This window comes from Callospermophilus lateralis, chromosome 9 (genome assembly GCF_048772815.1).
Source record: "Callospermophilus lateralis isolate mCalLat2 chromosome 9, mCalLat2.hap1, whole genome shotgun sequence".
NCBI classification, from domain to species: domain Eukaryota; kingdom Metazoa; phylum Chordata; class Mammalia; order Rodentia; family Sciuridae; genus Callospermophilus; species Callospermophilus lateralis.
This window is the reverse complement of record NC_135313.1, coordinates 244,718-383,882: the sequence shown is the minus strand read 5'-3', so window position 1 is coordinate 383,882 and position 139,165 is coordinate 244,718. Positions and strand designations below refer to the sequence as shown.

The 139,165-nt window shown below is 53.4% G+C and overlaps 5 protein-coding genes and 1 pseudogene across 10 annotated transcripts; 3 read left to right on the top strand and 3 right to left on the bottom strand.

Moving 5' to 3' along the window:
- The first annotated feature begins 31,047 nt into the window (after positions 1-31,047).
- Bok (BCL2 family apoptosis regulator BOK) lies at positions 31,048-42,432 on the top strand. The gene is made up of 4 exons (XM_076866520.2): positions 31,048-31,270; positions 33,312-33,440; positions 40,485-40,648; positions 41,644-42,432. Exons 1-4 carry the CDS (start codon positions 31,048-31,050, stop codon positions 41,767-41,769), a joined length of 642 nt encoding a protein of 213 aa, XP_076722635.1. The 3' UTR covers positions 41,770-42,432.
- Positions 42,433-47,894: 5,462 nt separating this feature from the next.
- Positions 47,895-71,519, bottom strand: Thap4 (THAP domain containing 4). Of its 4 annotated transcripts, none has more exons than XM_076866148.2 (6): positions 71,290-71,515; positions 68,261-69,426; positions 57,566-57,725; positions 54,956-55,065; positions 53,934-54,037; positions 47,895-48,129 (listed from the first exon to the last, which is right to left on the bottom strand). In XM_076866148.2, exons 1-6 carry the CDS (start codon positions 71,364-71,366, stop codon positions 48,010-48,012), a joined length of 1,737 nt encoding a protein of 578 aa, XP_076722263.1. In that variant the 5' UTR covers positions 71,367-71,515; the 3' UTR covers positions 47,895-48,009. The 4 variants fall into 4 exon arrangements, with proteins under 4 accessions (XP_076722263.1, XP_076722265.1, XP_076722266.1 ...); XM_076866150.2 differs by having other exon boundaries at positions 68,261-69,413; positions 71,290-71,359; XM_076866151.2 differs by lacking the exons at positions 68,261-69,426; positions 71,290-71,515 and adding an exon at positions 62,777-62,840.
- A 179-nt stretch (positions 71,520-71,698) lies between these two features.
- Positions 71,699-94,759, top strand: Atg4b (autophagy related 4B cysteine peptidase). The gene is made up of 13 exons (XM_076865897.2): positions 71,699-71,796; positions 78,498-78,599; positions 78,726-78,797; positions 81,080-81,178; positions 81,748-81,849; positions 82,432-82,504; positions 84,992-85,071; positions 89,776-89,969; positions 91,054-91,132; positions 91,287-91,432; positions 92,322-92,378; positions 92,750-92,843; positions 93,239-94,759. Exons 1-13 carry the CDS (start codon positions 71,787-71,789, stop codon positions 93,310-93,312), a joined length of 1,182 nt encoding a protein of 393 aa, XP_076722012.1. The 5' UTR covers positions 71,699-71,786; the 3' UTR covers positions 93,313-94,759.
- Positions 94,760-95,829: 1,070 nt separating this feature from the next.
- Positions 95,830-103,253, bottom strand: Dtymk (deoxythymidylate kinase). Of its 2 annotated transcripts, none has more exons than XM_076865974.1 (5): positions 103,114-103,253; positions 101,537-101,645; positions 100,193-100,283; positions 98,918-99,115; positions 95,830-97,270 (listed from the first exon to the last, which is right to left on the bottom strand). In XM_076865974.1, the coding sequence occupies exons 1-5, from the start codon at positions 103,241-103,243 to the stop codon at positions 97,160-97,162; spliced, it is 639 nt and encodes a 212-aa protein (XP_076722089.1). In that variant the 5' UTR covers positions 103,244-103,253; the 3' UTR covers positions 95,830-97,159. The 2 variants fall into 2 exon arrangements, with proteins under 2 accessions (XP_076722089.1, XP_076722090.1); XM_076865975.1 differs by having other exon boundaries at positions 98,918-99,043.
- Positions 103,254-105,175: 1,922 nt separating this feature from the next.
- LOC143407211 (signal peptidase complex subunit 2 pseudogene) lies at positions 105,176-105,837 on the bottom strand (annotated as a pseudogene).
- Positions 105,838-112,776: 6,939 nt separating this feature from the next.
- On the top strand, positions 112,777-127,084 carry Ing5 (inhibitor of growth family member 5). Of its 2 annotated transcripts, none has more exons than XM_076865846.1 (7): positions 112,777-112,813; positions 115,291-115,457; positions 116,746-116,857; positions 117,030-117,123; positions 124,156-124,291; positions 124,422-124,483; positions 126,386-127,084. In XM_076865846.1, exons 1-7 carry the CDS (start codon positions 112,777-112,779, stop codon positions 126,426-126,428), a joined length of 651 nt encoding a protein of 216 aa, XP_076721961.1. In that variant the 3' UTR covers positions 126,429-127,084. The 2 variants fall into 2 exon arrangements, with proteins under 2 accessions (XP_076721961.1, XP_076966362.1); XM_077110247.1 differs by lacking the exon at positions 112,777-112,813 and adding an exon at positions 114,404-114,576.
- Positions 127,085-139,165: the final 12,081 nt, after the last annotated feature.

Sequence of the window (139,165 nt, the reverse complement as noted above, 5' to 3'; positions counted from 1 at the left end):
TCTCAGGATGGGAGGTGACAATTCCCCTTTGTCCCAGTGCATGATGATGAACATGAGTTAAGTCCCCCTCTGAGAGAATGTCCATCCTGTACTGTGGGGAGCCACTGAAGGATTCGCGCCATCCATCCTGGAGTGGACAGGCTTTAACTAGTCACTACATCTTGTCATAACGTGGACAATGCCTGGGTCCAGGAAGTTGAGGGCGTGACTTCAGATGTAGGCGTGTCGCCCCATGGCCACTTGGTTTGAATTACACTCACCTGTCCCTTGTAACTCTGCCTCTTCCGACCTTTTTTTGGATGGAACTTTCTAAGAATAAGGGTCCCCCCCAATAAAAGTCCACTTCTGAATATGCTCTCTCTCTCTGTCTCTCTCTTGTCACCCTCTCATGACTTTCTCTTGCTCTCCCATTTGGGGACCAAGGCTAAGAGCAGAGAAGCTGTCCTGAAGCTTGTTTAAAGGTAAAGTGTGTGTGTGTGTGTGTGTGTGTGTGTGTGTGTGTGTGTGTTTTATTTGGTGTCCCTGGAAATTTACATGCGCGATCTTAAGTTCAGCTGCCCATGCGGGTTGGGGGCAGCAGATGGCCCCAGGAACCAGGGACCACTCAGGGTGAATTTCCAGGTTGACTGAGAGAGCACACTATAGAAATTTAGTGAACCATGTTTTTTTTTTTTTTTTTTAGGAGGGGTTTAGAGCCAGGGATGTTAAAGAATTATCATGGGCAGTTCCATGTCTTCAGATAAAGAAATGTATTTAATAATCTGGAGACGATAATCAACCAGAGAGGAAAACAAATCAGGAGGGCCCCGTTGGCTCCGCTCCTGAAGCTGGTTAGCAAGGTGTGCCCGTGGTTTGGTCAGCAAGATTCACCAGATTTAAGCACTTGGGAGAGGCTAGGTAGAAATTTATATAAAAGCTGCCTCTCTGCCGAGCTGTCTAAAAGTACAATAGAGAGTGTTCAGAAGGTCCAGGCCTCTTTAGACATGTGTCTTTTTGATGATCTAGAACAGGACCAATGGTCTCCCAGGACCTGCTGAAGGGCTTCAGAGAGCTGTTAGGAGTTTGGAGCAAGAGAAATGGCCGACCTGCTCCCAGCAGTTTTCTCTTTCTGTGTGGGGACTTAAAGTGGAGTCAATTTTTTTATATTTATTTTTAAGTTTTAGGTGGACACAATATCTTTATTTTATTTTTATGTGGTGCTGAGAATTGAACCCAGTGCCTCATGCATGCTAGGTGAGCGCTCTACCACTGAGCCACATCCCCAGCCCCTGGAGTCAATTTTTGCTCAGACTGCAGCTGACAAACTGCAGACAGGCAGCCTCCGGGCAAGACCTAAAACCAAAAGATCAGTCTTGGCTGAACAGACCCAGCAGCTTAGAGAAGCACTAAGGGATGTGTTCCAGAGTGGAAACTAGCTCCAATCAGATTTCTGTGAGGCAGATTCAAAATGGAGAGAAACAAGATGGATGGAAGATACAGATGGAAGAGAGTCACCGTCTGAGGGGACTCAGTCAGAAGGTGAGGAGGACTTGGAGGAGGGTTTTGCAAAATTACATCTAGTTGGCTTGGCACCCACCACCCGAATTCGGCCTCTAACCCCCGGAGAACATGGTTCAATAATTACTCTAAACTGGCAGTCGCCATGCTGACACCCTACAACATGGCCTTAGGAGAATGCAGGAAATGGGGGAAGACATTACAAGTTCTCAGCTTTTTCCAGTCTCTGAGCAGATCAAGGACAAAACCAGCATGTCTGTGTGCACACTTCAGTTCCCTCTAAAACTCTAAAGGAGCTCCAATGCTCTTGTGGTACCTGTGGTCCAAACTCACCTTTGTGCAAAGCCTGCTTGATTCGTTATGCCACAAGTGACCGGGTTTGGATGGCAGAGGCTGCCTTTCCAGGGGTGATCATCTCCTTGGGTGATCTCACTGGACTGATTATTGTACTGAACAGGCTGAAAGGAACAGGAGGCCACGCTTTGATGCCCTTTTGGAGATGTTAACGGGAACTGGGGAATTTGCAGACCTAGAGAGACAACTAAATTATGATCTACCATTTATAATCAGATCACTGCATGTGCCAAAAGGGCGTGGTTCAAATATCTTCCCAAGATCAATAGAAATCAGATTTTAGTCTGATTAAACAGGGATTAGAAGAACAATCCTCCAATTTTGTAGCACGCCTGTACCAGGCAGCTAACAGATTTATCAAAGACTTGAACACCTCAGAATTCAAAGTGAAACAGCTAGCATTTGAAAACACCGATAAAGTTTGTCAGGACATCCTCCAACCCCATCAGAAGAAAACAACAGTTTCTAAATTTATCCACTTTTGTGCAGATGTTGGTCCTACACAATTAAAAGGTCTTATGCTCACCACAGCGTTAAAACAGGTATGTCAGCCCCAATCCTGGAGACGCCATTCTTGAGGGTGGTGTTTTAATTGTGGCAGGACTGGGCATTTGGTGCAGGATTTTGAATTTCCATGCAATATGGCAGAAACCTCCCGGGTTCCGGCAGGTGGTGCTACCAGACAGAAAGCCGCAGGGCCCAGGGGGATGGGAAGAGAGATGGCTGTGGCCCACCTCCATTTCTGACCTCACTTCCACCTCCTTCAGGGCCAAAAAATGGGGATGGGGCCTACCCCAGGCCTGACACACAAGGGGGCTCTGCAGAATGTGGGGAGGAAGAGGGGGAGCTCAGGCCCTGACCTCCTCAGAGCCAGCATGGAGGATCCTCACTGTCCCCAGCCAGCTCCACCCAGCCATGGTGACAGATTTAACACCTCAAATGGGACCACAGCGAGCTCCTGTTGGAATCCGTGGGCCATCACCCCCATGTACCATAGGCCTAATTTGGGGATGAAATAATTTAAAAGAGGAAATTCAAGTAATGCCAGGGGTTATTGATTCGGATTTTAGAGATGAGATTAAAATCACTGATCTCTAAAAATCAGGGCCTGCCATTTGGCTCTCTACCAAAGACTTGCTGCACAGTTGTACTTATGCCGTGCCTTCCTCAGACAGCCCACTCAAGCCCTCAGTTTCCTGGTCCCCATACAGAGTCTACTGGGCTCAATTATTCCAGCAGGAGCGCCCCCTACTGGAACTTAAAATCAATCATAAAAAAATTCAAGGTATCCTAGACACTGGGACAGATAAATCTGTTTTATCTTGAAGATCTGGGCTTGACATATTGTGCCTGCCAATTTTAGAAGGCATATGGAAGATCTCTCAACCTGCCCAGAGTGCCCAGTATCTTCACTGGGAAGACCAAAAGGGTGACACTGGAATCTTCAAGCCTTATGTTTTGGATGCATTGCCGGTAAATTTATGGGGTAGGGATATTTTAAGCAGCTCAGGATTATTATTAGTAACTTCAAATACTATCATGTCATTTGAGGGACTTAACCAAGGATCTGCTCTTAGGGAAATTGAGGGAAACTTACAGGGAAAGTACCTACCTATGACCCAATCTCCTCCACAAAGATTAATTAATGCACCCACCAAAATTTTTGGTAGGGGCCTGACCTTTTCACTGACCCAAAAAACAACAACAGAAAAAAATAATTGGCTCACAGAAGAGCCAATCTGGGTTAGTCAGTGGCCCTAACAGGGGGAAACTTAAAATAACCCACATGTTAGTTGAGGAACAGCTTCAAGCTGATCATTCAGAGCCTATGCTCAGCCCTTGGAACACACCCATCTTTGTAATTAAGAACAAATCTGGTCGTTGAAGATCATTCCAAGACCTTAGAGCTACTAATCATGTCGTAGAGCCCACGGGAGCATCACAATCTGGGCTTCCTTCTCTTACAGCTATTCCTTTAGATTATTATTTGATAGAAGTAGATCTAAAAGATTGTGTTTTTTCTCTATACTTTCCATCCATATGACTGTAAAAAGTTTGCCTTTAGTGTCCCAGTGATTAATTTTAAAGAACCAGTTAAAAGAAATTGCTGGAAAGTGCTGCCTCCGGGAATGCATAACAGTCCTACCCTGGGTCAGAATTCGGTGGCACAGGCTATCGCGCTTGTGAGGGAAAAATTCCCTGATGCATGTATTATTCATTTTATGGATGACATACTTTTAGCTAGTGCTAATTCAGATGTACTTTTAAAAATTTTGCCCATTTAGAGACTTCACTCACAGAAATGGGTTTGTACATTGCAACTCAGAAGTGCAAAAGACAGCTCCTTTTCAATATCTAGGTCATATGATTGAAGGACATATAATCCATCCTCCAAACTTACAAATAACAGTAAAGGAGCTATACCCCCTAATGATTTTCAAAAATTATGAGGAGATATTAATTGGCTGAGGCCATCTTTAAAACTAACTACTTCAGATTTAAGTCCTTTCTTCCAGATGTTACAGGGAGATCCTTCTCCAACTTCTTCTCTTCAGCTCACAACAGAGGCAAAGTTGGCTTTAAAGAAAGCTGAAATTGCTATTAAAAATGCTCAACTTACTAGAATTAATCCCCAGAGCCTGTATATTTATTGTTATTTCCAACTGCTCATGCTCCTATAGGGATGATATGACAAACAGTGGGAGTTATTGAGTGAATCCATTTAGCCCACTCTCCTCAAAAGTCATTAACTCCTTTTTATGATTTTGTTGCTCAATTAGTGATAAAGGGCAGAACAAGAGTTTTATAGCTAGTTAGATCAGAACCTGATATTATAATCATTCTACTTTCTGCTCAACAGAATGATTGGCTTTTTCAAACTTCTAATTTTTGGCAAGTAGCTTTTACTAATTTTCCTGGTCAGATAGAGAGTCATTATCCTTGTGATAAAATTATTCAATTCACTTTGGTAACTCCATTTATATTTCCAAGGATTGTATGTGCACAACCAATAGATGGTGCACTAACAGTGTTCACTGATGGCTCAAGCTCAGGTAAAGCAGGTTTTTATAGTCATGCTCATACAGAGGTGATACAAACCTCATATGCTGCTGCCCAATGAGCAGAATTGCAGGCTCCCATTTGTGCTTTAAGTCATTTTGCAAATGAACCCATCAATATTTATTCTGACAACTTATATGCTGTTGGAGTTACAAAAAATATTGTAAGAGTTGTAAATATTGTAACATCACAAGAGTTATTCAGTTTGTTTCATACCCTACAAAGGATGGTGCAAATTCAAAAGCACCCATGTTTTATAGGCCACATATGGGCCCACACTCGTCTTCCAGGACCTCTGACATCTGATAGTGATAAGATTGATAAATTGGTTGCTGTTTGTCAGCAAATATCTTTGTATGATGGTGCACAAGCTTTGCATTCTTTGCAACATCAAAATGCTTCTAGCTTACATAAAAATTTCAATATTACTAGAGAGCAAGCTTGTCAAATTTTACACACTGCCCCCAGTGTGTTATACATACTCCATCTTTATCATCTGGGGTGAATCCCCATGGATTAAAACCAAATAAATTATGACAAATTGATGTAACTCACATTCCTTAATTTGGTAAACAATGTTATGTACCCGTAATTGTAGATACTTATTCTAGATTTATCTTTGCCACAGCCCAAGCAAAAGAAAATACTCAACGTGTTATTTCTCATTGTTTAGCTGCCTTTGCAGTATTAGGATGTCCTTTACACATTAAAACTGATAATGCACCAGCTAACGTAAGCTCTTCTTTTCAAAAATTTTGCCAAGAGTTTTGTACTGACCACAAAACAGGTACAGGTATTCTTTCCAACCCTCAAGGTCAAGCCATTGTTGCCACAGTCTGGCTGGGCACAATTCAGGAGCCACTTATCAAGTAGAAACGAACTTTATTTTTAGAATACACACGCCACACCAAACGAGCTCTTCAAGAATTCCCTCAGAGCCCAGCTGCCACCACCGGCTTCCCACAAGTCTCTCAACCCCGCCCCCACTCCTCCTGCTCTTGAGGCCGATTGGCTGGGTCGCGTGGGTGGAGCCAAAAGAGACCCCAATGAGCAGCTCCGTGGTCTGAAAGGGCAGGGAAACAGCCCAATGAGCATCACCTCAGAGGAGCCAATCAGCTGGCAGCTGGAAGTTTGCTGGGGCCGCTGTGAGCCAATCAGCTGGAAGTTTGCTGGGGCCCCTTTGGCTGTGGCTCTCGACACATTGTAGAACAAGCTCATTTATCTATTAAGCTACAATTACAAAAAGTGAAAGTATGAAATAGGACTAGGACTCCCCAAAACAACCTCAATCGTGCTCTGTTTATTTTAAATTTTCTAAATTGTGACTCTGAAGGTCACACTGCAACTGTGTGACACGTCTTCCACAGCAACAGGCCCTTTAGGCTGAGTTGGTGGAAGGACTTACAGACTGGTCAATGGAAAGGACCAGATCCATCGATTATGTGGGCAGAGGTCATGCCTGTATTTTCCCTGAAGGTGCTTTTTGTCCTATCTGGGTACCTGAATGTGCCATCAGGCATGGAGAACATAGAACCAAGATTCAAATGACTGAAGATCAACCCAGAGATGCCAGATCTGACTTCCCTCAAATAGGAGAACTCTCAAAGGAAGAGAAGAAGAAAGATGGCCCAGAGAACCTGAATGAGGAAGCTACCCTCGTGGAAGGACCTGAGGAAATTGATGCTTCAGGCTGCAAGAAAAAGTTAAATATCCAATGATGATGCTTGCTACAATATTAGCTCTCTTGCACTATCAGGTAAAAGGGAATCAGAGAGAAACTTATTGGACATATTTTCCAGACCCACCTTTAGTACCACCAGCAGTGTGAACTGAATAATCCATCCCAGTATTTGCTAATGACTCATATATGATGACAGGATTCACAGACACTCATATTACTCCCAATCTTGTGACTGGATTTAATTATTCTGTGCCCAACTACCTTGTGTTGGTCCCATGATAAACATACTGGCTGTCTCAAAATGTCATTTGAGGAAAAGACAGCAGTTGGGAGACCTAGACCAATGAATTGTATGGTTACTGGAGACTCAAAACCTTTTATCAGATCAGTTATTAAAATGGGACTTTCTCAAAAGAAACCAGTCATCTCACCAGAACGTCCACAAACACCTCATTGTCCTAACCATTCTGTAATAGAAATCGGCACCTTTCCTCAGTGGATGGATTGTATAAATACTTTTCCAATACAACATAAGGTGTCTAGAAATAGTGGGTATATTTTGGACTGGTCCCCTAGAATTGATAAAAGGCAATTGAGCAAGGGTACTGACATGACTTTTGGAGGATTTGTTAGCAACATCTTGACCTTCAGCGAAGGTGGCATTCAAAAAAAGATGTTTGGTACTTAATTGCTGCCTCAGAATTCTTACATTTTACTGACAAACCTTTACCAGATTTTGTTCAAAAACTGTAAGAAAGGTTCTTGTTATGACTTACAGGCCTGTGTTCAATCTCCTTACATTTTAATTACTGTAAATGTAAAAGTTAAAAGGAAAGATGATAGATATCTTGCAACATGTAATAAATGTAATTAACTAACTGTATCACCAGATATAACAGAGAAAAAGGAACGATGATACTTCATCATCTCTCTTTTGTCTTAGTTCCAGCTAATATTTTAGAGCCATGGTATACTGATGCTGGTTTTCAAGTCTTACAACAAATACATGCCCAGCTAGCAAGACCTAAACATACTCTTAGACTCATAATAGTGGGAGTTGTTGCCTTAGTTTCTTTTATTGCTTCAACAGTTACAGCTTCAGTGGCCATATCTCAAAATATTCAACATGCAAATTTTCTTAATAATTTGGCTCAGAATACTTCCAAGGCTCTTCATAATCAAATAAATATTGATGAAAGGACTGAGACTAAGCTAAATGTCTTAGAGGCTACTACTGTCATAAATATTGGTAATGAACTTTCAGCTTTGAAATTCAAGAAAACATTTAAATGTCACGCTGACTATAAGTATGTGTGTGTTACTGCTGTGAAATACAATACTTCCCAATGGAATTGAGAGAAGGTTAAAAACTATTTGTTAGGTATTTGGCAAATAACATCTTGTATCTTTTGGAGCTCTAACCATCATATTCAAGATATACAAAAAAGTAAGATTGGTTTTTTGGATCCTACTTCTTTAGCTGATCAAATACTTAAAGAATTGAGGGACTGGGGTTGTGGCTCAGTGGTAGAGTGCTTGCCTATCATATGTGAGGCACTGAGTTTGGGTCTCAGTACCATGTTATTAATAAATAAAATAATGGTCCATTGACCACTAAAAAAATATTTTTTTAAAAAAGAATTGAATGGCTTTAACCCTGGAAACATTTTTAAACATTCTGCATGTTCTCTTTGCTACTAATTCTCTCTTGTATTGTAATTGTAGGATGGCGAACCTTCAAAACAAGGATTTAGGGACTCAAAATAGGACCATCACCTGCTTTTTCAAAGAAAAAATGGGGAACTGTACCTCTAGATTGAGTGTCCATCAATCCCCCATGAGATCCCCAATGCAACAGAAAGATTCATGGATAAGGTGTGACGTGTTCAGCCATAGTAACAATTTATGTGATTATGGGGATCTGTTTAATGAATAGTTGACATTAACTTTCTGCCAGGCAGGAAACCTGTGAGAAATGTGAGCCTACCCTCTTGATGCTGTTCTTCAGGGACATGAGGAACCCAGGTCTGAGGCTTGGTGTGGTAACAGTATGAATTATTGAGAGAAACGCAAAGTGGAGGTTAGGAGGACAATCCTGAGTAATTAAACAACAGTTGTTGAGTGGACCCTGTAGTCAACAAAGAACCAGGCAAAAAGGGGTGGCATTAAGATAGCTTGAAGGGGGAATATCAAAGCATGTTACTGGGTGAGCAGGCTGTGGAATATGGGCCCAATAATCCTCTGCCATTAGCCATGCTCACAGTTGTGCATATTACGAAAATCAGCATGACAAACCTATTAACAAGAATAGTAAATTGATCTATTTTCCGTATTTCAGGTTGTCCTGGAGCTATTTAACCTTGTCTCTTCCCTTCCGTTGGGTTTACATGGAAACAGCTCTCTTTCCTGACTAGTTTTGCAGGATGACAGATACCAGGGAGTCCAATTAATTTTGTAAACTCAGTACCAAACCAGTGATATGTTGGATATCTGCAATAACCTGTGCTGACTCTTTTTACAGTGAATAGAGGTTCCTAATCCTGCTGCTCCTGTGTTCGTCTAGCCTTATGAGTAGGAGAAATCTGGGAGCTCCTACATCTGGTGTGTGCTGTTATTGGAATGGATGGACTTTGGTTGTGGGGTTAAATGTCAGTCAGAGGAATAGGGAGACTAAGGGACAGAGGCCAGTTTAATCTTGGTAGGCAGGGATAAGTATGAGCCTCACAAAGAAAGAAACCTAAAGTCTGGGGACATCAAGGCCATGGGACTGACATGAGATACACCTTAAGTTCTATTTAGAAGAACTGTTTTTTTTTTTTTTCCTAAAGTGCCTAGGTATGGCTGTACTTTGGTTGTAGCTGTTTTGCTAGGTGTTTAAGACCAAGCCTGTCAATGGACCTGGTTCCTGTCCGCTGTGAGGAGCCAGCTGAGTTCCCACAGGGTCACCCTTGGGAAGCTTAGAGCAGATTCTTGGCCCTCTTAGCCATTTGCCTGCCAGGATGGGTCAGGGCCTCCTTGAGGAGGTGCTTCTCTGGGAAGCATCAGGGATGTCTCCCTTCTCCAATGACTCCTCTTTGCAGCAGGTGCACGGATTGGCTTTCCTTCTCCAGTGGCCTCATTAATCTCCCTGATCAGGGGGTTATGTGGCCCAGGGTTGCAAAGCTCCTTAGAGAAGTCCCCTGTTCCCTGGGTTCAGGCCAACTCAGAGGGCAGGAGCCAAACACTGGTTTTCTTGGCCCTTTTGTTTGAGCCTTGATCTTTAAGCCTTGGTCCTAAACATCCAGCCAGCCAGTCTCACTTGTCTTAAAGTAGGAGAATTGAGCTTTACCCTTCATGTGCATTACCTACAGTCATTTACCCCTTTTATTTAATTGGGGTCCGTATTAGTACTGGAAGTTAGCCTTATATCCCGTCTGTCTTTGTAGGTGATGGTTTATTATCTCAAATTAACCTAGGCTATGTGTTCTGGAAGTGATACCTCTGCAAAATATTAACAGGCAATAGTTATAGAGTTTACAAGGAAAGTACAAAATGAAATCAACAAGAGTAAAAACATGTTTAGTTTGTGCAATAGCTATCTTGAATTTTGGCGGAGTTATACACTATATCCCCTGTTTGAGACCACAGTAATCTTTATAATAAAAATCAATCCTTTGAACGTAACTTTAAATGAGCTGAAGGCTGACCAGTTTCGGAGCCATTCTGACATGCAGTAAGGTGGGTGGCAGAGCTTTATCTCAGGTAAGGCGGGGCTCCTCACAAATCTTAGGTAAAGTGTTCTAGTTCTTTTTTAAATTCTTTAAAATTTTAGGTGGACACAATATCTTTTTTATTTTTATGTGGTGCCTCACACATGCTAGGCAAGCACCCTACCACTGAGCCACAACCTCAGCCCCCAAGAGAGCTTTTAACTTTTCTTCTGTATGGAAAAGTGACAAAATGCTTTTATTTTTTACTATATTAACCTTTAAACAGATTAGGGTCTCATGATCTTTTAGAAATACATTTACATTTTTACTCCAGTGTTAAAAAGTAACATAAGATTTTTTTAAATACATGATAGCAGAATGCATCACAATTCTTATTACACATATAGAACACAATTTTTCATATATCTGTGTATAAAGTATGTTCACACCAATTCATGTCTTCATACATGTACTTTGGATAATGATGTCCATCACATTCCTCCATCATTGCTAACCCCCTGCCCCCTCTCTTCCCCTCCCACCCTCTGTCCTATCTAGAGTTCATCTGTTCCTCCCTACCCCACTCTAAGTCAGTCACCTTCTATCAGAGAAAACATTCGCCATTAAAGTAACATAGGATTTTTGGTTCAGTTACAGAACATTACATGATATAAATAAATCACCAATCAAATTTGCTATTCTGATAAGCCTAGAGTCACCATTGCAGATGATCTTAGTTTGAGAAACATTAGCTTGGTAGATGTCCTCTAACCCTCCTGCTCTGAGGACTTGGATGCCTGAAAGGTACGAACGTATTTAGAACGCTCTACTGATGTTTTTATGTTAGCCAAGGTCAGCTTTTTTAAAAAAATATTTTATTAGTTATTTTAAAAAATTTAGTTGTATTTGGATCTTTGTTTTATTTATTTATTTATATATGGTACTGAGAATTGAACCCAGGGCCTCACACATGCTAGGCAAGTGCTCTACCGCTGAGCTACAACTCCAGCCCTTTTATTAGTTATTGATGCATCTTTATTTATTTGTTTGTTTATATGTGGTGCTGGGAATTGAACCCAGTACCTCACACATGCTAGACAAGTGCTCTACTACTGATCCATGACCCCAAGTTTAGCTTTTAAAGAAAAATTTAGACTCTGTAATGTAGTGTAATACTTGAAAATAACCATTGTTGCTATGTAAGCTTAATTCCTTTAAGACAAGGTGCTCTAAAGAATAAAACTTTAACAGACACAGTGTTAAGAATAAATTAATGTTTTGGGCTGGGGATGTACCTCGAGCGGTAGCACACTCACCTGGCATGCGTGCGGCCCGGGTTCAATCCTCAGCACCACATACAAAAAAAATGTTGTGTCCTCTGAAAACTAAAAAGTAAATAAATAAATAAATATTAAAATTCTCTCTCTCTGTCAAAAAAAAAAAAAAAGAAAAAATAATAATAAATTAATGTTTTAAGAAATCCTTGTCAGGTTAACCTATATATTAAACCTTGGTTTTATTTCAATAATTGATATTTGACCTTTGGAAAAAAACTTAAGTAGCTTTAACTGATTGTTCCACATACATATAATCAACTTAGTCACAGACACACTGGTTGGATTTTGTCCTTTACTTGCATGTATCCTCATGTTTCTTATTTCATCACACAAGATTCTCTTACCCAGAAACATTTTCTTTTCCCTTCTACTAAATGTAGTTTCATACCTAGAACCTTCTGATTTCTCTTTCCTATCTGTTGACCCTTCTTTTTGTTCATGCTCTGAAACAACCCTTATAAACTTTCTGAATTTAGACAAAGTATTCCATTTTAATAAGAAAAAGCACTTTATGTTATTTACAGTACTTTAGTTGAAACTTGAGATTTTTGGACCCTTTATACATAGAATCATGAAAACACACTGTTCAAGTATACCATCTCATGGGATTCCAGAAGAGTACTTGATGTCATATTTAACAGTTAGCATTTTAATTTGTAAATCAATCAGATGCCTCTAAGAAATATATTTGTGAAGATTAATCCCTTGTATGTCAAATCTGATTTATTTATTGACTATAAGAATCAAGGTATCAGACAAGTGTATCGAACAGCATTCACTTTAAAGACACCCTTTACCCTCATTTGTTTACCCAGTTCAAATGGAACCTCTTAACTCACATGCATCAAAGGTCTTTGGATCCATATTTTTGAATTTTGGTTTAGGAGCACTCCATATGTTGGTTTTGGTACACAGACCCATGAAGACAGATCAATGCCAAGAACAAACAAGCAAAGACCTTACAGGTATTGAGACCTATTAGATTAAGAGCCAACCCTCACAAATTGGCTCTGAACAAAGCAGAATGAAAACAAAACAAACAAAACAAAACAAATGAAGCCTTTGTAGTTGGATAAAATAGGTCTGACCAGAAACGTTAATTTAGGCACACAGAATCAAATCATGAACTCAAACGATATGGAATGCTGGGCTGTGCTCAGTGGCACTGCACTTGCCTAACTGTGAGGCACTGGGCTTGATTCTCAGGACCCATATAAATAAATGAAATAAAGGTTCATTGACAACTAAAAATATTTTTTAAAAATATAGAATCAAAAACAAGAATCCTAAAAAATATGACATGACCACTAAATATTTCAATAAAGTGCCATACAGATTACCTTTTGCCTCAAATTAGCATGAGTTCATGCAGAGAGAGAGAGAGAGAGAACCCTGAAGTCCTCTTTCTCCCTGGGCCGGGGGGGGAGGGAGTTAAATGGACACCTCCCCCAGTCCCAGTCTCCTGCGGTCTCCCCTTCACATTCCAATGTAAGTTGACAGGTTCTGGCCAGGGAAACCCTTGCTTAGGGCTTTCTAATGCTTTCCCCCTGGATGGTAGGCAGGCCAGGTTTGCAGGCAGAGAATCATGAACCCTTATTTCCTATTGCTTTTGAGAATGAGGCTGTTTACGTATTCTTCCTCTCAGTGACAAACAAGTTAAATTGTTGCTACAAAGGAAAGTCGAGGGTAGGGGCTTGGAAAAAGCTCCTTTTACATGACTTTGGGCTGGGACCTCACTGAGAATGCAGGATGATGATCTGCACTTGGTAATTGACTCCAGTTAAGGAGGAGGTTGCCAGATAGTCACACCCTGACGATCTCTTCAGTAGGGGTATCTGCCTGCTGCCTGGCTGTTCAGATCCCTGTAACCTGAGGCTCCTTAGGTGGGCATATTAGGGGATTTGGGAAGCTGGCTGCACTGGGGGTGGGGCATCCCCCTCCTGGTACCCAGCTTCCAGGCCTGGAGGCTTAAAAACCCTCAGGGGTGTCTCCCTTTTGTTGTGGTGTGTCAGAGTGTGGGGGGGGGGCGGGGGGAGGCCCAGTGGATCTCCACTGCCCCTGACTCTCTTCTCCACTTCCCAGGGTGCACAATGCATCTTCAGGTGGCAGCTTACCAGAGGGGGTTTCCCTGGGGACAGTCCACCTTCCAGTGTCCCTGTTGCCCATAGATGGGACAGGGCTGGGGGAGGCCTTGGGTTACGTTTGGTTTTGTCTTCCCCCTTGTTAAAGTCTTGAAAGCAGTACCTAGAAATTGCTTCTGGGAGGCTGTGGCCGTCTTCTCTGTGAAGTCTTTTATGGGTACCACGTGCAGCCTGGCTGATAAATTGGACAGGGAGAAACAGGGTATCAGCAGGAGTATGAAGACAGAGGGTGGTGCATTTGGTGATTTGTGGAGAGCGGTGACAGAGAACAGGAGAGCAGGGTCTGACATCGGGGTCCCTGATGGCCTCATGGCTGTGGCATGCCTGGTGCCTGGGAAAGTTTCTGTGCAAAGGTGGGGGGGGATGCCTAGTTGCTATGGTAACACCCGCCATGAGGAGGCTCTGTGCTGGAGTCTTATCAGCCTCCACCTTGACCTCAGGCACACAGCTCCTGGGGATAGAGGAACCTTCTTGCTAGACAACCACAATGTTTCACCAGCTCGCTGCTCCTGAACCTGCCTGCCTAACAGTAACTTTGAACAATGGACTTTCTGGAGAGCTGCACCATTCTCCTAACATTGCACATCGCAACTGTAGAATGCAGCTGCAGAAAAGCTGCATAATGTTGCCAGCCCTGTAACTTTCTGGGTACAAAGAATAACACTTGCATAGTCTTTAATCTGATTAATGAGACACATATAATAAAGATTGCTGGTGTAATTCTTTAGACCTGCTTCTTCATCACAGAGCAGTGCTCCACCTGATCCCAGCTAAATAGATAAGTCATGCCCCTGATAGATCCACTTTCCTGGTGAAAAATGGGCCACTGGACACAGGAGGGGACTTGGCTTATATAGGTTATACTCAGAGGCGACTTGATTAGTGAGCATGTCAGCTTAAGCACTAAGAACTTTGGAGTTTGCTTTACAAATTAATGAATGTGTCGGTTTAGGCACTCAGAAATTTGGGGTCTGTCTTACTGGGTGAAAAGGGAGAGGGTCTGGGGTCAGCAGTCAGTATCTGGGATTCTCTTCAAAATCTGCATTTTTGAGTCTCTATTTTCTAATCCTCCCATAGCCCCTTGCTGGAACCCACAAGATTGGCAGCGCTGGTCATGGCAGTAATTGAGTGAAGGAAAAAGAATTCTTGGAGGTAGAAGACGCAGACAACCTTGCCATTCTGTAAATCCCAGACAGTTTTGCCAACCTGTAACTGGTAATTTGTAAATTTTGGAGAATTTTTTGATCAAAGGTTTCAAATTTGAGCCATCAGTGCAGATTATCTAATTTGTATTGTGGCCAAATTTGAGTGCTGAGCCTAATGAGGCATTTAATTTCGATGTCAGTATGGGAGTAAAGGGCCTTACAATGGGTAGACAGCCCAAGTGTCTCTGGGAACTGACTGACGTATTTGTCACCTCAGGCCTGACTGAGGTGACAGCTGAGGGCCTCCTCCGCACTCTTGTGTCACTGGTGTGCCAGTCTCTGACGGGACTGTCCCCACTGGGGTCAGGGAACATCTTTACCTTAATCTCAGTGGTGAGGGACCCCTGGGGTCCCAGTTAGCCAAAAGGTGGTGGTGTCTACTTGGTAGAAACTGGATGAATGGGTCTGACCTCTCCTGAGAGATGAGGAGGCTGTGGTGGATGCGGAAGCATGATGGCAAGGAGGACCCTGGATGTGAGGTTTGCTGGGTGCCCAAGGAAGATGGGGGAGAAGCGGGTCAGAGAGAGGTGGCTTCCAGCACCATTAAAGGATTTGATACAACCTTGCAAGGCTGCAAAAACCTAGCCCAGGGCTGGGCTTGGTTACAGGTTGCATAGCAGCAGCTGTTCAGCCAAACAGAGGGTGTGGAGGGTTGGTTTCTGTAGGGTGGGGAGGGAGAGGAGGGATGCAGTCAGTCTGGGGACTCAGCTGTGACTGATGAGCTGTGGCTGAGCATCCCCAGAGATCCTTGGGGGTGCTGAGTGCTTAACAGCCACTTCCAGGTCCCATTGGTCATTTAACTTAACAGCAGGGGAAGGGGAAGTGTCATTTCGCCTTACTTTTATTCCTAGTCAGGGAACAAAATGTTAGCACAAAAAGACTGGAAAGATGCAAACTTCATGGATCAGCCAAAAGCCTTTATTTAGGAATGGAGTCATCCTCTGATGGACCGCTTTCCTGGTGGAAAGTGGGGCACTGAACAAGGAGGAGACTGGGCTTGCATAGCATTGGCATCAGGTTCGCATCCTAGGTCAGGAGCCATTTTATCTAGAGGCTCCAAAGTTTTGATTCTGAAGTGAGAACATGGGCCTGATAACCAATCAGCCCCACCCAGCTGAGGATGAATCCTAAGCAGCACATGAGATTCCTCTTGTGGGCTATGAAGCTGTTCTGGAGGCCGACAGGCTGCGCTCTCTGTCGGAGTCCAGCTCCAACAGGGAGTCTCAGGAGACGGGATGGTGAGGAGTCGGGAAAGTGGGTGGAGGAACAACACAGACACAAGAGTGAAGCTGCCGTATCCCCATCTTTACTTGTGAGGTTTCATATATACTTTTCATTTTGGCAGGCTCACAGTATTTTGTGGTTACAAAACAGGAATCTTTATTCAAAGAAACAAAATATTATGTAGCTACAATTAGATAAGAAGAATGTATCTTGGTTTATGCATAAGCAAGCATTTTTACTTTCAGTTCGCATTTTGCTTTGAGCTGTTTCTGCTTAGTTAGCTTTTAATAATAGTTAGAAATGTCCCAGACTATTGGCCTATACCTTGACTATTCTTTGTTGACTTACTGACTAGAATCGGCGCCACGGCTATGGCCAGAGGTTAACTTGAAAAGAGAGGCTACTAATTTTAATAAAACAAGAGTAGGAGCACAAACCATTGTGCACAGGAAAAGAACAAGTTGCCCGTACCAAGCACTAATCTGTCTTCTTAACATTAATTCTTCTTCTCTAGATTTTAATTTAATTTCTCAAAAACTTCCTTGACTGTTTTTTCTACAGGGGGTTTCTCATTAAACATTAACAATTTACGTTCCACAGCTGAATCATTGCATTTAGAGCAAACAGATTCATTCTTTAGAAGTCGTTGCATTAATTGGAAAAGTCATGTTTTTTCCTTCATACTTAATGGTCATATGAGAAGTCACAACTATACTTGTTAAAGGAATATAGAAACAAACCAGGCCATTCCCAGAAACATGCAGAGGATGGACGCTGTGCCATCCACCTCAGTAGGGCCTTGCCGTTGCCTGAGTCAGGGGAGGGGTGCTGCTAGAGCTCTCCTGGGAGGGAAGCGACAGCCTTGTTGGTTTGCCCGTGCTCCCGACAAAGAATCTCTTGCATGAGATTCTGGTGTGTGGTGTGGTCTGTGAGTGTCCTTTCATTCAGGAATTTGGGGTCTGTCTCACTGGGTAAAATGGGAGGGTGTCTGGGTCAGTGGTCAGTATCTGGGAATGGATTTGTGTAGAGAAGGATCAATGCTCTGGCCTCTTCCCAGAGGCTGTCTCTCCAGACTTGATGGATCTCTCCTCCCTGGGGCCCGTCTTGACACTGGGAAAGGATCGATGTGATCAATGTATGGCTTTCTCACTCCTTTTGCACAGGCCTCATTATTTAGTTGGTCACTTCCATATCTAATAACGAGGATCTGACCTCTGTCCTCCCTCTTCAGTCCCCTTTTCCGTTAGGAATAAAGCCAAAGTTTGAGAACAGGGCTTGTAACAGTGGCCAAAATGGGGCGTTTCTTTCCCTTCCTCTCTCCCTTTATCTCTCTCCCTCCCTAATCTCAGGGGGAGCAAGATTGCCTTTCTTTCCCATTTTAGGCAGACTTATCTCTCCTTGAACACACACTCTCCATAGGAAGGAAGCGATCCAGACTTTGGGGATGGCACCAGAAGATCTCAGATATTACTGTCTCCCCAATTAACAAGTCAGTTACAACTCCCACAAAGAACCCTTGAAACACAGCAGTCGAGTCCCCTCTGTGAGAGCCTGTTCCTGCTCACACTCTGGCGCAGAAGTCCCCTGTGTTTCTTCAAAGCAGTACAACTTTTTTTTTTCCTCAAAACTGTCCTAATTACTGGATTGGCATTGGGGATGCGAACCAAGCTTTTGGTAGCAGGCTCAGTTCCCCACTTCTGCTGATAGATGGAATCTGTATGGGCTATAGGACTCACTGATTTCTTTCTGGGTTCTTGTCTCATGGGTCCAAAAATAAAATCTATGGGTGGTGGCAGAGGACAAAAATGAAAGGAGAGGGCTGAGGATATGGCTCAAGCGGTAGCGCGCTTGTCTGGCATGCGTGCGGCCCGGGTTCGATCCTCAGCACCACATACAACAAAGATGTTGTGTCTGCCGAGAACTAAAAAAATAAATAAATATTTTTAAAAAAATGAAAGGAGAAAGATCTGTTTGGATGAGAGAAGATGGAGCTCCTCTGATGTGGGGGTCCTCACAGGGTCTCCCACTTGGTGTGCTAGTCTGGGAACTACGGCTTCTGGACAGAGACCCTGATCAGAGTCCCTGCTGAGCTGATGAGAGTGTCGGGCTGAGGGTTGAAATCCAGGAGGCCCAGACCCTGGGAGGGTACCAAGACCACTGCTTGGCCATGACTTTCTAACTGACCGTGCCCTTTCAGTCCTTGAGGCTGAATTTCTCTGTAACCTCCGTCCGGGTCCACTCCCACTTGCATTTCCCCACTGCTCTGGGACAGAGGAGTGGACTGGAATGTCTGACCTCACAGGATGGCCTTTACATTTGGGAAAAACCTTGACTGGGGCCCGTCACCCTGACCGCCTGAAGGTTAACACCCTATCTTATTCAGGGACTGAAAGCTGTTAGTCACAAAGGACACAGCAAAGGGTTCCAGCACGGTTAGGTTGTAACCTGGGGACAAAAAGGGTCTCCCCTTTTAAGATCTGGCTGATTGGCGCATTTGGTCAGGGGACACTTCTGGAAAGGTCGGGAAAGTGTTTTGCCTGTTGCCCCCAGAAGTAAACTACCGGGGCCTGCTGAAGTCTCCGTATGCAGGCATCTATGCCAGGGCCATGCTCATTTCTGCAGGGAGCGGCCCCTAACAATCTCTGTAAGGTCGATGTGACCTTCACTGGACAGAGGGGAAAACTAACCCTCACCACTAGTTGACAATGCCTTTATGGTATACAATGCCTGGGAGGGACGGAAATAAAAGTCCACCTGTGTTTTGTTGGCACCTATGCAAAGGGATCTTGAAGGAAACCTAAAGAAAATGATAGAAAGGGCTCCTCCATTGGATACCAATGTGCCTAGGGTAAGAAAAGGGCCAGAGGAGCCTCTGGTTACAAATGACAGCGGGGAACCCACTAAAATACCCCTGTGCTCCAACCCCCTCAGTGAAGCCCGACTGGGTGGGGGGGAGACACAGTGTTTTGTTGTTGTTTTTTGTATAAGCTGGACTGTCCAGCCCTTTCCTGGGGTAGGACCTGTTGTGCAGGAGTAAATGCACAGGCACATTCTCACCTGGGGAGCAGCAAAGTCCTTTCCAAGTGCCTCCCAGTGAAAGGAAACGAAGCCCGCTCTCCTGGGAGAGTTAAACGTGAGTGAGGCCCTTTGGGCCAGAGGGACACTGAGAAAGAAGATCAATGCTACGTGACCAAGACTTGTTTAAGGAGGAGTTAACCTGCCCCAGGAAAACACACACACACCCCTTAAAAGAGAGGCATTAATGGGGATCCATTCTCTTCTGGACAAATTTATAAAACATGAATTGAGCCAGCTTTGCCAGGCACCCTGAACATGTACACATCTAAAAGCCTAGGAGAGCACTTTCCCAAGCTGAAGTTCTGCAAACTAATTGTGGGCTGTAAAGGGAATCTCCTTCAGGTTTACACAGAAATAGCAAATTTAACTGGGGACTTATTTTAAGTCTTTAATGTTCTGTAACTGGACAAAGGTAACCTGTTATCAATAAGATATATGTAGAATTTTGTGCTATTTTTTATACTGGGATAGGAATTAAAATGTATTTTTGACAGTTAATAAGGAGAACATGATTTGTTTAAAGGTTGACATTATAAAACATGGAAGCATTTTGCTACTTTTTCCACAAAAATAAATTTAGGCGCTCTCTTAGTTTTTTGATTCATGTTTCAGATGTAATGTTGTTTTTTTTTTTTGTTTTGTTTTTTTTTTTATTTTATATATTCAAAATATATTTAATATATATTTAAGTATATATTAAATATATTTTATATATTTATATATTATTTTAGGATTTAAAAAACCAATTCACTGATCAATCGGACACTCATTATCCTGAAGTCACAAATCACAATAGGGTGGAAACTTTTACCCTCCATGTTCTGCTTCTTTAGTGGGGCACCTGCTTTTCTGATGGTCCCCATGGAGAGCTGAGCTGGATTGACCTTGCAGGAAATGAGAAATGTGTAGCAGAGATGGCAGTGCAGGTGCCCCAAGAGCACTGTCTTCTGTGAAGTGCATTCCTGCCTCCTAAAACAAGGGATTATCTCTAAGACGAGAAGCCAGGGGCCATTCCTTTGAATTAGGCCAGTGGTCACCATTGTGGCTCTAATAAAATTAATGAAATGACTAATTAGATGCAGAATATTATGCTATCGTTACAGTTCACTAAGAAGGAAAAATGTGACAGTCTCTGCTTAAGAAGCTTATGGCCTAAAGGAAATACAAACAGACCTTAATTTCCTTTTTTCTCACTTGAGTGAATATATCTTACACTGTTCTGTCAAATCAGAAAGGCTCTGTTAGGGAGAATAAGCTCCTTTTAATATGTATGCAGGGAGAAACATGAAGAGTTGAGCAGTTTGCTCAGCAGTCACCCTTTTGGTGGCACTGTAAGGGTCCTTTGAAAATGTAATGTTGTTTTATTTGTTAAAAACCCCACTTCACCTAAGATGGGCTCTGCCTCTCATGCTACTCCATGTTAGGATGACTCCAAAGTAGGCTGGACTTATGCCCATTTAAAGTTATGTTCAAAGAATAGATTTTTGTTGTAAAGATTTCCATTATCTCAAAATGGACAAGAGATAAAATACATAACTAAGCACAGGTTTAGGATTATAAAAATTATGGTTCATAGCTATTATATAAAGTAGATGTTTTTGGTCTTGTTAATATCATTTTGAATTTTTCTTGTAAAACTATATCTGTTGCCTGCTAATGTTTTGCAGAACCACTCTTTCTAATAAAATAACTTGAGTTAATTTGAGACAATACACCATCACCTATAGTATGGTAGGATATAAAGCTGACTCCCAGTATTAATACTGACCAATTAAATGAAAAGGGTAATTATGAAATTATAGACATTAAAGTTTAAAATCCAGAACTCCTACTTCAAGACTGTGTGAAACTGGCCTGCTAGATGTCTAAAACTAAAACTTGGAGACCAAAGTTAAGGAAGTAAAAGGGCCAAGGAAAAAGAAGCTGATATTTTGGCCCTTGCTCTCTAAGGTCAGCCAGGATCCAGGGAACAACAGGACACCTCTATGGGAGATTGGTGAGTCACCCAATCTCCCTAGCAGGGGGATAGTGAAGACCCTAGAGAACAGGAAGCCAACCAGTGCACATGCTGCAATAGGAGGACCACTGGAGAGGGAAATGGCTCTCATGCTTCCAAGGGAAGCCACGTGAGGTCAGCAAGACACTGACCCAACATGGCAGAAGGCACAACTGATAGAGGAAAAGCTAAAGGAGCCAAGAAGCTTCTCACAAGTTCCCAAGAGTGGTCCCTGACAAATCTCAGCTGACTCTAACAGTGGAGAGGAAAGAGATCGATTTTGACCACCTTGGTCTTAAACGCCTGGCAGGAGAGTATGAGTAAAACACAGCCATGCATGGACATGTAAAAGATAAGACAATGGCTCTTTTACTTGAGATGTGCATTTGTGTCAGTGCTCCTAAAGTTAAGTCAAACTGGGAGGTTGTAAAGGAAATGTTTTCGCATGGGAGTGCCTGATAATTATCACAAAAAGCTCTGTAAGACTCACGGTCTGTTCTGAGTCAACTTGAGACCTTTCTGTGTATATTTTTTGATGGTATGATTATTATGAGCTGCTGCTCAGACTCTTAATTTTAATCAACACCTGGAAAGAAGACCAGCTACAACGGAGCTGGGCAGGGCCTCACCGCATACTCCTGATCATCAGGACAGCTATCAACGACTAACCACGGGCGAACTCATTACCGAGGGTCACTTCCACCCCAAAAGTTAACATGTCTAGGATGGATGGCAATGCCAGAGGGCACAAGGACAAATATGAAAATGAGACCAAAAGGTATAAAAGAAAAATGTGAGAAATACAAATTTCAGTGTTTCATTCTCAGAATATAGCATTTATCCTTAATTGGGATGTAAGACCCAATCATAGCCATTCTATTTTATTAATTTTTTTGGAACAGAAGACTTTTTAGAGTTTATTCTTTGAGAATCAAAATAGTTATTTTTCATATGCATTCCCACAAGTTTTAAGTATGAAAAGTTATTGGTATGAAATACTTCTGCAACAACACAGTTTACTCTTTTCCTTTGTATTACCACAGTTTAATCTTACCATTCATTGTCAGGACTGGGTCCTCTATTGACTCCTATGATTGCATCAAGCAAGCTCAAGTTGGCTAAAGCAGAGGATGCAAGAAATGAAGGCACATCAGTGTCTCACATGGGCATGGGGAATTAAGAATTTTTATTGATTTTTTTAAATAAATGACAGTGGAATGCACTGCAATTCATAATATACATATAGAGCACAATTTTTCATATCTCTAGTTGTATATCAAGTATGTTCACACCAATTCATGTCTTCATACATGTACTTTGGTAAATGATGCTTATTGCATTCCATCATCATTGCTTACCCCTGCCCTCTCCCTTCCCCTCCCACCCCTCTGCCCTATCTAGAGTTTGTCTATTCATCCCATGCTCCCCTTCCCTACCCGACTATGAGTCAGTTACCTCATATCAGAGAAAACAATTGGCATTTGCTTTTTTAGGATTGGCTAATTTCACTTAGCATTATCTTCTCCAACGCCATCCATTTACTTGCAAATACCATGATTTCATTCTCTTTTATTGCTGAGTAATATTCCATTGTGTATATATGCCACTTTTTTATCCATTCATCAACTGAAGGGCATCTAGGTTGGTTCCACAGTTTAGCTATTGTGAATTGTGCTACTATAAACATTGATGTGGCTGTGTCCCTGTAGTATGATGTTTTTAAGTCCTTTCAGTATATAATAAGGAGAGGGATAGCTGGGTCAAATGGTGGTTCCATTCCCAGTTTTCCAAGGAATCTCCATACTGCTTTCCATATTGGCTGCACCAATTTGCAGTCCCACCAGCAATGCATGAGTGGACCTTTTTCCCCACATCCTTACCAACACTTATTGTTGTTTGTATTCTTAAGAGCGAGATGGTATCTTAGAGTAGTTTTGATTTGCATTTCTCTAATTGCTAGAGATGTTGAACATTTTTTCAAATATTTGTTGATTGATTGTATATTCTCTTCTGAGAAGTGTCTGTTCACATTATTGGCCCATTTATTGATTGGGTTATTTGTTTTGTTAGTGTTAAGGTTTTTGAGTTTTTATATACCCTAGAGATTAGTACTTATCTGATGTGTGAGGGTAAAAATTTACTCCCATTATGTAGGCTCTCTATTCACCTCACAGATTATGTCTTTTGCTGAGAAGAAATTTTTTACTTTGAATCCATCCCATTTATTAATTCTTGCCTTTAATTCTTGTGCTATAGGAGTCTTTTTTTAAAAAAAAATTAGTTGTAGATGGACACAATACCTTTATTTTATTTGTTTATTTTTATGTGGTCTGAGGGATCAAACCCAGTGCCTCATGCATGATAGGCAAGCGCTCTGCCACTGAGCCACAGCCCCTTCCCTTTGGGAGTCTTATAACAAAGTCAGGGCCTAATCCAACACGATGAAGATTAGGGCCAACTTTTTCTTCTATTAGATGCAGAGTCTCTGGTTTAATTCCTAGGTCCTTGATCCACTTTGAGTTGAATTTTGTGCATGGTGAGAGACAGGGGTCTAATTTCATTTTGTTGCATATGGATTTCCAGTTTTCCCAGCACCATTTGTTGAAAAGGCTATCTTTTCCCCAATGCGTGTTTTTGACGTCTTTGTCTAATATAAGATAATTGTAATTTTGTGGGTTAGTCTCTGTGTCCTCTATTCTGTACCCTTGGTCTACCAGTTTGTTTTGGTGCCAGTACTATGCTGTTTTTGTTACTATTGCTCTGTAGTATAGTTTAAGGTCTTATCTAGCGATACCACCTGCTTAACTCTTCCTGCTAAGGATTGCTTTAGCTATTCTGGGTCTCTTATTTTTCCAGATGAATTTCATGATTGCTTTTTCTATTTCTAGGAGGAATGCCATCGGGATTTTGATCAGAATTGCATTAAATCTGTACAGTGCTTTTGGAAGTGTGGTCGCTTTGTTAATATTAACTCTGGCTATCCATGAGCAAGGTGAATCTTTCCATCTTCTGATGTCTTCTTTGATTTCTTTCTTTAGGGTTCTGTAGTTTTCACTGTATAGATCTTTCACCTCTTTCGTTAAGTTGATTTCCACGTACCTTTTTTTTTTTTTTTTTTTTTTTTTGAGGCTATTGTAAATGGGGTAGTTTCCCTTTCAGAGGATTTGTCACTGATGTACAGAAATGTCTTTACCAATCACAGCCATTTTAACTATAGCCCTTCCCTTTGCCCACCAATCTTAAAATCAGCCAATTGTGTAGGATGTAACACCTGCTCCTCCTGTCAGGGCGGAGGCAGTGCTGTGTTAGGGATCAAAGTGGGGGACTGCTGCCCAACTGTCGCAGGCTCCCCAGATGCCTTTCTGCAGAAGCAACCTTTACCTCACTGAGCGGCTTCTGAGCACATGTTTGATCTCTGTGGCACCTGGATTTCTAACAGCAGGGCCAAGTGCCCTGGCCACTACTGTTGCAGAGAAGGGTGGATTCTTCAGAAAGTTCAGGAGAGACCACCAACCCCATTCAGAGAAGAAGAAAAGTAAAGGAAACCTTTCTTTGATCTTGTGTGTGTGTGTGTGTGTGTGTGTGTTCCTGAGGTTTGAACCCAGGGCTTTACGCAGGCAAGGCAAGCACTCTTCCAACTGAGCTATGTCCCCAGTCCCAAAAACCTTTCTTTGTAACATTTGCAACACTGTATTTTTAAAACCACTTCAGGGGCTGGGGTTGTGCTCAGTGGTGGAGCGCTTGCCCAGCATGTGTGAGGCCCTAGTGGGTTCCATCCTCAGCACCACATAAAAACAACTAAATTAAACAAAGTCATTGTGTCCACCTACAACTAATGAACAAATAGACAAACTGCATCAGAGCAGACCCTGACATATGTCCTTTTCAAATATCATATGAGAATAACATGAACTGCAGCCAGCACCAGGGGCAGGGGAGTCAGGAGCAGAGGCTAGAGCTGGCTGGTGGACATGGCAAGGCCCGTGCAAACGCAGGGTGGGTCCAGGTACCACAGCAAACATGTGGCACTGGTACCAGGCCAGGTTTGAGATAACAGCCTGGGGCGGTGTCCACACCACTGAGAGCAGAACAGGACCAGACTCCAGAGTTAGGACAGTCCATGAGAAAAGAAAGCACCCCGGAGAGCCAGGGCCACCCCCACCCCTGGAGTCCAGGTTTGAATGAGCCACAGAGGACAGACTGGAAGACGCTCCACATCCTGACCAGGACTGTGCCACTCATAGCAGCCTGAGGCCCTTGTCTACCCGTGGACAGGAGCATTCTGAACCCTCCCCGGCACCAGGCTGCCCAGGCACCGTCATGCGGGAGGCACTGGGAGGCCAGTCCTGACTTGAGGCTGCAGCTGGCTTCTCCTTCCCAGGTGCCCATGGGGTCTGGGGGTCTCGCTGGGGAAATGACACCCAGCCATGCCAAAGGAAGAAGGGACAGCACTCCATCCTCCCAGTTGGCTTCGATTTTCTGATCTTCGTGGAGAGTGGTAACAGGTGAGAGAAGCAGGAGCCAGCAGGCAGAACACAGGCCAGTGTCCTGTGCACACAGTGGCTTGGACAGGGGGCTATGGTGGGCACTGGGGCAGGAGGCCAAGGAGGACACGGAATCTCGGTGAAAGCACGGGCCCACCTGCCCAAGCTCCTGGGTCACTCTGCACATGCCCAGCAACTGGTCGGTGAAACCCTGCCCACCAGACAAGCAGGCCATGCAATGGTCAGGAGGCGACCCAGAGGGAACACCAGGCCCTTCTATTCCCACGGTGGCCCATTGTGCTCAAAGGCTCCTGAGACCCCGGGTCCAGCCCCTTCTGGGACACCCAGCCCTTTCGTGCCCATGCAGACCACCCACACTGCCCAGTGCACCCATTTTGTACCCATGCATACGCTGCCAGCTCAGTACCCCTATGGGGCTGGGCTCAGGAAGTGGCCTACACTGGCTTGGGGGTGGCTGGCAGCACAGACAGGTGGCTCAGGGGCCTGGGTGGTCTGCTTCGGAGGAGGACTGACGCTGTGAGCACAAAGCCTCCAGTGTGGCTGTGGGGGACCCGGGAGCAGTGGGGCCAGGCAGGGGCCCTGCCCATCCAGGGTGGTCTCCCCTCCCATCTCCCGCAGGCCTTCCCTGTGACCCTGCGAGGCACAGCTGCCTGTTACAGCGGGCTCCTGGCCATCAGCTGCAGAGGAAGCTCCCTGCTCCTGCATGCTCTGAGCAGGCCCATCCTGGCGAGGACAGACCTGCAGCGACTTCGTGGGCCCGCCAATCCCGCTGGACGGGCCTCAAGGCGGGCCTGGCCCTGCTCGGTGTCCGCCAAGCCCAGAGCGTGTGCAGGCTGCTCCCCAGAGGGAGGGGCCTGCAGGCTGCTGGCTCAGCTGCCTGGTTCATGGTGAAGGAGCTCTCTGATAGCCATCAGGGGAGGTGGAAGCCTGGTCCTGGTGAGGCAGCTGCCCAGAGTCCAAGGGCTCTGGGTCCCCTGTTCCCTGGGGCTGATGCCAGCTCCCCTCTCTGTTGGCCAGAGCAGTGGGCTTTGCCCCGGGATGGGGCTCCCTGCAGGGGCGGAAATCACAAGCGCAGGGAGAAGTCTCCCAGAACCTCCCCAGGACCCCAGCAGACCCCACTGCCCACCCCAGAGTAGGAACCAAGCCTCAGACTGGCCCCAAGCCCATCAGGCAAAGACAATGGCGGACAGTGCACTTGAGCTGGCTGGGATCTACTGCTGGCCAGGTCAAGTGGCCACAGAGAGGAAGCACCCTTCTGCTGGGGCACCCACTTCCGCCATGGGGAAGGCTGCACAAAGCCACAGTCGCCTGAGCCTCCCTCTGCCCCCAACTGTGCCAGGGCCTGAGCAGGAAGGCAAGTGCCCATGTGTACAGCAAACAGAAGTCACAGGGGCCAGCAGGGTGGAGACGGGGCGCAGCTGGATCTGGGTCACTGAATGCGGGAGGCACTGGGCTATGGACCCCTCTGCTCCCCACCCAAGATCCATGACTTAGGGTCAGGGTTAGGGTTAGGGATTTTGTGGAAATTCTGCCACTTCCCACAGGAGTCCGGGTGGAACTGACAGCCCCTGTCCCTGTCCAGGGCCAGATGTGACCCAGGCCTGGCAGCTGAACACTTCTTGCCCCCAGCCACAGCTGGGTCAGAGAAGGACGTGACACAGAAACTGCCCCCCCCCCCAGGATATCCTCACCCCTCCCAGAAACTACCTGGAAAGACGGTGTATTTTCACTGTTAGACTGAAATTATGGTGTGTAGGTAGGGATCTGTGGAAGTTATCCTGCAGTGGCTCCTGGACAGTCTACATGAAGGGAATTCATCAAAGCAGAACACAGATCCACAGACGGACAGACTCCGGGATCTAGCCATGGCTGAAACCAGCAGACCTCGCTGGAAGTCTCAGTCACACAAATCAACAAACCTCCCAGTGCCCTAGCCAGTCTGGGCTCGGGTTGGCACTCAGAAGGCTCATCACTAATCAGGGACTGAGGTCCAACCTGGGTCAACACCAGGCAGACAGAGCCATCAGATGCCAGACAAGAATGGAGAGCATGGGTTCCAAGCCCAGGTGGGGTGGAGGAAAGAGAAGTCAAAATAATCTTGGGGAGTTGGCGGCTGGGGTGCAACTGGGTGGATCAGACAGGCCACCTCTAGGTTCAAAGGAATGGGAGACCCTGCTCACAGCAGCACAAGCTGGCCCTTCAAAGGCCTGGACAGGGTTTGTGGTCACATGGGTCACTTTCAGTTCCTGCTCCTGTCAGTATTCTGTAGGGGACACATTGGGGCTTGGTGCTAACTTGGTTTCTCAGCTCCTGGAGTAGGGGGCTGGGTCCCCTGATTTGCCGGGCCCCATGATTCAGTGGCTATGCCAGAGCCCAGGAAACAGGAAGCAGAGCACATGAGTCCATTTTGCATGGGAGAAAACTGAGGCTGTGAATGGGACCTGGAGCTGCCTGCAGGAGGCAGGGAGTGGGTGTGAGTGACCACACTCAGGTCAGGACTGCCCTTCCCAGGGGTCACACACCAAGGCACAAGTCTGGCTGTGGCCAGGCCTGCAGCAATTCCAAGGATCAGTCTCTTTCCTTCTCTGAGCTTCTATATTTCTATGTATAAACTACAGGAAATCACAATCCCGAGTGCTCTTCAGAAATTCAAGGCGTTCTGTGTTCAACTCTGCATTAAAGAGTAGGGGTAGGGGCACAAACCTGAGATCCCACTGATCTGGTAATCTGAGATGGTGGTAACAATTTTGAGGCCACCTGGACAACTTAGTGAGACGCTATCTAAAAAGAAATAAAATAAGAATAAAAAAGGTCTCAATACATTTTCAATCCCCAGAACTGGGGAAAAAAACTTTTTTCATTCAAATTTACTCTTTCATTTTATAGCGCAGTGGCTTTGGTGCAAAGACAGATAACAAGCACTTACTACAGGGTGATTTTTTACAAAAATCAGTGATTCATCAGAGACCACATGAGTTAGGTTTTTTTTTTCTCTGTTCCACAGATGCCACAGCACATGGTCCACAGGCCTCTTAGCGTCCCGCAGTGTGCTCAGCAGTTTTGTAAGATTGTCCTCACAAAATGATTTTGGGAAATATATCCTCATTTTCTGTATTTTGGACAGGTTTGTGTAAAACTGAAGATATTTCTTCAACTATTTAGAGTAATTCCTCAATGAAACAATCTAAAACTAAAATTGTCATTTTGAGAAGATTTCAAATCATGCACTGAATTTATTTAATGATATAGGACTCTCCAGGTGTTCAGCCTCTTCTAATGTCAGTTTTGTATGTTGTGTTCATCTAGAATGTTCAACATCAAGTTGTTCACGCCCTCTTCTTCTGACCCTTTCCATGCCTGCAGCATGTATAATGATGTTCTTTTTTCACTCCTGAGAGTGGAATTGTGTTTTCTTTTACTCAATCTTTCCTATCAATTATATTGATCTCATCAAAGAACCAATTTTTGTCTTTGTTGAATTTCTCAGATTTTTCTAGAAAAGTCTTTGTTAGGGGCTGGGGATGTAGCTCAAGCGGTAGCGCGCTCGCCTGGCAGGCGTGCGGCCTGGGTTCGATCCTCAGCACCACATACAAACAAAGATGTTGTGTCCGCCAATAACTGAAAAATAAATGTTAAAGTTCTCTCTCAAAAAAAAAAAAAAAGTCTTTGTTATTGTTTTCTGCTTTTTCTTTACTTTCAGCTCTTAATTCTTCTTTGAGTTTGTCATTCTTTTTGTAGCTTTTCGAGTTGGAGCTTGAAGCACTAATTTTCAACTTTTTCTCTACAACTAAAGAACCACTTTAGCACTTAAAGGATGTGTGATATTTTGCTTCTGTTTACTTGAACATATTTTCAACTTCCATCTCGATTTTTTCACCCCTGATTATTTACAAGTATGGCATTTCATTTCCAAGCAATTAGTGACTTTCTAGTAGTTTTCCTGTAATTTAGCTTTAATTCAGAGAGGACACACTATAGGATTTCAATTCTTTGAAATTCGCTGTCACTTGTCTATGACCCAAGATATGGTCTATTTTGGTAAATGCCCTATATGCCCATGGAAAGGATATGCATTTTACAGTTGCTGACTCAAGTGTTTCATATACATGAATTAGATCAAATTGGTTAACCCTATTGCTCAAACTGTGTGAGATCGGTCCAAAGATAAAGAAATAGGTGTGAGGGATAAAACAGATCCTTACATACGGTGCTTTCAATAAGTGATGCTGGGTTACTTGGAAATCCAAAAGGGCCAAATAGGTCTCTGACCTCCTGCCACGCCATTTACAAGACCTTGTGATCCATCAGACATCTAACTGTGTGCCCTAAGTCATTTAAGCTCCTAATAGGAGACAGAGAACACTCTATAAAGTGGCTAACCGCAAAAGAAAACATTGATTGAAGAGACTGGACTTCATTAAGAAGAACTCCTGTTTGTGAAAAGCAAACCCAGTGCGAGGCCTTTGCTGCAGTAAGACTCTAAGGGTCCCACGCAGTCCTGGGACACGAGTCCGGGCGCACCCACGCAGCCGGCCAAGTGCCGCGGGATGGCACTGCCGGCCCCGCGTGCCGGGCCTCCCGGGAACGCGCTGGGCCCCCTTGGGCCGGGAGGCTGGGGCGCTCGGGCCGCAGCTGCGGGCCCCGCCCCGGGGGTGGCCTTCTCCTTAGAAGGCCAAGCCCCAGCCTCGCCTCTCCGGGCGGGCGTCGCGCGGTGCGTCCCGCGCTCCGGGCAGGGACCAGAAGCCCCAGCGCGCGGGAAGCGGCGGGACCCTGCGCGTAGTCCGGGCGCACGCTGGCCTGGCGCGAACGGCAGGCCGGAGGCCGGCGGAGGAGGCGCGGAGCCCAGCCTGAAGCCTGCGCGCCCGCGACCCGCGGCGGGAGAGGTGAGCGGGCGCCCGGTGCCTGGCCGCGGGGACGCGGGGTGCGGAGGCGGCGGCCCCGGAGCCTGCAGGCCAGCGGGTCCCGGCGGGGCAGCCTGCCCGCGTCCCCGCCCGCCCGCTCGTCGTGGAGCCTGAGCACCTCGGCCCCAGGGAGTTGGCAGTTCCCCGCGGTGGCCCGGCCCCCGGCGGCCGAGGGGACTGGGAAACTGACCCAACCTGGAATCCCCAAGCGATAACATCGGGGCCCAAAACGACAGGGTGCCGGCAGCCGGCCGCGGCCCCTCCTGAGGACCGCGCCCAGCCCGGCCTCCCGGTGCGCCCCGGCCCCCGCGGCCAGCCAGTGAGCCCGGCTGAGCGCGGACTGCCCACAGGTGCGGCGCCCCCCGCCCGCGGGCCGGCCATGGAGGTGCTGCGGCGCTCCTCGGTCTTCGCCGCCGAGATCCTGGACGCCTTCGACCGCTCGCCCACCGACAAGGAGCTGGTGGCCCAGGCCAAGGCGCTGGGCCGGGAGTACGTGCACGCGCGGCTTCTGCGCGCCGGCCTGGCCTGGAGCGCGCCGGAGCGGGTGGCGCCGGCCCCCGGCGGCCGCCTGGCCGAGGTGTGCGCCGTGCTGCTGCGCCTGGGTGAGTGCGGGCCCCGCGGGCGGTCCCGGCTGTCACCCCAGACCCGGCCACTGGGCGGCCGCCGAGTCTGGGGTCCGCTGAGCGGCGCTGGCGACTGCGCCAGTGCGTCACACCCCTGGGCCTCCGCTCCTCCGTGACTGAGAGGGGCTTGCCCGGTGCCCCCTTGTGCCTGGACAGGCCGGCCTTCTCGGGTTGACCAGCTTGCACCCGCCGGCACAGCCCCCACCCCTAGCCCTTCGCTTGCTTGACTCAGATTTCAGTCATTCTCGCCATAAACCATAGAAAGCTCCGGAAAGAATGATGTCTTGGTGTCTGAGCTTCAGAGTGACCCTTGCACTCAGCAGGGCTCAAAAATCCTTTGTGGGACCACGTGTCTGATGTTGTTTTGGAAAATAGGTCTTTGGGTTGCTGGCTGAAATCCGGACACCGGCTGAGCTTTTGCCTTCATCTGGAGGCTGGAGGAGGCCGGCCCCGGGAAAGTTCCAGAGCACTTGTTTCTGGGGCACAGGCCGCCCAGTAACTCCCATCTTTCCCAGAGTCTGCACCCAGAAGGGAGACGCAGGCAGACTCTTGCCCTGGGCTGTCCACCCTGCCCCAGCCAGACGCTGGGCCAGGGGAGGAGCCTGAGTGGGTGTCAGGAGAGCCGGTCATTGGGGACAGGGGATACCCGGCTCCCTGGGCTAACACTGGTGTGTATGGGTCAAGGAGCAGGACTGTGTAGACCCGGCCTGCCCAGAAGTGTGCAGGGTAGAGGGTCAGATGATGTGGGGACCAGCACTGAGCTTCCAGGAGGGAAAGAGGGCCATATCTCAGGTGTGCAGAGGCAGCAGCGTGCAGGGGCTTGGGGACAATCTGGCTGTGGGGCCCTGTGACACCCACTTCTGCTGCCTCTCCCAGCTGGGCTGAGGGCCACTCCGGGACATTCCTTGTCCTCCCCAGAGCCTGCCAGACCTCTGGGACGGCTGGGAGACATCCTGCCTGGCCCTGACCTGCTGTCTCCCTCTGTTCCCTCCTTCCTGCTCCCCCCACAGGCCTTTGGCCTGGGCCTCTCAGCAAGCACAGCCTGGAGGGCCCTTTCCACTGCCCAGCTCTGCCATGTCCCCAGCCAAAGGGGACCCTGGAGGGAGGCAGTTTGAACTCCAAGGTGTTCTTGTTACTGTCTGCTGTCTCAGCTATTCAGGGTGAATGCCTCCACAGCCTGGCACTGTCTGCTGACCCCCAGCCTGTCCCCAGCCTGGCTTGTGTCCCACATCAATCCCTAGGGCTAGTCCCCAGAGGCCCCCAAGGTCTGTGTTTGGGAACAGCCAGGCCAGCCTTGGGAATTTCCATGCCATGTCCCCATCCTCTGGCTGGCCTCTGGCTTCTGCTCTGGTTCCAGATCTTAATTAATTAGATGGAGCACAGCTGGCCCCAGGGATGTCCTGGAGGCGCTCATCGGCTGACGGGATAGTCAGCAGCACCCTGTTGGCTTTGGCTGGAGAAGTGGTCCGACTGGGACACCCGACCCAGGGCTGTGTGGGGTTCCCAGCACCATCTTCCCAGTGCTGCCACCTCACCTCCAAGGGCCTGCCGCCAACGAGGCTGGGCCTGCGGGAGGCATTTCCCCAACAGGGCTGGGCTGACTCAGTGCCACACGACACACCCGCTTGGTACTGGGAGCCCAAGTTGGAGAGTGGGTGGTGCTGGTAGCCCCCCAGCCATGGCTTGGTCTCTCCAGGTCCCTCACCAGAGCCACCACCAGGGGTTCTGGGGCCTGAGCTAGGACCCCATAGGAGGCGCCCACCTGTTGGGGTCTCCCTGCCCAGCCTCTCCCCAGGTTGGGCTCTGGCCACCTGCCTGAACAGCCCGGCTGCTTGCCTGCCAGTGAGTCACTAGGCAGACACCACCCACGCTGGGCAGGATTCCCACCCCACTGGCCCCGCCAGCTTGGCCTCAGGGCCTGGCCTGTCAGAGGCACCCACAGCACCCCCGTGGCCTGTTTCCCTGGGGTTGGAGAGTCAGGCAAAGTCAGGGGTGCCTGACCTCTTGTGTGCCCATGCAGGGGATGAGCTGGAGCAGATCCGGCCCAGTGTGTACCGCAATGTGGCCGGCCAGCTGCACCTCTCCGTGCAGTCGGAGCCCGTGGTGACAGATGCATTCCTGGCTGTGGCAGGCCACATCTTCTCTGCAGGTAGGCATATCCACCCCAGGGGACCTCAGGGTGGGTCCAGTGGCTGTGGGACCCCAGGAGGCAGCCTTGTGGTGCTCACAGTACCATCGTGCTGCTGGAGTTGTCTGAATCTGGGAACAGACCAGCTCAGATGGTGCTGGCCTCTCAGGCAACTGTGGTCCAGCACTGGTGGGCAGGGCCTGCTCTGCAGGACTGCTGGGCCACCTGTCCTGGGGCTGCAGAGCTGGCTGTGGGCTGGAGGGGCCGGGTGCCCACCGCCGGGCTTGGACTTTTCATAGTGAGGTGCTGGGCCCAAGGGGAGTGTCCAAGAGGGAGCATCCTGGCCTCCAGTAGGAAGTGTTGGGGTGGGCTGAGCCCAAGGAGGAAGCCTGGGGCACAGGCGTCCTGGGCTGGTGGCACCCTCACCCCACTCCACCCTGGGGCTGCCCTCCAGACCAGGCCCTGTGGGTGGCCTCCTGGGTCTGTCTCTGGCCTTTAGCAGACTGGTTTATAAGCCACTGTCTGATTTTTCAAGTGTGGCTCTGGCCTGCTGGTGTCTGCCATGGAGCTGGGACCCTGAGTGGTGGTGGGTGTGAGCCCAGGAGGGGCCTGGGGATGCGGGGCCCGTCTCGGCCCTCAGCCTGAACCAGAAAGCAGCAGAGTACAGGCTGGGTCTGGGAGGTCCTGGGGAGGCTGGGGTGGAGGGGAGGAAGGCAGGAAAGCTGGCAGGGGAGGGTCCTGCAGCACTAACTTCCTCCCCCGGGTCTGCTGCCTCATAGGGTCCAGGGGCAGCCTAGGCCACCTGCCCCCTCAACCCATTGCTTCAGGCCCTTGTGACAGTGTCCTTAGCCCCATGTGGACTGTGTGACCTGCAGCTCTTTCTTGATCTCTCTGAGCCTGGGAGAATTAGGGCTTTGTCTGCCTCTCCAGTGGCCAGATGGCTCTTAGAACACTCCTCAGACCAGCTTGTGGCTGCCTGTCACACGTAACCCCAGCCCTCCTGGTCCCAGGGGCTCTGGGCCCTCAGCCTGCTGGCTGGGCCCTCTCAGCCCTGTCTGCCTGTGGCGGCCACTCTGCCCTCTCTGCCTGTGGTGGGCCACTCTGCCCTCTCTGCCTGTGGCGGCCACTCTGCCCTCTCTGCCTGTGGCGGCCACTCTGCCCTCTCTGCCTGTGGTGGGTCACTCTGCCCTCTCTGCCTGTGGTGGGCCACTCTGCCCTCTCTGACTGTGGTGGGTCACTCTGCCCTCTCTGCCTGTGGTGGGTCACTCTGCCCTCTCTGCCTGTGGTGGGTCACTCTGCCCTCTCTGCCTGTGGTGGGCCACTCTGCCCTCTCTGCCTGTGGTGGGCCACTCTGCCCTCTCTGCCTGTGGCTGGGCCACTCTGCCCTCTCTGCCTGTGGCGGCCACTCTGCCCTCTCTGCCTGTGGCGGCCACTCTGCCCTCTCTGCCTGTGGCGGCCACTCTGCCCTCTCTGCCTGTGGCGGCCACTCTGCCCTCTCTGCCTGTGGCAGCCACTCTGCCCTCTCTGCCTGCGGCTGGGCCACTCTGCCCTCTCTGCCTGCGGCTGGGCCACTCTGCCCTCTCTGCCTGCGGCTGGGCCACTCTGCCCTCTCTGCCTGCGGCTGGGTCACTCTGCCCTCTCTGCCTGCGGCTGGGTCACTCTGCCCTCTCTGCCTGCGGCTGGGCCACTCTGCCCTCTCTGCCTGCGGCTGGGCCACTCTGCCCTCTCTGCCTGCGGCTGGGCCACTCTGCCCTCTCTGCCTGTGGCTGGGTCACTCTGCCCTCTCTGCCTGTGGCTGGGCCACTCTGCCCTCTCTGCCTGTGGCGGCCACTCTGCCCTCTCTGCCTGTGGCGGCCACTCTGCCCTCTCTGCCTGTGGCTGGGCCACTCTGCCCTCTCTGCCTGTGGCTGGGCCACTCTGCCCTCTCTGCCTGCGGCTGGGCCACTCTGCCCTCTCTGCCTGCGGCTGGGCCACTCTGCCCTCTCTGCCTGTGGCTGGGTCACTCTGCCCTCTCTGCCTGTGGTGGGCCACTCTGCCCTCTCTGCCTGTGGCGGCCACTCTGCCCTCTCTGCCTGTGGCGGCCACTCTGCCCTCTCTGCCTGTGGCTGGGTCACTCTGCCCTCTCTGCCTGTGGTGGGCCACTCTGCCCTCTCTGCCTGTGGCGGCCACTCTGCCCTCTCTGCCTGTGGCGGCCACTCTGCCCTCTCTGCCTGTGGCTGGGTCACTCTGCCCTCTCTGCCTGTGGTGGGCCACTCTGCCCTCTCTGCCTGTGGCGGCCACTCTGCCCTCTCTGCCTGTGGCTGGGTCACTCTGCCCTCTCTGCCTGTGGTGGGCCACTCTGCCCTCTCTGCCTGTGGCGGCCACTCTGCCCTCTCTGCCTGTGGCGGCCACTCTGCCCTCTCTGCCTGTGGCTGGGTCACTCTGCCCTCTCTGCCTGTGGTGGGCCACTCTGCCCTCTCTGCCTGTGGCGGCCACTCTGCCCTCTCTGCCTGTGGCGGCCACTCTGCCCTCTCTGCCTGTGGCTGGGCCACTCTGCCCTCTCTGCCTGTGGCTGGGCCACTCTGCCCTCTCTGCCTGTGGCTGGGCCACTCTGCCCTCTCTGCCTGTGGTGGGCCACTCTGCCCTCTCTGCCTGTGGTGGGCCACTCTGCCCTCTCTGCCTGTGGTGGGCCACTCTGCCCTCTCTGCCTGTGGTGGGCCACTCTGCCCTCTCTGCCTGTGGTGGGCCACTCTGCCCTCTCTGCCTGTGGCTGGGCCACTCTGCCCTCTCTGCCTGTGGCTGGGCCACTCTGCCCTCTCTGCCTGTGGTGGGCCACTCTGCCCTCTCTGCCTGTGGTGGGCCACTCTGCCCTCTCTGCCTGTGGCTGGGCCACTCTGCCCTCTCTGCCTGTGGCTGGGCCACTCTGCCCTCTCTGCCTGTGGTGGGTCACTCTGCCCTCTCTGCCTGTGGTGGGTCACTCTGCCCTCTCTGCCTGTGGCTGGGCCACTCTGCCCTCTCTGCCTGTGGTGGGCCACTCTGCCCTCTCTGCCTGTGGTGGGTCACTCTGCCCTCTCTGCCTGTGGCGGCCACTCTGCCCTCTCTGCCTGTGGCTGGGCCACTCTGCCCTCTCTGCCTGTGGCTGGGCCACTCTGCCCTCTCTGCCTGTGGCTGGGCCACTCTGCCCTCTCTGCCTGTGGTGGGCCACTCTGCCCTCTCTGCCTGTGGCTGGGCCACTCTGCCCTCTCTGCCTGTGGCTGGGCCACTCTGCCCTCTCTGCCTGTGGTGGGCCACTCTGCCCTCTCTGCCTGTGGTGGGCCACTCTGCCCTCTCTGCCTGTGGTGGGCCACTCTGCCCTCTCTGCCTGTGGTGGGTCACTCTGCCCTCTCTGACTGTGGTGGGTCACTCTGCCCTCTGTGCCTGTGGCTGGGCCACTCTGCCCTCTTTGCCTGTGGTGGGCCACTCTGCCCTCTTTGCCTGTGGTGGGCCACTCTGCCCTCTCTGCCTGTGGCGGCCACTCTGCCCTCTCTGCCTGTGGTGGGCCACTCTGCCCTCTCTGCCTGTGGTGGGCCACTCTGCCCTCTCTGCCTGTGGTGGGTCACTCTGCCCTCTCTGCCTGTGGTGGGTCACTCTGCCCTCTCTGCCTGTGGTGGGTCACTCTGCCCTCTCTGCCTGTGGTGGGTCACTCTGCCCTCTCTGCCTGTGGCTGGGCCACTCTGCCCTCTCTGCCTGTGGTGGGTCACTCTGTCCTCTCTGCCTGTGGTGGGCCACTCTGCCCTCTCTGCCTGTGGTGGGCCACTCTGCCCTCTCTGCCTGTGGTGGGCCACTCTGCCCTCTCTGACTGTGGTGGGTCACTCTGCCCTCTCTGCCTGTGGTGGGCCACTCTGCCCTCTCTGCCTGTGGTGGGCCACTCTGCCCTCTCTGCCTGTGGCTGGGTCACTCTGCCCTCTCTGCCTGTGGTGGCCACTCTGCCCTCTCTGCCTGTGGTGGGTCACTCTGCCCTCTCTGCCTGTGGTGGGTCACTCTGCCCTCTCTGCCTGTGGCTGGGTCACTCTGCCCTCTCTGCCTGTGGCTGGGTCACTCTGCCCTCTCTGCCTGTGGTGGCCACTCTGCCCTCTCTGCCTGTGGTGGGTCACTCTGCCCTCTCTGCCTGTGGCTGGGCCACTCTGCCCTCTCTGCCTGTGGCTGGGTCACTCTGCCATCTCTGCCTGTGGTGGGCCACTCTGCCCTCTCTGCCTGTGGCTGGGCCACTCTGCCCTCTCTGCCTGTGGCGGCCACTCTGCCCTCTCTGCCTGTGGTGGGCCACTCTGCCCTCTCTGCCTGTGGTGGGTCACTCTGCCCTCTCTGCCTGTGGTGGGCCACTCTGCCCTCTCTGCCTGTGGTGGGCCACTCTGCCCTCTCTGCCTGTGGTGGGCCACTCTGTCCTCTCTGCCTGTGGTGGGCCACTCTGCCCTCTCTGCCTGTGGTGGGCCACTCTGCCCTCTCTGCCTGTGGCTGGGCCACTCTGCCCTCTCTGCCTGTGGTGGGCCACTCTGCCCTCTCTGACTGTGGTGGGTCACTCTGCCCTCTCTGCCTGTGGCGGCCACTCTGACTTGCACACTGACTGCTTTCCTGCTGGGAATGCAGTCCGTCAGGTTCATCCCTGCCGGGACGCTGCCACCCTTGCCTCCTCTGCTGTGGCCACCCTGGGGTGGCTCTGTGGAGCTTCTCCTGGTCTCCAGCCTCAGGTGGCAGCAGCGACCACTGGGGCCTGGCCTGTGCTCTCCCGGGGCTTTGCGTTCACGGGGCTCCTTTCTTTTTTAATATCTATTTTTTAGTTGTAGTTGGACACAGTACCTTTATTTTACTTGTTTGTTTTTATGTGGTGCTGAGGATCGAACCCAGGGTCTCGCCTGTGCCAGGGAGCACTCCAGTGCTGAGCACAGCCCTGCCGTGCTCATTTCCCTTTCTGATCAACAGTCAGCAGTGGTGAAATATCTTACCACAGAAGACTCAAAAGCCAGGGAACCCTTAGAGATCATTACCAACAAGGCATCCCACCTGAAGATCAGCAGAGGAACTGGGTGTGGTGGGCACACCTCGAACCCACCTCAGCCACTGGGAGGCAGAAGCAGCCAGACTGGGCAGCTCATGGAGGCCCTGCTCAGAACAGAGTGAAGAAGACTGGGGATGGGCCCAGTCCCTAGTGCCGTGTGTATCTGTGCCTGCATGTGAAGAAAAGGACGATAGGCCTAAGTGGCCAGCACAGGGCTGGGGTGTACCTTGGGCAGAGATAGCCCAGTGCTCCAGGCCCTGGCTCCACTCCATCCAGACGTGCACACACCAAGACCAGCAGGCACATGAGCCTCTATCCGGCACCACCAGCCATTCGGCATCCTGGTTCCACCAGGATGGCTTGGCCTGCAGCTGCAGGTAACGCTTCAGGCCTCTGTGTGAAGCGTCAGAACCTGGAGAGGTGGTGTGGGCACGTGGGAAACAGCCTGACAGGCCCTCAAAGTATTATGTGGAGTTTCTGTGGAACCTGGCAACTCTAGGTAGATGCCCAAGACCTGGGAACAGCCCACAGGTCCCTCTGTTGACAAACAGATATGGACACCATTCAGTCATGGACAGGAGGGACAAGTGTCCTGCACCAGGACGGCAGGACCCCGAGCACCCTGCTGGCATCCTGCTGAGCACAGAGGTGGAAGTAGGTCAGGAGTAGCCATGGGTCAGGGGACATGGGAATGGTCTGAAATTAGATAGTTGTGAACTGTGGGAATGTATAGAATGTAATTCTATATGATTATGGTAATGGAATGATGTCTTAATAAAAGAGAACAGGAAATCCAGGGCAAGCAGAGCTACCAGACCAGCCCTGGACACCCCTCCTGCTGGCCCCTGTGGGCTCCAGCTGTGGGATTGTGGCCACCCATGAAGCCTGCTGTTCTCTGCACATCAGGCCCCACAGAACACTCTGCCTTTTCCCTTTACTAGTGCCTGCTGCAGGCCTGGGGCAGGTACCATGGGCACGGGGCAGTGGGTCTAGAGACCTGCCTGGGCATGGTCAGGAGGCCCTGTTGCCCTGCTGACCTCGAGCAGAGTCCTGGGGTGGGAGCTCAGCCATGGAGGACCAGGGCTGACCGTGTGCACTGTCCTGGTAGCAGCTGGCCAATGGGGCGGTCTCAGCCAGGCTTGAGACTCGGGTTTGTCTGATAGGATGAAGGTTCACACAGGGTGGTCCATGGGCTGTGCTCAGGCTCAGAGCTCTTTCTTCCGGTTGAGGTGGGATGAGTGTGGCAGTATCCCCGGCTGAAGTTGTAATTTGGTACTCCAGTGTAGTGACCCCACCATCCCCTGCGCCCAAGCCACGGGTCCGTGTGGTCACTGCACGTCTGTTCTGGACGTTGTGCACGGTGGTCACGCACGGTGGTCTCGCCCAGTGTGCATGCTGCGCGTCTGGCTTCTTCCACTTGTGTTTTGAGACCCGCACTGTGGTCACTTTGCTCTTCTCTGTGCTGGGGTGGAACCCAGGGCCTCACACTCTGCTGCTCAGCCCTGCCCTTGCCTTGGAAGGACTCCTCTTCTCCCTGATTCATGAACTCACTTTGTGTATTCAGGAAGGCATCTGACACGTGGCTGGAGGGTACTTTCACCCAGGGTCATTGGTCTGTCTTCCTCGAGGTGGCCACAGCTCAGTTCTGCTGCTCCTGGGTTAGTGGTCCAGGGAAAGCTCTTTCCATGGGCCTTGGCTTCTTCATAAAATGGACAATGGTGCTGTCCAGCTGCAGAGGGATGAATGTGCCCTGGGAGTCCTGGCTGTTTTCTTTGTGCAGCCCCAAGGCTGCTGGACCCTGTGCTGAGCTGCCTCCCTGAGGCCTCCTCTGTCCATGAGGCCGGACAGGTTTCCTCCTGGGCCAGTACAGGTGTGCAGGGGGCTGGGAACCTTGTCTGCCCTAAGGGTGGGCGGACTGACCCATGGGAGACGGTGGCCAGGCTCGCACCAGGCTATCAGCTGGCCGAGTGCCACTGGGGTGCAGGCCTGTGGGAGCCAGCTGACTTCTGGGTACCTCCCACTGACCAGCCACTCACCAGTGACTCTCTCTGCAGGCATCACGTGGGGCAAAGTGGTGTCCCTGTACGCAGTGGCTGCAGGACTGGCTGTGGACTGTGTGCGGCAGGCCCAGCCCGCCATGGTCCACGCCCTGGTGGACTGCCTGGGGGAGTTTGTGCGCAAGACCCTGGCAGCCTGGCTGAGGCGGCGTGGTGGATGGGTGAGCCCCTGGGTGCGGGGCTGTGGGAGCTGGTGGGGTAAGGCGAGCTGGGTCCCTGACGCAGGGTAAGGGAGTGGAGAGCGCTCTGGGGCAGGCTCTGGGCTTTCTTCTGTGGCCTGGACCCTGCCACCCGCTCCAGTCCAATCTTGCCCCGCCCCAGCTGAAGACCTGCTGTCCCTAGATGACCTGGGAGGGGTAGGACTCTGGCCCCTCAGAGGGGGGATCCTGGTCCTGCCCAGAGCACCCTCGCCTCCCCCGGAGAGGAGGGTCACAAGGCCTAGAGGGTGGGTGTCAGACTCCACTGTCTCCACGCTCGACTGGCCACCTGGGCCTGGGCCTACCATGGGTGCTGCTGGGCCTCGGCATGGAGGTGGGCTGCACCTGTGGGGGTGGCAGGCTCAGTCCCCCACTGAGCTCTGAGTCAAGGTCTCACGAGGCTGAGTTAGGGTCAGCTGGACTGTGGTCCCAACTGGAGGCGGGGCTGCGGGGAGGGTGGACTCCCAGAATGACCCTGGCAGGCGCCCTGTGCCCAGCAGAGCGCACTGAGCAGCACTGTGGCCAGTCAGCTGAGGAGCCTTCCTTTCCTTAGCAATAGAAGGAAGGGGGTGAGGACGAGTCATGCACCATCCTACAGAAGGACTGAGTCCCAGGGCGTCTCCACTTGTGCAAAACTCGGCCTCTGCTCCCACTCCCAGGGCGGGTCTGAAGCGTCCAGTGGCCCTGGACACCAGGCTATTGGAGACTCCTTTGGGGCAGCTGGCAAGCAGGAGGATGTTTGGGAGCCCTGGTGCAGGTGGCTTCTCTCCTTCCCCACCCTGAGCTCCTCCCTCCTGCTGCCCAGCTCCTCAGGTGCCTGCAGTCCAGCCCCATCACCGCCTTCCTGCCCCGGGCAGCCTGCGGTTCACAGTGTGCTGGCTTTGTGCCTTGGTGCTGCTGAAGCTTGTGCTGGGCTGGCGAGGCCGGGCTCTGCTCTGACAGTACCCTCTCCCTCACAGACTGATGTCCTCAGGTGCGTGGTCAGCACGGACCCTGGCCTCCGTGCACACTGGCTGGTGGCTGCGCTCTGCAGTTTCGGCCGCTTCCTGAAGGCTGCCTTTTTCATGCTGTTGCCGGAGAGATGAGCTGCCCATCTGGACAGGAGCTGTGGCTTGGCCCCCTGGGTCCATCCCTGGAGGCCAGCAACATCTGGGAAGCATCTCTCCTCTCTGAGCCCCATCCCTCTGCAGACCCAGGCCCCTGGAGGGGTGAGTGGAGGGGGCTGCCTTCAGTGCAGTGTGGCCCTTCTGGGGAACCCTGCAGCACATGCTCCCCGATGCCCCTGCCTCAGGAAGGGCCATCCCAGATACCACCTGGCTGTGGTCCTCGTGGGCGGTGGGCCCTGCACAGTCCATCTGAGGAGTCTCTGCCTGCTTAAGTGGGAGGACTGAGCGCTCTGACCAGCTGTCAACAGCATAAGGCTCCCGTGCTGGTGGCCTCACCCATTTCTAGAGGGGGGAAGTGCCCTGACCGTGGTGGAGTACTCATGTAGGTTCCAGGCCAGTGTCCTGACCAGTGGACCTGTGATCCTGTGGGCAAGTGGGACCCCCGGAGCTTCACCTCGGTGGAGGACGATTGTGTGCCCTGCTTTCCTGGTGTCCCCCTCATCCGGGCTCCCAGAGAACTTGGGCACCAGGAAGCCCAGCCCCGTGGCGTACACTGGAGTCCAGGCTGGCCCAGGCGAGGTCCCGTAGCCCCAGCCCTGCTGAGTGGGCCTGGGTGGCTGCATTCAGCGCCCTTCCTCTCTGGCTCCTGTCCCCAGCCTGCAGCTCCACTGGCCTAACAGCCTGTCCCCAGGCCAGGAGCTGGAGCCTGCCTGCCTGGCAGAGGGGGCCCTGCAGGAAGCAGCCCCAGGGCCATGCATGGGGGATGGGCAGAGATGGAAAATAAAGTCCCAGCTGCGGTTTCATCTTAGACAGTCGCCCTCCTGCCTGGGGCACAGTGGGAGGTGGCTCTCTAGTCTGCTCAGATGGGAAGCTGGGTGCCTGTTCCTACAGCAGAAGGCGCTGGGAGTCCAGGGTGTGATGGGCAGTAGAAATGCACAGGACATTGCCATGGGTCACTGGTGCCACTAGTCAGGCCCCAGTAGGGTCCACGGCCCTGGACTTTGCACACCTGGAATTCTGCCTGGGGCCTTCGAGGGCAGGGCTGGCAGCTATTTCCCATGAGAGGTTTCACTGGACCCTGGCAGCTGAATCAAAGGACAGTGAAGTGTGGGTGCTTCTGAGACCTCCTGGGGTGCCGTCCTCTGCCCCCGTGCTCCCGGAGGCCCCCGTCCTCTGCTCCCGTGCTCCCGGAGGCCCCCGTCCTCTGCTCCCGTGCTCCCCCGTCCTCTGCTCCTGTGCTCCCGGAGGCCCCCGTCCTCTGCCCCCGTCCTGCTCCCGTGCTCCCGGAGGCCCCCGTCCTCTGCCCCCGTCCTCTGCTCCCGTGCTCCCGGAGGCCCCCGTCCTCTGCCCCCATCCTCTGCTCCCGTGCTCCCGGAGGCCCCGTCCTCTGCCCCCGTCCTCTGCTCTCGTGCTCCCGGAGGCCCCCGTCCTCCCGGAGGCCCCCGTCCTCTGCTCCCGTGCTCCCGGAGGCCCCCGTCCTCTGCTCCCGTTCTCCCGGAGGCCCCCGTCCTCTGCTCCCGTGCTCCCGGAGGCCCCGTCCTCTGCCCCCGTGCTCCTGGAGGCCCCCGTCGTCTGCCCCCGTCCTCTGCTCTCGTGCTCCCAGAGGCCCCCGTCCTCTGCTCCCGTCCTCTGCTCCTGTGCTCCCCCGTCCTCTGCTCCTATGCTCCCCCGTCCTCTGCTCCCGTGCTCCCGGAGGCCCCCGTCCTCTGCCCCCGTCCTCTGCTCTCGTGCTCCCAGAGGCCCCCGTCCTCTGCTCCCGTCCTCTGCTCCTATGCTCCCCCGTCCTCTGCTCCCGTGCTCCCCCGTCCTCTGCTCCCATGCTCCCGGAGGCCCCCGTCCTCTGCTCCCGTTCTCCCGGAGGCCCCCGTCCTCTGCTCCCATGCTCCCAGAGGCCCCCGTCCTCTGCTCCCGTGCTCCCCGAGGCCCCCGTCCTCTGCTCCCGTGCTCCCGGAGGCCCCCGTCCTCTGCTCCCGTGCTCCCGGAGGCCCCCATGTGCACACACACAAGGAACTGAGGCCAGGCTGCTCTGCAGCTGTCCTCTGGGCCTCTTCCACTCTAGCTCCCACTGTCTATCTGCTTCCAGGCCGGCTTCACGGCAGGGGTGAGGTCCCAGGCAGGCCTCCACTCCCTGATTTTCTGATGCAGGGACATTCTCCCAAGGCCATCTGACTCCAGGTTGGGCCACAGGATACTGTGCTGACAGGTGGACACATGACCTCAGTTTCCCTTCTGTACAGCACAGGGTTGAGACAGCCGACTCTCGAGGTTCTCTAGCCTTGCTGCTTCCAGATGAAGCGAACCCCTCAGGTCTCTGCAGCCCATCCTCACCTTGTCCCCACCTTCAGGGCCCCTGCTGCTGTCCTGGCCCCTTGCCCATCCTGGGAAGTCCCACCTACTGCTATGACATCCCCCAGCCCCAGGCAACATACACAGGTTCCAGAGGCCTCTTGGCAGCTGTGTGAAGTCAACTCAGGGTGTGCACTGCCTCTGCACGGCCACCAGCTGGGTGGTCTTGGCACTGCCTGTCTTGTGGGCAGCAGCCTTGGTGCAGGGTGGAGGAGCTGTGCGGCTCTGCAGGCTCCCATCTGCATTTCCTGGAGCAAAGCCTGTGGTCTGAGTCCAGCACAAGAATGTCTCCGTGCTAAGGACCCAGAGAAGTGGCAGGTTGAAGAGGCAGAGAACAGCGCCTGGCTGCAGGTCCAGCCAGAGGTCATGGAGGAAGAGATGACCCATCCTGGCAGTGACAGACTCAGCATCAGTGGAACAAGCACCATGAGCCCAATGTGAGGAAGACCAGGAATACCTTCAGGGCCTCAAAGTGGACATCAACAGGTAGAAAGAGAAACACAGTCCTGGGGGCCAAAAAGCAGCCATGATTCAAACATAACCCTTCTAAAAGCAGCAGACAAATCTAAGTCCCACAAATCTAAACAAGCTGACTGTAAAGATCATGAGAGGAGTAAAAATAGCCTGGACCACCCTGGAACAGAGACGTGGGGAGCCCCCTTGCCAGCCACTCCATGACCATACCAGGCAGCTCCAGGACAAGGGGGCAGGGCAGGAGCTGACCTCCATGCCCAGGAACTGAGTTCAAGGCTGGTGGCCTCTCCCTACCACAGGAGGAGGCAACTTCCGACACTGACCCCTGCCACCAAGCAAGGCCAGGGGACAGCGAACCCTTCATAACTGGGGAGTGACCGGAATTGCCTACATGAGATTTTAAATCTAGGAGCAATAAATACAAAACACAAACTGGAAAAAATGTCAGCCGCAGAAGGCACACGGCCCTCCGGGCCCAGGGCAGGCACGTGAGGATGCTGGCATGGGCTCCCTTCTGGGGTGAGGATCTTTGGAAGGAGAGTGGAGGCACAGCATTATGACAGCATTGAATGCCACTTTACGATGTCGGAATGTGGGGCTGTGGCTGTGGCTCAGTGGTGGAGCACTCACCTAGTATGAGGCACAGGGTTCGATCCTCAGCAACACATAAAAATAAAAAATAAAGATACTGTGTCCACCTAAAACTAAAAAAAAAAAAAGATGCCAGAATGTTGGTTTCACGTAATGTGTATGTTATCTCAATCTGAAAGGGTGGCTTACGAGAAAGACATTAGCGTCATTATTCCAATTCAAGAGTTCATGAGCTCTGAAAGTCAAGGAAAAAGAGAACATAAGAGAAAAGCTGGGCTGGGGGTGCGGCTCAAGCGGTAGCGCGATTGCCTGGCATGCGTGCGGCCCGGGTTCGATCCTCAGCACCACATGCAAAATAAAGATGTTGTGTCCGCCGAGAACTAAAAAAAAAAAAAAAAATTAAATCTCTCTCTCTCTCTCTTAAAAAAAAAAAGAGAGAGAAATGCAGATCAAAATTACCTCCAGGACTTCATTTTCCACCCATTAGCTTGGCCCAGATCCAAGCTGGACAGCAGTCTCTGTGGTCCCGGGGTGGGCAGCTGTGGTGCCAAGGCCAGCTCTGTGGAGGAAGGGCCACCTCTGAGCTGGCCAGGCAAGCCTGTACTGAAGTCTGCCTTGATCAGACTGCAAGAAGCCAGGGAAACGCTCTGGCCTGGGGACTGCAGGATGGGCAGGTCCTGCTGCCCAGTGCAGCTGGCAGCATGGGGAGCACTTGGCAGTTCCCGCATGTGGACATGCATACAGCTGCCCAGACAGCACTGACCCCAGGCAGGAGACCCTTTTCTAAACTGAACAGCTGTGTTGGTGACTTAGGCACAAAGAGAAATTAATCATTCCAATTATATCATATTTTAATTTTATGTCTTCAATGGGAAAAGTATAGAGTAGCTCCCCAAAATATCAAACTTCAACAGCAGTCCTTATTGTAACTATTATTATTTTGAACTAATTATATTATCCTGTAGGATAAAGCAAATAGTGCTGTGATAAACCACTGTTTTCAGCTTAAGAGAAATGAGGTAAAGTCCAAGTATATAAGTAAAAAGTCACTATAATCTTAAAATGTGAATTGGAAACATTAATATGAACCCATAATTTTTTTTCCTTTTTCTTTTCGTCGTTCTTTTATTTTTTTTCCATACTGGAGACTGAACCCGGGGGGCTCTTCACCACTGAGCTATACCCCCAGCCCTTTTTATTTTTTTATTTTGAGATGGGGTCTAAGTGACCCAGGCTGGCCTTAAACTTGCCTCAGCCTCCTGAGCTGCTGTATTGCAGGCCTGGGCCTGGGGCTGGTCGTCTGCCAGCAGGGCTGGGGAGGAGGTCCTGAGCTCTCAGGCTCGGGGAAAGCTGTCCTGCAGGCTGGGGGGAGGTCTGGAGGAAGAGCAGCCACCATGAGGCTCTGTACCCCACCAGTGGGGCCAGGCTCTGTGGGGAGGGCCTCTGGGTCTGGGACCTACAGATGGAGGGCTCCTGGGCCAGACGGCGTGTGATGTGGGCCCTGCACTGACCAGAGAACCGGACACCCGGGAAGTCAGGCAGAGCATCAGCAGGAGTGGAGCCTGTTGGACAGCCCTGGAGGGCCAGGCACCTGCTGGAACAGCACACCTGATGGGGGGAGCACCCACACGAGGCACCCAGGGTGAATGGGAAGGACTTTGGGACTCCCAGGGCAGCCAAGAGGGCTTAATGGCAGGAGGGAAGAGGGGCCACGCAAGGGAAGGGTGACAGCCCAAGGGCACCCTGTCCAGGCGGAGGGGCAATAGCTTCAGGTTCCTCAACGTGGGCCACAGTGCCAGCTCAAGTCCTCGCCACTGGCCACACCTGCCTCAGAGCTGGACACAGGCCTGGGCTCTCCCTGAACTGAGATGTGGGCCACCCCACCTGGTAATGCCTCTTGTCCCCATTCCCTGATGCAGGGCTGCAGCTGCCTGAGCAGATGTCATCCCCTGCAGCCAGAGCCCCCTATGTCTGCTGCCCATCACTCCCAGGGGAGGCCGTTGGTGTAGACGGGTTTGGAAAAGGGCTCTTCCCTGGTATTTAGGTGCATGCCAAGGAGTGCAGACCTGGGCAGCCACCATCGTGTCTGGAATCCACTCACACCCAGCAGCAAGTGGGGGAGGTACAGATTACCTGGGGCTGGAGCTGGGTGGAGGGAGGGGTCACGGCAACAAAAGCAAGCCTTATGGAGTATGAGTAAAACAGACACGATGCTGGCAGTCCCCGCAGGCCTGCCTCCCAGGGACCTGACTTGGGGGAAGAGGCCTAGACTCTTGATCCTGAAGGTGATGGAAATGACCTTGACTCTTTCTCTTTTTGGAGGCAGCGGGATGGGCTCAGCTGGTCCTCCTGCTGCAGCCTCAGAGGCTGGGACCCCAGTGTGGCCACTGCACCCAGGGCTGGGACCCTCCCCTTCACCTTTTGTCTACAATGCTGAGGGCTGCTCTGTTGAAGACTGTGGGTACTTCAGATGGTGTTTTAAAAAAAAAAAACAAAAAAACTGCAGGAAGACAGAAATGTGTCTATTCTGTAGGTTTTCTTTTGCAGGGCAGGGGATGGAACCCAGGGCGAGCTCCACCATGGAGCTCCATCCCAGCCCAAGAGAAAGTATTTAGGGAAAAGACTTTGTGAAGAAACTGCCAGCAGCAGATAGAAACGTGTGCAGTCTACACAGGAGGTGACATTCACAGTCCTCAGCCATAAAAATAAAGGCCTTTTATTTGGTTTCTCGACACCACTCCAGGAACATCTGGACAGCGCAGCCCCGACAGCCTGCAGCCATGCAGGGCCCGGGCTCTGGAGTGCTGGCTACAGTGTCACCTTCTTGTAGGTGACATGAAGATGCTGGGTCAGTGGCTGCGTGGTGGTTGCCATGGACACTGTCTGTTCAAGTTTGCCTTCAGAATTCAGCCTGAATTTTCGGGTAATCTGAGTAGAGAACAAAACAAGGTGCCTTAGTTTTATTTACAAAAGATCCACTCACCCAGGCCTCAAACCAGCGGGTGATGCTGGGCCCTGAGCCCCCGCAGGGCACGGAGGTCCTGGTTTCCCACCCTAGGCCTGCGCCCACAGGTGAAAGTGGAGCTGGCCACCTCAGGTTGAGATGTCACGTTCTCGGTCTCCACTCGGCACGTGCTTCCCTGCTGTGACCTCCACCTCCACCTGCAGCCTGGATTCAAGGCCAATGTGTCCTGGGGAAACCCCAGCCAGCACCTGTGCAGCCACTAGTCCATGAGAATCCCGATGAGGCTGTTTCCACGAGAAAGGAGCACGCAGTGATCAGGTGTCGGGTCCGAAGGTCCCGCCTGCCCCAGTGCTTGCTGACCCGGCAGGAGGCCGTCAGTGAAGACACACGGGCCCTTGTGACACACAGCCCCAGCCATGCTGCTACTCTGTGCCTCACCAACACTCTTGTAGGGTTGGGGTTAGCTGGAGAAATCTACCTACACCTGCAGCCCCAGACCAGCCTAGAACTCAGCTCCGTCTCAAAGTAAAAAGGGCTGGGGTATGGCCTGGTGGCAGAGCACCTGCCTAGCATGCCCCAGTGCCAATCAATCAATCAATCAACAAGGGCACCAGAGAAATACTAGGCATCCAGGACAAGGCCCAGAGAGAAGAAATCTATAAAAAAAAGTCAGTGAAGTAAATGATTTTAACAAGGTTATGTGATACGAGAATATTTTAAGAGTTCATTGTTATTTCTACATACTAGCAAAAAAAATTGGAAAATTAAAAAAAGTCATTTATAACAGCAGCCAAAACCACAAAATCCTTAGTGACAAATTCTACAAAAGATGTATAATACCAACACATTGCACAGGGTCATGAAATCTGGGACAGGAGAGACCTAGACCTGTCAGGGTGCAGTGCCACGGACGTCCCTGGCCTCATGAGGGTCTACAGACCATCTCCTCTCACTGCAGGCCTCTGTGTCCATGGGTGACAGCCCACAGGGCTGGAGGCTGCAGCTGCCCCTTCTGCTCTGCTATTGGGGGCACACACCACACACCACAGCACGACCAGACTGACCACAGACTGCACCGAGGGCTCAGGTGCCCCCTTGCACATTCAGCTGGAAATTCCAGTGACCCAAACAAATGCTCCTTTGGAAACTAACAAGCTGGTTCTAACTAGGTCCTAGAGGAGTCAGATGAATTCTGGAGAAATGGAAATGCTGGGCCGTGAGTGTCAGTTAGTGTAATAGAAAGCACAGGTCCACCCAGCGTGGTGTCAGGAGGGAGACAAGTAGAGTCCAGTGTCCGCCCTGCACACGGGCAGACTCACAAACCTCGAGTGGAAGGCAGTCTTTGAGAAACAGAAATGGTGCTGGAGCCGGGGGGCTGATGGGGGAACCTGGCCCCCCCACATGATAGACCTCAAGCCAAACGAAAGGCCAAGAAGCCTCCTGAGGAGCGTGAGCTGTAAATCTCTCCAGCTTTTTTAAGTAAAAAATTCCGACAGGACACGGAAAACACTGACTACAAAACAAAGAACTGAAAACAGCACTAAAATGTTCTGTTCTTTCAAAAGCACTATTTAAGAAGGGGAGGGAAGGGCGCAGGAGTGGAGCACAGACCCAGAAGACCCTGAGAGCAGCAAGGTGCCGCTGGCCTGGCGCAGCAGAGGGCAGCAAGCACAATGCCACCTTGACTCAAAATGCGGTATGATATACGCAGGTGGACAGACAGAATGAGACCCTCATAGGAAACCAGAGAGGGCTGGGGCGGGGCTGGGTAGAAGAGTACCCAGGTTCCAACCCCAGCACCAAGACAATGGCCAGTCGGGTGCGGTGGCCACACCTGTGATCCCAGCGGCTCAGGAGGCTGTTGCGGGAGGATTGTAAATTTAAGGCCAGCCTCAGCAACTTAGCGAGGCCCTAAGCAACTTAGCAAGATCCTGTCTCTAAATAAAAAATAAAAAGGGCTGGTGTGTGTGTCAGTGGTTAAATACCCCTGAGTTCAACCCCAGCACACACACACACAAAAAAAATAAAATAAAATAAAAAGACCCAAAAGGTAGGCACCAGCACTAGCCCCACAGAACCTGTCCACACCCCCATCCCTTCGTCCCCAGCCTCCAGATGCACCCAGAGACAAGCACCCACACAAGAACTGCAGAGGAGCAGTGCAGCCCCAGGCCACGCTCCCCAGGGACCCCACACTTGTCTCCACTGGTCCCGCTGGGGAAAGAGCAGACACACACAGGTGGGCACTGTCTGGCCACTTGCCAGCCTTCCAGCAGGGGACATGTCCTACTGGGGACCCCATGGGCGTCTGAGGAGCAGACAGACTTCCTGTGAGGGCCCCGTTTTTCTGTCTGTCCACCAGCATGTAACATCCCGCACACAAGTGTGGACCGTATGTGACTGACTGCACGAGCACAGATTATCAAACAGTCAAAAGATGTATTCCACCAAGAAAACGGGGCAGATGACGGGTCCAGTGAGGGACAGAAGGGGCAGGGCGTGTGGGAGGGTCCTTGCAGGTGTGGGCAGCTGACCCCCCGGGAGGGCAGGCATCTCCCATGGCACACAGGCCCGTCAACGCAGCGGGGTCAGGGACTCCGAGGGAGGGTCTAGGTTCCACTGTGCGGCTTCCAGGAAGCAGAGCATGTGTTAGCAGAGAGACTGCTTCAGTAAGACACCAGCACAGGATCTAGGAGGGACAAGATGGCAACTTGAATCAGATAAAATTAAAAATTTGTTCTCAAAAGCAAGTTTAAAAAAGAAAAGTGATTCCGTCTGAAGAGGTACTGGTGACTGACAGAGGCAGGGTCCCCCCAAGGAGAGCTCCTGCTGGACACTGGGAAGAGTGGCTCTGGGTCCTGGGTCCTCTGGGTCCTCTCTGAACCTCGGGGGCAACGGGCAGCCCTGCTCTGGCCAGGCTGTTGCCAGGCCTGACAAGCTGCAGCACAAGGAGTCAGACAGCAGGACAGCACCAATGAGGGGGCGGCCAGACCTGGGGAGCAGTGCCCACAGGTGGCCTCCAGAGGCTGGGCTCCTTGGGATCTGCAGAGGGCACCGGGAGGCACCGCCCAACCTCCTGGACCTGGGTGGCAGCTGGGAACATGCAGCCCAGGAAGAGGAAGGCCCGACTCCCACCACCAATAGCACGACCCCAGCCTGCCCATCAGAGACGGACGGACCAACAGAAAGCTGCCTGCCCTGGACACACCTTGAGGACGTCAGACTTAGTGAGAGAAGCCAGACCCAAGAGCATGGCCCACAGATGAGCATCTGTCTGTCAAGGGCCAGGGAGGGTGGGGACCTGAGGGAACCAGTTGGTGGCACAGGGTCTCTTTTGGGATGTGAACATGCTGTAAGATCAACTGGTGATGGTTCCACGGCTCTGGGTCACTGAGGTCACAGATTGTACTCTTTAAGGGACTGACTGCTGCAGTATGTGGGTCATATCCTTGACATTCAGAGGGTGGGCATCAGTGCCTCAGAGCACCAGCCGGCCTTTGGCTAGGCCCAGAGCACAGGGCCATCAGGAGGAGATGCCCAGCCCTGAACCCGGCAGCTGGGTTGGCTTCCAGCAGCAGGACAGAGTCTCCTTCTTAGGAGTCCATGCAGAAACCCCTTCCTCCTGGGGTCTGCACTGACACACACACACTGGGAGGGTGCTGTGGGACCAGCCCCAACAACCCTAGGTATGCAGCCTGCAGTGTTCTACCCTGGCCTCACTCTTAGGGGGACTGGGGTGTGTTCTGTCGGAGAGCTGGTGCCTGTTTCCTTCAGACCTACCTGCCCCTGTCCCTTTCCTGTCTTCCTTGTGTCCCTTCTGTTGGGGGTGAGGGTGCCTTGGCTTCCTGTGCTACTCTGCTCAGTCCTACTCGTGAATCTGGCTGGGGTGGTCTTGGGACCCCCGCAACACATCATGCATCTGAAGAAACCTCAGAGAGGAAGTGCAGAATCAAAACAAAACAAAACATTATAAAGCAACTTGGGAGGAACAGAAGAATGGAGAAAGAAGAAAACGAAGACCACAACTAGCACCTCAGTGAGAAGCAAGTGTAGGGGCAGCGCCCGCAGCCCCAGCTCGTAGGGAGGCGGAGGCAGGAGGAGCATCCCAGGCCAGAGTTCAAGACCAGCTGGGGCAGCACAGTGAGACCCCATCTCAAAAAAGATGCTCTCAGAGGGGGCCCAGGAGAAGCTGCCGAGCCCACGGACGGAATCGCAGCAGTAGGTTTAAAAGGACACACGGGAACCGAAGGCAGCCGTGGAAAGGACGTCTACCAGCAAAACTCCAGATGCAGCACGGCAGCTGGGGACAAGGAAAGCTCCCTGAGAGCGGAGCAAAAGGACCAGATAGAGAAAGCAGAGGGTAACAGAGACCCCGCGAGAGGCGCTCCCGCCCTGCGACACCAGGCATCGCACTCTGACATGCAGAATCGGGCTTAGAGAACTGGCAGACGGTGGGGCTGACTTGGGAAAAGCACATAACAGCAGACTCAAGGGCCCTCTTTAGTCTGGGCGTGAGGCCGCAGCACACGTGGCCCAGGAGACTAGGGGTGCTCGGCATGAGGGTGAGGGGCACAACCTTCTTGTCCAAGCCGTGTCTGTGAGGTTCACCAGCAGGACATTCACCAGGAGCAGACAATACACTGTCAACACAGACGGCCCCCTGAGCTTCAGGAAATACAGTGGGGCGGTGGGGCCTGCTGAGCATGTGATTCCTACCACAGGACAAGGCGTAGAAGAGGACAGTGTGGGAGTCCTGCAGCTAGGAGGGAGGCTCTGGACCCAGCAGGGGACACATGTGCCAGTGGGCTCAGCAAGGTCACTTACCCACTGCGCATTTGGCTGTGAAGGAATTCCAGGCTGGTGTGGTGGCACATGCCTGTAATCCCAGGGACTGGGACCTGCTGTAACATCCTGCCAGCCCCCACCAGCCCTCAGGCTAATTTGCATTTCGATGTGATCTTGATGCTTAAGAACAATAAGAAACTTGTGGACAGAGGCATGTGGGAACCTCCTGCAGACACGGAGGGGCACAGGAGTCCTGAGCCCCTGCACCAGGGGCTGGCATGCCTCTCTGCTCAGTCCCCTTTGGCGTCAGGAAGGGACCCTGCTTACCCCCTGGGGTGCCAGAACTGCATCACCAGAGCACACACGTCTGGGAGGTCGGGGTTTGACTGTGCAGGAGCAGTGGGAGCACAGGAGAACCTGGCAAGAACCCAGGCCCTGACAAGGAAGGGAACTCAGGGAGGGCTGCAGGGGAGCTTCCGCCACCATCCAGCCAGACAGAGCAGAGCCCAGACAGAGCAGAGCCCAGACAGAGCAGAGCCCAGGCAGAGCAGAGCCCAGGCAGAGCAGAGCCCAGGCAGAGCCGCCCAGGCAGAGCAGAGCCCAGGCAGAGCAGAGCCGCCCAGGCAGAGCCCTAGGCAAAGCGGAGGCAACACACCAGCAGAGTTGCTGCGGCCCCACCAGGAGGCGAGCCCTCTCCCTCCAATGCTGGGCTCAAAAGTGAACAGTGCTGTCACACTCAAAGGGACTGGGGACAGCAACACACAGGAAGAGTGCCCACGAGGAGGGGCAGGCCAACCTCCACCAAAACGTAGAGCACATGTGTCCTCTGACCCAGCAACACAAGGGTGATCACGAGGGGCAGCAGCCTGGACCACCAACCACCTACACACCAGATAGGGAGGAGTGAGAAGGCACAGAAGGTCGCCTGGGGGAGGCAACCCAGCCCCACACACACCACAGACCGCGGGAAAGGCGGACTTACCTGCTCCACGTGGGGCTCCTTGGCGAAGGAGATCCTGGCGATGGAGTGGGATGCGATGCACAGCTCCTGCCCATTCACCTCACCCTCCTCCACCTCCACGACGCCTGCAGGGGGTGGAGCTCAGCTGCAGCCTCCCCCTACCAGGAAGCTGTCTCTGAACACCCCCACCAAGAGGCTGGCCTCTGAACCCCCCCACCAGGAGGTTGGCCCCTGAGCCTTTTCTCCACTAGGAGGTTGGCCTCTGAGCCTCTCCCCCACTAGAAGGTTGGCCTCTGGGTCTTCCTCCCCTCACCAGGAGGCTGGCCTCTGAGCCTTCCAGTGCAAGGCCCCTCTGGCCTGCACATGGCCTTCCGGGTTTTGAATGTGTTAGGGCCCAGGACCAGTGCTTGGGGGGCTGGCTTCTACAGAGGTGCCCTGGACCCAGCCTTCCTACCAGAACCCCTGGCTGGAGCACTGTGTGGTGGACACACCCTCTGACTTCCTCAGTTGCCATTCCCACCAGTGCCTGGGCAGCTCCGCTCCAGGCTGGGTGCTTCCTGAACACCCAAATTGAGCAGCTTTTGGGCAAGTAGGTAAGGTCAACAGCTATGCAAGCTAAATGAGGGTAATTTCCTTTTCTTTTTTGGTACTGGAGATTGAATACCACAGCTTAAAACCTAAGTTGCTGAGGCTGGTCTTGAACTTCCGATCTCCTGCCTCAGGCTCCCGAGTCATAGGGATTTCAGGCATGGGCCAGGACACGTGGCAGTCTTCTAAGTAATGGTGTGGCTGGTGAACTACTTCAGAAGGAACTCATGCCGGGGCAAGCCTGCCTTCAGGAAAGGACCCTGCCACAAACCTGCCTGCCCTCGCGGAGCCCTGCTCCTCAGCTGGCACCTCCAGGCGGCAGCTCACATGTACACCATGCCTCCACTGTCCCCAAGCAAGGATGCTGGGGAGGGCATCTGCGAGCCCTGCCCGCCACGCCTCTGGCCAGCGAGCTCTGTGGCCCTGGCCCCTGCTCTGCTGGGTGTGGGCAGTACCTGTGTTCTGGGCACTGATGAAGGCCACCTTGTTGGTGTCGGGCTTGAGGCGGATAAAGCCACACTCTCTGTGCATGGGTTTGCGCGTGTCAGGGTGGAAGGAGTTGAACCTGGAGGGAAATCGAGATGTCAGGCAGGCACTGGGCTTGCCAGCGCCCACACCCAGATGTGAAGCCACCCCAGAGAGGCCATGGCCACAGCAGCCAGTCTCACCTGAGATGGAAGTGGCGCTTGGAATCTGCCACCTCTACCACTCAAGGACTTGGCTCTTTCATGTCCACCCCTGGTGCTCTGTTCCCCAAGCCTACTGGTCACCCACCTCCTGCACAGTGCTGCCCAAGCACCTATGGATGCTGGGGGCAGCTCCAGGACCTCCGTCTGTTGAGCTATACCTAGCCCAAGTCCAGTGGTTTGTACGGTAGAGACATAGCAGGCACTGGGCTGGGGCACGGTCCCTAGCCAGCATGTGCCCCTGTAGCAGGCCCAGGAGCACAAGGAAGAGGGTCCATGGCTCCCACGGGGCATGTGCCCACAGCCTGAAAACCACCTCCCTCTACATCTCCAGGGAGTCTGTGCACGACTCTCACAGGTGAACTTCTACCAGGTCAGGGTCAGCAGCTGCACCTTGCCTGGGGCCTCTGCTCAGAGAGAGGCATTGTTGAGTCTAGGGGACGTGCATGTCTAGCACTGTGTTCACACTAGATCCCATCCCATTGTTCTTTCATGCTAGTTACAAGGTGGACTCTCTAGCCCTCTGGCTGCAGGCCATAGCTTAAAGAGACTAATGACATGTGGGAGACCAACCTTACATGTGACTGAGTCACACTCCCCGGCAGGGTACTGAGGCGCTCAGTCACAGAAATGTGGCAGAGCTTTCCCCCCTCTTCTTGGGTTTGAGGGATGGTGTCTCATGCATGGGTATCTTGTTACAGCCCCATGGGTGGAGCTATGCTCACCTGCTCCTTTGTAATATAACCCCTTGCCCTGTTAGGATGGAATGTTCCATGGAAGTGCCTTGTGTGTGTCCCCTTCTCTTACTGTGCCATTGCGTGTGGCCTACCTAGATGTCATCAACCTACTGACAGTGGACATCATGAAGATAGATTTAGCCCCTTGAAACCTGACCCCTTGCCTCATTTGAATAGCTTTTCCTCAATAAAAGGGGTCAGCGCATGCTCTCTCTCTTTTCCTGGAGACCTTAAGGTCAGAGGAGCCGTCACAGTGACCCCAAAGAAAAAGGTATTTGTGTCTCTTGTGTGGTTTTACACAGCCTAGTTAACCAGTTTAACTAGAGTGACCCATGAGTGTTTCAGTCGCGAACGGAACCCAGCAATGACACTGGTCTGCATCACCTGTATCACCCAAAATCCCACTGTCCCCTGGTCTGTCCACCCTGTGTGAATGGCTGGCTGAGGGGACTGTGGAAGGTGGGCATGGCTGCCCTGGAAGGTGTGTCCTCCCTGTGCCCCACCCCCCATCTCTCTGCTTCTTGGTCACCCACCTCCTGCACAGTGCTGCCCAAGCACCCATGGGTGCTGGAGGCAGCTCCAGAACCTCCCTCTGCTGAGCTGTACCTAGCTCCATGGGAGCTTTCCTCATGAATACTGCCTCACCTCGGGCCCAGGAGAAGGCCATTTGTGGACCTGCCCTCCTCTAAGTGCCATGGGGTCTTCTGGTCACAGCGAGGCAAGGCTGACGCAGACACCCATTCTGGTTCTCAGATACCCACTCTGTTCATAGGCCCTGTCTGCTCAATCTAGAACACCACATCTGGGCACAGATGGTGCCTGTGTCCAGCTGCCTAGGAGGCCGAGGTAGGAGGATCCCTGAGCCCGGTGTGACCTTCTAAATCCCTCCAAGACTGGAGGTGTTACACAAATACAAGTGGAGCTCCTAAAATCTGAAACTCAAAACGGCATGACGTCAGGGCTCAGGAGTGCTTAACTTGTGGAGCACTCCAGATTTCTATTTCAAGATCAGCGTGTGCAACCGGAAGTCTGTGCACACGTGCCTAATCTAACACTATGCAGCTGGAACAGGTCTGGTCCTGAGCACCTCAGAAGAGGCCCAGTGCGCCAGGCCGACTCACTGCCACTGCCAACAGACAGCAGAGGCAGGAGGAGGTGCGCAGCTCCCTCCTCATTTCTGAGACCATGGGAGCACTCTGCCCCCAGAACAGAAGTGTTCTCCCAGTGAGTGTGTCATGGGACACAGCTGAGGACCTCAGGATCTCTGCTTTCCTGCAGGCAGAGACTCTGAGAACCACAGTACTAATAGATTCTTCGATCCTTAACTAGCTCATGGGTAAATATGAAGGAAAGCCACACCCCTTGTTCTCAGCAATACTGGGGTGACTAACTTCCACACGGGAATTCAGCTTGAAATCAGATTTAAACAAGCTCTTGCTCCATGCTTGGTTAACAAGCCTACGATTCTGTGGTCTGCCTAACATCTTTATATACGTGACGGGACCAGAGAGACCATCCCGCCACTCCTGCCTCGGCCACCAGGTTCCGGAAGCCAAGAGGCTACCAGGTTCTGCTGTACCTTCCTGCTGGTGTCTCTGTTTTGGATCAGCCCAGACTCAGGAGCCTATAGTGGAGGACTTACGAGAAGTTCAACATGGGTTGGCCCACATGGGAGATGTGCACCTCTTCCAGGTACTGGAAGGGCTGCAGGGTTGGAAAGGTCCCAGCTCCCGGAGGGTCAGACAGCCAGGTACCCAGCATCCAAGACAGCGGCTCCACCACTGGGTTCATCTTGGGAGGCTCTGAGGACAGAAGAACAGCAGAATAAGTGGCATCCTCCTATACACCTTGCTGGGCTTACAGGGAAAATGCACACATTGCCAAGAGCATGGCTCAGACAGGTACAGCTGAGCACCAGCACATGTCATGTGCAAGACCCATTGTCAGAACCTCTTGAGTGACCATAGAAAACAGAACCCAGAGGAGCCTGGGTGTCCAGGGAAGGGTCAGAGGCCCCCCAGGTTCCCAACAAGGGTGGATAGCAGCTCCCACACGGGATCAAGGACCCTGGGCAAGGACCTGGAGATGGAGCGCAGGGGTGAGAGGCCGGGCAGGGCAAGGTAAAGAGTACAGGGTGTGGGGCTGGAAGGTGAGGCTGACTAGCCTATGGAGCAGGCTCTAGGTCTTCCCCATTGTGCATCATCAAGCAGCACCTTAGCTGGGCTGAGAGGCTTGCGGGGGGGGGGGCAGAGATGGGATGGTGGTGGTGGGGACAGATTGGCTTCGAGTGACCCTAGGTCAGCTGGGTGAAGTGCCTCTATGTCCCCTACCTCTCACTGCCTGTTGGGGCTGCCTCCAGTGAGCCAGGACACTTTCCCCAGTGTGGACCCTGCCTTCCCAGGGCCTATGCTTGGAGGCTGGAACACAACACCAGGGAGCAGCAGAAATGTGGGGGCTGGGCTGACCCCACCCACCTACAGCCAAGGCAAGCACCTGTGATGTCCTCCAGGCCAGCTCTGCCAGGAGCCTTGAGTGGCAGTAGGGGAGGTAGAGGAAAGATAAACTTAGGATCCCCGGAGGTCAGAGCAGCAGCTATTGACAGCTTAGACGTGTGACACAGAGTGGCCCTGAGGGTTCTGGCCTGAGCCCCTGGACAATGAGCTGCCATCATGAATGCCAGAGATACAGACCGAGGACAGGCTGCAGGCCCAGCGCTGTCAACCAGCATCCGAGGCAGCCTGGGCCTGGTGTTCAGGCCAACATTTGTGGCTTTGAAGAAGCTCAATCCCGAGTTTCTCAGGCTCAGCACTGAGACGGAGTGTCCTCCTCACACCTCAGGCCTTCCAGGCTCTGGCCCATGAGTGCCACACATGGGGTGACTGTCAGAGCTGCTGTCACAGCCCACCCTGCCTCTGCACCAAGTAGGGCCCACTTCACGAGACCCTGTTCTGGACAGGCTGATGTCAAAGCCCTGCCTGTGGCTCTCACCAGCTGACCTGGCCCTGGGCTAGAGCCCAGGCAGGGGCCGGTTCAGGCCTGGCCAACTCAGCAGCCCGGGGTCAGGGGAATGGATGGGGGCTGTTCTGCCTGAGAATCAGTCCAGGGCTCCAGAATCTGACCTGCTGCTCCTCGACTGGTGATCTGCAGCCTCAACCCCCAACACACCCGAGCCTTCCAGGGAGGGAGGCACAGGTGCCCTGCTGTGGCCTTCTGCAGAGGTCAGCATGAGCTAGCAGCAACCATGTCCAGTACAGCGTGCCTGCCCTCTTAGGGAAAGTCCTGCATGTTCCTGACTGCTCAGGAAGTACCTGTCCAGCCCTGGTCACACACTTGACCCTGGCACACGAAAGCCAGTCCTGTGGACCAGCAGACCAGGGCCTGGGATGAGCCACAGCTGCCCCCTGGTGGGGAAATGCTCAGTGGCAGCAATAGAGCTGGATGCTACTCAGGAGGCAGGACTGGGGCCACTGGCCTGGAGGGACTACACCACTCAATAATGGGACATCTGAACCCACGCTTTTGGGGGCACAACTCTGCCCTCCCCAGACCCAGAAGCCACCCTCTCCCCAGGTAAGAAACCCACCCAGCTGCCCTCATTTCAGCCCCTCCAGAGAGGGCACACTCACACCTGACCCAGCACTAGGCAACAGGATACTTCTACCAGCAGGCACTGCAGCTGATCCGAGGAGGCCCGAAGGAGGCCTGTTCTTAAAGCCTGGAGGGCAGTCCTCAAAGACAGGGCGAGGGAGACAGAGAGCACGAGATGCACACTGGCTTTTGAAAACAGAGAGTGGGCAGGCGGCTGGGGAGCAGCCCTTGTGGCCCTCCAGGCTGCCAAGAAGAGAGGCCAGGGAGGCTCCATATCTGCTGAGGTGCAAGGTAAGCCACTGGCCACAGACACAGAGCTGTCCTGGGCCCTTGGAGCAATGGGTGTGCCACCCCTGGTTTGTCTATTCACATTCTGAGACGGGGTCTTGCTAAGTTTCCCCAGTTGGCCTCAGCCTCCAGAATCACTACAGGTGTACACGCCGAGTCTGGCTCACAGTGAAGAAAGACCATTCACCCTAAGTGCAGAACTCAGGGAAGAAAACACAGGCGAGCCACAGGCTAGGAGAAGACAGGGAAAGAGGAGGAAAACCAACATGAAACACCACCTATCAGGTCCCGGGACAGCACCCAGGAGAATTCAGAAACAGAAGGCAAACTGGCCCACAGTGGAGTGCAGAGCAGCAACCCTGCTCTTAGGCACAGGACAGAAGAACAAGAACCACGTTTCCTCACCACAGCCAGGAGCAAGAGCTCATCACAGCACAGGCAACTGTCTCCCTGCCTGACAAGAGGTGAGTGGACACGGTGTGCAGACAACACAGCCAGGCCACAGCAAGGAGCGAGATGCTGGGCAAGCAACCAGACCGAGCACACTCTGCACTGGCCGGGCTACACTGTGGGGGCATGGTGGGGCTTCTCCACACAGAAGACCCAAGGTGGACCCAGCCACACTGAGAGGCAGAGGCCACAGACCTAATGGTCCAACAGGGTGGCAGATGCCACGCACAGGCACCAGAAAGGTGTGGTCCACTGAGACATGCTCAATGCAAGACACATACTGGTGCTGGACAAGAGCCAGAAGAGCCCCCGCACCCAGGGCCTGGACCACTGGCAGTCACCTATGGAAGATAGGTCTTATAGCAGACAGCTGAAATCAGTCTCCCATCTATGCTGAAGGGCCACTGGGCATCCAGGGCCCAAGGGCCCAGTAACCAGGTGCCAGTGCCATGCCCAGACCGAGGCCAGGTACTGCTCCAATCTTCTGATTTTAGGAAAAGCCAGAAACATTGATTTTGGGATAAAATATTTCTAAAGAATATTTCCATACTAAAACAGAGCTCCTGCTGTGGTGTGGACCACACGCCCTTATCCCTGACTATCCTGTTCATGAGCCCGAGGAGCTTGGTCTCACGACACAGGCAGGTGAGGTGGCCTGGAGCCCCAGTCAGGGCCAGTAGTACCCACTGGCTGCAGTGTGGCCCATGTCAGATGCTGCCCCTCCCCACCCTCCTCCCTGGTAGGTAAGAAAGGTGGTGGTCACCCCAAAATCCCATGTCCTGACCAGTGGCTCCTGAGGATCGAGAGAAGCCTGCACTGCCCCAGCCATGTCTGAGAGGGTGGTGTTGAGTCGTGGAGGTACACAGGCAGTGGGTTCCAGGCAACAGCAGGCCTGTGCCCACCGTCACCCGCCCGTGCCTAGGGGTGCTGGCCCTGGAGGGAGGCGTTAGGTTACCAGTACTGTCATCCATCCAGCTGTTACCTATCCAACTGAGCAAGTGTGACAGATCCCAGCACTTGCCAGGGGATACCTATGAAAACCTGGCAGCGGCAGCTGGGGAGAACACTCAGTCTGGACGATCTCAGCTGGGATTCTGTGCCTTGTGCCCCTAGAGGCAGACTTGTCTATAATACTCTGGTCTAGAAGGGAAAAGAGCCCAGGAGTTTCTGCTGCAGCCCTCCTAAGTGCTAGGCAAAAGCTCACAAGAGGACTCGGCATACCCATGAGGTATCTTAGGGAGACGGAAGAGACGCAGAGCCTACAGAGGGTGGAGGGTAGTGGGCCTGGGAGGGAGGGGAACTGTGTGACACGGCCTGGGGATCTTGTGGGCATGGCGAGGCCTTAGCTGGGCAGGGCTGTCAGAAGCCAGGCTTCCCAGGCCTATAAGCTGCTTGGTGCCCAGTCAATCCACGGGGCTGGTGGAGTGAGGCAGGGCAGTGTACTGCCCCCTGGGTGAGAGCAGGGTTGCACTCTGTCCCTTCTGAGCTCTGTGACACCGGGTGGCCAGGTCTGAATGAGACCTTCTCAGATAGGGCTGTGCCTGGGGGCTCAGGTGGGGAGAAAACTGGAGGGGAGAGGTGGGAAGCTGCAGGTTGGAAGCCTGGGGCCAGCAGGACAGAATCAGAGCAAGGGGAACACTTGTACTGCGCCTTGATCAGGGAGGCTCCCAGAGGCAGGCCGTAGGAAAGTGACAGTGGCTGCCTGCACAGACTGGCAGCAGGAACAGGTGGGCAAGGTGCATACAGGGGGCACTGGCTGGAGACCCATGGCTGCAGCACCTGGACGTGGCCGATGGACAAGGCAGGCAGGCAAGGCTGAAGTCCAGAAGGCACAGGCTTCTCAGGGCCCTGAGGGTCGCAGTAGGACACTGCAGACCACGCCTCACCTTCATTGCCCTCCCAGCCTCTGCTCGTAATGGCCTTGATGTGGACACCAACAGAAGGCTGGGCGGGGACAGTCACACCTTGCCCAACAGTGCCCTGGACACCTGGGGCCTGGGTCCTTGGTCCCCTACCCACCCCTCACTTCCTGTGTCCTGGCCACTGCCCCTCAGCCTTGCTCTCAATGAGGCCTGGGTTGGTGGTGAGGACACTGGAGCCTGAAGTTTGTCGAACTGTGTGCTCGAGAGTTGTGAGCATGATCAGACTTGGTGAGAAAAATAAACTTTAAAATGAAACAGAAGTTGGGGCTGAGGCTGTAGTTCAGTGGTAAAGTGCTTGCCTCGCATGTGTGAGGCACTGGGTTCAATCCTCAAAACCACATAAAAATAAATAAAGATACTCTGTGTTCATCTACAACTAAATAAATATTTTTAAAAAAATGAAACAAAAGCATGATGAATGAGACCTAACGGATTTGCAACTTTTAACTCCTCAAATAAATCAGGCAGGCTTTTCTATGCATTTTTTTCTGATCTCATTTTTCTTCTATTAAAATCTAACCAAAATGCAAAAATAAAAATTTTAAATTTTGTACAAGAAATTTAAACTTTCATTTGCTAGCCCAAGACATTGAAAGCAGGCTTACCCATTCCCAAGTGTTTAGCACTCCAGCACACCAGCACACCAGCAAGGTTCCTCAAGGTTGTTTTCTGCCAACTACCAGGAAATGTCTGCACCTGGCTGTGGAGGCGCTGCGGGATGTGGGTGCTAGGTCCAGGAGCATTCTGGGAACTGTAGTTCACTCAGAAGATCACTTCTCACAGGAAGTGATGCACACAGGGCTGCAGAGCTGGAAGGAGCTTTGCAGGACAAGCCAGAGATTAGGTGTGCCATGTAGAGGAGGAAACTGGCCCCTCTGCCACCACCACTGGCCACAGCAAAGGGAGCTACCACGAGCCAGGCACATTACAGCCCCTCCACTCATCCTACACCCATCCTTCTGGTGGAACAGCACAGACAAGCCCTGGGCCTAGGGCAGAATCCTTCCTGGGGGGCCACTTCATATCACTCTGTGCTGGCGACCAGGTTGTCTCCCACTGTCACACAGGAAAATGGCACCGACGGCACAGTATGTCATGGAGGAAAATGCTGAGGCTGCGGGCCAGCATGGGCTGGACCAGGGAGAGGGGCTACCTTGTCAGGGCACCCAGGAGTAGGGGCTCTTTCCAAATGCTACCAAGGCCCTGGTTACCACCCATGAAATGGAGGGGCACACACAGATACAGAGAAAACCAGAATCCACGCGGGAAAATAGAACAAGTGTTTTTATAGCATTAAACAACACAAAAGGGTCCACATAATTATTATATGCAAACAACAGGTGTGACCATCTAGTTAGGCAAAAGACTCAAGAACAATTAGAACTATAAGAGAATCTGCTACAGTGACTAAGTTCTACATTAAGCAGCCTTTTCATATATTATCAACAACCAGACTAAAACCAATGGTGGGGGAGCTTCCAGTCTCAACTCCAGCAAGTAGTGCGTTCAACACACCCCATCTAACAAGAAAAACAAAAAAGGGACAAACGCCAAACAACCTCCTGTGGGCTCACAGGGAGGGAACAGAAATGGCCCCGAAACACGGAGCACCAGAGGAGGGGCCACAGACGGCCCCTAAACATGGAGAACCAGGGGAGGGGACACCGACAGCCCCTAGACATGTAGAACCAGAGGAGGGGCCACAAACGGCCCCTAGACATGGAGAACCAGAGGAGAAGCCAGACGGCCCCTAAACATGGAGAACCAGGGGAGGGGACACCGACAGCCCCTAGATATGTAGAACCAGAGGAGGGGCCACAAACGGCCCCTAGACATGGAGAACCAGGAGGGCCACAGACGGCCCTCCTAACACAGAACAACAGAGGAGTGGCCACAGACGGCTCCCCTAACATGGAGGGCCAAGTAGGAGCCACAGATGGCCCCTAACAAACCACAGCCAGGTCTGCTAACCTGGGCAGCAGCCCTAGGGCCCTAGTGCAGGGGCCCCATGGTGGCAGTGATGGGGGAGACTGAGTGCCTGCATTCAGGGGGGCTCTCCTGAGGCTGCAACCTGGCACCTGCCTCTGCAGGGCTCTTTCTCCAGCAAGCCTCACCTCAGGTCTCTGGCTGGGTGCTGCAGTCTTCAGACTGAGTTTGTGAAGCTGCGTCCAGCACGCTCTGTGCTATGCGAGAGAGCACACAGCCATGTAGGAGATGCCCAGGAGGATCCCAAGAAAGTGCTCAGATAAAGATGCTGCCGCAGAAAGGACTGCCCTTGGTGGTTCCTCAGGGCCGAGGGGGGGTCACCAGAAAGCTCGCCAACTGAAGGGCAGAGGAACATGGGGCACTACACAATCAGTCCAAGTCAGAGCACCAGCAAGCCCTGGGACAGTACCCAGAGCGCCTCACAAGAGCAGTGGGAATACCAGAAAGAGCAGGAAGGAGTACCAGAAGCACAGGGAGGAGCAATGGCTGAGGATCTCCCCAAACTAGCAGCAGACAGCAGACCACAGAGGCAGGGGAGGCAGAGAACACTGAGCACACTGGAAACCAGAACACCCCACACAGCACAGCACACTCCGACTACAAAAGCCCAGGGACAAGGAAGGTCTTGAAAGGAGCCAGGGGGAAGGCCTCACTCACGGAGCAAAAGCTTAGGGACAGAGCAACTTCCCAGGGCTGGAGGGGGCTCAGTGCCAGGAGGAGCAGTGGGCGGCCTGGTCGGAAACCTGTGGGGGATGGAGGGCAGGTGGGTGCTCTCCTCTCCTGCTGACACCAAGCTCGACTCACAGGGAGGCAGGGACGGGGTTCTGTCACAGGCCCGCGCTCCACTCTCCAACACCACAGTGCTATGAAAAGTGGCCTCATTGTGGATGTGAAGCACAAACTCCAGGACGGCCGCCAGAAGCCAGACTGGTGTGCTAACGAAGTGGGGACACAGGAAGCTGGAGGAGGAGCAGGGGGCGAGCTGGGGGAGGCCCACGCTGACCCAGCAGCTCCTGCGACTGCCCCAAGCACACCAGCTGAGAGACACCATCAAAAAAAAACAAGAGCACAGGGGCTAGGGGCGTGGCTCAGCAGTAGAGCACTTGCCTATGTGGGGGGGGGGGCGGGTTTAATCCTCAGCATAAATCAATAAGATAAAGGTATGTGTCCAACTACAACTAAAAATGAATATTTTAAATAAAAGCAGAGCACAAAAGGAAAAAAATTAAAACCTAAAAAAAAAAAAGGATAGGCATCAGAGCAGATTTAAAAATAAAATCCAATTATGTGCTATCCATAAGAAGCCTACCATAAATAGAGACACATGAAAAAGAGAAAGGTTTACATGCTAACGCAACCAGAGAAAGCAATTAATGCAGAAAAGACCACGGGTCCGCAAAGTCCTAGGGACCATGTACCCCCTGCTCCCAGGCACTCACAGAAAGAGCAGGCCTGTTGGGAAGGGTTCGCCCTCCCTCTTCTCAAGTTCACGGGGGCATTCACCAAGAGAGCCACATTCCAGGCCTAAGACACACCTAAACCTATGTAAAAGCAGAAATCATACACTGTGTGCTCTTGACATGATGGAGTGGAACTGGACATCTGGACCATGGAAGGAAACATGGGGGAGGATGCAGCATGTCCTGGCCCTCCCCACCTCCAGTGCTGGCCAGTATAGCAGCTCTCTGGACCGTTAGGGTCTGTACAGGGCCTCACTGTGTGGGCACTACTGATTCATCACTGGCCAATGGTGGTTAGTCTGTAGCCCACACCCAGGGCAGGGGTCAACGGGGCTTTCGGCTCCAACCCTCTAGTGACCATTACCACCCCCAGGAGTAGCCTTAGAAGCACAACTGAGGTGTGGTTGAAAGGGCTTCTGAAAAATAACAAAAGACACTCCTTTCAGCCACACTCAGGAGATGCAGAATCCTAAGACCACTGTGCCAGGAGTCAGGCAAGACCAAACTCTCAGTTCTCAAGTCATGGCACCACAGCGTTGGCCTGAGGACGGGGGAGCTTTCCTGCCAAGACTGGGCGCTGGGCAAGTCTGCTCCCTCTCACCACGGCTCACCACCACCCCGAAGGCCTCGCTGGTGCCACAGGAGCAAAAACAGAAATAAAGACATATAGTTTAGGAAGGAAAAAACAGAACTGTCTGTGGACAATAGGAATGCAGAAAAAGCTCAAGAATCCACAAAAAATTCCTGGAACTAACAGGAACTTTAGCAAGGCTGCAGAATATGCAGTTTACATACAAAAGATTGTTTGCTTTCCTGTATACTAGTAATAAGCAATTGGATCTTGAAACTAAAACACAACAAAATTAATATTTGCAACCAAAGTGGAAATATTTAGGTATAAATCTCACGAAATATGTATATATTTTGTTAAAAACTACAAAACTAATAAAAATGATGTTATATAAGAGTCTAATAAGTGGAAGTATCTCATGTTCATGAACTGAAAGACTCCACATGTTAAGATGTCAGTTGACTTGATTTACGGACTCAACAGACAAAACCAAAGCCCTAGGAAACCGCTTTCTAGATGGTACAGACTGACACTACAGGTAGAGGGAAAGGCAGGACACCTGGGGCAGCCCACAGTGCAGTGAAGAACAAGGTGGGCAGCTGCCCCACCGCAAGGCTCCCGGGAGGCTCCAGGAATCAGCCCAGCATGGAGCTGCCCGAGGAACTCACATCATCGCCTCTAGGTTCAGTCCCCAGTGACCCCAAAATAAATAAATAAATTCACAAACCAGAAGAACAGAAAAATAGATTTTTAAAAGATTAAACAATAAAAGGCAGACACAAATTCCAACATAATAGTAATCACAACTGCAAGGGATTACTCAATAAAAATGATGATTCTCAGACTGGATTTTTAAAAAGTTATCAAATAAAATGATAGGAAAAGACTGAAAATAAGGAGACAGGTAAGACTTCAAACCTAACAGAGGATTTTTCTGTGTTGCTAAGTTAGGAAAATACAAGTTAGGCATCTAACAACAAGGTCTTAAAACCTAAAGCAGAACTTGGCAGAGGCACAGGAAGAAAGGGCACCTCCAGAACCCCAGGAAAAGGCTGATCCCTCTGCAGAAACCCAGAAACTGAGTGCCTGACAGGAAGCCTGCAGAGAACAATGTAACCAGCTGGTAGAAAAGTGCATTCCAAGATCAGACCCTGTCTTAGCACAAAACCTCCAAAGATTTCAAAAATCAGATTGCTTTAAGAGACCACATCATTAAAACTTAAGCAATAAAATTAATAATTCCAAAAGATTAGCTGCAGCATGTACTGGAAACAAGTTCAGGAGCCCCGGAAACTCTCACCCCACCAGCATGGGGCAGGAAAGTGCTTACCATGTGCACGCCACAGGGAAAGGACACTATCCTTAACACATAAAACATTATACCTTGAAATCCACTTTGAAAGTACGTAAAACTAAAACAAGGTGAAAACAAACAGCCAATAAATATATGAAAACACAGGGAGAAACCTGTGCGCAATGGCCAAGAATGTAACATGGAAGAGTACAGACCAAGTTTTTAATACTAACAGAGACCAGAATCGGGAGGTAGGTGAACTAGGGAATTCTCAGCACTTCTTAGCCCATATTTCTGTAGTGTTTTAATTCTCACAGAACAGACTGTATCGTACTTGAATAGATGTTTCAACACTGAATAGATGTTTAAAGAAATGATTATGGGTGTTCAAAATGATTCAGCCTCAAGGACAACAGTGATGGAGGGTGTCCAGGGACATGAAGGACCCTGCATCTCTGTGAGCGCTCACTCACTCTGCTTCATCTCTGTGAGATCCCAACGTGCCTGGAGCTTGGCTCTGGGAGCAGGGACAGGGAGCAGACTTCTGGGGTCCACCAGAGGCCCCCTGTGCAGTGGTGTGCAGGCTGACCTTCAGTGAACTGCCCACACCACTTCCACACACCCAGGAGCAAGTGAGGTCAGCTATCTAATCTGAGTCCCCTGTCCACAAAGTGTGGCTACTATCAGGTCCCATCCCAGACCCAGGGAGTAGGTGACCCAGCCCTGCTGCAGGAAAACCACCTCATGGGGAGGGAGGGGACTCACACTCGGTACTGACCGCGGCTGGGGGGCAGCAGGCCGCTCAGGTAGGGGAAGCTCGCTCTCCTTAGCTGGTCCAGCTTCTCTCGCAGCTTGCGCACCTGGCTGTCGGAACGGCTGACCCTCTGCCGCAGGCTCTTGAGCTCGCCATTCTTCTTCTCCACTTGCTCCCGCAGGCAGCACACCTGGCTCTTGCTCTGACGGGCAGAGAAGCAGTAGGAGTGCAGCGAGTCGATGAGCTTGCAGGCCCCCGATGCAGACAAGATGACCTCGTTGATGGACATGGGGCTAGCATCGCTCTGCTGGCTCTGCACAGCCTCCGCAGCTGGCTTTGGGGTGACATCGGTGGGCGGGGCGGAGGGGCTCTGGGAAGGCTTCTGTGGCGTGGCAGTGAGCGAGGACCTCGGAGGGCTTTGGGCCACACTCTTGTCCGGCCCCAGGCTACTCCCACTGCAACTGGGCTCCACGTCTCTCTTCAGCCTCTTTCGGTCAATGGGCTCTCGGGGAACAGAAGGCCTCTCTCGAGTGTGTTTGGAGGAGAAACTGTAGGAATGCAGTGAGCCAATGAACCTGCAGGCCCCAGACCCTGGGGGAGTGAAATCTTCTGCGGATACCCCGCTCCGGTCTGCCCCGCCACCCTCGGCCCAGGCAGCGCCAGCATTCTGGCCCCTGGCTTCCTCTGCACATGCTCCTTCTTCTCCCTGGCTGCCTGCCCTGGTGGCCGATGGTCCATCTCCTGGGGTCTTCCCCAGACACTGCTGGGCCTGCTCCTGAATGCTGGGATCTGGGGGGGTCCTGGGTGTGGCATCACCCTGCAGAGTGGCTCGCTTCAGCTTGCGGGGCTCTGGCTGAGCCATCAGGGTTCCACTGGAGGAGGGAGAGGTGCTCACGGCCCCTCTCCCGGCTGCTGTGCTCCCGCGGCCCCTCATGGCCCCCGAGGCCTTGCTGGCGTCCTTTCTCCGAGTCCGGCCATGGCCTGCAGCCCCCCTCTTCTTCTCAGTCAGGTGGAAGATGGAGGGCACTGCTGTGGGCTTGAGCAGGCGGTGCTGGTCCTCCAGCCTTTTGGAGAAACTGTCTTTGGTGAAATGTTCACTACAGAGGAATGAATACTTAGTGGGGGTCCAGTTTTCCCTCTGAACAGCTTTTAACCACTGGATCAGGCGTTTTGAGTCCTTTAGGGGGAACCTGCGGGATAAATGATAAAAGTACTTATAAATAATTAAATGTCTCCCCCCCAAATTACCAATTATAAAATCAAAACAAGTGTTTTACAAACATGGAAACCTGCACTGACTTCATCTGCTTAAGAAATACTCCACGGGCTGGGACTGGGGCTCAGTGGTAGAACAGTCGCCTTGCATGTGTGAGGCACTGGGTTCAATCCTCAGCACCACATGAAAAAATAAAAGTATTGTGTCCATCTACAACTAAAAAAGAATAACTCCTCTACAGACTTAAGGAGCTGGGCATGGTGGCACTCACCTATAATCCCAGACACTTGACAGGCTGAGGCAGGAGATCATGAGTTCGAAGCAGCCTCAGCAACTTAGCAAGGCTCTAAGCAACTTAGACCCTGTCTCAAAATAAAAAAATAAAAAGGGCTGGGCATGTGGCTCTATGGTTAAATGCCCCTGGTTAACTTAAGGAACACTGTGTACTTACAAGTTACTACTAGAATAGGATAGGGAAAGCTCAACAGTCTACTCTTTGGGAGCCCACAGTCTATAGGGCAGAGAGGAAAAATTCATTGCTCCTCACAGGCTGTGACAGATGCCCTATGGGCACACAGGAAGCTCCAGCAATAAAGTACCAGGACAACTGGAAGTAGCTCTAAAAGCTGACCACTGACCAACCCTGCTGGTGTGCCTAGAAGGTAGACTATGGGCACTTAAACCAGGGAGGCTGATTCCTCTATTGAGAAGCCAGGCAGTGTTGGCTGCAGATATAGGGGCACAAGGCCAGAGAGTGAGCCTGGCATGGTGACTGCCCCAGCATGGACCCAGCTCTAGAGCAAGACTCAAAGGCTATATTTCTGTGCACTTCCACCAGCCAGGTGAGCGTAAGGATGTAAACAGTGAAATGAGCCGGTCACAGGACAAGTACTGCCTGTACTCACGATCCATGCTACAGATCCATACAGACACCAAGACACATACAGCAGGTACTGAGAGTACCCAAATTCCCAGAGCGGGCAGGTGGGAGGAGGAACGGGGAGTTAGCGTTTACGCAGTTTTAGCTTGATGGTGGAGATGACCGCATACAGTGTCAACGTATTTAGTGCCACTTAGAGGAACACTTAAAAATCGTTAGGACAGTAAACATTTTGTGCATCATGCCATAACTTTTAAAAATCAGAAAAAGAAAAATAAGGCAAGCTGTCCCGGGAGATGCCGGAAGGGACGGTAACCCAGACCCTCGACCCCACTTCATCGTGGCGCAGAGGCGCCCGCACGACCCCTCTCTGGGCTCCGTCCACCTGGGGTCCTCCAACCCACCTGAGGCTGCTGTGGGCCAGGACGGGCCGCAGCGGAAGGTGCGGACGTCGGGGCCACGTGACCTCCTAACCCCTCTCGGCGGAGGCCCCAGTGGGCCCGGCCCGCTGCGCCTCAGGCCGTTACGACCGCCCGCCGCCCGCTCGCCTGCTCGGCTCGGCTCGGCCTGCGCCGCCAACTTCTGGGGCACGTGCTCCGACGCGGACGGGTCCGGGGTCGCCGGTCTCCCCGGCCCGCGGCGGCTGCGAGCCTGGCGCCGCCGCCTCCCACCCCGCCCGGGCTGCACACGCCGAGCCAGTCCCCGAGGGTCGCGCAGGTCCCGGGCGCCGCGGCCGGGTGCAGCGAGGGCCTGCGGCGCGGAGCGGGACGCGGGCTGTAGACGCCGCGCGGCCTCGGCGGCCCTCGGCTCGCGGCGCCGGCCCAGGGACGGCGGCCGGGCCAAGGTCATGCGGTACCGCGCCCGCCGCCCGTCCTCCCGCGCCCGCCGCGCGGCCTCAGTTTCCCCGCGGGCCGGGCCGGGCCGGGGGCGTGGCGGGCCGAGCGGCGGGCCGCGTACCTGTGGAAGGAGACGGCGCGCTTTTCGCCCTTGCCCTGCCGGTTGGAGCAGTTCACGGCCGCGCAGCAGATCACCATCGCGGGCTCGACCCAGGGCGCCGCCAGGCTCCGGCCTCGCCGCCCGCCGCCCGGCCCGCCCCGAGGGAGTGCGGCGACACGGCCGGGACGTGGGCCGGCCGCGCCGTACGGCAAGATGGCGGCGCGCTTCGCCGGTCCGCCGCAATCGGCGGCCGGCGCCGAGCCGCCGGGCCGGCGAGGCCGTGCGGCAACACGCGTGCGCGACCCGTGGTCCGGCTTAATGGCCACGCCCACCCGCACCCCAACACCGCCAGCCAGCAGAGGGCTTGAGCCCCACGAGCCCCGCCCCATGCGGCTGCCGTACGCCGACATGGCGGTGCCCGCGTTCCGTGGCGCACTTGGACCCCGCGGCTTCCCGTCGCTGTGTCGCGCTGCGGCCGTCGGAGCGACGCCGCGGTCAGTCGGCCGCCGCCGGGGAAGATGGACGCAGGTGAGCAGTACAGCATCGAGCCTCTAGCGGTGGTGCTCGCTCGCTCGCTCGCCCGCCTTCCCGACCCGGCCCGGGGCCTGCGGCGGGCAGAGACACTACTCACCGGTTCCGCGCCCTCAGCCCGCGGGAGTTCCCGGCCGGGCTCGGGGCTTGAAGGCCGCGGAGGGCAGCGGAGCGGCTGGGTCCGCCGGGTGGGGACGCCGAGCGCCGAACTCCCGCGAAGTTGTCGGGCGGGCCCCCGAGGCGCCGCGCTCCTCTCTTCGCCGGCGGGCCGCTGTTTCTACGGCCCGAGGGACGGACGTCAGCCCGTCCTGGCTGCCGGGTCCGGCGAGCCGCCTCGGGGATGGATGCCGCCGGGCGAGGTGGCTCGGAGGCGCGTCCGTACCCAGGCGTCGTTGGCCCGTGGCCCCGGGCACGCTGTAGAGCGGCTCCTCGGCCTTCCCAGCAGCGCCGGTTCTGCCTGTCCTGGGGAACCAACGCTGGCCTTCCTTCCAGGGCCCTGCTCGGCGCGGCCGGGAGGCTCCGTCGGGTCCCCCGAGAGCGTGGCGGTGCTTTGTTCTGTTCACGGCCGCGGCGGAGCTTGCTGAGCCCGGGAACGGAGGGCACCGTGAGGCCCTCCTCACCGCTCGCGTCCGCGGCTGCGGGAGGAGTGTCGGCCAGATGTGCATTTCCTGAAGTTTGTTTTTTTGGAATGAGTGTCAGACACTGTCAAACTGTTTTTTGGGGACATGGAGTGGGAATACCTAAGGTTATTGAGAGAGGTGGTTAAGGTAGGAAGCACAGTTGAATGTCATGTTACCTTGAATATGAAAATCCTGTTCAAGTTGATAATTTATTATAATGGAGTTTTGTAGTCATATGATAAAGACATCTTAATCGGACATCAAACGCTGCTGCTCTCAGGATCAAAGCAGCTTGCATTTGAAAGTCACCATTGGGTCTGATAAAAATGTACAATAAGATAGCTGTGCTGGGCGGCATGTGCCGGTGATCCCAGTAACCCAGGAGGTTGAGGCAGGAGGATTGCCAGTTTGAAGCCTGCCTCAGTAACTTGGTGAGACCCTATTTTAAAAGAAAGAACTAGGGATATAGCTCAGTGGTACTGTGTTCAGTCCCCAGTACAAAACAACCTAGAACCTAATGTGTGTGCTGTTATTAGGGTATGATGTTCTCCTTCTGACACAATGTGGAATGGCCCACCTTTCCCTGGTCTTTGAAGATCTGCTTCCCTGGCCACATGTAATGCAGGTACTTATAGGTATTTCTTCTGTAAACTGCATTTACTGTTGAATGCCAGGTGTGTGCTGGTCATTGTTCCAGACCCTGTGACTCCAGAAGTGGACAAAACAGATGAAAACCACTGTCCTGGGGCAGCTAACAATCCTGGTGGGGGACCAGGAGGAGCAGCAAGAGGTGTGGCTCCTGCAGACCAGAGAATGTGGACTGTGCTGGAGGGGTTTGGATTGCAGCCTGCGTGGCCTGGATAAGTCCCACTTTGAAGGTTGCATTCTAACCAAGACCCAGAGCAGTGCAGGAGGAAGGGCAAGTGGGCTGATCTGAGAGCAGCAAGGAAGCTGGAGTCACCAGGTGCCTGGTGTGAGAGAGGTTGGAGCAGAGAGTGGGAGAGTTGTTAGGCCCAGCCAGGGGGCCCTGCTGGGTCACAGTAAGAACTTGGGCCATTTATTCTGAATAGGATGAAACCCTTTGGAAGGATCGAGAGGAGAAGTAGCATGACTGGACTTGGGTTTAACAGAAGTGTTGTGGCCCTCCATTGAGAATATGTCTCAAAGGGATGTTTACAGAACCGTTCTGATAAGCAGGCACAGAAGAAGGGCTAAGACTTAGGTCGGGGTGAGGAGAAGAGGTTGAATTCTGGACATGTTTTGAAAATCGGGACAGTAGCATTTGTTTACAAATCACAGGTTGGGAGAAGGGTAGGTAGGGAGGAGAGAGAGATGGCACTAGAGGTCACTGCCTGAGCTGAGAAATGTGGGGAGGCCCTGCTTCGTGGGGAGCTGTCAAAACTTTGGCTTTGTGTGTGCTGAATGTGGAGCAGTGTCCAGAGAACCTTTGTTTTACTGGCTGGGCGCTAAGGGAATAAAAAGCCTATGACAAAGGTGTGTATGAAGCCACATCAGATGAGGTGGCCCAGAGGCCGAGTAGGTAGACAAGAGAGGAGGCCAGGGGGGCAAACTCAGGGCTGCTGCTCTGTGTGGGGGGGGGGGGGACACTTTCTGCTTTCTCCTAGCTGGCAAGCACTTTTTATAAGAACATGCTCCTGGTTCAAAGAACTGTCAGGAGCCAGGACGTAGGTAACTTTATTTCTATTCCTTGGTGACAGAACCAGTGTCCTGTGCCTGTGTCTCCTGTGTCTCACATTGTGTCTGGTACATGTTTGGTACTTGATGAAGCAGAACTTGAATTAATAGTTTACATACTTTCTTCTACAGGTTGAGTGTCCTTAATCTAGAAATGAAAATGTACCAAAACTCCTCAAAACCAGAAACATTTTGAGCACTGGCATGACACCACAGGTGGAAGAGTCCCCACCTGCCTTGTGTGACAGGCTGTGGTCTAGGTGCAGTCCATTGGTCGTGGTGTGTCACTTTGCCTTGAGGCTGTGTAGGTGTGAACGAAAGTGGGTCCCAGCTCCGTATCTGCATCTGTACATGCAGGTGTTCGAGAATCTGAAAAGCAGAGGGGTGTGCGACCTGTGTAGGGGTGTGTGCTGGGTCTGTGTGGAGTGTAAGTCTGTACTGTTAGCATAAGACTCCTTGACTGCAGGGCAGCGGGTTCGATGTGGACATTCTGTCCTGTGTATTCACTAAAGCGGTGTTTTCTCACATAGCTAAAGCCCCTACTGTCTCGGTTGTCGTCATTTCTTTTACATTCAAACTGCTGTCTTAAACATGAGTTTTCTAAAAGGGGGAGATCCCGTCTAGATTTATTTATACAGTATAATCTTTTAGTAAATATCTTCAAAAGGAGGCATATTATAGTAAACTCTAAAAGAAACATTGGTTATATGTATATTTTTTGTGGTTCTCTCTGCATGACAGTGTAGTTGGTGCCTCGTTCAGGCACCTCAAATGTAGGGCCTGGCTTGTGCATTTCCTCCTGTCCCCAGAGCAGAGGGATGGGGACCCTCTAGGTGCTCTTCTGGCAGGAATGCTGCAGCTCCCTGTCCAGGGCAGAAGCTCAGGCGTGGACTCCCAGCGTATGGGATGGCTGCCTTCTGCTCTTGAGATACAGTTGCCTCTATTTGAAACAAGTTCGTAGTGTCAGACTCTGTTTGGTGAAGAGGCTTACATGTTTGGTTCCTGCCTCGCTATGTCTAACTGCAGCTCGGGCCCAGAATGTCACTCCACACCATGTCCTGACCTGGTTACCAGTGTCCTCAAACCCCGTCCAGTAGCTCGGCCTTGACCACCATGCCACGCTTCTGGGAATGTGTTCAAGGCCCTGTGGCCCTGCAGTTCTGCCCTTGTTGTTGTCGGACACAGGGGTAGCGAGCCTGGCCCTGAGGAGGGTGCAGCACCCACAATTAGTCCCAAGGCAGCTGAGATTCTCAGACGAGGCAGGGCAGGATGCAGAGGAGGCTGCCTGATTGTCTAGTCAGGAGGGGCGTGGAATGTGGGGCTGGGGCAGGGACCCTGTGGATGGTGGGTGCTGTGCTCGGTGCTCCATGAAGCTGAGGAGACCTCTGAGCATCTCTTGACACTTGTGTTCCCTTTGGGGGTGGTGTTTGACTCTACCATCAATCTACACTCCCATCCCTTTATAAAATGTTTTGAGCCAGGGCCTCGCTAAGTTGTCTGGACTGACCTTGAACTTGGATCCCTCCTGCCTCATCCTCCAGAGTTGCTGGGGTCACAGGTGTGGCCATTGCACCGGACAGCTCCCTATGGTCTCTGCTTCCTCAAGCTGACTCTTGATTCATGAGGCCACACAGCCCATGATCTTCACAGTTATGGTAGCAGCTTTGGTGAGGGTGACTGTGCTTGTGACCTTTACTCTGAAGTTGGCTTCTTGCCTGTAAAGCTACTGAGCCACCCGAGAATGTGGTGGCTCCGCGTTTTGCTGCTTTGGAGATGAAGGTGTCAACTTCAAAGCAGTCCTGGCCTGGTGCCCACTTTCAGAGTGAGAATTCGTCCTCTGCTTCCTCATCTGCCTGTCTGTTCCCTTTATTGTTTGTATTTTTAGCGTGGGAAGCTGGATGTCATAGAAGTTTCCCAGTTTCCTGATTGAGGCCTTGGTTAACTTGGTGATAGTGTCCTTTACCTGAGAGCAGATGCCACGTCCTATGAACTGTGGTATGGAGATGCCTGCCCAGCTTGCTCCTTGGTGCTCCAAAGCCTTAGCAGATAACATGGCTTTATTAAAGCCTGTGCCTTAGCAGGATCTCAGGCATTGGTAGAATGTTCCAGCAAGGTTGGCATTTCTCTCCTCTGGTGTTATCAGTTGGAATTCCCCAAGGTTGTTTGCATCCTTTCACTTGAGAATAAGCTTTTTGGATCTGGGTCTGTGCACTGGAAGCATTGAAGTGATGAAGACACAGGTAGTCTGGAGAGCAGGGGTGACCCTTGGCCTTCAGCTTCTTGAAGATAGGTATCGACTTTAAAAATTCAGCTGGGATGAATTAAAGTCTGTGCCTATCTTTTCAGGAAATTAAAAGAACATCCAGAGATTGTGCAAAATCAGTCTTATGTAAATAGTGGGAGACATAAACCTGGCTTCATTCATGGTAGCCCAGCTCCCTGGTTGACATTGTCTCTGAATACAGAGCCAGACAAAGCTGCTATCATGCTGGGGAAGTCTCAGCAGTGCTCAAAAGAGGGCGGAGCTGGGCAGGAACACAGCCCCTGTCCTGGGTTTATGGGTTCTGCCCCTGCTGCTGGCTGAGCCTGCAGATGAGCTGCGTCCAGGTAAGCCTTTGGGCATGATAAGGTGTGTGTGCCTTCACCCCCGCTCTTGATGTTGATGACATTGCTGACGCCGGTGCCCTTCTGTCTGCCAGCCTGCATCTCTGGAGGAGTCTTCCATGGAGACATCACAGCCACATGGCAAGGCTGTTATTACACCACTTTATGGATGAGAGATCGTCCATGCTTAAAAGTTAAATAAATGGCCCAGGAGCCTATAGCCTCTGAGTGCTGAGCTGGAATTTAAACCTTGGTGCCAGGGATCAATGCCACCCTGCTCCACACCTTTGCAGAGGAAGCAGTATAGAAGCAGCGTACAGGGATGGCCATGCTGTAACCCACAGCGGTGCCCTGAACTAGCTACAGTGTCACTGCTGGGAGGCCAGGGAGAGGTGTGCTCATGCAGAGTGAGGGACACAAGCAAGGCCCCCAGGCATGGCTTGTTTCCCACCGGGTGTGCTCCAGGTAGTGATACCTCAGATGTTTATTTATTTATTTATTTTTATTTTTGCACTGCTCAGCATTTTCAAAAAATAAATTCCAGCTGGGCTTGGTGGCATACACCTGTAATCCCAGCAACTTGGGAGGCTAACACAGGAGGATGTGAATTCAAAGCCTTAGCAATTTAGCAAGATCCTGTCTCAAAATAAAAAATAAAAGGGCTGGGGATGTGGCTCAGTGGATAAGTGCCCCTGGGTTCAACCCCATCACCAGCAATAGAAAAAACTCCAACATGGGAGCAGTGAGTGGAGTCAGGTCTTCAGAAGGTCTTCGTGAAGTTGCAGGGGAAGCTCGTGAGTGGTTGTCACCAGGTGAGCCTGTGTGCTCGGAGTTTTCTGAGGGGCAGCTGGAGAGGCCTTTAACGTCCCCGAAGCACGCCCTATGCAGCTGGCCTTGTGACTTTGGCTGCATGCCCTTTGCTGGCTGGTGGAGCACGGGCTTCCTCAGCCACCCTCAGGTTCTGTGGACATGGAGCTCTGTGGCCAGCACCCCTGAGCCAGCAGGCTCGGCTGCCACAGAGCCCTTTGGTAGCAGCCTTGACGTGAGCATCCCTTCTGGGCCTTGATTGAGGCCTCGGGGCACCTGCCTTTCTTTGGGGACTTTGCAGAGAAACCCATCTTTCAGTTTCCAGCCCAGGAGTACCACCCTCTCCCTCTGTAGTTAGGTGCTTCTAACCAGCAGAAATCAGGTGGACCAGGATCCCCAGGCTTCTGAGGGTTCTGATCCTGCCATCATCACAGCATGTCTGAGTATGCTGCCAGGGTGACATCTGCTAAGCCTTAGGATGCCACAGTGCTTCACGTTTTGAACATGCTGCCAGGGTGACAGTTGGTGACCTTAGGATGACCGTGGACTTCTGTGACCTTCTTGGTTCATGGAGACAAAGTGCGTTGCTTCATTTTATTTTACTTCAGCTTTAAATACTGTAAGTCTGAAACAGTCGAATGCTGAGGTCAGGTGGCTATCCCCAGCTCTGTTCCCTTAAACACTGGCCCTAACTTTGTCCCCATCATGTCAGTTGCCAGACACTCACACGGTAGCTAAGCATCTGAAAGGGGTGACCACCTCCATCCCCAGTCCTCAGCAGGCAGCTGTGTGGCCCCTGCCCTGTGTATTTAGGCATCAGCTTTGCGAGGATGGTGCTGGTGCCAAGAGGCAGGGCGTGCCACCTGCCTCTAGAGGCTGCTGGTGCTCTTTGATGGTGCAGAGGTGCTGTGGATGGTCTCTTTGGCATCTGTGAGATCATGAGAGTCAGATGGATGTGTCTGGTTCCCACAGCCACTCTGACCTATGACACTCTTCGGTTTGCTGAGTTTGAGGACTTCCCTGAGACCTCAGAGCCTGTTTGGATCCTGGGCAGAAAATACAGCGTCTTCACAGGTATTGCCATATCGTTGTCCCTCTGTTGCCTGCAGAAACATCTGGTGATAGCAATCGCTGATTCCTCTGTGATTTTTGACTTATAAACTTAAGGCTTTGTGTGTCTTCCTCTTTTAAACAATCCAGAAAAGGACGAGATTTTGTCCGATGTGGCATCCAGACTTTGGTTTACCTACAGGAGAAACTTCCCAGCCATTGGTGAGTACCCCACTGTCTGCAGTCTGTGGCAGAGCACACGTGCCAAGTGTGGCCCTACAGAGACGGCTGCCTGTTTGGGGGTTGAGGGCAGGCACAGACCCTGTGTCTGCTCCCCACTGCAGTGTGGAGCCACCCCTGCCTCCGGGAGCTTGAAGCTCCCCCGCCGCAGGGTGGCTTTGGAGTGCCAGATGTCTCCTTCAATCCCCATGGCAAGCCAGTTGAGCCATGGCTGATGTCCGGCCCCCTGTCAGGAAGCTGGGCTCAAGGCTGGGCTCTGGGTTCCTGGGGGCAGTGCTTCTCTGCCTGCGAGTGAAGCACTGCCCCCTCGTGGCTGGAGCTGGAGTTTGGCATCAGGAGTTGTGATGGGGGTAAACTTGAAGGACAGGCAATGTGGAACAGCTGGGCCAGGAAGAAGGCAGGTGGCCTAGGGCATGGGCTGAGTCTACACTTGAGTGCATGTTCTTGTGTGGTTCCAGCATGTTTGGAAGACACTCAAGCTGTGGGGGTCAGAGGGAAGGGGTTGTGGCCCGTTTTCCTGTGAGCACTGAAGTACATGCCATTCATTAATGCTCTGTTGCCATGTGCCCTGCAGGTGGAGAAGGCTGGGGCCAGCCCTCCCACCTGCCTTTTATGGTCAAAGGGCCCAAGGCTGGATGTTAGGCCCCAGATCAATACCACGTCCCCCAGAGGCCGGTCACCAGGGGGTTCCTTCCCAGTGGTCTTTCACCCTTCTCAAAAGTGTGGTAGAACTAAGTGTGACGATGCACACCTGTAATCCCAGCAGCTTGGGAGGCTGAGACAGGAGAATTGCAAGTTCAAGGCCAGCTTCAGCAACTTAGTGAGGCCTTAGGAACTTAGCAAGACCCAGTTTCAAAATATAAAAAGGGCTGGGAATATGGCTCAGTGGTTAGGTGCCGCTAAGTAAGATCCCTGGTACCAAAAATAGTGAGGGTGGAGGTAAAGTAGACTCAGTGGCCTGGCATTCTGGGACAGCAGAGTGCAGGGGTGAGGTGCAGCTCCCTTAGGCAGGTTCCTCGTGGTGAGACTGTCAGGATGGTCTGGACATTGTCGCTCCTAACACAGTCGCTCAGTCGACACCTTCAGACAGCCACGCGACCGGCAGGCGAGCTTCATAACAGGTTCGAAGCATAAAAATTAACTAGTGAGTTTTAAAATTAAAGAGACATAATTCTCGTTACCTTTATTGTCCGGCTCCAGAGATGGCTTCTCCTAGCTCCCGCCTCCAGCCACCTAATGTGGTGGCGAGGTTAACATGAGGCCAGCGAGAGAGAGAGAGAGAGAGAGAGAGAGAGAGAGAGAGAGAGAAAATGCCAGGGAATGAGCTTTTATTGGGGAACGGAAAATTCCATCCAGTGAAGGTCAAGGGGGTCAGCATTCCAAGGTCAGGGTCAGTGATTGGTCTTCGGGTCAGTGGTCAGGCACACCTCCACACAGACAAGCCCTCACACCTGGGACAGGGTGGGGAAGGCTCTGACACAGTTGTGTCTAAGCGCCTCTCACCCAGCCAGGGAGGTAACTCAAATCACGTGCAAGAATGGCTTCCCACACTCCAGGCCTGCTCTAAGCATGGCCTTGTCCATGATGGCAGGGTGTTAGGGAGGAGGCCAGAGCTGGAGAGCTGCCTTCCTCACTGGCCACATCTGTGAGAAGAGGCTGGAATGAGTCACTGTGGGCGAAGCAGCCTGGAGGTCCTGAGTGCCAGGTGTGGCCCCACAGAGACGGCTGCCTGTGTCGGGTTGAGGGCAGCGCAGGCCCTGTGTCTGCTCCCTGCTGCAGTGTGGAGCCGCCCCTGCCTCCGGCCAGCATCAGCAGCCCCTCCTCCTCGTAGGACAGTAGGGCGGCATTCCATCAGAGTCCTGCTGCAGGCTGGCAGGACGTTTCCCACGTCTGTTACCTTACACACTGCCCTGAATGGACCTGATGTGCTGGAGAGGGAGTGGTGGTTGGCCACTGCTGTGCTAGCCCCGCTGTGCTCAGCACTACCAGTGTTGTGGAGACTGTGGTCCTCTGCTTTCTAGCAGGTGGAAGGTGGCCTTCCTCGTTCAGCTCTGCCTTCTGGGGCCTGCTGACCAGGCTTGCTCAGCTTCACTCCTCTCAAGGGCTCATGTGTCGAGACGTCCTGCTCCCCAGCAAGTGCAGTCTTCCTGAGTGCTCGGAGGTGCATGTTGCCCAGGACAGCTGTGTGAGGGGTCCGCAGCTCCTGCCCCCGGCTCCAGCCTCTGCTGGAGCCTCTGGTCTTGAGTGCTTCTCTCTCACAACAGGGGGAACTGGCCCCACCTCGGACACAGGCTGGGGCTGCATGCTGCGCTGTGGACAGATGATCTTTGCTCAGGCCCTAGTGTGCCGGCACCTAGGCCGAGGTGAGTCTCGGCACCAGGGGAGGGGACTGGGGCAAAGGGTGTTTCAGGGACATTATACCAAACCATAGGCTAGAGCAAGCATGAGGTTTCCCTCATTGGTGACCCACTGGTCTTCACAGTTCAAAACAGTTTTCAGTTTAAAAAATGCTGGTAAGTGTTAATTTATTAGAAATTACTGTTAAACCGTTTTCTGTTTTCTCTTTGGGTTTGTTTTGATGTGTTGGTGAATAGATTTGAAATTCTGGAGAGTTTGGCTTTTAACTTTGGAAAGGCTCAAAATTTCAGAGCATGCCTATAATCCCAGTGACCTGGGAGGCTGAGGCAGCAGTATTGCAAGTTTAAAGCTAGTCTCAGCAACTTAGTGAGACTCTGTCTCAAAATAAAAAGTAAATTAAAAGGGCTGAGGTTGAAGCTTGGTAGTAGAACACTTGCCTAGCATGATGAGGCCCTGGGTTCCATCCCTAACACCACCACCACCAAGAGCCTGAAAACTGAATCTTGCATGGTGTGTGAAAGGACTTTTTCTCACATTTGTGCTTGAACTGATCTTGGGTGTTTGTTTCCAATAGATTGGAGGTGGGTGCAGCGGAAGAGGCAGCCTGACAGCTACTTCAGTGTCCTCAATGCCTTCCTGGACAGGAAAGACAGCTACTACTCCATTCACCAGATAGGTGGGAACCTTGCACACATGCCAGTCTGGCTCTGCAGAGGGCAGTGGCGCTGGGCCTTCCCCAGGAGCTGGCTGGTCTTGTGGAGTTGGAGCATGAGGTTGTGGGGTCACTCTGTACTCTGACCACTGCCCTGGGTGTGGCCTGCTGTGCTGCTGCGCAGAGCAGTCTCTGGGACCCAGATGCATCCTGAAGGTTGGCTCTCCTCTGCTGCCACTGAGGCCGAGTGCTCAGGCAGGAGTGAGTGAAGGGCTGCAAGTTTTGGCTGAAGCAGGCCCAGTTGGAGCTCTGAGTCCTACCTGCAGGAGGAGGAGAAGGGTGGACCCGGCCCCCAGAACCTGGAGTTGCTCCATATCCTCCAGCCCCTCCTTGGGTTCATGGGCCAAGTGAAGGACAGCACTTGTGATGTCCTCTGTCCCTGTCCCACCTCCCTTTTTAGCACGTGTTCTTGCATCTCACCTGAGCACCCTCCATCTGGATGGTGTCCTGTGTAGGCCTTCCTGCCTCCACATGTCAACAGAGGTGGGCAGGAGTTTTGGGTGCCAGGGGAGGCTGCGTGTCACTGATCCAGTCTGTTCCCTGCAGCGCAAATGGGAGTCGGCGAAGGCAAGTCAATAGGCCAGTGGTACGGACCGAACACGGTGGCCCAGGTCCTCAAGTGCGTACTGAGACTCAGCCTTATGCTTCTTTGGGGCAGCGTGAGTTTTCCTTGACACTTAGGCCTTCCTTGTTCTTGTTGCCTCAGGAGATAAGGGTCCTTCCTGATCCTTTGCTTGTAGGCCTCTGGGGGTCCTCGGAGGTGACTGTGCCAAGTGGGATTTGTTTTCTGGGGAAAGAAAACAACTCAACCCTACCCCACGTCATCTCTGTGGCCCAGGGCCCTTGTTCTTGGCTCATGGATCTGCACATGGCAGGATTCCCCTTGGTCTGGAAACACTGAAGTTCTGGTCACCCTCTGTACGGGTGCTGTGGTCTTCTACCTCACAGGCTATGGTCCCCTTCCCACCTTGTCCAGGGTCTGCTGGACTCCACTCCCTGAATCCCCTCCTGTGCCCTCCATGCCGGAGGTGTCCAGTGACTAGAGCCTAGCCTGTGCCCACCTTCCTGGTGCAGGGGAGGCAACCCTGGCAGCCCCCAGCACTGTCAGTGCCTCCAGTTCTCCCTGCGGCTGACAGGAATACTCCACTTCTCAGGCCTGGACCTGTCCTTTCTGCTTGGCCTGCCTCACCCTTCCCTCTGGCTGTGTGCACTGGTGTCCTGGCATCACTGGGGCCTCTTTCCTGCTGCACTGAGGGCCATCATCTCCCAAGTCCTGCTTCAGCTGTGATTGTCCCTCAAAGACCTGCTTGCTTGCAGGGTCTTGCTTGAGGGTTTCTTGCTTTATATCCCCTTGAGGCCAGCTTGGCATCGGACACCCTGCATTTCTGAAATGACCCTGTTACTCCTCCTGCCAGCCTTCTGCTCCCCTCCTCAGGAAGGGTTTCTGTCTCCACCAGCTCCTTTGGTCAGGTTCCTTGGGCTCCTCCTGGACGCCTCCTTCTGTGCCACAGCTGGCTACCAGCCGTCCCAGGCCTGTACCCTCTCCCTGCCTCCTTGGCTGGGCCTGTCTGGCATCCACTGCACACCCGGGACACCTCGTGTGGTCTGCAGGCCCCCCACCCCTTTCACGGATGCCCTTCTCCTGCTGCTGCTTTGGCAGCCCTGAGAAGATCCATCAGTGCTTCATCACATCCAGAGCCACACTTGGTCCCCAACTTGCCCAGTGGCAAGTAGCCCTGGGTTCAGGTGCTTGTACACTTTCTGGAAATGCCAGGCCAGGCTGCTCCACTCCTGTCCTCTGCCCTCCTCTCTGTCTGTGTTGGCTCCTCTTCCCTGAGCTGTGAGGGCTGCAGGCCTGGGTTCTGGCCCGAGGCTGCTGGTGCAGGATTGGCACAGCTGTTCTTCAAGCTCACAGGCTCAACTCGACTCACTGCAGACCCCTCCCACAGCCCTCCTGAGGCTTCCTGACTCTGGCCTCTCTCCCCACCTGGTCTGTGTCTTGGTTCTGCCTCCTTGTTGGCCTTTCCTTCTTTCTCTGCCATCCTGATAGATGCTGCTCTGGGCCTCCCTGCTGACTGGTGGTGTGCCCCATACCGCTCCAGCTGGCCTCGCTGCCCTGTTAGCCCTCTCACTGTGCCTGGGCCCCATACAGATGCACTCCTGGGCTTTTGCTTGGGCCCTGGTTTGGAGCCCTGGGCTGCTCCCCATCTCTGCCTTCCTGCAGGGGCACAGGTAGCATCTCCCCCTGTAATAGGGCTCCTTGATTCTTCCATCTGCCCACTAGCTGCTTCTCGTCCATGTTCCCTCCGGGTCAGCGCTGGGAAGTGCTACTCAGTCTCACCTGTGGTGGACTTGGAGCACCAAGGTGGCCTGGAGCCTGTGGAGTGGGCTGCTCTCCCATGGCCCTCGAGGCTCTACATCAGAGGGGGCTCTACATGGCTACCCCAGGGACTCCCAGACACTGGCTGGTATTTTGTCCTCATAGCTCAGGGCCTGAACAGATGTCCTTGTGCCTGGAATGTCCCTTCTTTCTAGTCAACACTGTTTTTTTTTTTTTTGGCAGACATTACATCTTTATTTTATTTGTATGTGGTGCTGAGGATGGAACCCAGCGCCGCACGCATGCCAGGCGAGCATGCTACCGCTTGAGCCACATCCCCAGCCTTAGTCATTCGCTATTGAAGTGGTTCTCTGCCCCTCCCCGCAGCACCACCATCAGGGCAGATCCTGACTGCCATCTGTTCCTCCCTTAGAACCGCCAGCTGCAGCCATAGCTCCCCTACCACAGTCGCAGCTGTGCAGCCTGGAGCAGCTGTGCAGGCTGGAGGCTGGTAGCCAGGGGCAGGGCTGCCTGCACAACAGTTAAAGCTGCAGTCTGAAAGCTGGCTCATGTCCACGCCACCTTTGTGCAGCCCAGGGGTTCTTGTGTGTGCCTTCTCAGAGGGCAGCTGGGTTGCCTGTGAGGAGGGATGGGCTAGCTCAGCTTCTTCCTGCCCATGATGTGGGTGTGCCCTGGACTGAGAGCAGTTCTGGCAGAGGTGGGCGTGGGTGTTGTGGAAGTGGTCTGGGTAGGGGAACTCACCAGCATGCTGTCCTGCTCTCCTAGGAAGCTGGCCGTGTTCGACACCTGGAGCTCCTTAGCTGTTCACATCGCGATGGACAACACGGTAGTGATGGAGGAGATCAGTAAGTGGCTCCTGCTGTTAGCTGGGGGGCGTGTTGTGGGTGATATGTTTCCTGCTGAACCCAGGAAGGAGCCCTGCCTGGAGAGTTCTGTCTCAGCAGCACCAGCACTCCCTTTGGGTGGAGGGCCTAGGCTTTCTCCAACAGTGAGTTACTTAATACTCCGCATCATTTTTTTTTTTTTTTTGTATCTTTATTACAAATAATATGTTAAAGCCAGGGGCACTGGCCCATACCAATAATTCCAACAGGAGGCTGAGGTCAGAGGATTACTTGAGTTCGGGAGTTAGAGGCCAGCCTGAGCAATATACTCTGAAAAAAGCGAAACCAGAGGGCTGGGGCTATAGCTCAGTGGCAGAGCACTTGCCTAGCACATATGAGGCATTGGGTTCAATCCTCAGCACCACATGAAAATAAACAAATAAAAAGCAAAACCAGAAACAGCAGTAGGTCAGAGCATCCATATTCAGCCACCCCTGTGCAGGGATTCTGGCCGAGTGCCTCTGCATCCACACCCAGAGCTTTCGCTCAAGCAGATGCAGCCCTAAAGCAAGTGGATCACTCAGCCTCTGGAAGGAAGACCCGCCAGGAACCTGAGAGAACCTAGGTGTGCCAAAGTGGGGTCCTGGAGGACGGTCCTAGCCTGGCTCAGGAAGGAGGCTTCGAGCCTAGTGGCTCTGGGCCCTGTCCTCCCTGCCGTGGTGCAGCCCCAGGCCTCTGCCGGGTGTGCTTGGTGTGCCTGCTCACAGCGGTTCACTTCTTCCTGAAGGACCCCCCAGTGCTGATTCAGCCAGCTCTGGAGTACCGCCTGTGGGCTGTTGCCTTGAATCCCCCTTCATTTATTTATTTATTAATTCCAGCTGTAGTTGGAGACAAGACCTTTATTTTATTTATTTTTATGTAGTGTTAAGGATTGAATGCAGCTCTTCTCATGTGCTACGCCAGTGCTTTACTACTGAGCCCCAGCCCCAGCCCCTTGAATCCACTTTTGCTGAACAGGAACACATTGAGAGTGTAGAGGGGAGACCCCTTCCACTGTGATGTGCCAGCCTTGCATCAGAGCAGGTCCCTTCTCTGCCAGCGATGGCCTCCTGTCCCACTTCTTCATCCAGGATCATCCTGGGGGTCGCTGCTGACAGTGCTCGCAGGGAGCAGGACCTGGCACAAGTGAGGCCCTACGCAGACGCTTCACTGTAGCCAGACTTGCTGTCATGACTGTGGGCCCTGGAACCTGCAGCTCGAGACCATCAACAAAGTGTGTGTTCTCCTTCTGCCTTTCCCCTCTCCTCTGCTCATCTGTTTCTTGACATCTCTATGAAACCCATGAAAGGTGCAAAGAAAGAAGCCAGATTTTTTTTCCCCTGCAATACTGGGGACTGAACCCCCAGGGCCACTACACTGAACTATACCCCAAGACCTTTTTCTTTTTCATTTTGAGATAGGGTTCTGCTAAGTTGCCCAGGCCGGCCTTTAACTGAGCTTCCTAAGTAGTGGGGATCACAGGTGTGCAACACTGTGCTGGTTTAGAGTCACTGATTTGGCCACTCAGACAATGTGACATGTTCCCTTCCAGTGGGGTGTTTTTGTTTTGTTTTGTTTTGTTTTTTAATATATTTTAATATATTTTTTTTTTAGTTGTAAGTGGACACAATGCCTTTATTTTTATTTATGTATTTTTATGTGGTGCTGAGGAACGAACCCAGTGCCTCAACTGTGCTAGGTGAGCACTCTACCACTGAGTCCCAGCCCCAGCTCCTCTTCCAGTGTTTTTTGATGCTTTTCAAGAACTATGTAGCTGGGCACAGTGGAAGCTACTTGGAAGGCTGAGGTACAATGATGGCAAATTTGAGGCCAGCCTCAAAACTTAATGAGACTCTGTCTCAAAACAAAAAATGAGGGCTGGAGTGAGGCAGAGTGGTAGAGTGCCCCTGGTGTAATCCCCAGTGTAGTAAAAACAAACAGAAGCTCCGTGGTAGGCAGATGTGATGACTGTCTTACTAACTGCCTCCACCACCACCACCACCCCACCTGCCATTCAAGGTCCAACCACCCACACCCTCAACTCCTGGCTTCACTCAGAATCATGAGGCCTCCAGTTGTGAAGCAGCACTGTGGAACTGGCAAGTCCATGAGCCCAGGTCTTGCTGGGAGGGTGCAAATCAGGTCCTGGGAAGAGCCAGAGTCTGCGTGTTTTAACAGCTCCTGGGGGACTGGAGGTTCTTGAAGCTGACCAGGACCCAGTCAGAAGTGATGTGTTTATCACAAGGACAAAGGCGAGAGGCCTGACTCCTGTGTGTAAGGGTGGCCCAGACACTGAGGCTGATGGGCAGGTAGGGTTGCTGAGCATGGCGTTGCGTGGCCAGGGGTCACATGAGGTAATTCTGATAGTCTTTGGCTTTGAGAGGTGCAGAGGGCTCCAGGAGATAGGAAGTTAGCTGCTTTTCTATCCCACTACCAAGAGATGTCCCACTATCCTAGAAGAGACAGCAGCAAAGCAAAGGCTGGACAAAACCACGCCTTGGCTGTGTCTCAGAGCTGCTTGTGGAAGGAATACGTTCAGAAGCTCCAACGAGGCCTTTCTCTCCAGTGGGAACTGGCTGATCTCAGCCCCACCCAAGTCAGGTAGCACAGGAGGCCAGGGAAGCCAACCACCATGTCCACAGCAGGCTGCACCTGCTCAGCAGTGCTGACTGTGAACCTCGTGGCTTCAGGAGACAGTGGTGAGTCCCCTGGTGGAGCAAGACCGCAGATGAAAATGGTGTGGGTTTCCCCTGGGACAGTGTGAGCAGCACGATTGTCCCAGGGGGAGCAAGTAGAGCCCCTGTGAGTGCAGCCACATGGAGAAGAAGGGTGGAGGGAAGAAGGGCAGGACTGGAGTTAGGCTTCCTGTGTTGAGTAAAGTGGAGCTGGTCTGAGTTGCTTAGGGCCTCACTGAATTGGGCCTCAAGCCGGCCTTGAACTTGTAATCCTGCCTCTGCCTCCAGAGTTGCTGTGATTACAGGTGTGCACCTTTGCTTCCAGCAAGACCCCATTTGTTTGTAAACTCGGGAATACCTAAATGTATGCATTCCTGGTGCTATTTCCATATAGCAAAAGTAGAAACTTCTATAAGCATCCACATAATGATACCTGCCTTTTAGGAAAGGGGTCCCACTGGTCCTGGGTCCCTCTTCCTGCTGTGCCGGGTGTTCAGGGTTCTGAGGAGAAGGCTTGGTGTCTGGGAGGCAGGCAGGTATGCACACTGCAGAGGTGAGTACCTAGGAAAGGCAGCCAGGGGCTCCATGGGTGACAGGGTCAGCAAGTCCCAGCTCACAGCAGGCCCCCTTGCTACATGTGCTGACTGAGGGCAGAGTGACAGGCTGCTTGCTATCATCTCATGGCCTGCTGTGGTCATCTGGAGTGGAAAAGGTCTAGCCAGCGAGGAGACCACCATTGACACAGAGCTTTGCCTCAGAGTCCACAGGGCAAAGTCCTCAGGAGGGAAGAAATTGCATAACGCAGAATAGGCACTGGAAGACCAGAGTCACAGCCAGAGCACTGGATGGACGTGTGCTCCAGGTTCTGGTGGTGGGATGGCCCTTGGAGAAGAAAGGGCAGAACCGGAATTGGCTGTTGGGAACAGTGATATGCATTTATCAATCAGAGCTAAACAGAAAGTTCAAAAAAACTTTTTTTTCTAGTGAGCTATCTTGAGAAGTTTTAGTCCTATAAAAAAATTCCAGTGAATGACAACTACTTTTTAGTCACCTTTGATCTGGAAAGTTTTTGCTCTCTTTTGGGCCTTCTTAGCATTGATGGTTTTGAAGAATCCAGGTCGGCTAACATCCTGTACCTGTTTCCTGAGACTGCGTTCAGGTTAAGTGTGTAGATTGAGAACACCCCTGGGTGGCACTCTGTCCTCAGTGTCCCCTGTCACTAATGCCATGCCAGGTCACCTGGGCAAGGTGGTGTCTGTCTGCAGGGACCTTCTCTTGTAAGTACACTGATGAGCAGCCTGGCTGATCTCAATAGGCAGTGGTGAGTTTAGTCTGAGCCATTTTTTGCCTGTGGCTGAAGGTAGTGTTTCTAAGTCGGCCCTTCTGCACATGCTGGTTGGCATTCTTGAGAAGAGTCTTTTCTCCTTTCTCTTCCTGTCTTTTTTTAAATTGGAAGACTGTTTCTTCTGTGTCCAGGACTTTGTGGATTCATCTTTACCTGGGATGTTGCTGCCCACCCTGTCCTGGACATGCCCCTCCCCACCTCCTCCACACGCCTTGGTCCAGGGCAGGCCTGCCTGCAGGCAGGCTCCGTTGGTGGTGTGGAACGCATCCTTTCCTTTGGCTCCTCCTGCACATCCTCTCCCTGGTCCTGGAGTCAGCCTAGATCAGGCAGGTGCCCTGCTGCGGGGCCTGTTCGCTGCTGGCCTCCACCTTCCTGGCAGGAGTGTTCCCTCAATGCCTTCTTGCTGGGGAGCACCCAGCAAGCCAGCTCTGGCCAGGTGCTGGTTGCATGCATATTTTCCTTACGTTATTTTTCCCTACATACACGTGATTTTCCCTTGCACTCTTGTGGTTGTGCTGTTTCACGATGAGTTTCTAGTTGTGTTTTTGAATGGTGGGGTTGTTCCAGGGCAGCGCTATGCCTGTGCTTGACCTCCCATACCTGTGGCAGGAGGTGCTGTGCATGCTCCTTGCAGAGGCTCCCTCCTCTGCTTGTCTCTCCTTCCAGGAAGGGTGTGCAGGGCCAGCCCTCCCTGTGCAGGGGCTGCCGCGCTTCCTGCAGACCCTGACGGGCACTGTAATGGATTCCCTGCCGGAGCCGAGATCACCAACCGGCCGTCGCTGTGGAGGCCCCTGGTCCTTCTCATCCCCCTGCGCCTGGGTCTCACGGACATCAATGAGGCTTACGTTGAGACACTGAAGGTGGGTCTTGGGAGAGTACTCACCCCAGCCCTTCCCCTGCCAGCCCTGTATGCTCTGAGCCAGCTCCAGGGCAGAGTCTACAGCCAGGTCACCAGAAGGTGGCTCTGATGGTGGCATTCGTCAGTCAGGAGAGGCAGGAAAGGCCTGCACATTTCAGCACTGATGGAGAATCTGCCTGTCAGGCATCACGAGGGCCCTCGGGACCAGGTGTCCTCGCCTGGCGCCCAGGCTCCCCCCCTCCAGTGCCTCTGCTGTGTTCTGGGTGCCCTCTCTGCTCTCCTAGACCTCCTGAGTAGCACTGGGAGGAAGGGTGACCCTGACAGGCTATGGGTGACAGTGACTGCTCAGGTCCCTGTGGAACTCTGTCATAAGAGCAAGGAAAGCCCATCTGTGTTCAGCTGACTCAGACTTCAGGCCAGCAGCCGTCCTCCTGATCCTCTCCCTGTGGAATGGAAACACTGCCCTTTATTGATAGCCTGGGGCCATGGCACACACCTGTACTGAGTGACTTGGGAGGTTGAGACCAGTCTCAGAAACTTAGCAAGGCCCTGACCAAAATTAAAAATTCAAAGGGCTGTTAAAGCAGGGCGTGGTGGTGCCCACCTGCAATCCCAGCAGCTCAGGGGGCTGAGGCAGGAGGATCACAAGTTCAGAGCCAGCCTCAGCAACTTAGTGAGGCCCCAAGCAAAACAAAATGGGCTGGGGTGTGGCTCAGTAGTGGAGTGCCCCTGGTTCACTGGCCTGCCCCTAATGCAGAAGAGAAGAGCCGCACTGCCTTGGTCTCACCCCTTTCTCCAGCCTCTGCCTGCCTTGTGGTATCCTGGCCTCCTCCGGCCCTCACTCTGTGTCTCCCTCTTTGCTCTTCTTCTTGGCGGTCCCAGCACATCTGGCTTGTCTCCCATCTCCAGTTCTTCCACTCCAGCCCATCAGACCCCCTGCCCGGCCTCCACTGCCCCTACTCTGAGCCCCCTGCCGTGGCTAAGGCTTTACCCACAGCCCTGTATGGTGTCCTTCCTATGCTGGAAGCCCCCTGGGGACCTCAGGGGTGCAGGGCCACATGCTCATCAGCCCCCTTTCTCTGCAGCACTGCTTCATGATGCCCCAGTCCCTGGGCGTCATTGGCGGAAAGCCCAACAGCGCCCACTACTTCATCGGCTGTGTCGGTGAGTTGGGCCGGCCTGCCTGCCTGTGGGGGACTCTGCTGTCCATGGAGCAGTGCCCACAGCTGTTAGAGTCCAGTTGAACTGCCTGGGCCTGGGGGTCTGAAGGTGGCCTGACCTGCCCTCTGTCCCCTGCTGACCCTTCATTCTCACCCAGGGGAGGAGCTCATCTACCTGGACCCCCACACAACCCAGCCTGCTGTGGAGCTGACTGACAGCTGCTTCATCCCTGACGAGAGCTTCCATTGCCAGCACCCTCCTTGCAGAATGGGCATCGGGGAGCTTGACCCATCCATCGCTGTGGTGCGTCCTGACTGCAGGCTTCTGGGCAGTTGTTTGGGAGACTTTTGTACCAAACCCTGTGAGGGAAAGGGACACCTTCAGATTTGTAGGTGCAGAGTCCAGGGCAGGAGAGTGAGCTGTCTTTGAGCCCCGCCCCGCCCTCGTGAGGGGGCCTTGCCTGGCATGGGTGTGCTGTGCTGTGCAGAGGGTGAGGGTGGCACACAGACCACCTGCAGATGCCTACCTGCACGCGTCCTCCGGGTTCTTGGTTTCTTTGTGTGTGGGGGAGATGGTTCTCTAGGAATGGGCTCCTTAGGGTTCTCGAGGTGTGGTCCATGCAAAAAACCTGCCTGTTCTCCACACGTACTTGATGGGAAAGAAGGCCAGATGAAAGGCTCTGAAATCAACGCCCTGCTTAGGACAGCATCACCTGAGCTGTGTCCCAGTGTTCTGTTGACAGATGGGCAGGTCTGTTGACTGGCCACAGGTGCCTCCTGGGGAGGGTGGTGAGCAGAGGCGGGGCTGTGGCGGTGGCTGCCACCCTGGCTGCCCTCCAGGGCCTGTCCTGGGGTGAGTGTCTCTAGTGCACAGTGGCTGACTCTGGGGCATTGCAGGCAAACTTGACTTCAGAAGGGCGATGTGTGGAGGCCAGCAAGTGCCAGAGTGCTAGGGCTACGCCCCAGCTAGAGGTCATGCTGTGGAACAGCTCCCCGTCCTCACTGTGGAAACCAGCAGGTGCTGGGTTGCTGGGTCGAGCTCTGGTCAGAGGTCACACTGTGGAACAGCTCCCTGTTGTCACGGTGGAGAGCAGTGCACACCGCTGCTCTCAGAGATGAGCCTTCCATGGTTTTCGTGTCTCACAGCCCAGCTCACAGCTCAGGGCTCCCTGCTTACATTGTTCTTGTTCCAGGGATTTTTCTGCAAGTCTGAGGACGACTTCAATGATTGGTGCCAGAGGGTCAGAAAGGTGTGTGGCCACATAGGCGCTCTGCTCTGCCTCGGGGTGCAGGTGGGAGGTGCCCAACAGGGCTGGTAGTCTGGTTGTCACGGGAGCAGATATTGCTGTCATCTCCATGCTGGGGGCTCCTGGGGCATACACTCCTCTCAGTGGACCAGGGCACTGATGAACTGTGCCCTGCAGGGTGCCCGCCCCCTCTCTGCCTCTGGGGGCAGATGCTGAGCTGTGCTCTTCGTGGCCTTGGGAGTCACCTCCCCTCATCAGCGAGGTGGGGTGAGAGCAGTGTCCACCATGGCCGTGCCAAGTGGCCCTTCTCAGCAGCAGTGGCCTCTGTGGGGCAGGGCTGTGGTGACTGGGCTGCCCTCACTGTTTCCCTGCAGCTGTCCCTGCTTGGGGGCGCCTTGCCCATGTTTGAGCTGGTGGAGCAGCAGCCCTCCCACCTGGCCTGCCCCGATGTCCTGAACCTGTCCCTGGGTGAGTGCAAGGCTGCAGGGCCCTGCTGGGCGGTCCACCCCATCTCGTCTGTGCCTACCTTGCTGCCCCTGGATCAAGGCCACTCTGCTGGAGAAAACTGCCCACATCCTCCAGACCGTGGCCACAGAGGGTCGGGGCCAGCTTGGGACAGCAGGCTAGTGGCGGGGTGCTCCTTCTCCCTGTGCCCTGGCTGGGCTCAGGCAGCTGCCCCCTTCCTTGCCCATCCCTCACCCTTCCTATCCTGCTCAGACCTTGCAGTTCAGAAGAGGCTGGCACCTGGTTGTGAGGCCTCAGGGTAGGACAGGGCTGTTCCAGGCTGTCCCCTCTTCCAGTGTCTCACCCTACAGTCCCAGCGGCCAGACGCATCTGAGGAGGTTTTGCCTTGTTCCTTCTAGATTCTTCTGACGTAGAGCGACTGGAAAGATTCTTTGACTCAGAAGATGAAGACTTTGAAATCTTGTCCCTCTGAACACCCTGGGCTGGGGGCCCAGCCTCCTTGGCCCCTGCTGCAGGCGCATTTGAGAACCCAGCTCGGCCTCATCGCGGGGCCTCTGCATTCCATCCCTCCAGCCTCCCCTGCCAAGAGCTGCGCCCTGCCGCCTCTGCCCAGAGGGCTCAAGGACTGCGCTGCCCTGCAGGCCTTACCACGGGAATCAACCAGCCAGCCCCCAGCACACCAGGGCCTCCACACGGGCTGCCTGTGCAGGGGTCAGGAGCCTCCCGAGGTCTCCAGGTGGCGCTGCCAGCCAGCCTCAGTGCACTGGCCCTGGCCCTGGCCCTGGCCCTGGCTCCTCCTGGGCACTCGGGCCTGTGGTTGGCTTGGAATTAAAGCCCTGTTTGAAGCTGTTCCACAGACATGAATTTCTGGGCACTTCCCAGGTCAGAGTCTCAGGACCACCAGGTTGGCATATGCAGAGCACTGGCCACAGTGGCCTCACACTGCTCGTGCTGGGCAGGGTGAGCTGTGGGGCCACATCCCCTCTGTCCAGCATGGCTGATCAAGGGCTACCTCGGTGGGAAATCAGGTGAAGGAACTGCGGCAAGGCTTCTCCCTGTTGTGGTGAGAAAAGTGTTCAAGGAACAGGTCACTGAGAGAGCCAGGGATGCCGGTGGATGGTGAGCCTTGGGCAGCTGGTGTGTCCTGGGCGTCTCAGAGCAGGGCCCAGCCGGGCCTCCCTCCGGTGGTGATGTTCTGCCTGCTGCTTGCTTGCCACCCTACTGCCTGGATGGGGAGGAAGCCGGTGCAGAGCTGCCCTCCGCCTGGTCACTGAGGGCATCCCTCCTGGGTCGCTGAGGTTCTGCCTGGTTTGAGCTGGAAGGGTGAAGGCACTTTGGCTGTGGTGGTGTGTGGACCGTGGGAAAGGAAGGGATAAGCAGAGCAGCAGGCTCCTCAGCACTCCTCAGTGCCTCCCCTCCCCTGGCTCCCGGCCCTCAGCTGGGACACATTCCCAGTTCTGGTCCAGACCTGATGCATCTGATGACAGAGATGGGAAGCCTGGGGCTAGCCCCTGAAGGAGCCATTCCTAAGTCCTGGAGCTGGCCTGGTGGGCAGGACTGTCTCAGTTGTGGCGACTCTAGGCAGCTCCCAGCAGCCCACCCAGGCAGTGGGGGATACTTCAGCCCCCCAGGTATGACATAATTTATTTCCTCTTACTGCCCCTTCTCTTTGCACCCTCCCTATTCTCCTTCAGAGACAGCTGGGGCCAGGGCAGGAGGGAAGGCTGGGACCACTTATGTCCCTCGGGGCTCCATGCTGTGGTGGCCCAGGAAGGTCTCTGCAGCTCCTGCTACTTGTGGGTTCCCAGGGTGGGTGGGCGGAAGGCCCCCAGCAGGGGGACCATCACTGAAGAGAAGCATCCTTAGAAGCATAGTTTGCAATTCTTAATGGCAAATAATAAGTTTCAGTAGAAAACAAAGCTTGTGTGTCTGTTGATTTCTCCTCCGGTTGCAGCTCAGGTCACAGGCTGTAGACTTCCCCAGGCTGGGCCAGTGGAGCCTGCCTTGCTTCCTGCCTGGCCTCGTGCTGGGTGACGTGTGATCTCAAAGGTCAGGAGGGGAAGTTGTGAAGGCACCCGAGGTACAGGGTGGCCTCAGGCTCCCATCAGTGTCCTGGGTGGCAGCCACCCGCCTCCATGTGAGTGCCCAGCACCCAGACAGGAAGGGAGCTGCTGCTGGCCCTGGTGCTGTGACCTGAGGACAGTCACACCACTCAGGACACACAGAGGCTTCTGTGGCTAGGCCTGCACACCCGGCCCTGGAGCAGCCCTTCTGGGCCTGGAGGGCAGAGGTCCTTCATGCTGTGCAGACAGACTTCTCTGGAGACTCCAGGGGCACCAGCATCCTCAGCTGTGTGCTGCCCCCCCCCCCCCAGTAAAGATGCTGCGATGGTCCTAGACAGCTGCTCACGTAAGGTTCTCCACCTAATCCCACCTGCATAGCCCTCAGTATCCTGTCTGTTTAATTGGGGGGGGGGGGGCTCTGTGGTAGGGACACAGAAAACCCAGAAATTTCTCTGTGGAGGGCAGATTCTACCAGGAAGTTTCCACAAACCATTCTCCTTTGGAATTATTTAAAGAGGGATTGAACAAGCCAAGCATGGTGGAGCACACCTATAATCCCAGCTTCTCTGGAGGCTGGGGCAGGAGGATGGCAAGTCTGAGGCCAGCCTTGGCAATTTAGCAAGGCCCTGACAAAAAGGGGTAGGGATGTAGTTCTGTGGTAAAATATCCCTGAACACCCCCCTTCCCCAAATAGGGTAAAAGGAGGCCTGAGAATGAAAAGCTCTAAGGCTATAAGAACAGCAGCAAGGGACATCAATGTATATGGGGTGCAGGGCCTATGCCACTTGGATGATGGTGCCCAGTAGGCTAGGATGCGGGGACTCCCTCTAGCAGCAGGGCCTTCTCCATTCAGACGGGTCCCACTCACCAGCCACAGTGGACATCTGAGAACAGAAGAGCCCTGTGGACACATTTGTAGGGTGACTTTTATTGGAGCTTGTAAGGAATTCAGAAAAACTGCAACCACTTATCATTTCCAATGATCTCAATGATAACTGCTCAAAGTTATTAAAGTTTAATACAAAGGGTGCAGTGGGGCACTCCTATAATCTCAGCTACCTGGGAGGCTGAGGCAGGAGGATAGTGAGTTCAAAGTCAGCCTCAACAGCTGAGCAAGGCCCTAAGCAACTTAATAACACCCTGTCTCAAAATACAAAATAAAACTGGGCATAGTGGTACATACCTGTGATCCCAGCAGCTCAGAACAGGTAGGAGGATTACAAATTCAAAGCCAGCCTCAGAAACCTAGTGAGGCCCTAAGCAACTCAGTGAGACCCTGTCTCTAAATCAAAATGGCTGGGGATGTGGGATGGACTCGGTGGTTAAGTGCCCCTGGGTTCAATACCCACCACCACCACCACCAAAAATTAAAAAGGTCTAGAGATGTAACTCAGTGGTGAAGCACCCCTGGGTCCAATCCCTGGCAACAAAAGGTGTCATAAGAAGCCAACTGGGATGGAGCCCACCTGTAACGTCAGCTACTCAGGACTGAGGCAGGGTTGCAAGTGAGGCCAACCTCAACAGCTAAGCAAGGCCCTAAGTAACTCAGAACATCTCAAAAAGGACCGAGAATGTAACAGTGGTAAAGTGACTCCACGTTCAACCCCTGGTAACAAAAAGTCTCAATATGAAGCCAGCAGCGATGGAGCACACCTGTGATTCCAGCTACTCAGGAGGCTATGGCAGGAGGATTACAAGTGCGAGGCCAGCCTCAGCAACTAAATGAGGTCCTAAGTAACTTAGACTGTCTCAAAAAAAAAAAAAAAAAAAAAAAAAAGGATGGGATGTAACAGTGGTAAAGTGTCCCTGGGTTTAATCCCTGGTAATAAAAACAAAGTTTAATAAGAAGCTGGCTGTGGTGGAGCACACCTATAATCTCAGCTACTTGGGAGGCTGAGGCAGCAGGATTGCAAGTGCGAGGCCAGCCTCAGCAACTAAGCAAGGTCCTAAGCAACTTAGACCTTCTCAAAATAAAAAAGGACTGGGGATGTAACAAGTTGGAAGTTAGTCTAGACAATTTAGCTCAAGAAAGGCTGGGGGTGTAGCTCTGTTGGGAGAGCTCCCCTGAGCTCCAAGCCCTGTGCCACTCACGCAACAGGACAAGGGAGTGGGCAGAGGAGGACATTCTGCCACCCCACTTGGTACCCACACTCCAAGGTCCATGGTGATGGGGTCCCTGGCATACCCAAGCCCTAAATTCCCAATGAGCTGAGGTGCACCAGGAGCAGGAAGCCCAGGACCCCAAGGCGGGCCCGGTCACTTCCACAGCGCCCCCAGTGGCCTTTGTGCAGCATTGCGGATGGCGTCCTCAGAGAGCACACGGATCTCCTGGTGCACAGCCTCGATGCTCCTGGAAGCGTCGACTACCTGTTCCACAGGATGCAGAAGAGAAGACCGTCACCACCTCACTCTGCTCCAGGTGCACGTGGTGACTGGCGGGCCAGAGGCTGGAAGGGCCAGATTAGATCCCCAGCACAGTGTGGGGACCCCTGGGACCCTTCACCCCACTTCCCTCTGAACCCGAGCCTCACTGGCATCCACTCTGCTCTTAGGCAGGCCTGTGCTGTCCACATGCAGTGTGCATGGATGCGGGGGTGCCCACTGGGGCCTGTATCAGTGGGCAAGCTCCCAGCAGAGCCTGAGGGCGCCTCCTGCAGTTCCTAAGCTAGGGCAAGGACACTGCTCAGAACATGGGTGTTCTGAAGAAAAGGTGCGTCTGCTTCCTGCACTATCCCAGCACAGCCAAGGGGCACCTGCACAGGACGGCAGGAGGAGCATCAGGACCAAGGGCCAGCCCAGAGAAACTCATCTCCACCAGAAAGAAGGCCAGAGACAGAAGTGCCAGAGTCTCCCATCAGTCTGCTCTTGTGCTGAGGGGCTGGTGGGGGCCTCACATCTGTAGGGCTGACAGAGACCCTTGGCAGCAAATTCTTGAAAATACCAAAAGTGTACACGCTCACAGAACCTAAGGCTTTCATGAACATGGTTGTGCAGGATGGAGGATAGTTTCTCAGGTGGCACCTCCCAGTCCCTCTAGGATGAGGTTAGAGGGACCGGCATCTATTCTAAAAAGCAAGACAGACTACAGAACTCAGGATGCTCTGCTCAAGAGACCCAGAGGTGAACGCACTCGCGAGCACAGACAAAGCCAGGCCAGCAGCACCTCACCCTCACAGCTGCTGGCTGAGCCCCAGGCCTGCTCTGGAGGAGCTGGCCGCACAGGTGGTGCTGACCTACAGACTTCCCTGGCTGCCTGCCAAAGACTCAGTGACAAGTGTCCAGGAGAAGTGGAACTGGGGTCAGGGTGGGAGTACACAGTGGAGCAGGGGCTGCTGGGAGGGCAGAGGCGCATCCTGGCAGGGCAGGGAGGTGGGCTGACGCCTGGGATGGTGGGTCAGCAGGTGTGAGGGCTGGAGGAGCAGGACTGGAGAGAAGCAGGGCACGACACCGTCCTGAGCACAGGGAGATGGCTGAGCAGAGCCCCAGTGGCCCTGCAGAGGGGACAGTGTGAGGCCCTGGATCACATCTGTGCAGGAAGGCCAGTGTGACCATGGGTCAGCAAATGCATTCCATAAGCACAAGGAGTGAGACAGGCTGAGTACTGGGACGGTTTCGCTCCACCTTGACCATGACTCCTGAGTGCAAAGACAATAAACCCAGGTGCTGCTCCTGGGACGGCAGAGCAGAAGTAGTGTGAAGAACATGCAGGACTTCTGGTGCTACATGCACACCCATGTGGAGCAGGCTGGGCACAGGCCTACTGCCTCCTGGAACTCCTCCTCAGACTCAACTGGCCCCCGAGATGAGGCACCAGGCCTCTATCCCACAACTCATGGGGATCAGGGATGAGCATGAAGCTCAGTGGTAAAGCTGCCTGGCAAGCTGGAAACCCTGGTTCACTCCTGAGCATTCCACTAAACAAAACATCCTGCTGGCACCCAGCAGCCTGCACAGCTGCGGGTTTCCACAGGTGGGAAACTACAGCAGCCATGCCCTCTGCAGTCCTAGACACACCTTCCAGTTCAGAGTCGAGTCTCCCATGAGCTGCTGGAAGCTCTGCAGTGCCCGTTCCTGGAAAGCTCTGTCCTCGTAGCGCTCACGACCAAACTCTCCCCGCGTGGCAGCATCCGCCAGCCCCAGCTGAAGGAACAGGATCAGATCAGGCTGGGGAAGGCCAACGTCTGGCTGTTTGCACCAATCCAGGGAGAAGTTCTGCCAACAAAGAACGCATCCATCAGAAAAAGAATGTTTTGCTTCAAAAGTCATTAAAAGGGGGGAAAATGAGCCGGGCATGGTGGTACACACGCCTTAATCTCAGCAGCCCTGGAGCCTGAGGAAGGAGGATCACAAGTTCAAAGCTAGCCTCAGCAACTGAGTGAGGCCCTGTCTCAAAATAAAAAGGGCTAAAAGTGCTGGGGATGTGGCTCAGTGGTAAAGCATCCCTGGGTTTAATCCCTGTTACCAAAAAAAAAAAACAAAAAACAAAAAAACCCAAGAGCTACCATTTAGTAAGATACCAAAAGATAAGAATTCTTTCTTTCTTTCTTTTTTGGTTGTACTATGGATGGAACACAGGGGGGCACTCTATCACTAAGCCATACTCCTGCCTCCAAAATAAAAACCCTGAAACAGCTAATGCAAGGAAGGGATTTGGGAACCTAGACATCAACAAAATGTAGGTGGTCCCTCCCATGTGGACCCGCATGGGGGTTGGATCCTAAAACACAACCAAAAACACAAACTGATCAGATGCCGAGGACACTGGGATGGCTGCTAACATTTTTTTTTTTTTTTTCAGATGAGATTCTCTTTCTTAAAAGTCATTTTTTAGATGTATACTGAAACACAAAGGAATAACAGTGTCTGATGTAGCAGAGAGCAAAGGTCCCCGAGACCAGGGTGGTGGTAATGGTGGCACTAAAACTCCTCAATGAAAAGCAGGAAAAGGGAGCAGCACCGACTCCACAATCATAGATGCGTGGCAACAGCCCTGACCATAAGCTCAGGAGACCTGCTGCAAGCTCTGGTGGGAAAGCAAGGCCCTGGATGAAACACAGTGGGCCACCCTGAGAACACCACAAAAGGAATCACCACGTAAAACACGTGGTCACACCTTGAAAACAAGCTGCAGCAATACACGTGTGTTCTTCCTATCAATAACAACCAAATTACTCACCAGAGCAGTAAGAATCACAAACGAGTGCTTTCAGGCGTGCTAGCCATGTGGTGCCTTGAGCCAGGGCAGCTCCCATCCACACGCCTGGCATCCTGAGGCCAAGCAGCACTCACCTTCTTAGCACTTGTGAAGGCAACACCAGAAAACGCATATCTGTCCACAACGAGGGTGACACCCTGGCTCAGCTTCTCCTTCATGGATGGCCTGAAACACAGAGGGTGCTCCTGAGCCCTGGAACTGGTCCCCAGGCCTGAGTGGTCATGTTCAAATCATCCCGATTATGCAGCTCAGAAAACCCACAGGTACTGGCCCGCAGCACAGCACAGACACAGAGAGACGGAGAGCTGGTGCCACAAGGGCACTCCCAGCAAAACCTGCACACAGCAACAAAGGCTGACCCAGGCAGCAAGGGGCAGGCACACTCACCGTCTGCCAAAGAGAAACTGGGCAGAGAAAGCAAGGAATGGCTGAACAGTTGAATGCTGCCAGCAGGGACCCATCCACACTCCTGCCCACAGGCTGGGACTCCGAGGACAGGGTGCTCTCAACCCAACAGACAGAGGCCCACCATCATGCCCAAGTCTCAAGATCTCAGAAGGACATGGAGTCAGGAGGCCTGGCATTAGTAAGAAGCCCATCTGAAGCCAGGAGACTAGTGAGATGCACACAGACCTGTGCCCAGAGCACAACTCTCCCCCGTGTGCAGGGTCTGTGGCAGCCAGAGAGCAAGTTGCACAACCACATTAGTGTTTAAAAAGCACACTGCATGTGTATGTTGTCTACACATACATGTAAGTGGAAACGTCTCAAAGAGTGTGCCCCAATAAATTAACACTGAATTAATCTGCCACCGAGGTAAGAGGAACGTGAGGACCACACCCTCGAGGGAGTCTGTGCATGCCTACGGTGATGAGGTGCACTCAGGGAGGTGGCCCGTGGTTCACGTGAACACAAACTGTGAACACTGGTTGACACACACCAACACTGCCACCAACCCTCATGGATGAAACACCGTAACCGATAGATACATCACAGGGGAAACTGGGGAGGGGTATGTAGGAACTCTACTATATGATCAGTTTTTCTGTGTATCTAACACTGTCTTCTAAAAAATTAAGTCTAGGGCTGGGGCTGTAGCTCAGTGGCAGAGTGCTTGCCTAAGCACGTGTGAGGCGCTGGGTTCCATCTTCAGCACCACATAAAAAAATAAATAAAATATAGGTATGCTGCCCATCTACACCTACAAGAAAATTTCTTAAAAATTAAATCTATGGGGGTTTGTTAGGAGAAGGCAACGCAGGGATGTCCTGGGGAACTGTGCCACCTCTGCCCACAGGACTGCTGAGGGAAGATCCTCACACATGAAGATGACACCCAGGAGGGTGTGCAGGGCCACTCTGGGCGAGAACGTGTGCTCTGAGGAGCAGAGCCAGGCGGCCGAAGTGCACACCACTCACACGTGCTCCCAGCGATTCGCAGAGAAGAGCAGGTGCACCGAGTGGTCCTCCAGCTCACTTTTCTTCTCCAAATAGGAACTCAGAAGTTTGCCAATTTCGGTTGATCTCTCTAGGACAAAAAGAAAAAGACACAGATATCTGTGAGGTTAGTCCACTTAATTTAGAATATGTTAAATTTATGTTGAATTTCTCATCCTGGACTCAAGTCTAATTACTCAGTTTTACTTTACTAAATCTCTGGACAGGTTCAGATTGTCCCAGGAAGCCAAGGAGTTTCCCTGAGAAAAACAGTAATATGCAGAGGCCTTGAACAAAGTGACTCGGGAAGAAGAAAGGTTGTGACATCACAGAAGTGAGGCCTGAGGACTAGCTGGCTGAAGAGTGGAACCTGTTAAATATTCAAGAAATCCCCCCACACCATTTCCTAACCCGGTTTTACATGCTCTCTCTTGGTGGAATACTGGTGGTCATATTCCCATAAACCTTTTCAGAGCCAGTGCTTTCCTTTAATAACAATATTGGGCTGGGGGTATTGCTCAGTGGTAGAGGGTGCTTAACATACAGTGTCTTGGGTTCCATCCCGCATACCTAAAAAATTAAAAACAAAGACAAAACCCAAAAGTGAGAGTGAAGAGCAGATTGTGCCTGGCCCTGAGTCACTCCACCTTGTAAAGCAGCTGTTTGCCACAAGCTGCTCTGTCATGAGCACTGGTGCCAGAGTAGGTGACCCACACCTTGTCAGCACAAGTGAACAGCCACCCTCGGCCCAGCACCACCATAAAGCACAAGCTGGCAAAGGACCACCTGTGAACTTACTGATCAGAAGCACTTGGACGCATGGTCTATCCACCCCATAAAAACAAAAACAGGCCCTTGAAATCATCTAAAATACAAAGTGATCCTCTCACATGAAATGCACAAGAGGAGGAGCACTCCAAGACTGGTGGCCGCACACAACGGACCAGACCTCAGATCATCTGCGATTTCTGACCACCTTCCTACTCCAACTGGTCCCTGGCCTAGTGTTAGTTCTGGGCCTTCCAGCTCCGCACCCTGAACAAGTTCTTGTTCCTGAGCTTAGCTGACCACATATAGTGACTCTTTGCTTTGGTATCTGCTCTCTGACTTTGGTCGGCTCAGCCTCCTGAACCCCTGTGGTCACCTTGATTTTGAATTTAGCTTTCTGTATTTTATTTATATATTTTTATACAAATTGTGAGTTGCGAGTTGAGTTGTAGCGTTAGGAATCAAGGTTGGAATAAAGAACTTGTGATTGCCTGTCCTATGACCACCGTGCGACCCGAGGACCCAGTGCAGAGCAGCTGGTGAAAATGGTGCAGCCTTTGAACTTATGGTCATTCAATAAGTCCTGACACTGTGGAACGACACCAGCGTGCTCGTCTGCGTTAACAATGGGGTGGCTCCTGCAAGACAGTGAGGCTGGGGAAGTTCGCGGGGGATGCAGCAGCGACCGGATCGCAGCGGGAAGGGGAAGCGCGGCAGCTCCCCCTCAACCCACCCCACCCCGCGCAGCAGCTCCGCGCAGTCGCCCACCCGCCTCGCCGGCCCGCGCGCACCGGGGAAGCGCAGCAGCTCAGCGCGGTGGCCCGCGGCGCACAGCGCGGCCACCAGCTTGCGGCCCTGCGTGCTCTTGCCCGCGCGGTCCACACCCTCCAGCACAATCAGCGCCCCACGACGTCCCGCCATGTCGTCCAGCGCGCGCTCTGCGGAGCTCCCGCCAACCCCCGCGCCCGCATCCGCGGCGCACGCCAGGATTGGCTGGGACTGGGGAGGGGCGGGCTTGCGCGTGCGCCTCGGGCTGCACCGCCTCTTCCGGGCCTGGGTCGGCGCGGGGAGGACGCAGGCGCTGGCTGGGGTGGCTGGGCCTTCGCGTGCCAGGCGCCTCCGGGCTCGCTGGGCGGCGGCCGTGCGTCTGCGCGCGCGGCCGCGCGTGGTTCTGGAAGTCCTGCTGTTCCGGCCGGCGTGATCCGGGCTGGCCTCTTGGCAGTTCCAGAAACACGGCGGGTTAATAAAGCTCCCTACTCCCCCAGAGCTCGGGCCTGCGATGCCTTGGGAAAGAGCGGCTGGGGTGGCCCCCTGACCCCCGGGCGGACGGCCGAGTGGTGAGGGCTGTCGCCTGCCCGGGCATCTGGCGGCGCCGACTCTCAGCCGAGCTCCAGCTTGTTTCAGATGTCCCCGACCCTGGCGTCTGCGCCCGGTGGTCAGCAGCACCTCAGGTTCCTGGCTGCCCGGCCTCAGCTAGACCTCTGGAGCCCAGCTGCCGGCGGTCGGCAGGACTTCGCTCTGCAAACTGCCTAGCAGGGGCCGCGAAGTCGCAGCTTCTCCGTAGCTTGGGCTAGATCTTGGCGACTCCTACAAAACTTTGAGGGCATTTTTCTTGGGAGGCAGTCAGAAATGTGAGAAGCTTGAGGCTGTTCTCTAGTGAGCTCTTTTCCTTTTTTCCCCTCCTATAAAAAAATTTGTTCTGATTAGTTCTACCTGACAGTAGAATGCACTTTGCATCATACATATATGGAGTAAAACTTCTTATTCTTCTGGTTGTACAAGATGTAGAATCACACTGGTCGCGTAGTTACATGTGCACATAGGGTAATAATGTCCACTCCATTCTACTATCCTTCCTACCCGGTGTCCCTCCCCTCCCTTCACTCCTGATCCAAAGTAACTCTATTGCTTCCCTTCCAGGGCAGCAAGGATTACTCAGGGCTAGCAGGAGAGAGAGAGAGCTCGCCAGGGAGTAGCCTTTTATTGGGGAACAAGAAATTCAGGGGAGAATTCCATCCAATGAAGGTTGAAAGGGGGGCCGCACTCCAAGGTCAGGGTCAGTGATTGGGCCCCCGGGGTCAGTGGTCAGTCACACCCCCACACGGATGGGTTCTCTCAACAGGAGAGGGCCAGGAAAGCTCCGACACAGCCAGAGCGCCTCAGACCCTAAGCGGGAGTCACCCAGTCACGTGTGAGAATGGCTCCCGACAATCAACAGGGATATACTATGGAAAACAGACAATATAAATTCAAAATGTCACTGGCTTCTTCAGTTGATTAAGAACACGAAATGTTTAACAGCCAGGTCTGTCTTAGACAAATTTAAAAGCTATATTTTGTGGGCTTTTTTGTAGTTTCCCCAAGTCAGATATATACACACCCACAAAAATGGTGTGTGAGGAAAGCTGTCATACACAAGAAGTTGTATCCTGAATTCTTCAGGAAACAGTTGTTGAAACAGGAATTAACACGAAGTCAGCAACAGGTTAACAATTTTTTAAAATTGAGTCTTCAAATGCTGCATGGCACAAAGCTAAACTATAGAAAGTAATACTAGGTACAAAAAAAAAAAAAAAAAAAAAAGTTTCGTACACCTTTTAACAAGAATGCTTTTCCAAAGCAAGTCAAAACAACACAATCAGCAGACCAAGGAAGCTACAGCTAGAAATAAGAGCTACAACTTCTCGTATTCGTGCTAGAAAATCCTACTTTTCCAGAAGAGACTAAAATTTCAGGACAAAAAAGGGACATTTTAAACATTTCTTTCTCTACCCATTTTAAGTTCTGTTTCTTCCCCCACCCATCCAGTAATTCAGCATGATCCAGCATAAAGAGGGCTGCTTTTAGAATTGGCTATTTTATTTTTCTTTCTGTGGCAAGACTGGATATTTCAGGCTCCTTTGCATCCAAGCCCAGTGTCCCGCTGTGGTCAAAAAACTTGGCGTTAGACTTGGTGAATTCTTTGGCTTCCTGCTGCTGCAGGAAGTTCTCCCACTGATGAAGGTCAGTTTCAGTGTATATTTATCATCAAACCTTTTGAGACTGGAGGACAGTTGCCAAATATCATCAGGATCCATCCCAGTAGGATCCTTCCTATGAGCCACAAGAAAGATGCTCTTCTCCTTATATGAGGTATAAATGGTCAGAATCCCCATCATCACAAAATAGGATATGACACATAGAGCCAAAACTGGCTTAAACTCTGGAAAGGGGTGCATATGATCCCAAATCAAAACCACTATGGCAAAAAAACAGGAGATGGTACAGATGGTGAGGCAACCGTCAATTAGCCCAAAATTCTCCATATACTTGTACTTTTCCAAAAGTACCTTTTTGGCAGAATCACCCAAAGAATTTTTCACAGCTGATCCATCCCATTTGTTAATTTTTACAGGCTTATCATCAATTTTCCACTTATCTAACAAGCCGCTACGGCTGCCGCCTGTCCCACAGCTGGGGCCACCACCAGTTCTCCCGCCCTGTGCCGCCACCGCCACCAACTTGTCTCTGAACATTTTTTTTTTTTTTTTTGTATATTTGTTGATTGATTTTATTTCTTCTGAGAAGTTCCTTAGCCCGTTTATGGATTAGGTTATTTTATTTTATTTTGGTGTTAAGTGTTTGGAGTTCTTTCTTTTTGCCTACCTGGGGTAGAACCCATGGATAGGGGCATGCTGAGCACACACCACAGCCCCTGCTGAGGGAGAGACTCTGGGGAGCTTTCCCCGTGAATAGTAGGGGCATCCAGGGCACTGGCAAGCCGGGCAGCGGTTTCCAACTTCCTTGCTGCGTTGCTGCCTAGGACTGCCAGAGCCACTGTGTACATCTGTGGTTTCTTAACTCAACCCTGCCTTGATGGTTTGAGGCTGTGGAAGGATGTTGGTTGTGTATTCCCGATTTTTTGTTTCCTTCCTGGAGCTTCATTATGTGGCTTCCAAAGAAGGCACATTCTGCTCAGGCAGACTCTTTTAAAGAGAGAGAGAGAGAGAGAATTTTTAATATTCATTTTTTAGTTTTCGGCGGACACAACATCTTTATCTGTATGTGGTGCTGAGGATCGAACCCAGAGCTGCGCGCATGCCAGGGGAGCACGCTACTGCTTGAGCCACCTCCCCAGCCCTCAGCTGACTCTTCACAAGCATAGCCTGCCTGGGGCTGTGGGAGCTAGTGTCTTCTGACCACAGACACCTGACTGGTGAGTACAGGAATGTGCACAGAAGGATGTGGACAGGGTTTGGGGTGGTGGGTGGCCATTGGTGGGTGGGCATGCGGGGCCTATCAGGTTCTCTCTACTTTTGTTTGAGATTTTCCACTAGAAAGGGTAAAGGGACAGCAGCCCACTCGTACCAGTGCCCTTATCTCAGAGCGAGCAAGCCGCAGCTTCATCTCTTAGGAAGGATGGCAACATGCTCACCACCAACTACCTTCCTCCCTGTTATCCTGCTTCTGCAGATGGAATGGCTGAGGCTGAAGTTCATTTTCTCACAGCTCTGAACATGCAAGGTCTCAGAGCAAGACAGACGCCTGCTGAGAGCTGCCTGGTCACTGCATCCTCACTGGGCAGAGGGCAGCACCCTCTGGTGTCTCTTCCTCTTATTTAGGCACCAGCCCTATAGAGTGGCTCCCATCCTTGTGACCTTTGTTTCCACCTGAAAGTCCTATCTCCACAGTCACAATGGGGGTTAGGGCTTCAACAGAAGGACTTTGGAGGGACACTAATCTACTTCCCAAGTAGGACTGTTTCGGGCCTGTCTCTGCCAGCCGAACCCCACTTCCCAGCCAGCCCTCCTTGCCATTAGGACAGGTGTCCATGGAAAGAGCACGTGCAGCTGGTGTGCACCCCAGACCTCGGGTGGGCACCCTTCCTGCTCCCTCTCCCAGACACCTTGTCATGCAAAGGTGAGCCCTTTTGTGGGCAGACACTGCCAGAAGGAATTTGGGCCCTGAGTGGCCCCATGGAGCAGAGCTGGCCTCCTCCCCTGGGCTATTTACACGAGGATGCTACATAAAGAAGCCTAGTCTGTCTTTCCTAAGCTTGGGTTTCAGCTGGATTTCTTTGTTAGAATAGCTTGGGCTTCCCCAGTAATACTGGTTCTCAGTGGTGATTTTACCCCCAAGGGGGCATTTGGTGATGTTTAGGGACACTTTGTCATGACTTGAGGGGTGGGTGCTAAAAAATAAAATAAAAATAAAAGCACAAGATGACCCTCACAGCATAGTTATGGAGCCTCTTTTGGGGGGATACTGGGGATTATTTTTTATTTTGAGACAGAGTCTCACTGAGTTGCTGAGGCTGGCTTTGAACTTGCAATCATCCTGCCTCAGCCTCCCACGTTACTGGGATCACAGGTGTGTGCTTGATGAGTTAGGGAGCCTTAAAGGTCGATTGTGTGAAGGTGGAGACACTGTCTTAGAAGCATAGTAGAGGCACAGGGGTCTTCCCTCTGTCAGTCTCTAAGTCAGGATTGCAAGAGAGGTTGGCAGTGTCCTGTGTCAAAGAAGGAAGACAAGTTGAATCTGGAAGAAGTTATTTTCAATATATGTTATAAAAAGCACCAGGGATCAAACCCATAGCTTCAGGTCTGCTGAGCTGGCCCTCTACCACTGAGCTACATCCCAGTACTCAATATCTTTATTTATATTTTATATATATATATAATTTATATATATATATTTACCTATTTCATATATATATATATATATATATGTATTTTTTTTTAGATGAAATAGGTAAAGGGCATACAGAAGAAAATGTTGGAAAGGATATAAATAGCCAAACAATATGTAAGTAATACTTAGCCTCTCTTCACATTCACATTTAGGAATTATAATGAGAGGGGCTGGAGTTGTAGCTCAGTGGTAGAGCACTTGCCTAGCATTTGTGATGTGCTGAGTTTGAGCCTCAGAACCACACAAAAATGAATAAAATAAAGGTATTATTTCTATCTACAACCCAAAACAATTTTTTAATAAAAGAATTACAATGAAAACTTTGAAGTTTGTTGCTGCTACTTTTTCTTTTGTTCATTACAAGTTAGAGGTTTTTTTTTTTTCTTTTTAAGCCTGATGAAACCTGGAGTTGGTGAAAATACAAAAAGCACAGGTGGTGGGATGTCACCACCACCTCTCTGGTCCTCCCTGGTGGGAGCAGAGTCTAGGTACCCTTCCCTGGCAGGCGTGCAGTGTCCGTTGGCCTAAATATCCTCAGCTGTTGGAAGCGTCATATTTAGAAGGTGGTACAGTCTTTGAAGCAGCAATGCTGTTCTGATGTGAATCTTGAAGCCCTGATGAGCCCGTGTGGTAGGCAGGCGATGGCCTCTTCAGCCTTGTATGGTCACCAAGGTCTAATTCCCCCCTAGGTACTTGGTTGGGCCAGTGGAATATCATCAGATGAAGTCTTGCAGCCCCATCCTAGCCTCCTTTGGCCCTATTTCTGGAGTCCCCGAGCATCAGGGCAGGTGTCCTACTAGCTGGGACTGCTGGGCTGGAGAGGCCACAGGTAGGTGTTCTGGCCTGTGATGACTGCGAACACAGCCTTCCAGGCACTCAGAGAGTGAGATGTCAGTAGATGTACATCGAATAGAATCCCACAGTCGAGTCCTTATGGAATCCCTGCCTGAGAAGCTGTGGGACATGATACAGTGGTTCTCTTAAGGCATTAAATTTTTCAGTAGTCCATCATTCGGTTCTAGATAACTGGACTGAGGGATACATACAGCTATGGGTATAAGCTTGTTCATGGGTCATAATATATGTAAATGAGAAATTGGAAACAATGGAAGTAGTGTCTGTCACTAAGGAGTTTGCGGAGGGGTGTACACCAACACAGTGGAGTGTACCTGGTAAGCAGGCTGAAAGAGTGGTGAAGGGTGGCCACTGTTCATGGACAGTGTTCAGAACATGAGAAACAGAAGCTGAAATCCCAGTGACTGGAGAGGCTGAGGCAGGAGGATCACCAGTTCCAGGCCAGCCTGGGTAACTTAGTGAGACCCTGTCTCAAAATAAGAAATAAGTGGGCTAGGGCTGGGGCTCAGCGGTAGTGCACTTGCCTGGCATGTGTGAGGCACGGGGTTCGATTCTCAGCACTGCATATAAATAAATAAAAAAAGGTCTATCAACAACTAAAAAAATATTTTAAAAAATAAGAAATAAAAAAGCTGGGGGGGTGTAGCTTAGTGATAGAGCATCCCTGGGTTCAAGCCCCAGTTCTGGAGGGGAAAATAAAACAGACCTGAACTGATGACCTCACCAAACAAGATATTCAGATGCCAAATATACATAGGAAAACCTGTTCCACACCAAGGTCATTAAGGAATTGCAGACCAAAACAATGAGGTACTTCCCCACCTTCATTAGAATGGCCTGATCCAGAACTCTGACTACACTGGACACTGAGAACAAGGAGCAGCAGGAGCTCATTCATGGCTCCTGGGAATGAAAGATGGCAGGGCCCCTGTGGAAGACCACCGGGCAGTTCTGTACAGAACCAGTCTCACCAGGTGGCCAGTATTTACCCAAATGAGTTGAAAACTATGTCCACAGAAAAACCCGCACACAAAGGGTTATAGCATCTCTATTTACAATTGTCAAAATTTAAAGCAACCAAGAGGTCCTTCAATAGGAGAATCCATAAACTGTAGTAACTCATTCACTGGAATGTCTTTCAGATTAAAAAGCAATGAACTGGGCTGGGGCTGTAGCTCAGTGGTGGAGCGCTTATCTACCATGTGTGAGGCACTGGGTTTGATTCAGAACCATATATAATAAATACAGTCCACTGACAACTAAAAAAAAAATACTTAAAAAAAAGGAATGAACTATCCAATCACAAAAAGACATGGAGGAACCTTACGTGTGTATTGGTATGTGAAAGGAGTCATCTAATAAGACTGCACACTATATGATTCTGAAAAAGGCAAATTTTCCAGACATGGAGACAGTAAAATGAACCATGGATGCAAGGTGCTGAAGGGGAAAGGGAGCTGAGAGAGTGGGTGGAGCACAGGAGACTTAGGGCAGTGAAACTATTGTGTGAGTGTGGTGGGGATACTTGACATGCACCTGCCAAAACCCACAGACTATCTCACACCAAGAGTGAACCCGAAATGTAGACTATGGGATGTAGTTAATAATAATGTATCAGTATGACTTCATCCATTGTAACAAAGGTACCCTGAGAATGGAAAATATTTGTAATACAGGAAATTGTGGGGGAGGGGCCATGAAAACTACTTTCTGCTCAATTTTTAGGAAACTGAAAAAAAATAGTAGTGATAATAAATGAAGTGGTGGCATGCAGCTGTGTGTCTGCTTTCTTATTAGGTATTAGATGTGTCCAGATTGATGTACCCAAAATAACACCTGGGTCCATCACGATGACATTCCAGGCTGGCACTTCAGGGAGGCGGGAAGCTTTACCACTTCCTCTATGGTCTGACTGTTCATAATGAGCACAGAACTGGCAAGAATACATGCTTCTGGGCTGGGGATGTGGCTCAAGCGGTAGCGTGCTCGCCTGGCATGCGTGCGGCCTGGGTTCCATCGTCAGCACCACATACAAACAAAGATGCTGCTGTGTCCACCGAAAACTAAAAAATAAATATTAAAATTCTCTCTCTCTTAAAAAAAAAAAAAAAAAAGAATACATGCTTCTGTTTCCCAATAGTTGGGAAGGGGAAGAATTTACAGAAGGGAAGAAAGCCTTAAAAATGAACTTTATTTTGGTACTAGGGATTGACTCTGGGACACTTTACCACTGAGTGACAGTCCCAGTCCTTTTTGAGAGGGTCCTGCTAAATTGCTGAGGTTGGCTTTGAACTTGCTGTCCTCCTGCCTCAGCCTCTGGAGTCAATGGGTTTACAGGCATGAGCCACCATGGTTGGCAAAAATGAATTTTATTTAATTTTAGCAGTGCTACGGATGGAACCCAGGGTTTTACTCATGGTAGGCAAGTGCTTTACCACTGAGTGCCACCCGACCCCTTAAAAATGCTGCTGCTTTTGTGTGTGTGTGGGGGGTGCTGGGGATTGAAAAAAATACATTTTAAATAATGAAAGTTCTGATTCTTTAGTAGTTATGCTAGCTTTTACAACCAACGACCTTGAGTCTCAGGGGTCAAGGGTGACAGCCAGAGTGTAGGCCTTCTGCAACTCTCTTCATCTAGGGGAACTTGGAACCTCAGGATATCATCCACCTCTGACTCCCATGAAGTCACAGACTAGAGATGAAGCCAGATTTAAAATCAGGTAGTCAATGTAATTAAGTAAATCAGGTCTAATATCATATCGAGTGAAATCTAAAATGGAGGCCATGCTGATAATGATTCTGGGAAACGCAGGACAACTCATGGAAAGGCCCTAGGCCAAAGTCCACCCCAAAGAACTGTTAATGGAACCCAGGAAACAGCCCCCAACAGATTTGGAAATAGCCCATCCCAAGAAGTGATAATGAAGTCCTTCCTGCCCAGATTACTTGTTTGGCACCAGTGTCCCACCCCTCGGGCCTTCCAACCTACATTCCATCACCAAAACTATAAAAAGGGGAGACAACTGCACTTCCACGGATTCCACCTCTTGGGTCCCCTTCTTCCTCCCAGAGAAGTCTTTTCTGCTGTCCTTTAATAAACTTCTAATTTCTACTCTGACCTTGCTTCGGCGTGTGCTTTTCTGGTGTTATTCTTCAGCATTGGGGAAGCAAGGACTCGTCCCCGGCCAACAGTGGTAACAGAGGCAGGGCTGGCACTTCACCCAGGAGGCTCTGCTAAGATTTCTCGCAGGGGATGGACTGGAGGAGGACAAACGCAGAGACTGGGTAGCACTAGCCATGATACCTTGGACATAAAAAAATCACCCTTACTTGGTCTACCCAAACAACACAAAACACACACATTGGGTGCTGAAGATTGAACCCAGGGAGCTCTACCACTGAGTCACATCCCCACTCCTTTTTATCTTTATTTTAAGAGAGGATCTGGCTAAGCTGCTTAGGGCCTCGCTAAATTGCTGATGCTGGCTTTGAACGTGCGATCCTCCTGCTTCAGTCTCCGGAGCAGCAGGGATGAAGTGCGTGGGCTTAACCACGCCCGGCTCTCTGCAGGCACTGTGGTGTGCAACTCTGCACAGCGTCTTCCTGGGCTGCATCCTTCACACTGCTGCAGAAGCACCTGCCGCCAGGTGAGATCGGGCACCCAGGTGAGCGTGACGTGCTCCTGCGCAGCGCGGTGCGGGGAAGGGCAGCTCCGCACGCGGCCCCCGGCAGCACGCGTCCTGCCAGCGCCCTGCACACCACGTGTCGGCGCCGTCCTGGGGCGCAGGCAGGCCCCTCCCCCCGCCGGCCGGAAGCGGGGGGATGGCCCCGCCCCCGCCGCCGGCCAATCCGCACACGCGGCTCATGAATAGTGAGCGCGCCGCCGCCCCGCCCGCTCGCGCAGATCCCGAGCGCGGCCGCGGACGAAGATGGCGACTGCCATGTACTTGGAGCACTACCTGGACAGTAAGCGCCCGGGCCGCGCCGCCGCGCGCGGGCCCGTCCCACCCCGCGCCCCACACCCGCGCGCGGACCCCGGGGCTCGGGCGGGAGCCGGGGCGGAGGGGCGGTGGCGGGCCGGTCGGCGGCGGTGGGGGGGCGGGCGCGGGGGGCGCGGTGCGGGTCTGCCGCCTCGGCCGCGCCAATTCCAGGTGCGTCACGGCGGGGCGGGGCTGGGGGTCGGCCCCGCCCCGCCAGGCCCCGCCCCCTAGCTCTGCACCTGCGCGCGGCTCGCCCCGCGCTCTGGGCACCCGGCTTCTGCCCAGCTGCCCGCTGGCCGGTGCGTGCGGTCGCGGCCTTGCCGGGTTCCCACCGGTGCCGTCCCGCAGAGGCCGAGGCAGGGGCGTCCTGCTTAGTGGGTGACGTCCAAGGCAGGCCCGCGCGGTTTACAGGTGGTGCCAGCTCGGGTCCCCTGAGAGCGGGAGAGTGATTATTTCCCTCCTTGCACAGAGGAGGAAATGAGGCCCCAGCGGGCGTGGGGTCCATCCCTTCCTCAAGGGACGCCCGGTTCCACCCTTTGCCAGAGGAGCGGGGCGGTCCCTGTTCCAGTGCCCACCAGGGGGCCTCCTAAGGCTAGTTTAAAATGAGGCTTTTCCTGTGCTACCCCCAGAGCACCTGCTGGGTGCAGGTCGGGAGCGCGACTCCCCTTTCCCTGCAGCTCTCTAGCAGGTATCACGGGTGGTTTAAAAGTTAACAGAATATTATGGGACACAAAGGAACCACAGGTCAGGTGCTGAGGGTGCTGTCCCCTGGCAGAGTGGAGAGGGCCAGGGGAGAGTATGGGGAGCCAGAGGCTGCTGTGAGTTTGTGCCCTGGGCCAATTGAGGAAGCCACAGTGCTTGACACCAGATTTGAAAGATTGGATTTAGGCTAAAAAGTTTTGCCTTGGGGTAGACCAGAAGAGGGACCAACGTGCACATCTGCTGGGGGAGTGTCCCCTTGGACTAGGGGTGCAATGCAGACAGGAAAGCAGGTCGGTGTTCTCTCCAGCAGCCTCACAGGGTCACTGCTGGCTACAGGGGCTGTCTGTCACATGGGCTGCATTTCCAGTGCTCAGCTGTTGTATGTAGTCAGTGGCTGCTGTGCTGGGCAGGAAGGAGAGAACATGCTTGTCTTGTGTTCAGTGCCTGGTGCATTGCACCACAGGGCAAGGGAGAGATCAAGGAGGATGGGGTTCTGGCTTTGCAGGTCAGAGTTCACTGAGGGGGGTGATCTGAGTTGAGGAGTGGGTGGGGCTCCTGGGAGGAGCTGTGGCTGTCTCCCTGCCTCTGCTGGCTTGCTGTCTGTTTCTGGCATTCCCTGCTAGCTTCTCCAGCTTTGGTGCTTTTCAAGCCAGCCAGTACAATTTGGGACCCACCTCTAGAAGGAGGTCTTTTTTTTTTTTTTTTAATATTTATCTTTTAGTTTTTTTGCTGGACACATCTTTATTTTTTTATTTTTATGTGGTGCTGAGGATCGAACCCAGCGCCCCGCACATGCCAGGCGAGCGCGTTACCGCTTGAGCCACATCCCCAGCCCCTAGAAGGAGGTCTTAATCCTTCTGCTCTCAGACATGAGCAGAAACAGAAGCCAGTGAGCACATTGTTACAGACACCCAAGAAAGGCTAGGTGGCAGATCTTGCCCTCCTGGGAGGTACACGACTCCATGTTTGTTTCAGGCATTGAGAACCTTCCCTGTGAACTTCAGAGGAACTTCCAGCTGATGCGAGAGCTGGACCAGAGGACAGAAGGTGGGTTTAGCAGAACTGGGTGCTGACTCCAGCCAGCATCTCCCAAAGCCAGAAGAGGAGGCAGTGGGGGATTGGAGGGCAGCCAGGGAGCTGAACCACTAGTGTCTTTGAGAGAGCGCTGGTACTGTGAAAGTCAGTTGTAGCTTCTTGGAGTTTTACACGTTTTCACATCACATCTGTGTGTTTACACATGCATGTGTACGTGTGCTGAGGGGGGGAGTGCTGGGGATGGGCCTGGCTTATGCCAGATAGATGCTCCACCTCTGAACTGCATCCCATGTGAGTGACATCTTAGCCATCATCATTTTCAGTCACAGCACTTCTTGCTTTTTTCTTTTCTTTTAAAAATTTCCTACTTCCAAACTGTACATGTAGGTTGAGTATTCCTTATCCAAAAGAAGTGTTTGAGATTTTTGATGTTTTCCAATTGCAATATTTGCATATGTGTAATGAGCTGTTTTGGGGATGAGACCTAGTCCACACACAGAATTTATATTTAGTGTGCACCTTGGACCCCTGACCAGTCAAGTGCTAGAGAGTCCCAGAGCTCACAAGTGCATGCCATGAAGCGCACAACCCTGGAACACAGCTGCTTTGTGGACAGTGGTGGCCATGTTCCAGGCAGGGCTTGGTTCTTGTTGGGCCAGCTCTTGCCACCACTTGGCCTAGTCTCGCTGCCTTTAGCCTGGTGACATATGGTGCATCTTCCAACAGATAAAAAAGCAGAGATCGACCTCTTGGCTGCAGAGTATATCTCCACAGTGAAGACCCTTTCCCCAGACCAGCGTGTGGCGCATCTGCAGAAGATCCAAAGCGCCTACAGCAAGTGCAAGGAGTACAGCGATGACAAGGTGCAGCTGGCCATGCAGACCTACGAGATGGTGAGGCTCTGGGTGCTGGGCCGGGGCTCCCTGGGGCACTGCCTCCTGGGCCAGTTTGTCCATGTGGGTGCATGCTATATGAGCATGGCACCCCTGATCTGCTCCAGCCCCAGCCTGGGCTCTCTGTTGCCCCTGTGGGCTGAGCTTGCAGTCTGTCCCTGGACCCCTGTGGTACAAAGTCATCTTGTGATGCTGTGGGCTCCTGGAGTTCGAAGCTCACTCTGGGGTTCTGCTGCCTAGGTGGATGCCCCAGACTGCCAGATTTGGGGATTAAGCAGACTCTTTCTAAAAGGTTAGATTTGGGGCTAGAGTTGTAGCTCAGTGGCAGAGCATTTGCCTAGCATGTTTGAGGCATTAGGTTCGATTCTTAGCACTGCATAAAAATAAGCAAATAAAATAAAGGTATGCTATCCATCTACAACTATGAAAACAAACAAACAAACAAACAAAAACGTTAGGTTTGGTTCATTGTCAGTAGGATGCACAGCAGAGTTTGAGGTTGTAGGTCATCTCCAGGTATGGAAGAGCGCTGTCTCTCCGCCCTGTGGATGTAGTGTGGCAATGTGGATGAAGGAGGTCGGGTTCTGGGTGTGATGACTGTTGCTCCATAGGAGTGTCTCCTCTCAGGAGCAGGGCAGTCACATCATCTTCTTCTTAGGTGTTGCTTCCACTGGTCCTGTGCCTGAAGCATGGTGGTGGTTCTGTTCACTGCCTTTCTTCCTTCAAGAGCTTACTCATTCTTTGGGTTTTTAGGCTAGGGTGCTCCCCAGGGGAGGCTCTGACCGGGAGCCGGCAGGTGGCGCGCATCCCTGCTGTGGGTTCCCGCAGGCCCGAGGGTGCTCTGGGTGTGGCTGGTGTCCTGGTGTTGCCGGCACTGGGCTGGCCAGGGTGGGGGCCGAGCTTGCAGAGAGAGGCTGCTGTCACCTGCTGAAGAACAGCTGTTCTGGCTCCTCCTGAGGTGGAGGCCCACTTTGTTTTTTGGTGGCTTTGTGGTGCTTTGGATAGAGCCCAGGGCCTTATGCATGCATGGGAGGCAAGTGTGGCCCTGCACCCAGCAGTTGTCCCCTGCTCACCTTTGCATTTCACACTATCACTCATTGTTGCCTATGCTGAGGTTTTTTCCAGGCAAGACTCTTTTGTTAGGAACATGTGGTTTCCAAAGGAGCCCTGCCTTGGCCTGTCCAGCTCACCCATGACTGGAGATCCAGCACTAGGGCTCCTCATGTGCCTGAGTCTCCAGGAGTTTCACTTGGACCTTTGAGTCCAACTTCCCAGTGTGTGTTTGCAGGTGGATAAACACATCCGGAGGCTTGATGCTGACCTGGCACGCTTTGAAGCCGACTTGAAGGACAAGATGGATGGCAATGACTTTGACAGCCCCGGAGGACGAGGGTTGAAAAGCAAGTGTGGTGTTCTTCCTGTTTGTCCTTGTTGGCTGGGGTTTTGAGCAGTTGTGCCTAACAGATGCGTTAGGATCTTGGTGGTGGACATCGTATTTGGGTGAGTCTTGTTCTGCTGTAGTGAATTAGTGAAAGAGATTTGGGGTGATTTGGGTCTTTTCCTGTTTTCCAGAAGGACGAGGTCAGAAAGAAAAAAGAGGCTCCCGGGGCCGTGGCAGAAGGACCTCAGAAGAAGATACTCCCAAGAAGAAGAAACACAAAGGAGGGTAAGGGGCTTTCTGCCCTTTTTTATCAAGGAGCATGGTGCACCCTGGTTAGGGTGTGGAGGCAGCAGGACCGTGAGCCTTGTGCTCGCCCAGGCCAGGTGGCTCCTGGTCTGTGGAGCTTGGCATGTGCTGAAGGGTCCATCCTGCCAGCACGCCAGGCTGGAGTATGTGTGCAGTAGCCAGTGCCTACAGAGCCACTCTGCCCCTCATGCTGCCCTCAGGAACTGCAGAGCCCTGGGTGCCACAGCAGGTGCTGGCCAGGCCCCTTTCCAAAGGGTGCATCTGTATCCCTCTGTTGGTTTTACGTACATGTGTTGTGCATGTTCTACCGTTAAATTGTGTGACTGTGTTTATTAAATGTATGTGTCATTTATCTTGAACTTCTTCAAGATATTTTATTTAATGGCCCCAGAGGCCTAGCGTCTCTGAAGTGACCTTTGCACTAGAAAGAACACAGCAGCTGCCCGGGGCCTCTGCAGACATGACTGCGGGCTCGGAGAGGGCCAAGCCTGCTCTCCTGACAGCAGGTTGTCAGACTGGGCCTCATTGCTTTTCCTTGTGTTGGGGTGGGACCTCCAGGCTCTGCCCTGTGAGGCGAACGTTCCTCCACCGGTCACACAGCCCCTTACTTAGACTTCTAGATGGCTTTACCAGGGCACATGGGCGTGCAGTGAGATGCTCTGATCTCAGGTGTTCAGCTTTGTGCTGTAGCCAGGGTCTTTGTTACTGATTCAAGTTACTCTTGAGTCAGGTTTGGTACTAGGTGTTTTCCAACAGACTTGTCTGTCTTGATGAGTACAGTGGCACACGATACCAGCTACTTCAGAGGCTGAGGCAGGAGGATCGAAGGTTTGAAGCTAGCCATAGCAACTGAATGAGACTCCATTTCAAAATAAAAAATAAAATAGAATAAAGGGCTGGGGATGTGGCTCAGTGGTCAAGTGCCCCTGGGTTCAATTCCCAGTACCAAAAAAGCAAACAAAAAGCCTGATAATTTATGAGGAATTTTTTTTTGTGTGTGTGTGTGGTTATTAGGATTAACCAGAGGGTGCTTTAGCTCTACCATTCACATCCTACCCATTCTTGCATTTTTATTTATTTATTTATTTTTGGCACTGAGGATCGAACTCAGGGGCACTTGACCACTGAGCCACATCCCCAGCCCTGTTTTATATTTTCTTTAGAGACAGGGTCTCACTGAGTTGCTTGGTGCCTTTTTTTTGCTGAGGCTGGCTTTGAACTTGAGATCCTCCTGTCTCAGCTTTCCAAGCTGCTGGGACCACAGGTATGTGCCACTGCACCAGGTTGCTGTTTTTTTTGGTAATTGGAAAGAATGTTTTTACTTTATTTATTTATTTTCATGTGATGCTGTGGATCCAACTCAGTGCCTCACGCGTGCTAGGCAAGCGCTCTGCCACTGAGCCCAGCCTTGCACCTGGCTTTATATTCATTTTGAGACAGGTCTTGCTAAGTTACCCAAGCTGGGCTTAACCTGCAGTCCCTGAGCCTCAGCCTCTGAGTCCCTGGGATGGCAGGTGTGGACCACTGGGCTGCATATCCTCAGGTTTCTTGACAGCAGACTGATGACCTCAGGTTATTGGGGTCTGCTGTGGTGAGCCGTGCTGATGACGGCCCCCTCCTGGTCCTGTTGCTGGTGGTCTGCTCTTGTCTGTCCTGACCTGAGAGAGCTGGCCTTCAGTCTGTGACTTCTGGGGTCTTCCTCGGTGTCTGTGTCTGCTCTTTGTTGTGTCCTTCCATCTGCTCAGCTGGGGTTCAATTTGCTTTTCTTTTTCTGGCATTTTAAGATGTGGGTTGCCTAGATCATTTATTTTTATACCTTGTAATTTGTTTTAGTTGCAAATTCCATACATTTTGATATGTTGGGTTTTAATTTTCATTTTATTTGAAATATTAAAAAACTTTCATTCTGATTTTCCGTGACCTAAAACTCATGTAGAAGTATGTGTCTCGATTTCTAATTTGGGATTTTCCTGACGACTTACTGATTTTACTTTTTAAGTGTGTTGTGATCAGAACACCCTGTTCTGAAGCCCTGTGCGGGCAGTGGGGACGAGCTGGCCCCACGCAGGGCACCTGATGGCTGTGGTCCCCTCTGCTGGGTGGTGTCCTGAGGGCCAGCCGGGCCCCGGCCCCCGTGCTGCGCAGGCTGATGCCCTGGTGGGGCCTCTCACCCCCAGCTCAGGGCAGGTCTGTCCCCTCCCCTTCTCGTGCTCTTTTCCTTTTTTTGGCCCTGGGGATTGAGCCCCGGGGCTCTTTACTACTGAGCCACCTCCCAGCCCATTTTTATTTTTTATTTTGAGACTAGGTCTCACTAAGTTGCTGAGGCTGGCCTTGAACTTGTGCTCCTCCTGCCTCAGCCTCCCCGGTCACTGGTATCACAGGTGTGTGCCGCCATATGGGCTGGCCCTTTATTTTCAACACATTTATTTTTTGTTTTGAGTGTGTTTTTCTTTCTTGCTTTTTTTTGGGTGCATAACCATTGAGTTACACCCCCAGCCCTTTTTTTTTTTTTTTTTTTTTTAAAGAGAGAGTGAGAGAATTTTTTTAATATTTATTTTTTAGTTCTTGGCGGACACAACATCTTTGTATGTGGTGCTGAGAATCGAACCCGGGCCGCACGCACGCCAGGCGAGCGCGCTACCACTTGAGCCACATCCCCAGCCCCCCAGCCCTTTTTTATTTTTATTTTTTGTGGTGCTGGGATTGAACCCAGGGCCTTGTGCATGCAAGGCAAGCACTCTACCAACTGAGCTATGTTCCTGGCCCCCTTTTATATTTTTTATTTTGAGAAAAGGTCTTACTAAGTTGCTGAGGCTGGCCTCAAACTTGCCATCCTCCTACCTCAGCCCCCTGAGCTGCTGGGATTACAGTTGTGCACCAGTATGCCTGGCGAGTGGGCTTCTTACATGCAGCACATAGCTGAGTCATTTTTTCCTAGACGGGCAGTCTCTGCGCTGTGACTGCTGTGTGGACCCTCACATTTAGTGTAGTTGATGATACGGTGTGTCTAGATCTCCTCTCTGGTAGCGCTTTCTGTTTGCCCATCTGTTTCTTCCCTGACAGTTGGATTCGTCAGGCATGTTCTTAGTGTTTTCTTTCCTGCTATTGTACTAGCTGTTCTAGGAGGTGTGCTGTTGTGTGAACTCACACAGAGGACCCCACCTAGTGTGCTGGACACACTGGACATGTGGATACCGTGCTCTGCCTGTGTCCATCCTGCTCTGTGCCAGTCAGGCACCGTTCTGGGTGTAGCATGAGCTTTTCCTGAGTCCAGTCTCCCAGGCGCACCAGGTTCTGACTTGGCATATGTGTGCTGGGGGGCTGGACTCTGGTGGTGGATGGTGGGCAGTCAGCAGGGGCTGGGGGGCTGGGAGGTGGTGGCCAAGGGCATGCTCCTTTGGGTGAGCAGGACCCAGGGACCCCCTGTGCCAAGTGGTGTTGTGTAAGGTGGCAGTAGGTGGAGTCTTGAAGACTGAGTCGGCTCTGCAGCTCGCACAGAGAGGTTACCCCTGGGTGTATCTAGGCCCCTTTGCCTGGACTGTCTTCTGCGGTAGTCACGGGTCACCTGTGGAGACAAGTCCTCTGGGTTCTTGTTTCTCTGGAAATGTCTTTGTTTGCCTCTTTGTTTTTTGCCTGGTGCTGGGGATTGAACCTGGGTCCTCTGGGCCTGCCCAGCAAGCTCTGTGCTGAGTCCCAGCCCCGGTCCTCTCTTCCACTTTTGAAGGACAGTTCCGCTGGAGGTAGATCTTGAGGTTTGTCTTGCTTTCTATTTTCATTAATGACGATGTTCTATGTTCTTTTGACTCCTGTAATTTCAGATGAGAAGTCAGCAAGACCTTTGTTCCCATTATTATTGCATTTTCTCTCTTTTTTTCTGTAAGATTTCTCTCTAATACTGACTGATAGCCATTTGAAAATGATGTGTCCCCCCACCCCCTAGTACTGGGGATTGAACCCAGGGCCTCATGCACATTTGGCAAGCACACTACCACTGAACTGCACCCCCAGCCCTTTAAATATTTCGATTCAGGATCTCACAAGTTCCAAGGAAAGGACTTGAACTTATGACCCTCCTGCCTCAGTCTCCTGAGCAGCCAGGATCACAGGCAGAGTTCTTATTGCCTGTCTGACCTGGGGTGTCAGGGAGATGTGGGCGGAATCAGCACTTTCCTGGCCCAGGCAGGTTGAGCCGGGTGGATGGCGGTGTCTGCAGCAGACCCAGTGCCTTGGGCCTCAGGTTGCCAGGTGAGGCCTTCCTGGCCCTGAACCCTGCACGTGTCCTGTGAGTGGCAGCTGCATGAAGGCCCTGGCGTGTGGTGGTGATGCTGGCGTGTGGGGCAGGGTGGGCTCTTGGTCCCAGGAGATGGGAGATCCTCCTTCAACTGCCCGTCTCTTCTCCTTGCCCCAGGGCCTCTGACATCTGTAAATGTTTTTTTTTTGGGGGGGGGCGGGGGGCGGTTACTGAAGATTGAACCCAGGGTGCTTAACCACTGAACCATATCTCCAGCCTTTTTTATATTTTTTATTTAGAGACAGGGTCTCGCCTCGCTAAGTTGCTGAGGCTGGCTTTGAACTTGTGATCTTCCCACTTCAGCCTCCCAAACCTCTGGGATTACAGGCTGAGCCACTGCGCCTAACTTAAATGTGGTTTTGGATTTCCTGGACTTGATTTTTCCGGCTTGGAGGCAACAGCACCTGGAGCCTTTGGCCTGCTTCTCACTGGGAGCGCTCTCCAGGCGCCCTTGGCGAGGAGAGGATTTGCACTGGGGTCTCCAGGAGGCGCAGGAGCCCCAGCCCCTCTCTCTGGCACGACCGGAGGGACCCATGCCTGGTGGGACCGGCTCTCAGGTGGCAGCTTAGAGGTAGCCATGGGCCCGCCCAGCAGGAGCTGCATTGTGCCTGGTGCCAATTCCTGTCCAGTAGCAGGAGGAGGCCATAGCTCACTGCTTCCAGGCTTATCTGCTGGACAGGTTGCAATAGCCGTGTGGATGGTGTGATGAGGGGCCTGTGGGACCTGGCTGCATCTGCTTATGTGCAGGTCCAGGTCCTCTGTGGCCCCTGAGTGGCCGTGCTGCCCCTGGGCCATTTTATAGGTGTTGAGGCCAGCGGGGTGCCCTGAGGCCCCAAGCTCTGTTGTGTGCAGCCACTGTGGAGGACTAGAGGGGTCTCAGGATGTAGCCAGGTGGATATGAACCCAGGACTCCTGGGGCCAGTGTGGGAACTGGTGTGGCTACAAGGACATGGCCCTACAAGGACAAGGCATACAGGAACTTGCCTGTGCAGTGGGTTTTCACAGTGTGGGCTTGGTGGTACTGCCATGCTTGGAGTCCCTGCTTCATTCCCGGAGCCCTTTTCCCTGGGGGACCTAGGATGGTGCCTGGTTCCAGGTTCCTGTGGCTCACTTACCTCCGGGGCCAAGCCAAGGGGCCATCCTGAGAGGAATATCCCAGACCTCAAACTGCTTCCCGTCTTCGAGATGTGCGCCACAGAGCCTGACTTTCTACTAAGGCGGGCCTGCATGGGGCCAAAGGGCCGTTTCTTCTGTAGCCTCTGATCCCGAAGTGTGGACACTGGGGCTCCTGCAGTGCTGAGAGACCCACTGGCCTGTCTGGCAAGGGGAGCCCGTTACACCTGGAACCAGTGGAACCAGCGCTAGCTGGTGGCCAGCCACTGATAGCTGGGGTTGCCCAGCTCCTGAGGATCAGCCGCCTGTGGGGTCCTTGCTGGATGACAGGGATCTGGAGCAGCAGGACAGGCTGCTGCTCTGGGGTGTGGCTGTTGGGCCCTGGTGCACTTTCCAGCTGAAGGAGTTTGAGTGGACAGACAGCGAGACCTCTGTTGTCAGAGGGTTTGCCACCTTAGAGGCTGCAGCCAGGCTGCGTGATGACGCAGACAGGAAAGGTGACTGAGCCACGGAGTGCCACATGCCTCAGGAAAAACAGAACTGTTTCCAGACCTGAAGGACGATTGTGATGTGCTTGGAAGCAAGATTGACAGAGCACTTGGACTTGGACAAGTTTTTGTGGCATGGATTTCAGATATAAGAGAGAATCCTTTGTTTCCAGAGATGCAGAGACAGTGGAAGAGCTGATTACCTCCGGGGGAAGGGGCTGGGCTCCTGGAGCCCTCTTGAGCTCTGGGTGGACATGGTGCTGGAGTGTGTGTGTGTCTGAGTGGGTGGGAGGTGCTGCCGAGCCGGTGGTACGGTGTGGCCACAGTGTGGTGGCAGCAGGTTGGGGGGAGGGGGAGGAGGGAGGGGTCTGGGCCCAGCTGCTGCTCAGAAACCCAGGGAAGACTGAGCAGGAGTGCGGTGACAGGCTCCCACGCTGCTGGGGCTGTGGGTTTGGGGTCAAGGTGTCTGTGTACATGTGTGGAAGCCTGGGCACAGGATGCACTGGACTTCTCATGGGGGCATGGCACATCAGGCAAGTGGCGGGAGTGCTGGGGAGTGCCGTGACCCGGATCAGTGTGGGATGGGGTGCGGGCAGGCTTCTTTCAAACGTCAGCTGTCCCTGGTGGGTAGGGTTGCATGTGAGCCCCAAGGGAGGTGGCTGGGAGCCGAGGAGGGCCGACAGGACTGGTAGACCTCAAGGTCCTGTCCCCTAGTCCAGCGGCCTCGGCACCCTGTCGGTGGGAGGGGGGTGCACCCTCCTGTCTGCTGCCCTCGCTGCCCCTCTCATTCCTGCCTGGGGATCTGGGGTCGTCAGGTGCAGCGTCGCCTGGCAGCTGCTCACAGCCACACGAGTTTTCTCGCCACAAACTCGTAGGAGCGCGGTGTGGTCAGAGGTTTAGAGGTTGTCCTTGAAGCACGGCCTTCAGAGCAGCATGGGAATCTCACCGGAGCCTAGCTTGCGGCAGGGAAGCTGAAGGAGAGTCGGTGGGCAGCCTGGAGCCCACCGCAGTCTCCTCCTGGGCAGCGTCGTCGGTCTGCGCAGCCACTCGCCGGGGGACGGGGCCACAGGCAGCAGGTGGCGCCCTCCCGCCCCGCCGTCAGCGCCTTGCCTCCCGCAGGTCAGAGTTCACGGACACCATCCTGTCCGTGCACCCCTCGGATGTGCTGGACATGCCTGTGGACCCCAACGAGCCCACTTACTGCCTGTGCCACCAGGTGTCCTACGGGGAGATGATCGGCTGTGACAACCCAGATGTGCGTGCGGGGGCGGGGCCTGGGGCGGGGCCTGGGGGCGGGGCCTGGGGGCGGGGCCTGGGTACCAGGGGGGTCTCGTGGGGGCGCTGCCATGCGAGGCCTGTGACGTGGCTTTCCCTTTCCTTTTCAGTGTCCCATCGAATGGTTCCACTTTGCCTGCGTGGACCTCACCACGAAGCCCAAAGGAAAGTGGTCAGTATGGGGTGCTGCCCGGTGCCTGCTGCGCCGGCCTCCCCCGGGGAGGCTGTGACCGGAGCCGGCAGGTGGCGCGCGTCCCTGCTGTGGGTTCCCGCAGGCCCGAGGGGTGCTCTGGGCGTGGCTGGTGTCCTGGTGTTGCTGGCACTGGGCTGGCCAGGGTGGGGGCCGAGCTTGCAGAGAGAGGCTGCTGTCACCTGCTGAAGAACAGCTGTTCTGGCTCCTCCTGAGGTGGAGGCCCACTTTGTTTTTCGGGGGCTTTGTGGTGCTGGGGATAGAGCCCAGGGCCTTATGCATGCGAGGCAAGTGTGGCCCCTGCACCCAGCACTGGTGGTGAGAATCTGAAATGAAGGTGCTGTTCTTGTGCCTGGGGCATTCTGGAGCAGGTGGAGCATAAGCCAGTGTCCCTGCAGAAGGGCTCTGTCTGATGGACAAGTGGCTTAGGAGGTTCATGCATACGTTCACGCGCATATGTGGTCCTGTGCTCAGCAGTGGCAACTGTTCAGCTGTTGTTCCTAAGACTTCATTTTATTTATTTATTTTTTTATTTTGGGGACAGATACGGGGATTGAACTCAGCGGGCACCTGACCACTTAGCCACATCCCCATCCCTATTTTGTACTTTATTTAGAGACAGTGTCTCACCTCACCGTTGCTGAGGGTGTTTTGAATTCGAGATCCTCCTGCCTCAGCCTCCTGAGCCACTGGGATTATAGGTGTGCACCACTGCAACCATCCAAGATTTTATTTTAGAAAATTTTGGTTTTAGTTAGGCACTGTAGTGAATGCCTTTCATCCCAGCAACTGGGGAGGCTGAGGCAGGAGGATGGTAAGTTCGAGACCAGCTTCAGCAACTTAGGGCCTGTCTCAAAAAAAAAAAAAAATAAGAAAGGACTAAGGACTGGGATGCAGCTTGGTGGCACATACCCAGGTTCAATCCCCAGAACCAAAGACAATACAGCAAAATTTGGTTTTGTCCACTTATGTGAAGTGCGTGGTCTTCAGTGCAGTTGTGGTAATCCTGCCTCAGCCCCAGGGCTGGTCACAGTGATCCGCTGGTGTGTGCATAGATGGATGCTCCCACAGAGAGCGCTTGGGTGTCAAGTGTGTGTGGTTTTCCGGGGTGCACACTGTGTCTGCCTAGGGGTGGCTCACTGGAGTTCTGAGAAGGGGCGTGACAGGTACCTGGCTGTGCCCACCAGGTAGGATGGTGGTTCTGGGCTGAGGAAGGGGCCTGGTGTAAGCAAGTTTGTGTCTGCAGAATTTGCAGGTGGGACTGCTGCCTACCCATGTGAGCAGGCCTGGGAGCTGGTGGTTGTCTATCGCTGTGCCTCCAGGCAGGACTGGGGTGGGGCACAGTGCCCTCTTCCTGGTCTTTCAGATCTTGGTGTGCAGCTAGTTGGGTGAGGTGTGAAGCTGGTGGCTGCTGGGCAGGCCTGTGTTCCTCACTGCTGGAGCAGTGTGGAGGGCCCTGAGTGCTCTCAGGCCCGCAGCCTGCAGGAGGTGACACAGCTGTCAGGTGTGCAGGGGCTGCATGAGGAGCCTCCTGATCCAGGAGGTCCAGGAGAGTCTGAGGATTCAGAGCACAGGGGCCCTGTGGGTAGTGTGGGTTCCAAGGCCAGGGTCCACCTGACAGGCCTGCACCCACTCCACACCCACATGTCCTCCCCTGCCTGACTGGGTGTCATCTCCAGGGGGGGCACACAGCCCTGCCAGTGACCAGGGCCGGGTGGCCACTGCTGATGTGCACCATCCACTTCAAGCATCTGTGGTAGCGTTTCCCCAAGGGAAGCTGCCCACTGTGTCCAGTCTGCCCCGGGAGGTGTGGCGGCGGGCTGGGTGCCCTGTGCACTGGCAGAAGTGACCCCAGGGCCGATCCATGTGTCCTTCTTGCCGCAGGTTCTGTCCACGGTGCGTTCAGGACAAGAGGAAGAAGAAGTGAGGAAAGGCTGTGTTCCTGGGGAGATGAGTCCACAGGCTCTTTCGTCCACGTCGCAATACGTTTTTGATTTTAAAACTACCTTATTTGACTGATATTTAATAACTCAATGGCCAGTTGTAATTCTGGATATTTCTTAAGCGAGAAACCACCAGGCCCTGTTTGCACAGAGGAGCAATCTCACAGGACCTGCCACAGTGACTTTCTTCAGACCCTGAGCTGAGCGTGGCGGCCACTGAGCCAGCCCAGGGTCCTGGGGTGGGTGTTGGTGAACTTGGGCTGCCAGGCCAAGTGCTCAGTGTGGGGGACGTTTTACCTGGTACACTGCCACCACTTTGCCACCACTTTGCCACCAGAATTACCATAAGCACATCTGACTTTCTGAGAGCGCAGTATGGCTGGGTGCCGGGACCTGACTCCAGGGACCATGGACTGGGCTGGACACCTCCTGTGTGTCTGGTGCTGGAGCTCTTCCCAGGAGCTCCGGCCTCAGACCACGCCTCTGTCTCTGCACTGCCTTTTCAGTCTGGACGCTGGTCTGGTCCTCCCGGGGATTCACCTCTGGAGTGGCTGGACCTGCCTTGGCCCCAGGCTGGGTTCCGCTGCTCTGGGGCCTCTGACTTTTTACTGTGAAGATGAAATTGTTGTAAGAGCGTGAAGACCTGTGTCTGTCTGCAGTAGTCCTCTGCCAGGAGCTGCTGGGGACCCGTGCTGCACACCTAGGCTTCCGTCGTGGCACCGTCTCTGAGTCTGCTGTGCCCAGCAGCAGGGCTACGATGGAGCCGGTGTGGTCGGCATTCACACACCGGCACTGCAGCGTCTGGGGACGTTGGGGATGTGACATCCATGCCAGGACCTCAGGGCGGCTTCCAGGGGCCTCCTCAGCTGCAAAGCCTCTGTCACGTACACCAGAGTCCAGGGTTTGCTGAGACCCCAGAGGCTGCTCCTGTTCTCCCACCAGAGGAAGAACCCAGGGTGGGCGGGAGGCAGCCCAAGGAGGGCCTCGTCTGCCCACAGAGGTCACTGGGGCTACCTGCTTGTCCCCTCTGCTGGCCGTGTCTGTATTTTCCTGTCAGTGCTGTGGCCCTGACTGTGCCGGGGGAGCACTCTGCCACTGAGCCACACCGGCCCTTTGCACCCCTCCCCGGGGTTTCACTGAGGGGAGGGATCCAGCAGGATGGCACCGGGCAGGCACCAGGCCGCCCTGTGTCCTCGGCTCACGTGCATGTGGAATGCAGGCCTCTGGTTCCCACCGCTCAGTCTGGCAGCTCGTTCCTAGTGGCCTGCTTTCAGGGCACATGGGGAGGGCCTGCTCCTGTGCCCACGGCGTGAATGGCCGGTGCTGGCCATTGGCAGAGTCAGGTGCCAGGTGGGTGAGGGTGGAGGGCTGGTCGTCCATCCCTGTCAGGTCCCAGGCCAGAAGCTTCCTGAATGCTGGCCATCCTGCGCTCAGAAGCAACAGGGTGGAGGCCCCTTAGTCTCCGCCACAGCTGTGACGCGGACGTGTGCTCCATTTCATGGTTGTGGTTGACACAGGTATTTAAGGGTTACAGAGAATAAATTGTGGGAAACTCTTCTTTGCTCTTCCTCCTCCTGGGTGCTGGGTCACCCAGGGCCTCACGTGCTGCTGTCACCGTTTTTCTCAAGGACAGGGATTCTCACCGGAGGCTGCCGACCCTACCTCGGGCAGGCTGCTCCCGCCCACGTCCTCACACCCTCCCTGGGGACTAGGTGTGTGGCATGTGGCGGGCCCAGGCTGGTCAGTGTTCTGTTCTGGCATCCTGGAGGTGAGGACCCCCTGCCACTGTGTGTCCCTCGCTGTGGCTTTGTTTTTTTTTTTAAAGTTTTGTTTTTTTATGTTTACTTTTGCCAGTTAAAATAATATCACCAAAAATAATATGCATATAGCTTTGGGAGAAACGCCAGGAAGTGCGTGCAGAATTCTTTGGGGGTGTTGTCTGGGCCCTGAAGGGCTTCTGTGCCGCTGGTGCTCCTGTCTGGCTGGGGGGTCGGGGTGCTTGGCTGGAAAGGAACTTGGCCCCGGCACTGCTCCAGAGGCCTGCTGCCTTCACCTGGAGCCTGCAGGTGGCCACAGAGTCGGCCTACCTGCTGCACTGAGGGCATCTGCCAGCCCTGGGTGACGGCAGTGTCCCCCCACGAGGGTGTGTGTCCTCCATGGTGTGAGTCCCTGTGGGCGAGGGCACGGGAGGAACGGGTCTTGCTGCCTCTGCGCTGTGTCCATTGGGGATCCCAGAAAGACGGCCTGCTGGGTGTGCAGGGGGAGGCTGGTAAGCACCCCACACCTGCAGGTGTGCTGGTTTGGATGACACCCCGAGCAGCTGGTTGCCCCCGGTCCCTCCCCCTGGGCAGGTTGGGACTGCAGGCAGGGACTTGGGAGGCTGTATCAGGCAGGCCTGCTGGAGCAGCGAGGAGCCTGGCCTGTCTCTGAACCCAGGCAGGGACCACTTTGAGCAATGACACCAACCAGGGCACAGCTTCCCAGGCAGAGCATGGCCCAGGTCACCCTCGTAGCGCTGGGGTTGTGGCTGTAGTTTGAGATAGCGTGAGGGATGTTTGTTCTGGGCATGAAGACTCAGAGAGCAACATGGGCCTCCGCCCACTGCGTGGAAAGGAATTTCAAAGCAGGGGAGTAGTAGGAAAGTGTCCTTCTAGGTGTGCAAAGCCTTTCCCTGGCTGTTCTTTGGTTGCTCCACCATGTTTCATCCAGCTTTAACATGAATGTCACTTTTTATTTTCAAGGAATTATTATCTATGTCCCCTTTGTAAAGGAAAGATGTTATTGTAAATCTTTTTATTAAATAATGTAAAGATGCATATCTGTATTTTTGGATCATGTTATAGATTATGGATATATTGTTTAATAAAGTATTTTTTGGAACAAATGCTTACAGGTGGATCCTTTTGGGACACAGTTGTCACGTTCCTGGTTTGCACCGGGCATAGTCACCAACTCTGGAGGGCTGTGCAGAGTGCTGGAGGAGAGTTGTCAGGAACTTCGTGGTCTGTGGCCTGGCTGGGACCCTGGGCCTCACCTTGGTTGAGTCTTGGGAAGGTTGGTGTCAATCCGGGCCTGCTGTGTTGAAGCCGTTGAAGTGGGTCCCCACCTCCCAGGGGAGAGGTGCATAAATGGGCCGGCCCGGGTGGGTGGTGTGCGGGTGGATGGTGTGCGAGGGAGCTGTGACTTCCTGGAGCAGGAGGCTTGCCCTCCAGGACAGCATAGGTGTCAGGAGCCCTTGGGGAGCTGTCACCACAACATGCCTCAGACGGGAGGCTAACAGAATTAATCTCCCAGTTCTGAAGGTTGGAAGTCCAAGATCAAGGTGCCGACAAGGTTGGTGTCTGTGGGCTCTTCCCTTGGGCTGCAGACAGCACCTGGTCACGGTGTGCTCAGATGGAGGGCAGGAGCTCAGGTGTGTTTCACGGGCACATGGCCCTATCTAGTCAGGGTGCCAGCCAAGAACTTCATTGACCTAATTACCTCTTTGAAGGCCCCGTTCTGAATATTGGGCTTAGGGTTCTCATAGAAGAACTTGGGGGGCGGGAAGACGTAAGGAGCTGCGTAGGACTATTCCCGCAGGCAGTGTTAGCAGAGCAACCTGGTTAGATGGGCTTCCTGCTGAAGAGGAGGTGACATTCTAGTGCCAGGGCCAGCAGCACTTGCCACCAGTGCTGCTCTGTCCTCTGGGCATGCCCCAGGTCACCTCCAACCGCCTGCCAGGTGCTGAACCCTGGGAAAAGGAAGACCCAGTTCTTTCTGGGTTGGTCGGTTTTTCATCACTGTGACCAAAATTCCCCACAAACAAATGCTTGTGTTGCATGAATGGTGCTGGGCTGAGATGCTTCCCGCATCCCTCTCTGACCTGCCTGTGCAGGTGGGCAGCTCTTCAGGAATGTGGTCACTGAGACACAGGACATGGCCCCAGCTGCCTGGGCTCCTCGGATGCCGAGGTCTGAACGTCCCGGGGAACATCCTCTGCTCTTCCTCACTGAGGACAAGTGGGACCGGACCCCTGGGAGAGGGGTGGGCGGTGAGCCCTGGAGAGGAGGCGAGGCTCAGCTGGCCTTAGGGCTGGGCAGGTGCTCAGGAGAAGGCGACCCTCTAAGCTCCCTGCGTGGGATCCCAGGGGTGGGCCCTCCTTCAACGAAGTGTTCCTGCTGCTGTCCCCTTCCTCACCCGAGGGGTGTCTTCCTGGTGTCCAGGGTGCCAGTGGCCCCTGGGGAGACAGGCCTCTAGAGAGGTGGAGACCCCTGGGGACTGAGACCCCTAGAGGGATGGAGACTATCTTGAGTGAGCTGTGCCATTGACCAGACACGTCTGTGTCTTTCCCAGAGTCAGAATTTATTTATTTTGGCTCATTTGTGGTCACAGCTGGGCAATCACACCTTCTTCCACTCTGGTCTTAATTCCACATCCACACACTCAAGTCACACCTCACACTGCACAAGGATGTACAAATAGGTCACAGAAAGACCGAGAAACAGTTAAGACAGCGGTGGGGTCACAGAATGCTGAGCGCAGGGCACAGGCAGAGAGAGGACTGCAGTCGCAGGGCCACTGCAGGTGGTCAGATGAGGGCGGTCCAGGCAGGGGTTCCTGACAGCCTACAGTGTCAGGCCGTGTCAGCTTAGAGGGTCAGTTCAAGGCTCGGAGTGGGGCTTGGGTGGGGTCAGGGGACTCCTCTAAAACTGGAGGATGAGATTCAGAAGTTTGTTGCTGTGGCAATTTTCCTGGGCAAACCTTGGTGACCAGGTGACCAGGCGACGGGGTGAAGGTGCCTCCATATCCACTCCTGAGCTGCCCCCCTTTTATGGACCTCGAGGGAGGGCTTGATTTGTTTGGTGATCTGGTGTGTTCATAAGCCCAAGAGACCGGTTTCTCATGCCTGAGCAGATGTGTCGCTGCTTAATTCTGTCAGGACACAGGTGGTCACTTTTACTAGAACAACTAATTTATTCTCAGTTTGTGCCTAATCGTGGTGCCAGGGAGAAAGTGTTGTTCACTTGAAAAAGCACAGTACGGAGTCATCCACCAATGCAAGATGAGACAGCTCATGGAAAACTACCACCTAACAAGATGGAGGACTGAGGTTTAGGCCCAATGTAAGAACTGTCCATGCACCAAGGGGTCACGGAGGACAGGTGTAACATGAGGACTGCTGTACACCATGGAGTCACTAGGGCAGGTGCGTCATGAGAGTTGCTGTTCCATACACCATGGAGTCACCAGGGCAGGCACAGCCTGAGGACCGCTGTTCTACACACCATGGAGTCACTAGGGCAGGCACAGCCTGAGGACTGCTGTTCTACACACCATGGAGTCACTAGGGTAGGCACAACCTGAGGACTCCTGTTCTACACCATGGAGTCACTCGGGGCAGGCACAGCCTGAGGACTGCTGTTCCACACACCATGGAGTCACCAGGGCAGGCGCAGCCTGAGGACTGCTGTTCCACACACCATGGAGTCACCAGGGCAGGCACAGCCTGAGGACCGCTGTTCTACACACCATGGAGTCACTAGGGCAGGCACAGCCTGAGGACTGCTGTTCTAAACACCATGGAGTCACCAGGGCAGGCACAGCCTGAGGACCGCTGTTCTACACACCATGGAGTCACTAGGGCAGGCGCAGCCTGAGGACTGCTGTTCTACACACCATGGAGTCACCAGGGCAGGCTCAGCCTGAGGACTGCTGTTCCACACACCATGGAGTCACCAGGGCAGGCACAGCCTGAGGACTGCTGTTCCACACACCATGGAGTCACCAGGACAGGAGCAGCCTGAGGACTGCTGTTCCACACACCATGGAGTCACTAGGGCAGGCACAGCCTGAGGACTGCTGTTCCACACACCATGGAGTCACTAAGGCAGGCACAGCCTGAGGACTGCTGTTCTGCACACCATGGAGTCACTCAGGGCAGGCACAGCCTGAGGACTGCTGTTCCGCACACCATGGAGTCACCAGGACAGGCGCAGCCTGAGGACTGCTGTTCCACACACCATGGAGTCACTAGGGCAGGCGCAGCCTGAGGACTGCTGTTCCACACACCATGGAGTCACTAAGGCAGGCACAGCCTGAGGACTGCTGTTCTGCACACCATGGAGTCACTCAGGGCAGGCACAGCCTGAGGACTGCTGTTCCGCACACCATGGAGTCACCAGGGCAGGCACAGCCTGAGGACTGCTGTTCTACACACCATGGAGTCACCAGGGCAGGCACAGCCTGAGGACTGCTGTTCCACACACCATGGAGTCACCAGGACAGGCGCAGCCTGAGGACTGCTGTTCCACACACCATGGAGTCACTAGGGCAGGCGCAGCCTGAGGACTGCTGTTCTGCACACCATGGAGTCACTCAGGGCAGGCACAGCCTGAGGACTGCTGTTCCGCACACCATGGAGTCACCAGGGCAGGCACAGCCTGAGGACTGCTGTTCTACACACCATGGAGTCACCAGGGCAGGCACAGCCTGAGGACTGCTGTTCCACACACCATGGAGTCACCAGGACAGGCGCAGCCTGAGGACTGCTGTTCCACACACCATGGAGTCACTAGGGCAGGCGCAGCTTGAGGACTGCTGTTCCACACACCATGGAGTCACTAGGGCAGGCGCAGCCTGAGGACTGCTGTTCCACACACCATGGAGTCACCAGGGCAGGCACAGCCTGAGGACTGCTGTTCTACACACCATGGAGTCACCAGGACAGGCGCAGCCTGAGGACTGCTGTTCTGCACACCATGGAGTCACTAGAGCAGGCACAGCCTGAGGACTGCTGTTCTACACACCATGGAGTCACCAGGGCAGGCACAGCCTGAGGACTGCTGTTCCACACACCATGGAGTCACCAGGGCAGGCACAGCCTGAGGACTACTGTTCTACACACCATGGAGTCACCAGGACAGGCGCAGCCTGAGGACTGCTGTTCTGCACACCATGGAGTCACTAGAGCAGGCACAGCCTGAGGACTGCTGTTCTACACACCATGGAGTCACCAGGGCAGGTGCAGCCTGAGGACTGCTGTCCTACACACCATGGAGTCACCAGGACAGGCGCAGCCTGAGGACTGCTGTTCTACACACCATGGAGTCACCAGGGCAGGCACAGCCTGAGGACTGCTGTTCTGCACACCATGGAGTCACCAGGGCAGGCACAGCCTGAGGACTGCTGTTCTGCACACCATGGAGTCACCAGGGCAGGCACAGCCTGAGGACTGCTGTTTCACACACCATGGAGTCACCAGGGCAGACACAGCCTGAGGACCGCTGTTCTACACACCATGGAGTCACCAGGGAAGGCACAGCCTGAGGACTGCTGTTCTACACACCATGGAGTCACTAGGGCAGGCACAGCCTGAGGACTGCTGTCCTGCACACCATGGAGTCACCAGGGCAGGCACAGCCTGAGGACTGCTGTTCTACACACCATGGAGTCACCAGGGCAGGTGCAGCCTGAAGACTGCTGTCCTACACACCATGGAGTCACCAGGGCAGGCACAGCCTGAGGACTGCTGTTCTACACACCATGGAGTCACCAGGGCAGGTGCAGCCTGAAGACTGCTGTCCTACACACCATGGAGTCACCAGGGCAGGCACAGCCTGAGGACTGCTGTTCTACACACCATGGAGTCACCAGGGCAGGTGCAGCCTGAAGACTGCTGTCCTGCACACCATGGAGTCACCAGGGCAGGCACAGCCTGAGGACTGCTGTTCTACACACCATGGAGTCACTAGGGCAGGCACAGCCTGAGGACTGCTGTTCTACACACCATGGAGTCACCAGGGCAGGTACAGCCTGAGGACTGCTGTCCTACACACCATGGAGTCACTAGGGCAGGTACAGCCTGAGGACTGCTGTTCTACACACCATGGAGTCACTAGGGCAGGCGCAGCCTGAGGACTGCTGTTCCACACACCATGAAGTCACCAGGGCAGGCACAGCCTGAGGACTGCTGTCCTACACACCATGGAGTCACCAGGGCAGGCACAGCCTGAGGACTGCTGTCCTACACACCATGGAGTCACTCAGGGCAGGCACAGCCTGAGGACTGCTGTTCCACACACCATGGAGTCACCAGGGCAGGCACAGCCTGAGGACTGCTGTTCTGCACACCATGGAGTCACCAGGGCAGGCGCAGCCTGAGGACTGCTGTCCTACACACCATGGAGTCACCAGGGCAGGCACAGCCTGAGGACTGCTGTTGTACACACCATGGAGTCACCAGGGCAGGCACAGCCTGAGGACTGCTGTTCTGCACACCATGGAGTCACCAGGGCAGGCACAGCCTGAGGACTGCTGTTCTGCACACCATGGAGTCACCAGAGCAGGCACAGCCTGAGGACTGCTGTTGTACACACCATGGAGTCACCAGGGCAGGCACAGCCTGAGGACTGCTGTTCTGCACACCATGGAGTCACCAGAGCAGGCACAGCCTGAGGACTGCTGTTGTACACACCATGGAGTCACTAGGGCAGGCACAGCCTGAGGACTGCTGTTTCACACACCATGGAGTCACCAGGGCAGGCACAGCCTGAGGACTGCTGTTCTGCACACCATGGAGTCACCAGAGCAGGCACAGCCTGAGGACTGCTGTTGTACACACCATGGAGTCACTAGGGCAGGCACAGCCTGAGGACTGCTGTTCCACACACCATGGAGTCACCAGGGCAGGCACAGCCTGAGGACTGCTGTTCTGCACACCATGGAGTCACCAGAGCAGGCACAGCCTGAGGACTGCTGTTGTACACACCATGGAGTCACTAGGGCAGGCACAGCCTGAGGACTGCTGTTTCACACACCATGGAGTCACTAGGGCAGGCACAGCCTGAGGACTGCTGTTCTACACACCATGGAGTCACCAGGGCAGACACAGCCTGAGGACTGCTGTCCTACACACCATGGAGTCACTAGGGCAGGCACAGCCTGAGGACTGCTGTTCTACACACCATGGAGTCACTAGGGCAGGCGCAGCCTGAGGACTGCTGTTCTACACACCATGGAGTCACTAAGGCAGGCACAGCCTGAGGACTGCTGTCCTACACACCATGGAGTCACTAGGGCATACACAGCCTGAGGACTGCTGTCCTACACACCATGGAGTCACCAGGGCAGACACAGCCTGAGGACTGCTATCCTACACACCATGGAGTCACCAGGGCAGGCACAGCCTGAGGACTGCTGTCCTACACACCATGGAGTCACCAGGGCAGGCACAGGCCTGAGGACTGCTGTTCTGCACACCATGGAGTCACCAGGGCAGGCACAGCCTGAGGACTGCTGTCCTACACACCATGGAGTCACTAGGGCAGGCACAGCCTGAGGACTGCTGTTCTACACACCATGGAGTCACTAGGGCAGGCACAGCCTGAGGACTGCTGTCCTACACACCATGGAGTCACCAGGGCAGGCACAGCCTGAGGACTGCTGTCCTACACACCATGGAGTCACTAGGGCAGGCACAGCCTGAGAACTGCTGTCCTACACACCATGGAGTCACCAGGACAGGCACAGCCTGAGGACTGCTGTTCTACACACCATGGAGTCACCAGGGCAGGCACAGCCTGAGGACTGCTGTTCCACACACCATGGAGTCACCAAGGCAGGTGCAGCCTGAAGGACTGCTGTCCTACACACCATGGAGTCACTAGGGCAGACACAGCCTGAGGACTGCTGTTCTACACACCATGGAGTCACTAGGGCAGGCACAGCCTGAGGACTGCTGTCCTACACACCATGGAGTCACCAGGGCAGGCACAGCCTGAGGACTGCTGTCCTACACACCATGGAGTCACTAGGGCAGGCACAGCCTGAGGACTGCTGTTCTACACACCATGGAGTCACTAGGGCAGGCACAGCCTGAGGACTGCTGTCCTACACACCATGGAGTCACCAGGGCAGGCACAGCCTGAGGACTGCTGTCCTACACACCATGGAGTCACTAGGGCAGGCACAGCCTGAGAACTGCTGTCCTACACACCATGGAGTCACCAGGACAGGCACAGCCTGAGGACTGCTGTTCTACACACCATGGAGTCACCAGGGCAGGCACAGCCTGAGGACTGCTGTTCCACACACCATGGAGTCACCAAGGCAGGTGCAGCCTGAGGACTGCTGTCCTACACACCATGGAGTCACCAGGGCAGGCACAGCCTGAGGACTGCTGTCCTACACACCATGGAGTCACTAGGGCAGGCACAGCCTGAGGACTGCTGTTCTACACACCATGGAGTCACTAGGACAGGTGCAGCCTGAGGACTGCTGTTCCACACACCATGGAGTCACCAGGGCAGGCGCAGCCTGAGGACTGCCGTTCCACACACCATGGAGTCACTAGGGCAGGCGCAGCCTGAGGACTGCTGTTCTACACCCCATGGAGTCACCAGGGCAGGCACAGCCTGAGGACTGCTGTTCTACACACCATGGAGTCACTAGAGCAGGCACAGCCTGAGGACTGCTGTTCCACACACCATGGAGTCACCAGGACAGGCGCAGCCTGAGGACTGCTGTTCTACACACCATGGAGTCACCAGGGCAGGCGCAGCCTGAGGACTGCTGTCCTACACACCATGGAGTCACCAGGGCAGGCACAGCCTGAGGACTGCTGTTCTACACACCATGGAGTCACCAGGGCAGGCGCAGCCTGAGGACTGCTGTTCTGCACACCATGGAGTCACCAGGGCAGGCGCAGCCTGAGGACTGCTGTTCTGCACACCATGGAGTCACTAGGGCAGGTGCAGCCTGAGGACTGCTGTTCTACACTTCATGGAGTCACCAGGGCAGGCACAGCCTGAGGACTGCTGTTCTACACACCATGGAGTCACCAGGGCAGGCACAGCCTGAGGACTGCTATTCTACACCATGGAGTCACCAGGGCAGGCACAGCCTGAGGACTGCTGTTCTACACACCATGGAGTCACTAGGGCAGGCACAGCCTGAGGACTGCTGTTCTACACACCATGGAGTCACTAGGGCAGACACAGCCTGAGGACTGCTGTTCTGCACACCATGGAGTCACTAGGGCAGGCACAGCCTGAGGACTGCTGTTCTACACACCATGGAGTCACTAGGGCAGGCACAGCCTGAGGACTGCTGTCCTACACACCATGGAGTCACCAGGGCAGGCACAGCCTGAGGACTGCTGTCCTACACACCATGGAGTCACCAGGACAGGCGCAGCCTGAGGACTGCTGTTCTACACACCATGGAGTCACCAGGGCAGGCGCAGCCTGAGGACTGCTGTTCTGCACACCATGGAGTCACTAGGGCAGGTGCAGCCTGAGGACTGCTGTTCTACACTTCATGGAGTCACCAGGGCAGGAACAGCCTGAGGACTGCTGTTCTACACACCATGGAGTCACTAGGGCAGGCACAGCCTGAGGACCGCTGTTCCACACACCATGGAGTCACCAGGACAGGCGCAGCCTGAGGACTGCTGTTCTACACACCATGGAGTCACCAGGGCAGGCGCAGCCTGAGGACTGCTGTTCTGCACACCATGGAGTCACTAGGGCAGGTGCAGCCTGAGGACTGCTGTTCTACACTTCATGGAGTCACCAGGGCAGGCACAGCCTGAGGACTGCTGTTCTACACACCATGGAGTCACCAGGGCAGGCACAGCCTGAGGACTGCTATTCTACACCATGGAGTCACCAGGGCAGGCACAGCCTGAGGACTGCTGTTCTACACACCATGGAGTCACTAGGGCAGGCACAGCCTGAGGACTGCTGTTCTACACACCATGGAGTCACTCAGGGCAGGCACAGCCTGAGGACTGCTCTTTCACACACCATGGAGTCACCAGGGCAGACACAGCCTGAGGACTGCTGTTCTGCACACCATGGAGTCACCAGGGCAGGCACAGCCTGAGGACTGCTGTTTCACACACCATGGAGTCACCAGGGCAGGCACAGCCTGAGGACTGCTGTTCTACACACCATGGAGTCACTAGGGCAGGCACAGCCTGAGGACTGCTGTTCTACACACCATGGAGTCACTAGGGCAGACACAGCCTGAGGACTGCTGTTCTGCACACCATGGAGTCACTAGGGCAGGCACAGCCTGAGGACTGCTGTTCTACACACCATGGAGTCACTAGGGCAGGCACAGCCTGAGGACTGCTGTCCTACACACCATGGAGTCACTCAGGGCAGGTGTAGCCTGAGGACTGCTGTTCTACACACCATGGAGTCACCAGGGCAGACACAGCCTGAGGACTGCTGTCCTACACACCATGGAGTCACTAGGGCAGGTATAGCCTGAGGACTCCTGTCCTACACACCATGGAGTCACCAGGGCAGGCACAGCCTGAGGACTGCTGTTCTACACACCATGGAGTCACTAGGACAGGTGCAGCCTGAGGACTGCTGTCCTACACACCATGGAGTCACCAGGGCAGGCACAGCCTGAGGACTGCTGTTCTACAACACCATGGAGTCACTTAGGACAGGTGCAGCCTGAGGACTGCTGTTCCACACACCATGGAGTCACCAGGGCAGGCGCAGCTGAGGACTGCTGTTCTACACACCATGGAGTCACTAGGCCAGGCACAGCCTGAGAGCTGTTTCTACACACCATGGAGTCACCAGAGCAGGCACAAGCCTGAGGACTGCTGTTCTACACACCATGGAGTCACTAGGGCAGGCACAGCCTGAGGACTGCTCTTCTACACACCATGGAGTCACTCAGGGCAGGCACAGCCTGAGGACTGCTCTTTTCACACACCATG

Excerpts from the sequence above, each read along its gene's own strand:
- Bok (XM_076866520.2), top strand. The coding sequence starts at position 31,048 with ATGGAGGTGCTGCGGCGCTCCTCGGTCTTCGCCGCCGAGATCCTGGAC. Across the intron at positions 31,271-33,311 it reads CGCCGTGCTGCTGCGCCTGG|GGGATGAGCTGGAGCAGATC; the intron begins GTGAGTGCGGGC and ends GTGCCCATGCAG. Across the intron at positions 40,649-41,643 it reads TGAGGCGGCGTGGTGGATGG|ACTGATGTCCTCAGGTGCGT; the intron begins GTGAGCCCCTGG and ends TCTCCCTCACAG.
- Atg4b (XM_076865897.2), top strand. Across the intron at positions 78,600-78,725 it reads AAAATACAGCGTCTTCACAG|AAAAGGACGAGATTTTGTCC; the intron begins GTATTGCCATAT and ends TAAACAATCCAG. Across the intron at positions 92,379-92,749 it reads GGTGCCAGAGGGTCAGAAAG|CTGTCCCTGCTTGGGGGCGC; the intron begins GTGTGTGGCCAC and ends GTTTCCCTGCAG.
- Thap4 (XM_076866148.2), bottom strand. The coding sequence starts at position 71,366 with ATGGTGATCTGCTGCGCGGCCGTGAACTGCTCCAACCGGCAGGGCAAG. Across the intron at positions 69,427-71,289 it reads CGCGCCGTCTCCTTCCACAG|GTTCCCCCTAAAGGACTCAA; the intron begins GTACGCGGCCCG and ends TTTATCCCGCAG. Across the intron at positions 55,066-57,565 it reads CAACCCATGTTGAACTTCTC|GTTCAACTCCTTCCACCCTG; the intron begins GTAAGTCCTCCA and ends ATTTCCCTCCAG.
- Ing5 (XM_077110247.1), top strand. The coding sequence starts at position 114,492 with ATGTTTGTTTCAGGCATTGAGAACCTTCCCTGTGAACTTCAGAGGAAC. Across the intron at positions 114,577-115,290 it reads GCTGGACCAGAGGACAGAAG|ATAAAAAAGCAGAGATCGAC; the intron begins GTGGGTTTAGCA and ends ATCTTCCAACAG. Across the intron at positions 117,124-124,155 it reads AAGAAGAAACACAAAGGAGG|GTCAGAGTTCACGGACACCA; the intron begins GTAAGGGGCTTT and ends TGCCTCCCGCAG.
- Dtymk (XM_076865974.1), bottom strand. The coding sequence starts at position 103,243 with ATGGCGGGACGTCGTGGGGCGCTGATTGTGCTGGAGGGTGTGGACCGC. Across the intron at positions 101,646-103,113 it reads TGAGCTGCTGCGCTTCCCCG|AGAGATCAACCGAAATTGGC; the intron begins GTGCGCGCGGGC and ends TTTTTGTCCTAG. Across the intron at positions 99,116-100,192 it reads CCTTCACAAGTGCTAAGAAG|AACTTCTCCCTGGATTGGTG; the intron begins GTGAGTGCTGCT and ends CTTTGTTGGCAG.